The 144179-nt window shown below is 39.3% G+C and overlaps 1 protein-coding gene and 1 long non-coding RNA gene across 11 annotated transcripts; one reads left to right on the forward strand and one right to left on the reverse strand.

Moving 5' to 3' along the window:
* Nucleotides 1–2221: 2221 nt before the first annotated feature.
* On the reverse strand, nucleotides 2222–61271 carry TUT7 (terminal uridylyl transferase 7). Of its 10 annotated transcripts, none has more exons than XM_055427409.2 (29): nucleotides 61008–61271; nucleotides 59013–59563; nucleotides 54680–54861; nucleotides 54220–54336; nucleotides 53545–53722; nucleotides 51742–51830; nucleotides 49741–49792; nucleotides 48720–48789; nucleotides 47799–47925; nucleotides 46309–46428; nucleotides 38697–38849; nucleotides 35778–35958; nucleotides 33276–34366; nucleotides 32801–32951; nucleotides 31648–31734; nucleotides 30799–30899; nucleotides 28557–28614; nucleotides 24409–24512; nucleotides 23691–23780; nucleotides 22795–22908; nucleotides 22543–22620; nucleotides 21745–21922; nucleotides 19595–19642; nucleotides 19418–19509; nucleotides 18082–18197; nucleotides 16513–16838; nucleotides 13729–13805; nucleotides 13323–13386; nucleotides 2222–3221 (listed from the first exon to the last, which is right to left on the reverse strand). In XM_055427409.2, exons 2-29 carry the CDS (start codon nucleotides 59530–59532, stop codon nucleotides 3154–3156), a joined length of 4632 nt encoding a protein of 1543 aa, XP_055283384.2. In that variant the 5' UTR covers nucleotides 59533–59563; nucleotides 61008–61271; the 3' UTR covers nucleotides 2222–3153. The 10 variants fall into 10 exon arrangements, with proteins under 10 accessions (XP_055283384.2, XP_055283382.2, XP_055283381.2 ...); XM_055427407.2 differs by lacking the exon at nucleotides 61008–61271 and adding an exon at nucleotides 60704–60847; XM_055427406.2 differs by lacking the exon at nucleotides 61008–61271 and adding an exon at nucleotides 60594–60743.
* A 33633-nt stretch (nucleotides 61272–94904) lies between these two features.
* Nucleotides 94905–97605, forward strand: LOC129557380 (uncharacterized). Its single transcript, XR_008686202.2, has 4 exons — nucleotides 94905–95029; nucleotides 95754–95816; nucleotides 95907–95934; nucleotides 97256–97605. It is a non-coding gene; the product is annotated as an uncharacterized LOC129557380 (long non-coding RNA).
* Nucleotides 97606–144179: the final 46574 nt, after the last annotated feature.

Consider the following 144179-nt stretch of genomic DNA (forward strand, 5'->3'; position numbering starts at 1 on the left):
ACTGGTGCAGATCCCTGAAGGAAACTGACACGTTAGGAGTGTCTTCATGACTACGTAAAAACCGTGTGCTTATCTCAGAGCAGAAGCTGTTCTGTGGGGTCGAAATGAGGCATGTGTGGGAACTGTTGGAAGTGGTTGCAAGGTATAACCACGTCTAGATTTCCACTAATAGGTTAAAAACTTACAATGGGGAAATGTTCAACACTGCACTTCAGGATTTAACTTAAGAGTTCTATACATTAAAGTGTCCTCTGGGTAAGACCGCGCTGGATCCTCACTACTGTGCAAGAACAGGTATGATTTCCATTCTGCAGGCAAGGAAAATGAAGTGCTTAGAGGTCAGGGGGATTTGCTACACTCTTCAGCTGGAAAAATGGCAGAGCCAGAACCTAATTAAGCCGAGAATTCCAGTCAGTGCGAAGCATGCTAAATTCTTGACTGCTGCTATCCAAATAAGCTGGCTTTAGAAGAAAAAATAAGTACTGAGCACATCTTTGCAGTTTCAGAGAGGTTTGTTAAATTGTTAGCTTTTTCAACAATTTTCTGCCTGTAACATGAACCCTATTGACTTACCTACACAGGATTTTTTCCACTAGGATAATATATATAATTTATTTTAAATAAATTGAAGTATTTCAGAACACCTTAATGGTACCCCTGACTGTGCATACTGCTGCTACTGTAAACACCCAGCAAGAGATTAAAAAGTGTAGACTGGGGGTATGAAAATGCATTTCAATATTTTTGTTTTTGATAGGAAGAAGAAGGGAGAACCCTGGTAGTGGGGCATTTTTGGAGCTTGTAAGAGACAGGCCAGCTGCATTTGCAAGATAGCCACGCCCTGGACACTGGACTCAGCATGGTACAGATGTACCTGTCCCCTAGCTGGGGTGCTGAGAAGGGGCTGGGACCAGCACCCGAGTAAAGAGAGTGAAGAACCAAGGGCGACACAGTATCCGGGTCTGCTGGCAAGCGCTCGTCACTGTCCCACGGATTCAGTGTGAGGAACTGAAAAAGCTATCATACTCACTGGACAGACTCTACTCTAGGAATCAGAATAAAATGTAGGCAACTTTTTTTTAACATTCTTAAAAGGATATATGAAAATACGGCATCGGATAATAATAAAAAACTAAAAGACAGGAACAGGAAGGTGATGGGTGGTAGGTTAGGTAAGTACAAGAAAATTAAAAGTACGGTAACAAAAAATTGATGTGAGAAATGGCAGAATGACACTAAAAATCAAGCCAGTCATGTGGAGATCAAGCTTGACAAGTTTTCCCAACAGAAAGGAAAGAGATGATTTGGAGAGGCATTTGAGAAAAAAAATTTTTGAGAAATAAAATTATGGAAAAGATATATACTAAAACAAACAAAACTTAGGTGGGGAGAGACACTGGATTCACTTTTGTTTCAGACAAAAGTTAATGTCAAACCTTTGTTTGATACAAAAGGTGTAAGGAGAAATAAACAGAGAAGCATCCAAACAGAAAAATAACACCTATAAGGGAACAAAAATAAGGTTGGCTGTAGTCTTCTGTGACTATGCCAGAAGACAGAATGGTATAAAATCTTTTCAAAGAAAGTGATGAGAATTTAATGTCCAGTCGACTTTGCAGAGCCTCCCAGCCAAAAAATTAACGTGTGTGCGTGTGCAGGCTCAGTGGCTTCAATTGTGTCAGACTCTGCGACCCTATGGATTGTAGCCCACCAGGCTCCTCTGTCCATGGGATTCTCCAGGCAAGATTACTGGAGTGGGTTGCCATGCCCTCCTCCAGGGGATATTCCTGACCTAGGGATCGAACCCATGTCTCCTGCACTGCAGGCCGATTCTTTACCCGATGAGTCCTCTGGGAAGCCCCCCCCAAATAAATAAAGTTAATTTTGATATGATTCTTCTTTAGCTGGAAAATGTCTTCAAGGAATTTGCTTAAAAGAAAAGCACACAGGTGAGCTACTTTCGAGCCCTCTTCTATCCGGGAACGCTTGCCCAGCAAGCACCCCCAGCAGCCCTCCCTATGCATTCCTGCCCTTAAGTCTGTGTGACTCGTCTGCACACCCTGGGACTTGGCAGGCACTGGCTGTCAGTGAACACCAGACAGCATGAGCACATGGAGATGGAGCGTGGAATAAAGGGGAGCAGAGCTGTGCCACCCTTAATCCTTCCCCTAGTTTCCTCATGAAAGTTAGGGCTCTCACTGGAAAGTAAGGTGGATAAAACTACAGGCTGAAATCTTGATTTTATTTCAAATGATAATCCGAGGCACGGTTCTGACCACTTCTGAAGGGCTCGTGAATTAGAGAAACAGTTCCATGAAGGCTCCAGTCAGATCAAAATGATACCAATCAAACTTGTGATTGGCAGAGATAGCCTCTTTAATCATCAGGGATTTTAAAAGTCATCCACCCTGATTTTGGAGTATCATAAAAAGTAAAAATCACTTTTGTCATTTTTCCTTTGCAAATGTTTTTAGCAGCAAACAGGACTCTTGTTTTCCTTACTTCATTTTTATGACTACAGTAGTTATATGTCAACTTAAAATTAGAGAGGGAAAAAAACCAAAAGCCCTTCAGTGGCACTGCTCATCTGTAGGAGACTCACATAATAGGTACTCATGTTCACGTTATCAATTCTACAAATATCAATAAAATAAGGTTTGTAAATCGTAAATACAGCAGTAGCAGTTCACACGTTTGACAAGCTTTCACACAAGGATTCAGTTGACAACAATAAATATAATTTCCCCTCTTCAAAACAAACAAAAAGGACTTATAAAGGAAAAAAGGATTAATTTACTTGGAGTTTATCAGCCCACTATTTTTAGTGTGCTTTGAAATAATTAAAAAGCTTGAAATTGTATTCAATGAATACTGGCCCATAGTTACATTTTTTTTTTTTTAAAACCTGTCTTAAATACATACATCATGGCTTTCTATTGAAATCCTTAAATCTACAGGGATCTGTAGTAGGTAAGACTATATTAAACATTTTTTCCTCATTAACAATTTCATTAAGTTAAAAAAAATCTGACATTTCCCTTAAATGTTAAGTTGAAGCCTGATCTATGCTGCTGTGTCCTGTGAAATGAACCTAATTTTCAAAGTGAATAGGAACGCCTGAGTGGCCATTTAGAATGCGGCATTTTCCTTCCCTCATGATTCCTGCTGGGTCCTCTTCGCTGAGGCTTTTCCCTGAGTCATATATTTACTGGAAAGGCTACCTAGAGGAGGGGAAAAAACAAAACCCAACATAAATGAAACAGGCCTCACTTTATCGTAAATGCTATACAATTACTTTTTATGGTTAATTATTTACAGAAACTTCATACTCGTCACTTGTTTTGAATCAAGTCATCTGGCTAGATATAAAAAGGTATAACAAAAGCCTCGTCATATTCTTTCTAAATGCAGATGAGCTGCTAGAGTGACGTCATGTTATGACACGCATGCTCACTACATACTGGTACAGAAGCCAGGAGAACTTTTTAAAGCTCTGCTTTGCATCTGCAACCAAACAGAATAAACTCCAAAGAATTCTTTGGTCAGAAATAAATATCTCGTGTCATTACTCTGCAGACATGAAGCTGTGAATGGTGACATGGTAGCCATAACTTATTGATTTAAAAGAAAAAAAGGAAATTTATTGTATTTACAGCTGAAGGACAGAAATGAGGACTGCTAATTGCATGCACACCACAGAACAGCTAATAAATTTTGTTCTGGAGTCAAAACAAATAGTTCAATGAAACAAGAAAATTGACAAATTCTTTAAGTGATTACTTACAAGAAAGTAGTATCTAACAAAGGATATACACACATTGATTATACACATTTCAAACCAATGATGGAAAGTATGGATTGTTCAATAACTGGTATTGTGTCAAACAAGTAATTGTGGAAGGAAAGGGATAGATAAGTTTCCTTCCTCACATCATACCTTTCCTCCTCACCTAATTTCAAATGATTATAGAATTAAATATGAGAGAGTCAAAGTATAAGAAGTAGTGAATATTTTGGAGTGGGGAAAGTTTCCTAAGTATATCACTTTATGCTTTACTTATTAAAAGGGCTTTCTATTCTTAGCACTAAAGAAATTACAAATCCATAGAAAAAAGACAAACACTAATAGCTGGTGAAAGAAAAAGCAACATATGAAAGAGAAAAAAAAAGCATGTAAGTAGATAAAAATTAATCAATATCAGTGGGTAATCAAAGAAATGCAAAGTAAAACAAGGTATCAATTCTTAACCACTAACTGCTGAAAGAAGTGCAGGACAGGTAGGTGTGCAGAAATTTTGCTAAAGGAATATTCATATAAACCATAGAAACCTTGTAAAGTGGGCAAATAACTCAAATGTCCAGAACTTGTGATATGCCTAATTATATTATAAACATAATAACATATTAGGTATGCAGAGAAGGATAACAACACGAAAAATGAAGGTTATAAATTCCATGAATAGTTTTTCATTAAAACTAATAAACAATTTGAAAAACACCACTAATCAGATATGTATTGCCTCATTTTGCTTATCTGTAAAATGAAGACAATAATACCTATCCCCTTGGAGTTACTGTGAAGAGTAAATAAATTAATATAGGTAAAACAACTGAACAGCACCTGGCAAATAGAAAATGCTCAATCAATGCTAACTATTATCATTACATTGATGTAAAAAGATGGGAAGATTTTATCCCCAAAACTGACATAATAGTAAATGCTCTAAAATGGGACAAGTATAAATGGCTTTTACTTTCAATTTGCCTCAATTATACTTTCTAAAATGTCCAAAGTCAACTTATTAAGTACACAAACAAACTTATGCCCCCTCAAAAGCAAACTTTCCAAAGCAAGATATCCTGAGAGTCAACTCACAGTGAAAAATCAGTGATATGGCAGGAAGAATCAAAGCACTCTATGAGTATAAATACCATATTCATACACAGAGTGTCTATTGGTCAAAAATACCCATCTTTGACATTCTAAACTGCATGAAGTACTGAGGAAAGGCTTTTCACTTAAGGGACAAAAATTTATATCAGCACCTCATACTCTACATACAACCAGAATTGTAGAATAAAGATCTAAATAAGAAAAGTAAGGTTTTAAAGCTATTAGAAAAAAATATAGATGGATATCTTTACAACTTCAGGTAAGGGAACAATTTCTGAAAGACAACACTAAAATCATGAATCACATGTTCATGAAAACTAATCAGGGAAAAACCAATCATCTAATTATCTCAAAATTAAAAAGTGAAGTGGTGTAAGACAAGATATACTGGAAGACAATATTTAGAATGTATGTAATAATAAATACATAGTATTCACAGTCAGTCAGCATATAAAAAGGTGTTTAGCATCACCAGAGTAAAAAAAAAAAAAATCCATTAGAACACCACAGTATTTTTTTCACTCATCATATTTGTATGAATAAACACTGTTGATGTAAGTGGCAACTGTTTCAGCCAATTAGGGGGTATCTGACAGTATCTAACTAAGTTGAAAAGGCACATACGCACATATGAAAATGCTCTACGACACAACAAATTGATTTCTAGGTACTCAAATCCTATAGAATCTCTCAAATAGGCTCAAGAAGACTCACACAAGAGTGTTCACTACGACTCTGCTTATAATAGCAAAACACCAGACAAAATCTAAACGCTCATGTACTAGGTGATGTTTACATAAAATAATCTGTATTCATATGAAGCAGTGCTGTAGAGAGACTAAATCCATATACAACATATATAAATTTCAAAATCATTTTGTTAGATATAAAAAGCAAGTTGTAAAACATTCATATTATACAGTGTGAGTCATTTAAATTTAAAAATTCACCAAGGCTATGTATATTAAAGGATATATATGTTAAAGGATACATATGTAAGAGTTTAAAAAAGAATGGGTACCTGAATTCTTATTAATAATAAATGACTGAAAAGAAAATATGAAAAAATAAAGCCAATTCTCTAGTAGATGAGTAGTTGTTCTATTATTTAGATCTTCAAAAATTTTTTTGCCCAAATGTTAAGAAACTGTTCTAATACTTATACTTATCACTTAAACATGTAATCCCCTGTATATATATGTGTGTGTGTGTGTGTGTGTATGTATATAAAAATCTCAACATACCTGAAGAAGCTTCATGTAAAAAAATTCACACATAAGAAGATAAAACTATGGGACTTCCCTGGTTCAGTGATTGGGACTCTGTGCTTCCACTGCACGGTTTGATCCCCTGGTTGGGAACTAAGAACTTGCATGCCACATGGTTTGGTCAAGAAAAAAAAGATAAAACTACTATAAATAAAATATGAATTTTTATGTAATCTGGGGGAAGAACATGAAATTCTTAAAGATGAGTAAGCATGACTTGAAACTACCATAAAGTTGGCTAGATCAAATGACTAAAACAAATGTATGCATGGCAAAATAAATCACAAATGAGGTTGAAAGAATAATAAACTGGTGATGATGAAGGATACTATAACATATTTGACAAAGCATGAATAAATTTCTAAGTAGAAAGAACTACAGACAAAAATGAATGCTCAAAAATACCCAGATGTAACATGAAGAAATACAAATGAAAATGTGGAAAATTGTTAGCATTCAATGGTAATAACAGAACTTCAAGCAGACTGGCAAAAAAGACTATCCTAAATGAAGCAAGGGTATGAAAAATTGTGACTGACTCTCTGAACTGTCCACAATCACAATGTGGCATTATTGGTATCACTGTCAAAATACGGTTACTTTTAAACCTATTATTCTCCTAAGTGGGAATTTATCCTGAGGAAATAACTAGACAAATATGCAAACTGACAGAGCAGTGTTTTATGTAGACAGTGGTCTTCAACCTTGGGTACATGGTATTAAGCTATTCCTGAATAGCTTAAGAGGACAAGTGGGCAGAGTTTTAAGAGAGCTGACCAAAGTGCTTCAATTTTTACTTGAGTTCTTTCTGAGAATGTCTTTGTGGCCCAGGCTTTGGGTGGTTCTCAGGAATCATACCACTTTCTCTTTACCCTTTCACAAGACAGAGAGAGAGAGACACGTGTATTCTAACCATTCACCTCTTAATGTGGCACATTACCTTAGGGTGAAAAAAAAAAGCCTTGGGAGGCAGAGAAGCACACAAAATGCTGGGATCTGTAGCAAAATGTGAATACATCAAATAAAAGCCCAAATTTTTAGTTTTCATAAAATTACACTGATAGCTGATGACCATCAGAATAATTTCTGATGATATGATTTATGTGATTTTTTGATTTGATTAAAAAGGAATGATTGGGGAGAATGGAATTGTAGCATGTATATTATCATAAGTGACCAGTCCAGGTTCGACGCATAAATTTTCCTCTGTTCATTTCTTTGCATTTGTGCTTTTTTAATAAAATTCTTTTGTAGAAATAAAAAAAAAAAATAAAATAAAATAAAAAAAAATAAAATCTTAAAAAAAAAAAAATAAAAAGGAATGAAAACAACTGAGTGGCACTGTTGTATATCTTCCCTTCCTAAACTCCAAAACTTATTTTTATTTCTGTTCCTTTTAATTTGCTATTATAAAGACTAATGAGGTTTAGCAATGTTTATGAAGTATAAAACAAAGAGATTAGGAATAGAAATGATTCACTGTTTCATTCATGCAGTAAGTAGTACTACTCTGAAGATAAATGAATGCATCGGATAAAAATCTCATCTAATTAAATGACAGTCATTTTCAATAAGTAAACATAGGAAGCAATTTTTAATCAAAATTTGTAACATTGGTTTTGGTCAATTATATTCTTCTAATAACTATAAAAACAATTTAGAAGACATTTTTACACTTTGAGATTTAACAAAAAGCTGAAAAATTCAATTTATATGAACACTTTTGTGGCCAGTCAATAAAATGCTTGAAATATATATGATAAAAATATATCATCTTAAGATAAAATTCCATGGAAGTGAAACAAAAGAATTCAAGGAGAAAAAAAAAGATGTAAAATTTCTGCAATAATATTTATATTTCATTTGATACATTTAAAAAGACTGATTTAAAAGTTTTGCTTTTAAAATGCCAATATTTTCAAAAAAACTTCAGAAATTACATGTTTTGCAACTATGATGAAAAACTGAGATGTCAACTTAAAGACATACAAGGAGATATATGGGTGGTTCAACATTTTGGGAGCAAGTATGCAAGCAAAAATGTTTTGAAGACACTGATATAACAAATATTTGAAAAGAACTAGTTCCATTAATAAAGAATGGTTAAATACATAATGTATGTTCATATACTGGAATAGCAAGAAGGGTATGAAAAACAATGATCTATATATTCACTGATAATAAGATCTTCCCATATGGTTTTCAAAAAGTGCTTCTATTATTTTAAACTTATTATCATAAAGACCACTGTGCTTTTGTTTTTAATAAGTAAACTTTAACATTCTGGTCAAGGAAAAAGGTATGCATTATCATAAAGGAGAAAAGATATTCACCAATCTCTTATAGCATCTCCAATATTTAAGATTTCAAACCCTTGGATTAAAATGGAATAAACAAAGACGCAGAGGTAGTTTCTTTTGAAAAGTAATTTTCTTTCCAAAAAACAGTAGCGGATTAAGAAACAGAAAAACGTTAGTTTCTTAAGATTCTCATACTGAACAGTTTATGACTATGGTTCTTCAATCTCTACATACTCTTCTTTTGTTAAAAATTTCCATTATATATTTGTCCTAGAAGTTAGGCAGTTAGAGCATAGTTGGAGACTTTCTGTTAACTACAGCAGTAAGAGTAGTAACAATTTATCGAGTGATGTGTGCCAGATATGGTGTTAAGGGCTTTACATATATGAAACTAATCCTTACAGTTGCCCTGTGAGATATTAGCCCCAATTTATGGACAAGGAAACTGAGGCAGAGAGGTTCACTAACTTGACAGAGGTAGTGGAGCTAGTAAATGATTGGGCTGGATGTCAAACTAGAGTAAGTCTGACTTTAAAGCTCATGTTCTTGATCACTCTCCCACTCTTCACTCTGTCAAAATGAGTCCACCTCTAATCAATAAAACTGAAATCTAAGGCACTGTTAGCTGTGTGTATGCGAGGGAGGGAGGAAACGAGAGCAAGGAAACTCAGGGATTTCCATCTACTGCTGTCTCATTTGAGAGTCAGGAACTATATGTAGCTTAGTGGAATGGAGGAAGTATCAGGAAAGGAAAGAGAACTTGGTTGATTATCAGATGTGGGTGGCTGCTTTAACCTCAGCAGCATGAGAAAGATGGTGCTACTGCCAATTTTATAAATGGGACACCTGGAGCTCAGAGGAGCTCACCTCTTTCTTCTAAGGTCAATTCAGCTATTGCAGAAGCGCAGGGGCTGTACACACTAGCAGGTTCTCCTTAGGAAACTACCCACGCATCACAGATAAAGTAAGTCTGTGAAAAGGAAGAGCTCTCTGGAAACTTAATCCTACTTAATGTTGAGACATTTCGCATAACAACATACATAACTTGTATACATTTCTCATGGATAAATCTGACAGTATTAACAGTTGTCATTAACTTGAAGAGTTTATTAGAAAAGATAAGTTTTAACCACCTATAATTTTTTTTTTCTGGTAGAAAGCAAACCTTATTTATTGCACTAACTTTTTTTTTCTGTAGTAAGCTTAAGTTTTATGGTTACTCAAAAGATTTATAAATATGTAAATCTTTCACTCAGAAAATAATTTATCGAAATCCTAACCTACTGTCAATTGGTATTGCATTTCTAATATCTGTAACCCTCACTTAGGAAATTATATTAAAATTTTACTTTCAAGATGCGTCAAATCTTTAGCAGAAGCAATGCTGACAGAAGTCCTGCAGAACACCAAATGCCATCAGTACCCAACAACCTCTGCTCTCACAGCATGCAGGTACTGTTCTAAGTGCTTTTACATAGATTTCGCAACAGTCCTACAAGATAAGTATTATTATTATCTCCTTTAACAGATAAGGAAACTGAAGCAATGGAGGATAAGATCACAAAGCTAGAAATCACACGGTGCAATCTGACGGCAAAGCTGATATTCATAAACATCTTTGACAAAACAAATCTCAACTAAGCAAGGACCAGTATTTTCTTAAGTAAAGTGTTCTGGAAATGCCTATTCAAGGCTGAAGCTTGTAAAAACAACAGTCTTTTGGCTTCTTTACATTTGGTAACTGTGTGACCTTCAAACTCTCAGAGGATCTATGGGAAACAACCCCACAAACTGCAGTGGAGTCTGTCTCCAATACACTTTCATTTGCTGAAGTAACTTCCAGAGCAGCTTGTCAATCTCCTCATCCATGTTTCATGGATACTTCCACTGTCAATCAAATCCTCTCAGAACAGACCCCATTTTCATTTTACTCCATTTTATTTTGAGGGTTTTCCCAGTAGAACTTTTCTTATTTGTGAGTCCATGAATTCCACTGAGAACAATTACAAAACCTTCCCAGGAAAGAGCTGCTCTTGCCTGTTCTTACAGAATCTCCTATGTCTTCACCTTTCATGGATACCATGTTCCCCTTCTGGGTAAGGGTGACAATTCTTTGAAGATTTCTGTTTCTCTTTGGGACGTTCTACCTCAGTCTGATTGTAGAGAAACTTGATGCCATTTCGAATGTTTTTCCAATCATTAGAAAAACACAACTGTAAAATAGTCACATATTATAAAAATAAATGCCTATTTCTAAGTAGATCATTTTATATACTTCAGATAATTCATCTTGGTATAATAGAAACAGAAGTACTTAAATAATTTAATAATTCAATTTATTTTCTTTGTTAACATTCGAAGTAGAGACAACCAAATGCCCTTTGCCTGGAGCTTCCTTAGCTTTCTCAGGGTGATACCACTGCGCCCTGGCTTATTGCAGCCTGGGCTGGCAACAGCAGGGAAGAGCTCTATCTGCTGCAGGGCTGGGGAGGCTGCCAAGGCTCTGGGAGTGCTCTCTCAGAAACTGACACCTGATTGGAGAGATGGCTTAGCCTCTTCATTCTTTATAACCAACACAGGCATCTCTCCAATCTACAAGCAAACATTGCACCTTAGCAATAACATACAACACGTAAAAGCTGACCACAAAATAGGCGGCTTGTTTTACATTATATATAAAATTGTCAGGTTTTATCAATGAAGCTTTAAAATTTCAAAAATTTGACTTTTCTCATCAACTATACAATCAAGTTAAAAAGAGTACACACGCTCTATTTTTTTAAACAGTTTCCCTTCTTTAATCCTACTTTATTGAAAATTAGAAAGGGGAAGAGAAAGAGATATTAAACAAAACTAGTTAAGTGTCTAAAGGCCAGGTGCTTGCATCATGCTTTATAGTTTCATCCACTTAAAAAAAAAGCTTAAAAAGTGATTCATTATATGTTAAAGTTACTTTGATTTTTATTTTACCCCTCAAATTTCTCCCTTCTATTTCAGGATTAAAACTACTCTTGAAACACCAAGAAAGGCCTTCACAGCATCCTATTTTCCCCTCCCTTTTAACATCTTTCCTTGGGCCTGGGGGGACTGGGTAGGGATGGGGGCCCTGGCACTATGCAGAAATAGCTGAGGTCAGGCACCCTACAATTCTTCCAGCACAACTCCCTACAAACAGGTTTTTCTGCCCCCTATTTCTCTTTGAAATGGCTCTTTTCAAAGTCACAGTGAGGGACTTCTGTGTTGCCAAATGCCTCATTCTCAGTCCTCGTTGAACAGACCTATCAGAAGCAATCTGCACAAAGCCAACTGCCCCCTCTTTGAGGAACTTTCTCCATTAAAACTTCATTAAAAGATCAAACTCGCTGCTTTCTCCATCCCCACTGTTAAACATTTTTTTTCTGGGGGTGTGTTTCTGTCTCCTTGGTTTATTTTGCCTAAGCCTCTACATGCTTTTCTCTTTTCTATCTGCATTTCCTACATGATTGCAGTCAGATCCAGGGCTTAACTACCATCAGTTACATACTGATCATCCTCAAATTTGTATCAGCAGACCGGACTTCTGCTGCTCCTTCCTATATCTACTTGGCTATTCAACACCTCTACCACAATATCTAGCAGGTCTCTTAAAACGTACACATTTCAAGCTGAACTCTATTTCTCCCCATAATCTGTTCTTCCTGATGGTTTCCCAGCACAGGAAATTCAAACTTCACTATTCTAGCTGCTCAGAACAAAAAATCACAGTGTCACCTCTGAGTCTCAAAATCTCATGATTTTCTGTCATGTCTTATAATCCAACTCATCGACAATCATGTCAGCGCTACCTTTAAAGCCAGAACAAGAGCAGGCCTCACTTCCTCCAACCCTTCCACCTATGTCCAGGCTGTTCTCATCTCTCCCCTGGACTACAGAAGGAGCCTCCTTGTTGGTTGTTCACCCTTGCCTCCTCAGCAGCCATAGTGAACCTTTTAAGACAATTCAGATACCACTCTTTTGCCTCCAACAGCTGCCCACCTCATGTAGAGAAAAAAACCCATCCCTACCACTGCTGAAGGAGCTGTGTGACCCACAGTCAGGTACCCTGACCTCACCTCCAGTTACCCTCCTCTCCCTCATCCGGCTTAGTGTCACCACTTGGGACAAAACTGTTTTCAACTCTGTTGTAAGAGTCTAAATCCAAGTTCTTCTTGACTTGCTTCTTCCTTTCACTTTGATTCTTTGCTGAAATATTACTTTATCAGAGGGTGCCTCCTTCCCAACATTCTCTTTTCCTTCTTTATATTTCTTAACATCTGTCGCCGCATGAAATACGTCTATCTCTTTTCTGACAAGAAGGCAGAGTAAATGAGAGAAGGGGCTTTTATCTTCAGTATTTAGGCCCACACCCTACACTTGGAGGGGGCGGGTGGGTGGGAGGTGTGGCTTAGTATTTGTTGAAGGAACCAGTAAATGACATAGTTGAGACAGAGTATTCAGGCCCACGAATACTTTCTTTGGTGGCAAATAATCTCCATGAGGAGAATACACTGCTGACAAGACAGTGGCAATTTAAAAGCAGAAACAAAAAGTGTAGAAGAGGAACAAATAATTATAGACTATGGTTCCTATTCAAGGATGGTGTAAGAATCACCTAGAACATTAAAAAAAAACAAAACAGGCTTAAGCCTAACCCTCAAGAATCTCATTTAGGAAATGAAGGTGGGGGCAGGGCAAGTGTAGTTTTAAAAGCTCCCCAAGTTATTCTGATGTCCAATCGCTGTTAAAACCACTTTTATTCAAAGGAAGCGCCTCAAAAGGCATGTGGTATGCTATGCAGTAAATAAAATAACACACATTTGTTTTTTTAAAAAACCCACATACCTGACTGGGGACTCAAAAATATAGATGTTTTTTGTTTCTTTTGGTCTTCATGTAAAAGCACTGCCTAAAAAACGAAATAGACTGGTTTACAAAGTCGAAAGGAACAGCATCCGAAACAGTCTGAAAACTGTAACCAAATCCAAGGAGAGCTGAAATTAGGCATGTGGGTGGCAGAACTTTGCAAGTTAATCGACAAGCAAGACACATCTGCAGGACCCCGAAAGGCACGACTGGCAGCCGGTGCACAGCAAGCTCACCGCACAAGGCACCTCGGGCAGAGCAGAGGAGCCACCTGAACTGCCCAGCCCCTCCCGAGCACCTGGCCCAGAGCTGCTCGCACTCACTGAGTGTTTGCGGGAGAGGCAGGGACGGGAGGGTTTCCTGCTTGGGTCTGAGCTAGGTTTACCTGAACAAATGTGCCAGCTGGTCTCAAAGGGTTAGGTGAAGAAGGGGATCCAAATACACAATCTGATTTAGATAGACCTGAGAAAGAAATGAGCACTTTTTGTTCCTACTTTAAATTGAAAGCAGTGGTCCTGTTTCAAACTTTCAGAGAAGGATTTTCTGTCGAGATGACAAAAGCTCTACTCAAAATATTATATGGACAAAATTCTAATGTATTAAAAGAAATGAGATGGAAGAACATAATCTTTAGACAGAAGCTGATTATTTTTAATTGCTATTGGAGGAAATTCACCATACTTTAGCCCCATTCCTCTTTTAATTCTTTTTACTGTGTGTGTGTGTGTGTTAGTTGCTCAGTCGTGTCTGACTCTTTGTGTCCCTATGGACTGTAGCCTGCCAGGCTGTTCTGGAATTCTCCTGGCAAGAATACTGGAGTGGGTAGCCATTCCCTTCTCCAGGGGATCTTCTTGACCCAGGAATTGAACCCAGGTTTCCTGAATTGCAGGCAGATTCTTTACTGTCTGAGATACCAGGGAAGTCCCTCTTTTTGTTTTACATTATGACTACTTGATTTACTATGAAAACATGGCAGTCTGAAGGAACCAAGATTCTAGTGTTTTCTGTATGTTTGATAATACCTCATCCCTGTCCCAGGACATCCCCTGTCCCTCTTGATTGGCTGCTACCCTCTAGATGTCCAGGATCATTGCTCTACGTTTTAAAAATTTTGGTAGAATCTTAGTTCCCTGACCAGGGATTGAACCCGGGCCCACGGCAGTAAAAGTGCCAAGTTCAAACCACTTGACTGACAGGGAATTGCCTACTTTTACTATTTTGAGAGCTTCACTTATTTTATTTACTCCACTTACTATTGGTAACTTAAAACTTGCTACTAGTTAGAAACAAGAGATCCGTCCAAGCTGGGGGAGTGCAGGGGCATCCCTGCACTACTTTGTTGTACCAAAGAGGACGGCAATGCCCATGTACTTCCTGCTCTGAGTAAAAGCAGACAGTGAGCTGTTCTGAAGGGTAGCCTACAAAAGGAATTTTGATGAGACTGTATTACATCTTATCTATATATACTGTTTACCGTTTCCTCATCTGTAACTGAGGATATCAAAATAATACCACAGTTAATGGGGCTCTGGTGAAAATTAGATGAGTTTACCCATATAAAGTACTTAAACAGTGCCTGACCCACTGAAAGTGCTCAATAAATGTTAGCTATTGCTTTAATTTTAATTTCTTTTAAACATTTTACCGTTATAATTATAAAACATCATTTTATTCTGCTATATGTCCCTTGTGAGGGCAATAAAAGTTCCTTAGAATAAAATTCCTTAGAAGTAGGACAAGCTGAAGCTGTAAAAACATTTCATAAACATTTACATTCTATTTTAAAATTAATAATAAAACAATTTAAGAACTTACTTTTCATATAAAGCTCATTTAAAAAAATAAGGATGGCTTATCTAAAACTTTCCTATCTTAAAAAAAGAGATACTATATTGCTGATATGGTATCATAAACTGGAAGAGAGGTATCAGTGTTCCAGGAATGACAAGGACTAGAGTGAGTATTTTAAGCAAACTTTCAGTGCTGACGTTTTTTATGTTGTCCATAAACACTTAACAGTTGAGGACATGAACAGGGTCACTACTTTAATCAAAAACATTATTTCTCAGGGTTTCATTTTTATGCTAAATAAATTTCATCCACTTTCACAGGTTTGTTCTGAGAAAAAAAGTGAGAGTGTATAAACTGCCTTGTAAACTGTAACTTACCCTCCCCCTCCAAGGTACCCTTACTTTTAATAGTCTGTTAAAAATATGCCCCAAACGGATGCTTCACCTATTTCATAGAAAAAGCAAATTAGACAACTCACAGGGGCAAGATCTATGGATGATATTCAACTATAGACAGAAAATACATTTTTCCTCATTGTAAGAGTAACCATGCTCACTGAAGAAAATGATGAAATGCAAAGGTAATTCTCTGCAGGCAGAGGCACTGTTAACTGTGTCACCCTTCTTCTACTTCCCTTTTTAGGCCTGTGAATACATGTGTTTAAACAACAATATAAGTGGCTCCTGCACACAAAGTATGGTGTCCTGAGATCACTTCAGCTATGCCTACCCATGGCTTTTCCATTTCAAAAGTGTACCTACTGAGTTGGGAAAGCTCAAGTAAGTGGTAGCTTGTTTTCTGGTCAATTAGGTCAGCAGTCCCTAAACTTTCTGGTACCAGGGACCAGTTTCATGGAAGACAATTTTTCCATGGACTGGGTGCCGGGGGGTGGTGGAGGGGAGGCAGGGCAGTGGTAGTTCAGGAGGTAATGAAAGCCATGGGGAGTGATGGAGAGAAGCACACGAAGCTTCACTTGCTCACCCACTGCTCACTTCCCACTGTGCAGCCCGGTTCCTAACAGGTCACAGACCAGTACTGGTCCATGGCCTGGGGGGTGTTGGGGACCTCTGTCTTAGGTTACATTTTTTAAGTACTGGGGATTACTAGGTCTTCAATTCACTGATAATCTTATCTGAAAAGTCAACGAAACTTATCAGAGTCAACCAGACTGACAAGCCTCTTAAAAAACCAGGAATAAGTGTTTTAAAACACATAGAGAATTAGAAGTAAAGGTGGGAGAGGTGGGTTTACCTTCTGAAAAACAAAATCTTATCCAGTAAATAGATCTGTACATACAACTAAGATAGTTAAGAACTCTAAAAGAGAGCTCTTCCTTGAGGTGTGAGTGCGAACATCAAGGCGCGATGGGCATCCGTACCTGCAGAGCCTCTAAGCTGAGGGCACTCCTTTCTCACGTGCCCCTCGCGTCCACAAGTAAAGCAACGCCGGTCTCTTAAGTCTCTGTCCTCCTGTCTCTTCCACTTCTCCACCGGCGGCCTCAGGACGCTCTCTCTCCCTGGCTCAGCGGCTGCCCTCACCGGCTTGGCTTTCTGAGGTGTGCACTGCACGGGCTTATCTCCTTTTGTGGATGCCTCTCTCTCTGTGTACTTGTTCTGAATTTCTCTATCTTCTTTGCTTCTTTTGTCTTTGTTCTCGGGGTATCTTTGGTTCAGGGTATCTTCCTGATCTCGCCGTCGCCTCACTCTGTAGAAGATATAATACTAGTAGGAAAAATCTGAACAGAAAGCTAACAAAGTATTAAGACTCCTCCAGGTTTAGAAGACAACTAGATACAGAAGTCATCAGAGGGAAAAATAAGAATTTAAGTTCATCTTCTCTATTAACATATTTTTGACTGGGGGATTTCTGCAGAAACTATCACCTGTGGCATTAATATGTCTCTGGTCAATAATATGTTAAGAAGTACCCTCAGAGCTTAAGGGTGTAGTTGTTCATTTTCACAATTACTCTAATGCTGTGAAACCAGTTTTTGCAATTAGCGGAACTCCTTAATTTAATACCTACTCTGGTACTGATGTAATGAAACTCAAGTTATCTTTGGAATGATTTCTTAAAACTTTCTGGCCCACTAGCATTCTTTACTAGGACTGGAAACTTGAGACATAAAACTTTAGGTTCACAATGGAACAATGGTTACAAGGAGCTTTGTGCTCTTAAACTGTCAAAATTGTTTCTTCTTTGCCCTACAGGATCAGTGGCTATTATCTGAACAAAAAATAAAGTAATAAATAAGAGTCTCAAATTCCAGATGGTGATTTAAGTACCATGTTTTAAATGTGAATATTATCGTCCACTTAAAAATATCACCAGCATAAAACAAGAATATGTCCCAAGCAAGCAATCAAAAACATCTCCCTCTGCCCTCCTAAAAACATTACCAGAAGAAAGCATGATGACCAAATCGAGTAGGTCACCACAACAATTATTAAGAATTAAAATGCATACAAGTGAAGGGTCCTATAGTGCAGTACAGTATTACTGAGTCTAAATGCCCCCACACAGTATACCCCAGTTATTGTACATCAGAAATATAATTGAGATCCTAAGAAAACCCATTTTACTTTTCAATGACTGAAATAATTCTGGATTTCTCAATGCTGTAAAATGGAAGAATTTCAGTTTCCTCTTCTGCTCTTCCATCCTTGTTGGAGAGCGTAATAACCATCAAGGGGTGATTAGGGATGTGCCCAAAATTAGGAAAAGGGATGAGGCCTGGAAGACTGTCTCCTGTATACTCAAGTTAATCTGAGCCATCTGACTTAAAGCCAGGTTTTAAATCACTTCATGTTCCTTGTAAAAAATCTCAAAGTCATCTGAGAACTTCTGGGTTTAATACAAGTTTATTTCCTGGTACAAGAGAACCTCATTTGAAAACTGGTGCAGTAAGAAAATAAAAACAAAACCACCCTTTTGAATGTTCACTTACTTTCTCCTCATAGGACAGTCCTTCATGAAGTGTCCGATTTTCCCACAAATGCGGCAACATCTATCATTTGGGGCCAGTTCTCCTTCAGTAAGCACATCTGGATCAAAAAAGTACTCCTAGCAGAATATAAATACATAAAAACCTAAACTACTAATATCAGATCCAAACACAAAAACTAACCAGTATCAATCAGGGATCTTATATCTCAACATTGACAAATCATTATTTTTAATAATTATTATTATACTGTTTAAATCCAAAAATCTAAAATCACTAACAGGTGTAATTCAGGATAGATTTACCTGAATTCATTTTGGTTCATTCCTTTTCACCGTGCAGAACACTTTAACCCTACCTTTTTCCCCAGTACAACTCTAAACAAGAGTGTTACATATGCCTGTGAGTCAGCTTCCTAGGACTTGGGGAAAACTGAGGCCAGGCACAAAAACTTCATTTTCTCATAAAAAGAAAAGACTAAAACCTAAAAAGAAAGAAGCTATGTGTTGCTGCTTTGCTTGGCTTCTGAAGGAAAGTATCAGAGGAAAGGAAAGACAATAGCCTGGATTCCAGCCTCCTTACCACTGAAATGAAGCAGGGTACCAGCAGAGGTGGCATCACCTGGGGGTTTGCACAACATGCAATCTTGGGCCCCACCCCAGACCTCCTGAATTAGAATCTGCATTTTAACAAAATCTCCAGGCGATTTGTTAGAACAAGTTTCAGAAGCAGCGTGAAGAGGACTGCCACAGCAATGTCTAGCAAAAACTAGATGCAGGGATGTAATCAAATGCTGAACATGCTTATACACCTTGATAACTTAAGGTTCATTTAAAAAGGAAAATTAATGCAGGAGAATTGGGAAAATTAGAATTAGGAAAATTAATGCAGGAGAAAAACCCCTTTATTTTTAACACAAAACACTCTAGTTCCTAGCCCCTTCCCCTTTTTTCTCACTAAAATGAATTTTTATAATGTAATTTTGTTTTGCTTTTATTGAATGTGGTTCCATAAAAACCTTAGTATCAGGTTATACGAGGACAGATTTTTAGCACAGGGAGCACTGTGTCTCTCCTAGCTTCATTAAGGTATTTATTACTCTTTGCAAGCAGACTGGAAAATTTAGATTTTCCTAAAATCAACCCAAACTTCACTTCTGGATATCTCTCCCCGTGCTGTGACAAATGGCTTCAATAGTTATGTTTATGAAAAGGCTTTAATCGTGGCTAGACTCACCAAACTTTCAAGTATTTAGGTTATTACTGAAGTAATGTATACAAATTAGGTGCTTAAAAGTCTTTTGGAACTGTTTTTTTTGGTATTTCCAACAGACACTTACCATTTTTGAGGGGTAGTCCTTTGGAAATCCTTTGACTGGAATCCCAAATACTCTTCTCCCATTAATAAATGCTTTCATTATAAAATTTGTCACTTAGAAAAAAAGAGTAAAGTCTCAATTAAATGGGTTAACAGGAAAAGAGAAGGCATTACTATTTATAAACAAAGCAAAACTTACTTTTCCTTGATAATCCGGCTCCAAGATTATGATTCAAATCAAATGGATCTAAGTAAAGAAAATTAATGAAAACAAAAAAAAGATAAATAGGAAATACCACTATTTATACATTAAGTAAAGTCTATACAACAAAAAGAAAGTGTTACATACTTAAAAATATTAAAATGAGTGCCTTTTTAATGAGCTTCAAGTCTATAATACAGCTAAGTACTATATATTTCTAAATATATGGAAAGTTTTTCCCTAAAAGTATCCATCAAAAATAAAGATATTGCTTTATATATGAATTCTTAAAGAGTCCTTCATATTATGAGAAGGTGCTTCATTTTGGACAACAAAATACTATTTGGAAAAGACATATTAGTCTGATATCACCAAATCATACTAGTTTTAGAGGAATATAGAGGCCACAAATACATTTAAAACATTTTACCACTGAATGTTCCTGCTAATTAACAGCATTACAAAAAATCATTTTGGAAAATAAATTTATTGGGAGTTCCCTGTTGGTCCAGTGGTTAAGAATCTGCTTTCTAATGCATGGGACTAAGATTAGATCCCTGGTTGGGGAAGTAAGATTCCACATGTTGCAGGGCAACTAAGCCTGTGTACCACAACTACTGAGCCCACACACTGCAACCACTGAAGCCCTAGAGCCCATGCTCCACAACAAGAGAAGCCACCACGAGAAGCCCTTGCACTCTCTGCAACTGAAAAGTGCCCTGCAGTCTCCGGAACTAGACAAAACCTGTGCATGGCAACAAGACCCATGCAGCCAAAAATAAATAAATTCTAGAATAACTAGTCAGAAGTCTTCCTTCTAAGACAGCCTATTACTAATGGCTCATTTATAAATAATGTAAAGTTAAAAGCAAAAGTTAATGAGGCTTCAAAAATTTTTCTTAAAAATTAATAATTGCAGACCATAAGAATCCATTGTGATAATGGAAGGGTTTAAGACAAAGTTCTGTTTTTAGCTATGGGATACTAAAAAGTTATAATCATATCCATAATCCATTTTCATCTGAATTTAATTTTGTAAGTGGCCATCATATTTTAAAAATGTCAATAAGCAGAAGTAATGACAATAGCACAATCTAAAGTAACATTATTTAGGTGATTATAGTTAAAAAAATTATAGAAGACTAAAATCAACAAAATATTTCTTAAGCATTTTCAATTCCATTTTTAAGCATTTAAACTTCATTTTGTCTTTAAAATTAAAATCCCACAAATTGATCACTTAAGGTGGAATCTAAAGAATAAAACAAACAAATGAAAGTAACAAAACAGAAACAGACTCACAGATATAGAGAATAAACTAGTGGTTGCCAGTAGGGAAAGTGAAGTGTGGAGGGGCAAGATGAGCTATGGGATCAAGAGACACAAACTACTATGTATAAAATAAATAAGCAACAAGAATATATTGTACAGCACAAGGGATACAGCCAATATTTTATAATAACTTTAAATGGAGTATAATCTATAAAAACACTGAAACAGTATTTTGTACACAGGAAACTAATATAACATTGCAAATCAATTACACAAATCAATACTGAGCAATCACTGAAAATAATTTGGTGTATAGACAGAATAGAGGATCAAAGTAAAACCATTCAGTGTAAAAAGCAAGTCTCAGAATAATAACCCACAAACATCTAAAAGAAAAAAGTGTATGTATATATATATTTATCTGGGTACATATAAATTATAAAGTTAATACAAAAAATCTACAAAGATAAAAACAAAAATCCCCCAAATTGGAAATAAACAATCAAACACAAACACAAATGGCCCATGAATCCTAGCATTCAGCATGGGTGAACTAAATGACAAATTTTTGAAGCTGGCTTATCTCTATAGCAACCTTATTCTCCAGAACTTGTTAAACAAAGATAAAGGACTTAGTATGGTGAACAAAGATTTTTGGATTTGTAAGAAACCCCACACGAGGGCATCAGTCATTAAAAAAAAAAAAAAAAGGAAACAGATAAGTCTGCCTGACATGGACAGTAATGGGGCAACTGCTAGGCACATCCTGAGCAGTGGCTCATGGCCGCTTGGGAAGAGCTCTGCAAGGACCAAGAATACCCTCAACAGTTCAATCTCTATATTCTATTCAGTTTTAAGTTCAATTTTATTAGTACCTTCAATAACAATATATTTTGATGTCCACTGTTTCTTAAAAGTTGTAAGCAGACTTTTTCTCCTGATGCTAATTACATGTTCTTTAAAATCAAATTCCTCTGTGTAGAAACGAAGAAGTCCCAACCATAGCTGCCCAACAGATTCTGTATTTTTTCCATATTCTGGCCAATAGTTGGGCTAGAAATAGAAGGAACAAGAGATATCATGCTCTATAGTAAAGTGTTAATATCAATAGTCATTTGTATCTTAGGGAATAAATTTGGATTTATTTTAATTAACTAGAGTTTATATATATAAAAACAATTATAAAACTTTTCTATTTTAAAGTACCATTGACATGAGTTTATTAATCTCTACCCTATGACACAGAGACAGAAAGTACTCTGGGTTTTAAATGTCAAATCTCAGAATGCATGTTTGTGGAAGAATCTAGAAATAAATTTTAGAGCCTTGGTGACACCTAGTTAGTATACCTCTGTAACTCAAGAGTTTTTCTAAATTCTGTAGGAAATAATAGAGCAAATTATTTGATCATTTGGAGTAAAGCTACTTAACCATTTTGAATTATTAGTCAGAAAAGAAATCCTGGATACAGTCCCTAGAAACTCACCTGGCTTAAAAAATATTTTCAACTTCAAAGGAATCATCTGTATATGCTAGTTTTTTTCTTTTTTTTACTATCACAATATAAATAAATATAACAAGTGATAATATAATTGTTGACCATCTACACTACAGCACAGTATAGCTAACTTTCAGTCAAGGATGTAAAAAATCTTTACTATTAAAATACGTACCAGTTCATCTATTTGATCAAAAAAATAAATATTCCAGCCATCAACAAATATTTCAGGTTTCTTTTCACCTTTGTATATCTGAAATTAATTTTTAAACTATTAGTATGGATTACAAACTTAGCGCATTGATACAAAAACTTGTAGGAAAATAGTAAAAATTTTAACTACAGAACCACAGAATTTTAGAGAAGGAAGAGGGCTCAAAAATCATCCAGCTCTACAGATGACAAATACAATTTCCTTTACTAATACCTCTTGAAGGACAGGAATAACTGGTGGATTCCTCTGCTGGAGAAAATATAGCACCATGAGCGTATATGCATATGACGATAAGCTGCCTCTAGAAGCATCGCCAATATCACACATCTGAGGGTAAGGAAAAGGAGGAACAAAGGAAAGATCACCAATGTCTTCTGCTACACTTGCAGCTGTTCTATTGTCACTAAAAGTAAGGTGCTTCTAGAGGGCACTAATATAAAAACCACACTTTTCAAATGCTAAAATATGTCAACAAAACCAAATGAGACCAACCAAAAAAAAAAAAAATCAAAAAGTAAAACAAACCCCAACAAAGCTGTGGAACTATCAGCCACAAGCAATATTAGGCTTTCATGTAAAATTAAGGTAACATTTTAGTTTGTTCAGTAGGGCTTCTCAAATAGTTGGCTATGGTTCTTTAAAAATATAGGCCTATGTTTTCTTTTTTTTTAAATTGAAGTGTAGTTGGTTTACAATATTATATTAGTTTCAGGTGTATAACACAGTAATGTAATATTTTTATAGATTATACTCCATTTAAAGTTATTACAAAACAGGGAACTGTCTGGTGGTCCAGTGTTTAGGACTTTGTGCTCTCACTGTGGAGGGCCCAGGTTCTATTCTTGGTCAGTAAACTAAAATCCCAGAAGCTCTGCAGTGTGGCCAAAAAAAAAAAAAGTTATTACAAAACAATGGCTACATTCCCTGTGCTGTACAACATATCCTTGTTGCTAATTTACTTTATCTCTTAATCCTATAATATCCCTGTTTCCCCCACTAATAACCATTAGTTTGTTTTCTACATGACTGAGTTTGTTTCTTATGTTTTCAAAAAGGTTTAAAGATGTAAAGAAATTTCCTGAGGAAATCTCAGGAGGAAGCATACTTACCTTTGTAAATACTTTCATAGTATAGCACAAATATTTCACTCTGGGATCAATGGCTGAATAAGCAGATAAGAGTCTTGTGTTATGAAGGGCCTGTTAAAAGGGAAATTATACTACCTTAAAAAAAGCTTTAAGGTGAAATATTCTGAATAGGTTTACAGTGTAATTCATTTTTAAGATGAGGACATTTAGACTGAAACTAATATTCTTCCCCTACAGAGAAGCTTTACTAACTTACTAGATAATAATTACAAGTGACATCTGATCTCAGGCCACCTTAGTCTAAACATTCCTAGAAAATATGAGCTATAAAAATAATCAGTTCCCTTTAACTCAACATAAGATCTGCATCCCTGCCTATTATTTATATTATATGTCCTTAGGGGCCAGAGAGGTTCCAGAGAGTGCTGAAAACAAACCAGGTCTGAGACCAAAGACACACACACACTCCCCAAAATCAAACAAAGTTCAAGCAAAAAAAAAAAAGAAAAAAGAAAACACTTGCCACTCTGACCTCATTTTTAATGAATACTAATATTAACTCAATTCTGTGTTATATCCCCCATCTCAGAACACTGCCAGACACTTAGTAAGCACTAATAACTACTAAAAGAATGAATAGGATGAAATGAATGGCTTAATTTTACTTAAAGACTGAGTAAATTAAGAGATACTTCTTCCCCTTAATCTCCATAAAGAAAAAGTCTAGGGAAAATCTTACCAATGTGTTATACAAACTGATGTCCACTTCCAGACCACTTCTCAAATGAAAGAACTTTACAATTGGTACCTTTGCTGTTGTAATAGGCAAGATGTTTCTCAGTCCTAGGTTGGGAAACAAGATAGTGTCATTAAATCCAGCAGCAGAGGGTATAAGTTGCTGTTATGTTAATGTTCCAACACAGAATGAAGTAAACCTGGCTTTGGCTTGTCTCAGCGAGTCACTAAGACTAGTCAAAGAATTCTGTTAAAAACAAACACGATTCTTCTGGCAAAGTTTACATTTGTTAAACACATGAATATCTGAAGTACAAGAATCAATAAGGCAGCCACTGCCCTTCAGGAACACACTGGATCTTGTGTATGTGTATAGAGCTGTCAGTCTGATAAACTTCAAAACAGAGGAAACTACTACAGAATCTGGACTATGTGTGCCCTACCTATTCTCTGTATGATGACACACATTACATGAAGAAAAGTCCTACATCATATGAGTAATCATCTGAATGTCCAAAACAAAAGTTACTCATCATGGAGCTAGAAGCTATGTCAGTATAAGAAAAGAATCAGTGTCAACAGGAGAGAAGGATATTGCCTCAGCTAGGTTTTGAAAAACTACAGGCAAAAAAAGAGAAGGCTGAGGGAATTTACCAGGCAAGGAAAACTGCACAGGGAAAGGGTAGCTACCTGATACAGAATGACAAGCTCAGGGAACTTCCATGGAATTGTGCAAGCTACAGAGTGGACTTGAGGGAAATAATGAGTAACAGGAGAAGTAGTAAAAACTGAGAAGAACCCAAATATAGAACAAATATATCCTTGGAGGCAAAAAAAATGCCAATGAACTGGCAAAATCTGGGAAGAATCACTGACCATTGGAGGCACTTGGAAGAGAGACAGGATGACCATTATAAAAACTGACCTGGGCCTGAACTATAATGGTGGCATGGGAATGCAGAGAAGCAGCAAGACAGGTTTGAGAGCACCTCTAACTGGATGGGTTGGGGAAGAAGTAGGGGAAAGGAAGGCTATGACAGAAAGAACATTCCTGAACACCCAGATTCCTTTACAAACATATCTTCTAAGACCATTCACCCTTACCCAAAAGATGACACAGACCCAGAGAAATGAACATGCTTAGGAATATGCAGTTGGTGAATTGTGGAGTGGGAAGTCAAATCTAAGTATGTCTGACTCTATTGAACCTAGTCTAGGACAGGCTAATTATCACTTCATTCACTTCGCTGATTCCAAGGATGTCAATGTCGACAACCAAGAAAGAGGATGTAGAAGGAAGAACAGCTAGTGGCGGTTGTAGCAGAAGGGAAGTGGAAGAGAGAAAGATGTGTTATTCTGGGTGCTGAGGTCCGAGCTCCTTTTGGGAATTAAATGGTGACACCTAGAAGGATAGATGCCTAGTGATCTGGAATTCAGAAAAAAAAGTATGCGGGTGAAAGGAATTTCAGCAGAAAAGGTCTGCATGGGAGACAGAAGAAGTCTAACTTATACTGATGGGGAGAAGAGGCAAGGAAGCTCCTATTTACTGAACACTTAGCAAGTCAGGCCTTGTACTGTATTATTTTTCTTAATCTTAAATCCTATTGTTGTTCCTGCTTTACAGATGAGAAACTGAGTGCTTACAATGAAGGTGAGTGACTTTTTGGAATCACACAGCCAGCAAGCAGGGACCCAAGATTTAAAACTAAGGAGTCTGATTTTAGAAGCCACCATTAATTACTTTGCTATGGTGGCTTTAAATTAAGCATCCTTTTTTCCCCCATCTCCTTCCTAGATGGAGAACTTCTAGAATTTGACACTGTTAATTCACTATTATGTCATTTATAAATCTGTCCTCCAGGATTTATTCACAGTACATCATCCTGGTTCCTATTTTACCATTCCAGTAGTTCCTTTTTCAGTGTCCTTCCTTAATTTCTACACTTATAAATTAAAGCTTGGTCCTCAACCTCTCTCATAATCCCACGGAATTGTTTTATTCTTGGCTTCTTCCTTCAGGGTTTTCAATACAAAACTGTTTCATTTTGTTCTTCAATCTTAACTGGCAACTCTACGTTTCTAACTGCTTGCTGGAGTGTTAACTCTTAGAGATTATAGCTCCACGGCAAACTATCACTCCACACTGGTTTTCTCTGCAAACATTCCCATTTCTTAGTTCAGATATCAGCCTGAATTCATATTTCCTACTTGCAGGTTCTGAATCTAAGAAAACTCCCTTTGGAATCTTTCATATTCTTTTCCTTTTAGGATCACTGGCATCTGGTTAAGATCCTTCTGTCCTGTCCCTTAGACTGTATCTTCCCTAAGAGCATACCAGCTGCCTAAAAAGTTCTGCTTTTATTGGGTTTCTTCTCTCGAACACAGTTCACATTTTCCTACTAGTTCCCACTTGAAACTCCTCTCAAAATGTATCAATCTTCTCATTGTCCTACAAAATCGACTATAGTGATTATCATAGTCACATCCATGAATCTTTGGAATGACTTCTCATCTTATCCTTTTCAAATCATGTTCATCAATATCATGAGATCAGAACAAGCCTGTCTCTTCCATGAACCTCCCCTATCCAACTCTTTCCCCAAATCTCTCTCTCCTCAGAAGTTATTTAATACTTACTATAGGCTCTACAAGTCATTTTAATAAATGAATACCACCATACATTGTTCCATACCCTGTGAGAGTATCTTGTGATCTGAAAGTTGTCAAAGGAAAGACCTGTAGACTTATTTTTCTATCCTACTTACAAGCCCAACACAGTGCCGAGCACATAATAAGCACCCAATAAAATATGTGGGAAAACTGCATTCTTAATCATTGCTTTCTAGCTATTATTCAATTTTTGCTCCATGCAATCTGTATTACATTATAATCTGTATATAAAAGTCATTTTTAGGCTAAAAATGACCTATTTTTAACATGGTTCATTCTTAGAAAGTATAGGTTTTTTAGGAGAAAGGGAAGTGACGTCTGCAGCTTAATCTCAAATGGTCCAGAAAAAAATTACGAGGAAGCAATAGATAGGATGATAAACCAAATGTGGTAAAATGTTAACAACTGGTGGATCTGAATGAAGGGCAGACAGAATTCTTTGTACAATTTTTGCTGATTTCCTTTACATATGAAATTATTTCAAAATCAAAAGTCAAAACCTACCTCACTATGAAATACCTAACAGTCATGGCAACGTAGCAATCTAGATTCTTTGCATAATCTTCAAAAACAAAAATAAAAAAGCATATAGTTTTGAGAGGTAAAATTCCCAAAATGCTTATTTCAATGACCATAAAAATTATATCAAAGCACATTAAAAAAAATACTGATGCCCTAGGTTACTTTTCATTAGGAATAAAACAAAATTAAGATTTTTCCCCGTTATTTAAAATCACACGGTATCCTCTTTAAACTCCTGGAAATAAAAAATGCAAATAAAAGGGGTACTCCAGGTGCATATTTATGTGTGCATGCCCATACGTGTGGATTTAAATCTACTCTTGACTAAGATATAAGAAAGCGTTTTATGGATGGTCCACAGATTTTAAGTTTCACAAAGGCAAGGACCACATCTTGCTCACTTTCATTTTTAACTCTTAGCACAGACGTTTGATGTACCACATTTTAAAAGACTCTCATTGTTAACAGCATCCACAGCTACCTCTGACAAAGAGAGGCAGAAGAATATGTTAATGGCATTTCAGCTCTGTGCATAATTACAGAACCTGTACATTTTGGAGCTATAAATACTTGTCCAGGGTCATGCATAACTTGCTGAACAGCTGCAAGAATAATCCATCACCCCAGTCCATAGCGCTTTCCACTATACTTCACATCATGGCCAGCACCCTCTACCTACACTTTGATTTACACTATCTTGATAGGGCAAAATGAGTCCCAAATTTCTTGTGTGTATAGTATACATTTTGTCATGAAATACAACCAAGGCAACAACATGCATACAAATTATAACCAATTCCTCAGTTTTTCATACTTAAACACACAGATTTTTTTCAAAGACACCAATGCTATAAATGTTATATGAGCCACTACACTGTTTCAGTCATTTGTAAATTTTAAGTATCCAAAACACTAATAAAAAAGATGAGAATATTTTTTAGATAAAGCTTATAGAGGTACCTGAATGCTTTTTGAGGACTCTTGCCAATTCTTCAATAGTTCTTACACAGTCCAACCCCTGCAACAAAAATGGCACAGACTGAATCAAAAACAGAAGACACGTTCCTAACCCTGTTTTGGTTTCATTTCCTCCAGAAATAAAATTAAATTCAAACTGCTGTACATTCATTTTTCTTCTTTCAGTTCAGTTCAGTCGCTCAGTCGTGTCCGACTCTTTGCGACCCCATGAATCACAGCACGCCAGGCCTCCCTGTCCATCACCATCTCCCGGAGTTCATTCAAACCCACCTCCATTGAGTCGGTGATGCCATCCAGCCATCTCATTCTCTGTCGTCCCTCATGCACCCTACTTACTAACTGCTCTTAGAGGAACAAGAAAGGCCAAAATCAGTGTCCCCAGAAAAGTCTCTGAACCACCAAGAATCTCCAGTTTTTTTCCTCTATGTGACAGAATTAATGAGACAGCTTCTGTGGACTGTCTTATTCATTCTGGGTAGATCTTCATTATAGCTGGAGAAGACTCTTGAGAGTCCCTTGGACTGCAAGGAGATCCAACCAGTCCATTCTAAAGGAGATCAATCCTGGGTGTTCATTGGAAGGACTGATGCTAAAGCTGAAACTGCAATACTTTGGCCACCTCATGCGAAGAGTTGACTCACTGGAAAAGACTCTGATGCTGGGAGGGATTGGGGGCAGGAGGAGAAGGGGGTGACAGAGCATGAGATGGCTGGATGGCATCACCGACTCAATGGACATGAGTTTGGGTGAACTCTGGGAGTTGGTGATGGGCAGGGAGGCCTGGCGTGCTGTGACTCATGAGGTTGCAAAGAGTCGCTCACAACTGAGCAACTGAACTGAACTGGAGAGCTGATGAACTGCTTTGGGACTTGATTAAGCTCAGATTATTTCTCCATAGGACTAGTCGAACATATAATGCACAAAAAGAAAGTTATACAGCAAAGATGAGTAACATTTCAAATATTTAAAAACATTTGGGCTGATCTTTTTAACATGAAGTCCTTTTGTTGGTTAGTTGGATATATACTTCCCAGAATTTGGAATTTAATTGAGAAATGCCCTCACAACTAGTTTATTAATCATGTAAAAATTCAATCTCAATGATGTATAGTCAGGTCATTCATATACTGGACCCAACTGTCCTTATCCACCTATGACCAAAGTCACACCAGATAATTTGTGGGTATTTTCTCAAATCAACCCTGAAACTCAGAAAACGCATAAGAAGATCCAGAGCAACAGCAGCACCACTCATTTGGATGTGCAGCATTTGGACTACTGTTCTAAATAAAAAAGGGGATGGATTTAGTACTTCTTAAACTTTACACCTTTTCACAGTATTTTATAGTTGACAAATGCCATCAAGGTTGGCAAATCTTTTCTGCCCTGTGGGCCATATGGCCTGTTGCAAGGACTCAACCCTGGAGTTAGTGAAAGCAGATGTAGACCATACATAAATGAAAGGGTATAGCTGAATGCCAATAAAACTGACATTAAAAAAAAATTAACAGGCAGTAGGCTGTAGTTCACTGACTGCTGACATACACGATCCAAGCTGAGGTGCACAACAATCTTCTGAGGCACAGGAAATCTCATTTCTGTATTAGAGATAAGCAACCAAAGATGGACAAGTCTGCCTTGAATCCAGTTTAGCACTCTTTTATCCCTGTACCATGGGCTTCCCTGGTGGCTCAGCTGGTAAAGAATCTGCCTGCAATGCGGGAGACCTGGGTTCGATCCCTGGGTTGGGAAGATCCCCTGGAGAAGGTAGAGGCTACCCACTCCGGTATTCTGGCCTGGAGAATTCCCTGGAGTATATAGTCCATGGGGTTGCAAAGAGTCAGACACGACTGAGTGACTTCACTTTCATCACTGTATCACACTGGCTGCCTGCTAAAACTTCACAGAAAACCTTATGTGGGTGTATTTCGAGTCAGCCTAGTGGCTATGCCAAAGGGACAGTGGAAAGGCTAGTTTGGCTTTCTAGAATTCCCAGACGTCGCTTTCATATCCAGTTTGATTTATAGGTTGGAAGCACAAGGCTTTCTACTCCTCACATTCACCTCTAAACTTCTAACGTATTTATTTGGCCAGACAGATTGTACCAAATGGCATACTCCATATGACATACCCTGATAAATTTGGAAAATACCATGCTGAATTATGAATCAAGACTGTAAAAACACACGTCACAGCAAATGTAAATTTTATGTGGTCACTGTACCTCAGCAGTTTCAAGTCCGTTAATTGTCATGCAGACATCAAGGTCACTCTGTTTGAATCCAAATCCATTTTTGGAGGAGCCAAACAAGCTCAGTTTAGTTCCTGTTAGAGATACATGAAAAATAACAACTAACCTGAGTACATTTAATTTTCTGACCAAAGCAACTCTCTTAAGAATCAAAAATACTCAGTTATTAAGTGTTCTATAATAATCTCATAATAATTATTTTCTTTTATTAACTAGTCTTTTATTATAAATTACTTCCTCTCAAAATTTACTATAAATAAATACAAGCTATAGAAGACATGAAAGATTATCAAATGTCACTTTATTCTTAGATGCAAGGACATTTCAAGGAAAATGTGGATCACCTCAGCACATTTAATAATGTAAGCTTCAGTTCAGTTCAGTCGCTCAGTCATGTCCGACTCTTTGTGACCCCATAAATTGCAGCATGCCAGGCCTCCCTGTCCATCACCAACTCCCGGAGTTCACTATGCAAGCTTCAGTTCAGTTCAGTTCAGTTTAGTCGCTCAGTCGTGTCCTGCTTACTACTTTCTAAATAAATTCACTTTTTAGAGGTCTGACCCTTGACTCTCAACTAATAAATGAAGTTCACGCGTATCTGCTAAGTGAAATACTACTACACTGCAACTGTCTTTGTTGGCAAACTAGGACTGGACAGACCTAAAACCATTCTAGGAATATCACAAAACAAAGAAGCCCTGTCCCCACCATCACTGCAAGACTGTTTTCTTATGCTTAAAATTAATGTTCTTGTAACACATGCACTCATTCTGAAGCAAAGCAACATTATCTTTCTTTTCTTAAAGCCAAACAATTATTTACCTGGAAACTCCTGCCTTATGAAATTTTCTAGGTTTTGCCGAATATGTTCACGGGCCTGATCTTCTAGGACAGTTGGAGAAAAATCCTCTGTTTAAAATAAACAGATACATTCAGAAACAAAGATTGTTCACATTCTCTGAAAAATGTTTTTCAATAAGCCTAATTAGCTAAAAAAAAAAAAAAACAACCAAACCCTAAATTTTGTGTCTTCTCAGTAGACAGTATTAAGCAATGTACAATAAAGATGCCTTTTTCAAAGAGTCTATCACCAAGAACTGTTCCTGAGATGGAAACCAGTCTGCACAAGGGTTCTGTTCCTGGGTTTCACAGAGGCCCAGAGCCTGATAAAGGCAGAGGGTGAACACAACAGTTTGTATGTATTTATACATATATATAAAACACATTTTATATGTTTGTGTATGTATATATATATATATTCACATTTTCCCCCCTAAGGAGAACTAAGTTTTCTTTCATCACTTACACTCTCCAAAGAGATTTAAAGAACAAATCTCTGATTAAGAACAAGTGACTTATGGCACAGACATCTTAACATACAGCAATGTGATATATCACAATCTTCTGCTCTTAGCAGCTGCATGCCTCTCCATCAAATGGTTTTCCATGTAGAACTTAAACCTCTGCACACCAACACTTCCCCAAACTGATGTTCCTTAAAGGTTATTAACTAGTATTAATTAAAGTATTCTAAGCTCAAATTTTAGAAATGTTAGATAAAAGAATTAAATAAGCTTTTTACCTAAACATTTCCAGGAGCCTTTATTATGCTAATATGCCCCAAAAATCTCTAAGGGAGGGGGTAGGATATACAGTTATTCCCCCTTGACCTTTGGGATACTTCCTGTTGCTAAATACTATTAATGGCAGGTACCTAGAAAAGCATTTCAAGGAAAACCAGCCGGGAAATGATAGTACTCCAATCATAAGACTTAAAAGATTCTCCTTCCCTGTTTTTCTTTAACAAGTATTTATTGCATGTCCCAAATGGAACACGATACACAGAGTACTATGGATACAATATACAATGCAAAAGACTTAGCCTGGATAATAAAGCTAATGGGTTAGTGAATCAGATTAACTCTTGAAAAAACATCAATATTTTGACAAATAAAAAGAAATGTTAATAACTTACTGTAACACTGAATGCAAACTTGATCTAAGATATTTGAAAATTTGGGCGTTAATGGTGGCAAAGGTTCCAGTTGAATTCTTTTGAAGTCTTCAGGACAGTCCTTCTTTAGATGACCCTCTCGTTTGCATAAACTGCAAACTACTGTAGGAGACTGCAGGAAGATGGCAAAACAAAACAAGACTTAAATAAAGGAGCCTTGAATCTTTTTTCCAAAGTACACATTCTCCACCTCACATTCCAAAGGAATGAAAATATAGTGGCGTGGCCACTCCAAACACACTCAGGAGAAAAAGGCAGTTATTTTGAGTACCAACAGCATTTCTTTTCTCCTTTGCAAATTCCCAAGAGATTAATGAGCGCAGTGGACCACTACTGAGACAGCGAGAGCCCTGGTTTAGTATATGAAAATCCAAAGTACATACATTAAAACTCTTTCAAATCTCCTAGTTCCATGTATAGGAGTGGCACTGATTACCTTGCCTTTGGTGAAGGTGAGTTTACTAAATTCATAGAAGAAATCAGACTGGTCCACAGCTGAATTTTCCTCACACACACTTTCTTCTTTAAGGCTGATTTTATTAAGTTCCATTAGTAAATTTCCATCTACATGGTGTTTCCCACATTCTTTCAAGTCTTCATACTTAGCAGTTCCATCTAATTCCACATCCTCTTCAGACAGGGCATCCTCATCCCCTGATCCAGTGAAGGTGTTGTCTAATTCATCTCCATTAGCAATGTCATCCTCATCTTCTCTTTGGGAAATGGAGAGCCTGGGTTCTTCCTCCTCCTCCTCCTCCTCTTCCTCATCAGAGTGAAGGATTCCTGATATCTGGCTCTGTCTTGAAGGGGAAAAGTGGCTTACAGCATCTCCGAGTTCACTGGTGCCTTCTATGCTTTCTTCATCAACATCAGCCTTGGCATATGAAGTAGGAAATTCATCATCCTCTTTAGCTATAGGATTTCTGATGCCTTCTAGATCCAAAGTGGCATCTGTCTTGTTTTCTGGGCTGCCACAGGTGACAAGCGCTCCACACTTGCTACTACTTAAAGCTTGATCATCATCAGTCAAAGGATGCTTGCTTTCCTTTCCACTTTTTTCCGTCTTATTTTTACTTCCTGTTTCTTGATGATGTACTTCAATGTCCTCAGAGTCACCAGAACTGACTTTTGCCTTAAGATAGTCGGAGTTTTCCAGGTGGACACTGATGTGTGAGTTTCTGATTTTCTCTGCTGATGGGCTTTCAAAGTTTTCAGCAGTCTCTTTAAGAGTAAGTGGCTGTGCCTTGCAGGTGTTTGCAGTTGAACTGGCAGCACCAGAACCCTGAGCCAAAACTGAGTTTTTGAGTTTATCACCTTTTGCTTGTAGCTCTGAATCGTGCTTTGCGATTTCTTTAGAACGTTCAGAAGTACAGCTGACAGTACTCAGAGGCTTTGGAAGGCTGGATTTCATAACTTTGTGTGGAAGAGCAAAATATTTATACGTTGTCCTTAAACAATGAAGTATATATTCAAACACAGGTTGATTATTTAGGGTCCTTGCCACATTTCTTTTTACGGAGTAGGGATCTGTAATGGAAAAAAAAAAAATCCACTGCTTCACACATTTCTATTTTACGTTTTAAAAATCAGCCTGCTACATAGATAAAGACAACAAATAAGTAACAGTACAACTTATCATTTATCTTATATGCTTTTTTTAAAAACTGGGGATGGGGAATAAGAAGATACAGTTTTAAAAACAAAAAGAAATTTTTTCTTAAACATCTGCTCTATGAAGAGAACCCATTCTATTCAGAACCATTACCCCTTCCCTACTCTGTCCTGTGACTGTGGAGGTAAAAAAAAAGTCATCAGTGTGGCTCTCATGCCCTCGGGAAGCGGGGTCTTCCCTCCGGGCTCTGCTGAGTGCTCTGCCTCCCCACTCAGCCAGGCCCTGCGGTTTGTAGAGCTTACCTCCACTCTTCTGCCCTGGGAAGCCCCATCACTGAACTGGCTGGACTGAATTCAGGGGCGAGAGGGAGGCACCAGGAGGAGACACCACTTCTCTCAATCTTTTCTCCTCCCCTAGAACTCCAGCAGGTTAGGCAATTGGCCAGAAGAGCTGAGCCAGAGAAACTGCAGGGGAGGGTTTAAAAATGTGAGATCCCCATGACTGCACACAGAATTTATGCAAAATGCAAAAAACCCTCTTATGCAATATAAGGCTTGAAAAAAATCAAGCAAAAATAAGAGAATTCCATTTAGGAGGTTCTTTAAATTATTTGAAGGAGGAGAATTAAGATTTCTAGAGGGGTTTCCATCTCCTGACTGTAAAGCTGAGAGGAGCTTGTCCATTTAGAGGAGTCTACAGGGCACACCAGTATGTCTTTCATATAATGGTTTCAGTTAAATAAGACTTGACTCATTTAAGAGTTAAGTGTTTTTAAAGAGAAAAGGTGTTTTTATGAATAAGTTCTAAATATTACTGCAGGTTTTCCAAAAGTAAACTCTCTCCTTGGAGAGAAATTTAATGAAGAATGCTGTTTTTCATGAGAAAAGGTATTTTCCTCAACCTCTGTAAAACTAAACAACATCAATAACAATTCACGAAAGGACTGAATCTAAAGATTCAGAAATGAGAACAGCGAAGAGCAAAGAGGGATTTACATGTCACTTGGAAAAGACTTCTTAATCATTTAAAGATATTAAGCAACTTACAAAGAAAATAAGGACACAGACAGCTATTTCTTTTAGTTGCATAAGTAATTAACATTTTTTATCACAGCACTTAAAACACTCAGGATGAACAACTTGGTCCCTTGGAAAGATCTATTGTAACGCATGCAAGATTCTCGCTATCTACTTCACCACTGGGGTCAGGCCTACCTTACATGTAGAAGCTGAAAAAAGACTGAAATAAAAAGCATGCTGTTTAGACTGATACCTTAAAAAAAGGGGGGGATGGGGATGGGAATTAAAGATAAATATTTTGAGATACCTTCAATGGCAATGCGTTTTTTGGGCCAATCCTTTGATTCACGAGATATCGATTCTTTGACACGGATACTTATCACTAAATCAGCCAAATTAAATTCTAAAGCATAGAATCGAAGCAATTCCACCCAGAGTTGCCCAACTGGTACTGAAGGCTGCTGTTTTGAATCAAATATTAATGATACCTATTAACAGCAAAGAGAAAATATACAGGTTATTTCAGATGTCAGTACAATCTGAAAAATCAGAGATCTTCAAGCAAAAATTAAATACATCTGAAAAACCTTAGCAAAGACATGAATCGGTAGTCTATCTTGATAAATCACATTCTAGGTTCTATTTTGATTGTGAGAAAACAGCATTCCTTCACTGAATTCTGGGATTAAAGTTATGTTAAAACCTAGTCAGTATCATAGGAATAGACAGGCAACACATAACCAGGCAGCACTTCTAATTTTGAAGTCTTAAGGGCAGGTGGAGAGAACTGTGCTTCACTGCTACTACTCTCAGCACGGAGTTCCCCCTGTTCCTGCCGCCGGAGGGCGCCTTTACACTGTTAGACTCAGAAATGGACTGTAGTTGTCTGCATAGAGTAAAAGGAAAAATGCTCCTCTCACTTGCTCTGAGAAGTTACATTAAATTCATTGGTTCTTCCAGCAGCAACTGATTTTAAAGTCGAATAAATAACCCTTGATATCATAAATTAATACAAATTTTCCACTCACAGACTCATGATAAGATGTGACATACTGTGATGCAACACAGTGGAAAGTTCAAAGGATTTAGAAAAGAAAAAGAGCGTCCAAATACTGACTTTGTCACTTCACAGGTTTTGACTGCTTCGTGACTTAGCTTCTTCATTCTTGGACTGGCAGTATAGCTCAGAAGTGAAGAGAACTGGCTTTCAAATGGGACATGCTAAGCTTTCAAATCCAGCTCTTCCATTTACTAGTTGTGTCTGATCCTGGTGAAGGTATATAAGCTGTCTAAGCCTTGGTTTCCTCATCTGAACAATGGGGATCATAGTACCCACCTCATAGGGCTGTTGGGAGGACTGAGTGAGAGAGAGTCTGTTAAGAGCTTAGCACAGTGCCTGGCACACATGTTCAAAAAATGGTCGCTATCATTATCTGCAGAGTAGGGATGATACCACCTATAACACAGGATAGTGATGAGGATTAAATCAGAAACAAGGGAAAGCATCTGGCAGACTGGTTGCTGGCTGCATTTTTTCATTTAGGTATAGTCTTTTTAAATACAAAAAATCCATATATCATTGAAACCATGTCACAACTGTAAGATGCTCTTAAGAGGTAATTTAGTTCAACTCCCATATGCTTCAAGAGAAGGAACTGAAACCCACAGAGTTTATGTGGCTTGCGTGGCAGAAGAACAATGTCTCCTGATCCGAGGCCAGTGCTCTTTCACCATACTATGCAATGTCAACACTGTCCAGACCTCACTTAATTTTAGAAGTGGCAGCATGATTTATCTCTCCAATTAGCATTCAAATGCAAAGATAAAAGTATTTAAGTGGTCTTTCAGCAGTAGCCTTTCCTTCTAGGGTACACAAATTTGCTTCCAATTGCACTTTATTATATCAAGTTTCAAAATAAGTGGTGTGGTCACACATTTATTTAGTAAATCTCAACACAAAGGTTCTGTGAAATAAAGTCATCAGGTGGATTTACAAACCAAACCTGATTAAAAATGTAGTTGTTTTGGTCCCACAAACAACAGTTGAGGACACAGAGAAAACCCCAGAAATGGAAAGTTCCATTAGATCTCACCTCTTTATCCATATATTCAACATGTCACTGAAATGACTTTACAATATCATAACATGGAACTTAAGAGGCCTCTGACATACCTAGATTAGTGGTACTTACATTGTTATTTTTTTTTAAACATAGAGAACACTGTGTTTTTCAAATAAAGTAAGACTAGTAGCTAGCATTTACTGAGTGCTTACCATATGCTCGGCACTGAGTTAAGCATTCTATAAATCGATGACCCTATGAGAAGGTACCAATTTCATCTCCATTTACAGGTGAGGAAACTGGGGCACAGAAAGATTAAGTCACCTGCCCAAAGACTCATAGCTAGAAGTGGGTGAGCTGGGACACAAATTCAAATATTCTGGCTCCATAGTCTGAGCTCTTAGTCAACACTGGAACCCCAAAAAGACAAATGACACAAGTGGTGTGTTCTGGAGGCAGCTCAGGTAGGGTGCCACCACCATTCTCTTCCCCTCAACAAAACCAAGAATATGTGATTCACCAATATCTCCCCATTTTAGGCCAGAGTAAACAAGGACTACAAGAGTGACATGACCTGTTTGTGAAGAGCTGGGATTAGAATCCCAGGCTCAGAGGTATTTTGTGGATATTCTTGTCATTTTACCCCAAAGGGATATGGGAAAGCTCATGAAGTCAAGGACTGTTTACCAATTTGGATCAGAATCCTACTGTTACATAGTTTAGATTTTTGTTTGAAATTCTAATGGCAGCTCGTTCCTTGTGCATAAATTCTCATTCTCACTACTAATGGTATGAATAAGGACAAGTATACTACCATAGGTTTATTCACTGTTATTTTAGGAATTTGAGGTAAGTTAACTTTTCTTATATTTAAACCTCATAATACAACCTAAGGCTGAAGCTCTTGGAGGATAGATAGGAACTTATTTTTGAATTCTCAGCCTCTTTCACAGAAAAGAAACCACGTTAACTGTGGATTCAATGATTTGAATTTTACCTTTTATTCCTTGTCTATTCAAAGAAGTGAACAGACTAGAAATTAAACAGTTATGAAATAGTTAAAGATAGTTGAGGAAAGAAGAGAGGAAGACTAACTCATAAACTCCACAATTAACAACTGAATTGAAAAGAAATCGTAAGACCAGACAGGAGAGAGAACAGACCTGTCCCCTTTTAATGGCCGTTTCCTTTGGTGCCTCCTCTTTTGTTGAGTCCACATCCCCTGCAACATTATCAGTGTATTCCCAGACCACAGAGTCTTTCTCAATTTCTTTAAGGTTGAAGTTTCCTAATTTGTTTAGTGAGAATCCTTCAATCTAGGAAAAATTAGACACACATCATAAGGCAGAAACGATTTTTAAAAACAATCAGAGCATATTAATCCTGGAAGAAATGAAAAGTAACACAGTTCACTGAAAATATGAAAGGCATCTTTTATCAAAAGATTATCTTTGAGACATCTGTAAATTTAAAGAGAAATAATCAAGGTTTTTATTTGCATAAGAAATGGTGATTTTTGGAAATAATGAAGTGAAAGTTGCTCAGTCATGTCCAGCTCTTTGCGACCCCATGGACTATACAGTCCATGGAATTCTCCAGGCCAGAACACTGGAGTTTGTAGCATTTCCCTTCTCCAGGGGATCTTCCCAACTCAGGTCTCAGGCATTGAAGGCGGATTCTTTACCAGCTGAGCCACAAGGGAAGCCCTTTTGGAAATAATTTTTTTAGTAAATAGTCTTAACAGACGATGGCCTAGGCCTAAGGCCATGGTTCTGGTGTAAAACCACCTAGGCCCAAACCTCACTCTTTTAGGCACTAGCTGTGAGACCTTCAGTAAGGTCCTTGTTTTCTTTATCTCTCAGGTTCTTGTAAAAAGGGGTAATACTAACATCTCCTTAATGGGATAGTTATGGAGAAATAAATGGCACCCCACTCCAGTACTCTTGCCTGGAAAATCCCATGGATGGAGGAGCCTGGAAGGCTGCAGTCCATGGGGTCGCTGCGGGTCAGTCACAACTGAGCGACTTCACTTTCACTTTTCACTTTCATGCATTGGAGAAGGAAATGACAACCCACTCCAGTGTTCTTGCCTGGAGAATCCCAGGGATGGGGGAGCCTGGTGGGCTGCTGTCTATGGGGTCACACAGAGTTGGACACGACTGAAGTGACTTAGCAAGCAAGCAATGGAAAAAATAATGGACATAAAGCATTCAGATACAGGGCATGACACATAGGAAGTGCTCAATAAAGTGTTTCTTGGGACATGGTTAAGATGCTAAAGAAAAGCATAGGCTCAAAAGATCTAAGAAATGTGGAACAAATGTGAACAGATTTCTTTACTGTAGGTATAGTAGGATTTTTCACAGCCTTTAAACATGCTAAGGTACATAATGAATTGTGGGCCAGGGTATGACTGTGGTAGGCTGATTCTCCAATGTATTTTCACATTAAATGGACAACTTCTGTGGTTTACCTGACAGAACAATCCTAAACCGTAAGACATCATGTCGCTCCCTGCTCATAAAAATTTCCTTCTAACTCAGGATGAAATGTGGTCTTTTCTCGGGCCCAGGTGGGGCTTCCCAGGTGGCTCAGTAGTAAAAAAAGAGTTCATTTGAAATGCAGATGTGGGTTCAATCCCTGGGCTGGGAAGATCCCTGGGGGGAGGAAATAGCAACCCACTCCATTCTTGCCTAGGAAATCCCAGACAGTGGAGCCTATAACCCTTAGCAACTGTTCTGTAATTCTTAGATACTCTGTTCCATTTCTTACTCATTCTTTTCTTCCTCCTTGCTTTTCAATTTAAGAAGTTTCTACTGAGTAAAGCTTACTGATTTTTTTCCTTTAGAGCCCTAAGCACATTAAGTCATATTGTTAAAATTCCTGGTGAGATAATTCCAATGATTGCTCTGTTTCTTCAAACTATGACATTGCCTTTTAGTAGGCCTTATAATTTTTTTGTTGAAAGCTGGGTAAAACCCTATGGTGTGAGGTTTTTTCCCTTCATCTTGCTGGAGTCAGGCAATGTACTGTATGTTGCAGCTGTAGATGTCAAGGGGCTGTAACTTCTGTTGGTATCCTTGTTTTTGTCTCCTCTGCTGTTTTGGGGTTTCCCAAGAGACTTCTTAAATGAAATCTTTCTACTGTAACCTCATATTACACAGGAGACCGAATGATGCTGTAGTAAGTTGTGGAGAGAGGGGAGACATCCTACAGTCCTATGAGGTCTCAGTCTTTTAGTGAGACTGTGATCCTGGGCTGTAACCTTCACTTCGTATTTCTTGGTCCTGCCAATCGGAGGTGAGACAGGGAACAGAACGTTGGAGTCGTCTATTTTTCCCTGCCTCAGGTCAGTCAGGCCCTGATAAAACTCAAGGTGGTTCAGTTCAGTTTAGTTGCTTAGTCATGTCAGACTCTTTGCAACCCCATGGACTGCAGCACACCAGGCTTCCCTATCCATCACCAACTCCCAGAGTTTGCTCAAACTCAAGTCCATTGAGTCAGTAATGCCATCCAACAATCTCATCCTCTGTCATCCCTGTCTCTTCCTGCCTTCAACTTTCCCAGAATCAGGGTCTTTTCCAATGAGTCAGTTCTTCACATCAGGTCGCCAAAGTACTGGAGTTTCAGCTTCAGCATGTGTCCTTCCAATGAAAATTCAGGACTGATTTCCTTTAGGATCTCCTTGCAGTCCAAGGAACTCTCAAGAGTCTTCTTCAACACCACGGTTCAAAAGCATTAATTCGGCGGTGCTCAGTTTTCTTTATAGTCCAACTCTCACATCCATACATGACTACTGGAAAAATCATAGCTTTGACTAGATGGATCTTTGTCGGCAAAGTGACGTCTCTGCTTTTTAATATTCTGTCTAGGTTGGTCATAGCTTTTCTTCCAAGGAGTAAGCGTCTTTTAATTTCGTGGCTGCGGTCACCATCTGCAGTGATTTTGGAACCCCAAAAAATAAAGTCTCTTATTGCTTCCATTGTTTCCCCATCTATTTCCCATGAAGTGATGGGACTGATGCCATAATCTTAGTTTTCTGAATGTTGAGCTTTAAGCCAACTTTTCCACTCTCCTCTTTCACTTTCATCAACAGGCTCTTTAGTTCTTCTTTGCTTTTTGCTATAAGGGTGCTGTCATCTGCATATCTGATGTTATTGATATTTCTCCCGGCAATCTTGATTCCAGTTTGGGCTTCATCCAGCCCAGCACTTCGCATGATATACTCTGCATATAAGTTAAATAAGCAGGATGACAATATACATCCTTGACATACTCCTTTCCCAATTTGGAACCAGTCCGTTGTTCCATATCTGGTTCTAACTGTTGTTTCTTGACCTGCACCAGATTTCTCAGGAGGCAGGTAAGGTGGTCTGGTTTTCCCAATCTCTTTAAGAATCTTCCAGTTTGTTGTGAGCCACACAAAGGCTCTGGCATAGTCAATAAAGCAGAAGTAGATGTTCTGGAACTCTCTTGCTGTTTCGATGATCCAATAGATGTTGGCAATTTGATCTCTGATTCCTCTGCCTTTTCTAAATCCAGCTTGAACATCAGGAAGTTCACAGTTCACATACTGTTTAAGCCTGGCTTAGAGAATTTTGAGCATTACTTTGTTAGCGTGAGATGAGTGCGATTTTGGGGTTGTTTGAACATTCTTTGGCATTGACTTTCTTTGGGACTGGTATGAAAACTGACCTTTTCCAGTCCTGTGGCCACTGCTGAGTTTTCCAAATTTGCTGGCATATTGAGTTCAGTACTTTAACAAGGAGGTCCAGTTCAGTTGAGTTCAGTCGTGTTCGACTCTCTGTGACCCCATGGACCACAGCATGCCAGGTCTCCCTGTCTATCACCAACTCCTGGAGTTTACCCAAACTAATGTCCATTGCGTCGGTGATGCCATCCAATCATCTCATCCTCTGTCATCCCCTTCTCCTCCTGCCCTCAATCTTTCCCAGCACCAGGGTCTTTTCAAATGAGTCAGTTCTTTGCATCAGGTGGCCAAAGTATTGGAGTTTCAGCTTCAACATCAGTCCTTCCAATGAACACTCAGGACTGATCTCCTTTAGGATGGACTGGTTGGATCTCCTTACAGTCCAAGGGACTCTCAAGAATCTTCTCCAACACCACAGTTCAAAAGCATCAATTCTTCAGAGCTCAGCTTTCTTTATAGTCCAACTTGGCTCTGGTAAAATTGTTTCCCTTGAGGGCAGGCTTTTACTTAAGACCGCAGAATGTTCTAGGCTATGTCAAATTGACAACCTTTTTCCTGGATGGAGGATTTTTTCCTGGATCTTTACCCTGCGAACCTGGTGGGCATTTCTGGAGGTAAAACTCATGAAATGAGCACCCTATGCATGGGCCTTTTGCTGTTTTTCACTTTCATGCTTATCCAAACTGAACTTTCAGAATCACAGTTTTCTTAGCCTGGTAGTGGTTCCAGTGGCAGGATTCTGTTCCTGGGTTTCTGCTCTGACAAGTTATATATCTGCCTGTCTCTCCAATTTGGGGGGCCAGTGGTTTTCCCCATGACCCCACTTCTCTGAAGGATCTAATAAAAGTTGTTGATTTTCAGCATGCTCCGCTTTTTTCTTTTTGTGAGGATGGAGTGATGACTTCCAAGATCCTTATATGGTGCACTGGATTGGTCAACAATCAGTCAGAGATGTGCTGAATTGCCATAAAGAATTAAGGGTTCCACTTCTCTGTATTTTCCCTCTTTGTTTTTTCCCCCTTATTATTTGGTGGCCCTAGTTCCTCTGCCCAGAAAGAGGAATGGCTTTTCTACTAGTAAGGCCTTTAGGGTAAAGCCACTGAAAAACAGTAAGTTACTCTGTGTGTTGGTCACTTGCTTTATTTTTGGCTTCTCTCTAAAGTCTGTCTGAGTTTCTCAGTCTCTGGAGCCTTCAGGTTGTTATTTTATGTGTTTTGTTGAGAATTTACAGATGTTATTTCCAGAAGGATCACTAGTTTAGGAGTTCAAGCCTCCATAAACATAAGTGGAACTTGACTTTCTATTGAAGAGGAAAAGGACTACATCTGTTCTCCTACCTTGTTCTAGGAGTTCCACATTCATGATCTCATTTCAAAATTTCTCAGATGAGTCTTTCCCCAAGGCTCAGAGATTAAACAACTTGCTCAAGGTTATAAGGATTTTAGTAGCAAATCCTGGGTGACTCTCAGGGCTGCCAAACTTTTAACACTTGACACTACTCTTCTTTCTACTGTATTATCTGGAATTCTTAAAGTGAAAATAATTGTTTCCTAGGAGATCAATCCTGGGTGTTCATTGGAAGGACTGAAGCTAAAGCTGAAACTCCAATACTTTGGCCACCTCATGTGATGAGTTGACCCACTGGAAAAGACTCTGATGCTAGGAGGGATTGGGGGCGTGAGGAGAAGTGGACGACAGAGAATGAGATGGCTGGATGGCATCACCGACTTGATGGACATGAGTTTGAGTGAACTCCGGGAGTTGGTGATGGACAGGGAGGCCTGGTGTGCTGTCATTCATGGGGTCGCAAAGAGTTGGACATGACTAAGTGACTGAACTGAACTGAACAGTTAAGTTTACATAATCTAAAATAAGAATGATTCGAAAAAATATTTACTAGGAGACTAGTAAAATATTGTTGTAGGGGATAAAAGAGGCTAAGAAGACAGGGTTACATCTAGTCATCATTCACAACTCACATATCAGTATCAAATGATAATAAAACAGAAATTTTAATTGGGAGTAAAAGGTCAGAGAGACAGTCTCCAACATGAAAGAGATCTGAGTAGGTTGGGAGAGAATGGCCAAAAGATTTTTGAAAACACAGATCAGAGCACAGAAATATGATACTCTAAACTTCTTGACAAAGAATCTAATCTTATTCACCCATGTATTACTTTCAGGGCTTAGTACAATAACTAACATACAGAGTGATTTAAAGATTTTGAAGAAGTTAACAGTTTGGATACTTTCATACACGTAATTGTGAGGTTTTCAATAGATTTTCTACCGAAACAGTGACATAAAATATGTGGCACGAACAAGGCACTGAATTTCTTTTCTGTCATCTGCTGTATATTTTTGATTAATACTCCAGCAGAAACCAGCACATCGATACCTGACTAGTTTAAAAAGGTGAAAACTAAGATCACTTTGGGTCAGGCAGTAGTCTGCCTTATTTGAGATATAAAGTTCAATCCAGTGTTTGACCACTATATACTTGTTTTTGTCATTAAATTTTCAATAAATAAATGGCATAATCAAAACCAAATTCTGTCATCTAAGAGAACTTCCAGTATCACTGCCAAGGAAATAATACGCTTGGTTATAGACAAAGGTATTCAGGCTTCTCTTAAGCAAATTCTGAGATTTCCATCACAAGAAGAGCACTTTTTTCCCTGCATCTTCATATCAGTGACAGATGCCCACTTCAGAGATGATGAAGACATAAGAAAAGGCAGATTTCACTAAGACAACAGTGATATGGCAACACAGCCAACCTCTTCTCAGGCATTTTTTTGGCCCAGGAGTCCAACTGGATTGGTTGTATCTTAAATTCCTATCTCTCTTGGATCAAAGTGAAAAGAAAACTTCAAAGACTTTTTCAAAGACTTTCACATCAGACTTAAGTCTGAATAAAAAGGGTTATTTGTCAACTAAGGGTTGACTTTGTTCTCTCACCCTTTTTTTCACTAGAAGAACAGACTAGCAAGGATACCCTGAAGTTTTTCATTTCAGTACCACAAGCACAGAGAACTGGTAACTGGGTCGCAGCACAGCAGACTGCAATTCCTAAAGCCGGGACAGTGTTTCTGCTTCAGCGTTTATTCTCAGGGCCTGCCTGATAAAGGTCCTTGCTTAATTCTCAACACATTTAGTACAAAGACAAAAATTCCCTAAAATCTTATTTAATATATATATATATATATCCATAATTAAGAACTACAGCTCTGGAACATCTCCTCCTTAAATGATGAGAATCCTGCATACGGTAAGAAGACAAGCAGTTAAAATACTGGATGTATCACAGTAAGCTTTTACCAAGTGAGGCTTTTTATAAAATAAAGATACACATAAGACTTTTATGAAGGAATTTTACCTAGGGATTAAAAGTGAGGATTTCAAGAGAATGAAAATAACCTCATTTTGACTTTGAGATGGCTCCTTAAATCTTACTATTTGAATAAATCAGCTCAACTTTAATTTATCCAGAAAGAAAGAGTGGTCACCTTTCTGAAGTCTTATTCATCTTAAAGATTACAGCAAAATATTATTTAAGAGGTGACTTCTAAGTTCTGCATCTTGTGGTATGAGTAGCAATCTCAGCATTTACATTTTCTTTTCTTTCAGAGGCAACAAGGTAGAAAGAGAACAAAAAGACCAGTAAAAGAAAGTGATAGCAAACTGAATGCTTCCTACAGCCTGTCTGGAGGTGATACATAAATTCAAGTATCAAATTATAAAACTGTACCCAAAGAAAGTGTGTAGCAAATGATAATGTAGGTTCACATTCTCTTGTCTGTAAACCTCAAGATCAAGTGCTCCATAAATTATAAGTTTCTTCAGTTTAGAAAAGTAACAGTCTCCCTAGCAGAGTATATGGCAGCATCTTGTAGCCAAATACATTAATATTTCAGCAGTGAGAGGTATGAATTTTCACAATAATAGGATAAACAAATTCATGTCAGTTCTGGTTAGGTTTTTAGACTTTGAAATTATACACAAGGGATTGTGGCCCCATAATAAAATCAACATTGGATATACAAGCAAAAAATGTTTTATACCCATGATCCTAGATAAACAGGCAGAAGGGGTTCTTTCCTCTGTTGAAGAAAGAAAATGGCCATCAGAGCAAACACATAAGGTGGCAAACCTCCTTCTTCAGGGCGATCTATACTGCAAAGCTACAAATGAGAGAAAAGACGATAAGCATTCTTTTGTATCCAACTTGTCATTTATGCAATTTGGTCTAAAATCTGTTAATTCATTTCCATTTATCACGTGATTTACTCTAGAAATGAGACTCCACAATGACAAAATACCCAACTTCCTTATACTTGTGTTGTAAACACATATTGTGGTTTTTCAGTGACAGTTTCCACTTCAAATTTTTCATTTTGTTAACTAAACTCACTTGTGAAAGGCCATAAAAATCTATTTATTTTTTGATCTCCATGGTAAATCCATTCACTTGGTTCAAAAACTTGTTAATGAAGTCAAAATAATGATTTAATCCCAAACGTAAGCCAATCGGCTTTGCTCAGTTTAATGGTCTCCTCGCGCTTAGCTGCTACCTCGAAAATGCATGCTTTGGTCAGAAACATAATTAGAGGAAAGAAAGCAGACAGACCAATTAGCACTAGCAGAAAATAACAACTTAGTGACGAAGTAGGAGGCTGCTTTCAAAGCAGAGCATATTGTGATTACCAATTCACTCAATTAAAAGTGGGGCATCCTCTGTCCCTGTTGCATCTTCGATTCAAGCAACAGGAATTATGTATTGTCACTGCCATGTCCTAATCCATAAAGCTTTTGGCTTTTTTTCTATACAGAAGCTCAAGTTTATAATTGTGATGGGACCTTACATTTTGGAGAAATGTTAGATGCTCTCGTGTTCATCTGAGCATTTCATTAGGATACCATGTTTAAAATACTGTAGAAATGTAAAGCAAGATAAGATAGTGGATTTCATTTTTTGGGAGTCTCTAGGTATATTATTGGGGCTTCCCAGGTGGCTCAGTGGTAAAGAATCTACCTGCCAATACAGGAGATGCAGGTTCGATCCCTAGGTTGGGAAGACACTTTGGAGGGGGAAATGGCAACCCACTCCAGTATTCTAGTCAAAATTCCATGGACTGGGGAGCCTGGAGGGTTGCAGTCCATGGGGTCACAAAGAGTCAACATGACTGACTAAGCATGGGTTGATTATTGGATGGTATGAGAGGCTTTATCTCAACTCTCCTGTATCTGAGACTCACTTCAGGAAACTAGTTAAAATGTAAACTCGTAGGCTATAACTCAGATTTGACCTACAAATCTAATTTTTAATAAGTATCATAAATCACTGATCTTTTGAACAATATGCTATAGTCAAACAAAAACAATAGATTTTTCTTTTAATATACATTAAAATTTCTAATACTCAGATGCCAACACTCTTGATGTCTATAAATATGCATCCAACATTTAAGATTAAATGAACCATGTAAAAATCAAAGTGTACTGCTTAGGCATACGTAGAATGTATTCATTCACTTAAAGAACTCAAACCTACCTTTGCCCAGTACCTAAATGCAATCACCAGAGGAACCAGCTTTGATTCTAGTTTTCCAAGGGCAGTTAAATGATTTGATGTCAGACAAGCATTTTCATTTCCTGCACTCACTTTACAAAGAAGACCACTGGTGGAGGGTAGAGGGTGACAATGGGAAGGAAAAAGAGAAAGAGAACGTGTTATATAGGTATCAGGTTTCTTTTACACTACCACCAACTAATTTACACTGATGATAAATACCTTAAAAATGAAAATAAAAACCTCATTAAACCTGTATGGGTCATTTAAATAACTGGCTTAAAAAAGATAGGGCAGCTATTTTCTGGGTAAACTTTACTTTTTAAGAGCTAAAACTATCACGTTTTCTTATATTAAAACAGTTTTTAGGGGGAAATGCAAAGAAGTGTAAAATGTTTCAAATGGGAGTATGAATTCATCTTAGTAGGAGCAAAACTGTTTTCCCGAGCTGGAGGAATCTGATTGATGGTGACTCAATACAGCCTACAAATCACCCATCTACAGTGGGAATGGGAGTGTTTCCAGATGGAGAGAGAGAACTGGGTGAAGTCATACCAACTGTTTTCAGTACTGTTTAAAATGCTGCTAAAAAGAATGGCAAATAAAGGTGATCAGATATTTGATAGTTTTTTTTTAATGAAATGGATCAAAATGCTTCCTTTCTATATTTTTTCCTTTTAAGTACTTTTCTTCTTTTTAAAATAAAATACCTTCTCCTCTTGGGTTAAACACCAAGGGAGGTGTAGAAAGGGAGAGGTGTAGTAGAGGGAGAAAGCTAAGAGTAACCTTATGAAATTAACCACATAGGAGCTTGTAATGCTAGAAACTGGACATTAAGATGTAGTAAAGTACAAGCGCTTTTGGCAAGCTGACACTTAATAAACAGCTTAAAAAAACAGAGACCTTTGCTTTTCTCTGCACACCACCACTGGCACCCGAGCATGGAAATCTGCATCAACATCAATAAAAGAGTCTGGAAAAAGAAAAGAATATTACACAGATTAGTTAATTAAGCCTTTGTTTAAAAGCACAATTAGATAAAGTACAAGTACCAGCTGCGCATCATCTGTTGGGTCTTTTGAAAGACCATTATGAAATGATGATTATGAAATAAAAATGACTTGAAAAGGAAAAAGTATTATATTCAAGAATCAAGTAACCACATTAACTTAAAACCCTTATTTCACAAAATTAATGTCTGATTAGAAATGGCTACATTATTGAACTAGAACATTTAAATGTTAGGTCAGTAATTATAAATACAGATAGGACAATAAAAAACAAAATTGCTGCAAAAGCTACTAAAACATGTGGGGTCAAAATACATACTGACTGAAGTAAGAAGAAAAGTCTAAACATTTCATTCAGTCAAAACAAAAAGGATGGGACAGACTAATTCAGGGATGAGGCAATTTAACCAGGCCTATGGAAAGCACACAAGCTGTCAAGTCCCAGTTGGACATTACTTTGGACATATGATAATATACCTGGGAATAATTATTTGTTGATTCATTAATCTGAGTTGAGTCACACTATTTATTATATTATTCATAAAGTATTAATTTGAGCCATGGAATACAGATGAACATACTTTAGTTTTAACCTCAAGAGTAAATTTTACATATTTTGACTCTTATCATTCTTAGGCTAGGGCCTGTATAATCTTTACAAATTGTGACATTATTACCAAGCAAAAAGCTTTACTTACAAAATAGTTATTCTGCACAGTAGAACAACTAACAAGACTCCAATTAACCTGCTAATAATTCATGGGCATTTGCTTTAGTTTTCTGCTTGGCTATTACTCATATAAGTAAATCAAAAAACATGACTTCCTATTTTCAAAGCTTGAGAAATAAGATATATTTAAATTATAGACAAAAGAAAAATTTAACAACAAAATGTGGAAAGAATTTGGCCTTACCATTGTTCTTTAAACATTCTTGGACAAGTAAGAGAACATCTGGCTGAGACATCTAGGAAATAAATCAATGAATACATCAAATAATTCATAAGTACTTTGGCTTCACTGAGATAATACACAGTCATCTGAAGTTACCCAACTGCCTCTCCAAACTAGAAAGCACCTTACTACCTAAGTAAAGGAACTAATCATTGTGCTATGTGCACACAGTCAGACATAGACAGATGAGCACTGAAAGATGATGACTGTGGGCAAAAAGAGACTGACTGCTCAGTTAACTCCTGATTTACTAATTCATGAGTTAACTAGCCTCTCAGCAAATTTCCAAGTTGTGGCTGCTGCTGCTAAGTCGCTTCACTTGTGACCGACCCTGTGCGACCCCATAGGCGGCAGCCCACTAGGCTCCGCCGTCCCTGGGATTCTCCATGGAAGAACACTGGGGTGGGCTGCCATTGCCTTCTCCGAAGTTGTGGCTAGAAGCTGTCAAACTGTTAATACTATACTATTATTCTGTGAGACTACTTCAACAGATTGCTTACTGGTATTCACTTCTGTCTTGCCTTTCTCTAATCCTTGCTACACAGGGAACCAAAACCACTTAAAACCATGCATTAGATCCAGTCCTGACCCTCCTTAAAACTCTCAGTCTGGCTACTTAATGGCCTTAGATCAAAATGAAATTCCAGATTCCTGTATTTTGGGATCCAGGTTACATCTCTATCCTAAGCTTATGCTCCTCGATCTCTAGGTCCCTTCACAGCCCTAACAATTTTCCCTTTAGCTCCTTGAACAGGTCATGCTCAATGCCTGCAAATGATGTGCCCTCAAGCCAAAACACTCTTTCACTCTCTCCATCCCTTTTCATCTTTTAGAGTTCAGCTTAAATGTTATCCATTCAAAAGGGCTTCAGGACTGCTTTTTTCTGTCACAGAACCTTGTTTTTCTGAATTGCTCTTATTATAATTAATTATCTATTCATAATTACTTATCTCCTTCACTAGGTATGAATTTCATGAAGCAGCAATCATATTTTTTTTGTCCTCTAGAACCTAGTACAGTGCGTGGCATCACACAGACTCGAAGAATGAATGACATGAAATCAAAATAACTGCCATGCTGGTAAAATATTAATCAGAATTTAGGGTTAAAAGAAAAGTAAAATCTTGGTCAACTGACCAGGTAGCTATAGCAATTGGGGATGGCAAGGAATGAGAGAGTGTGAAATACAACATCTGGGGGAGGAGGTCACAAATCTTTATTTCTATTTTTAAGCAGTAACCCAAGTAAATGGGCATAAACCATTTGCAAACTGGTCTGCAGGAACCACCAGTAAGTAAATGAATAACCTATTAAAGTGCCTTCCAGTTTTAAAGTTCTGACTCATCAACATCTTTCTAAACCATGTTTAAACCAGAAATCTAGGCTAGGTGCAGTTCTTCAAAAGTGTAATTATTTTTACAAGGTGGGTGTATGTAAGAGGAAACTCAGGAACAAATTGAGCTTGCAGGTCTTAAATGTTTATATGTATGTATGTGTATATATACACACACACACACACTGTATATGTGTACACACACACACAATGTGTACACACACACGTACACACACACACCACCACCCCCCGTTTGAAATCTGAAATCCTTTGCTGCCACTGCAAAGCTGAATTGTCAAGATAATGTAATCTTTTCAAGTTAACAGAGCTAAGTAACGCCATCAGATTCACATGGTTAAAAAAAAAAATCAGTGTTTGAAGAAAGCATGAAAGATATGTAGAATAAGAAGAAATACTCTTTAAAATTGAAGGCATGCAGAAGAACATTAAAAAATTTTTTTCGGGAAAAAATTATACTTTTAAAAACAAAGTAGTTTTAGAAAAAAAAAAATTACACTTAAACTGTCCTCAAACATCTAAAATATATCCACATATAGCTCACATTTAGAGAAAAAATATAGAACTTCCATACCACTCTGTGAAAATTCTAACATTTATTTTGTACTTACAATGGCTGGAAATTGAATGTCAATGTTTATATCCGAATTTTTGAAACCCAATCTGCTACAGGATGACCCATATAATCTCAGAGAACAATCTAAAAAAAATTTTTTTAAATAAATAGAAGTCATTTATAAAGTAAAATTTCTCAAAGTTAATGCAAGACACTGCTATTTCAGAAATGGAACCATCAATTAAAACTATACAGAAAAGAAAAACAGTATTCAAGTCTGGCACAATGAAAGAACACGAATGGGTGACTCTTTGCTCTGGCTTTCACTGTTATTTTATTTAAAAGGAAAGACTGCATTGAATGCAGTTTACTTTAATAGCCACTCTTCACACCAGCTGTAAAATACATTAATACTTCCTTTATTACTTCACATTTTACTGAGAAAATACTAGCTGAAATGATTTTTAAAATATGGAAGTCGAAAAGAGATGTCTAACTTTGTTATGTGTTTATAAACCTCGGAGTATGCTGAAGAGTTAATGCAACACTTCATTCACCTTTTTGAAAGCATACATAGGTGTAATTTACTATAAAGATCATGGTTCAGTAAAATAATAATCATAGAAATCAGCATTACGTTACTTTCAATATGAATACTCATTATATTATGAACAAAAAGTTTAATTTAACATAATACGGTCTTTTCAGGAAAACTTTAGAAAGTGATTATAATATCACTGATATAACTTAAAATGTTAGGCAGCAAGTGAGTCACTCTTTAGAGGAAGACGTATGTATGGGTACCACCTATATTTATTTTATGGCATTTCCCCCCGCAATGTTTTACTACTGTTGGGCCAAAAAAGGGAACTTTGTATCTTTTTTCTTTCCCAGGTTAAGCCAAGTAATTTCTTTGGGTTTTAACAATTTTTCCAAGACAAAGTACACTCAATTTTACAATGGAAATCTATGACAAAATCAAAATTACAAATAACATCTCAGGAACTTGTCTACAACATCAAAGATGAGATACCTAATATAAGGAAATGAACAGATTCTTGTTCTTTATTTTTCTGAACACAAATATATGAATATGAATCATATACTATATGACTATTTCAGTAAAATGAATAGTTTGATGGGTAGTACAATGATAAATTCAAATAGTGATTTCAACCCTGGCTGTGGATTAGAATCACTTGTGGAGCTTTCTATAAAAAAATAGTTTGTCATGGCTCCATTGACATAACTTGGAACATCAATTCAACAGTGCACAAAATTTATTACAAATTAGTTTTCAAAGCTCATTTTAGATGGTGCAATTCTTTTAAGCATGGTTAAACAGAACCTTTTCTGGAAAGAGAACTTGAAAATGACTCCAGGACACTTTATTTTAACTCAAAATATTCTGTCAATGTACACAGGTAGAAAGGTGTGGTGATCATTTTGTAATGTATAAAAAATTCTGTTATCACTATGCTGTATACCTGAAAGTGATATACTGTAAGTCAATTATACTTCAACTAAAAAAGGAACTGAACTTAGAGATGGAAAATAAATAGAAAGGTAAACAAAACATATACACAAGAGTCCCACGGTGCTCTAATAATATGGGACATGTAAACGAACACAATGAAACTCACAATGAAGACAGGTTAATAACAACATATGTAAGTCTTTGCTATCCTAGGGTAAGCCAGGAAAAACAAAAACATAAAGAGCTTCAGAACAAAAACATAAAAAATTGAGAGCTTTAGAACATGGCAAATTGATTTCTATTAGGCAAAAATTACTAATGGTAAGAAAAATGAATGGGGTATTTTAGGTAGCTAAAAAGAAAAACAAATCTAGAAAATACCTGGTAACTTGTGTTGGAACACATTTTCCATGATACGTTTAATTTCTAGTCTCTGTTCCAAGTTCTCATTGTGTAAGCCAAACTCCTGTACCACTTTGTCAATGGCAATACCAATTGCATTTATCTGGGAGGGTGTAGGCGGGGGTAACGTGGTGAGCAACTCTTCCTCTTGCTTCTCCTTTTAAGATCAATGTTGAGATTAAAAATGACTCACACCATTTTTACCTTCTACCAGTCACTGAGACAACACCCTGCACAGTAATCTCGAATAGTTTTCTCAGCCCTCCTTCTCCCTTTAGCTGTGTTAGTCTTCATCTTATCAAACACGCACACACTTCTTTATGCACATAAAATGATAATAGAGGGAAGGGAGGAATAAGGAAAAAGTGTTCGGAAAGAACATTAGAAAGAGCAATGGCAAATTATTTACTTTGTTATTACTGGCATAAGGACACATATCTAAGTCCTAGCATTGGCTTCATTTGTCCTAATACTGTCCTAAGGAAATTCACAAGACTACCTAGCAAAACATATCTGACCAGTATAAAGTATTCTGGTTAACATAAATTCAGTAATACAAATAACCAAATTATTAGTATCACAGTCTTAAGGAAAGTTATAAAGATGACAACTAATAATTGACAAACATATGTGTTTAGGTTACATTACACTTACCTTAATGTTTTTCTTGTGCCTCTTCTCTTTGATATGCTTATGAGCAAATGCAATGGATTCAATTAAAACATCACAAAGTTTGCAGGTGTACTTTGCTGTAGGGTAGTTTCTTGGTCGCTACAATTTGAAGAGATTTACAGACATGTATATATTTGTATTTACAGAGACATGTAGAGAGAAAGATGTACAGAGACAAAATACAGGTAAACAAAGAAGATGATTTCCTGTATACTTATTAAATTGTTAATAAACTACTGTCACTATCATTACGCTAATAATTGTTTTTTAAAAGAAATTCTAAAAATAAAAAAGAAACTTTATTAAATCAAACTGAATATCACTTTTGATCTGTAGTGCTTATACACCAAAGTAGGATATATAATTCATTAAAGCACATGTTCCAATTACTAACATAGTTTAAACCAAAACAAGGATTTTAACTAATAAATAAAGCTGTTACCCTTTTCAGCCTGTCGATGCAGTCTCTTTTCAGCCGCTCCTCAGCCTGCTGTAAGCCCAGCAGCTCCTTCGTTGAAAGCACAGACTCATCAATCACAGGGCCTTCCAAGTCTCCATCCTGTTCATTTTCATCATTTCTAGTTCTCCGTGGCTTCCGAGGTCTGGACCTCGGTTTCTTGTTTTCTTAAGTTAGGGGGAAAATATTGGCGATACTGAATAACACCACTCCCAAGTCAAAAGCAGAACTTACATATTTATCATGAAATCACGTGATAGCTATTCATGAAATCACGTGATAGCTGAATGACACCTGAACACAAAGCAAAAGGGAAGGTACACCTCTCCCGTGGATAAAATGCCTAAATGCTCATTAAGGACCTCAACATGTGGATACACTAATCCATGGAAGCCATCCTTTTGGAAAACTAAAAGACTTCTACTTCAACCATAAAATCTGATTCTATCATTTCTTCTTGGTATACTGCTGAGCTTACTCAAAAAATAGTAAAAATTATCACTTGAAAGCAAGTACATCAGTAATTCTAATGTAATTAATATATCATAATACAATGTATAATGTACACATATTTAACAATTTCTAATATTCCTATAAAGGATACTTGGTATTCAAAAGAAAACTGTCCACATTTGCTTTCATTTTTTGTAAGTAAACAACCCCAATGGAGTAAAGATGGACAGTATATCTCCAAAGAACTCAGAAATCAACTTCATTCTTATCTGGAGTGAAAATCCATCACTAAGTTGTAAATCGGGCAATCATAGAATTGGGCCCTCCCCCATGTTAACCTCAAGAAATTGAAGCCAAAATTTTATTTACTGAAGACAACTATTAACCATTTTATCTTTACTTTCATTTTAGCTTCTTTGATGAGCCTGTACAGAGCACATTTCAAACGAAAAAACAAAAACAAATTAGCAATTGAAATAAAAGCTTTCTGCAAGTACAGACTAATTCATCTGCTTATAAACTCTGCTGTTAGTTCTATAGTCCTTATAACTAATAAATGAATCTGTTCCTTTTTTAAGACTTAGGCCTTTTCAACTTCAGTAAAACTGAAGATGTTTGTGCAATTCATCTACAAAAAGAAAACTGTTCTAAATAGTTTCAGTAATTTCCATCAAGTTCTGAAAATGAAGTTGCTAGTACCATATAAAAGTAAAATGAAATTCATTTCCTCAATTAAAATTATGATTAAGTGGACTGAAGTTTTTAAATGGCTTACCAGAAATTATTCTCTGAAAACATAAACCAACTGAAATGCTCTGCATGAAGCAGCTGCCATGACAGGTTTTCAGTGGAACTCATTACTTGTAGAGCAGGTACAATGAATCAGTTGATTGAAAAGAAATTATGTAAGGAAAGGGAGGCAAAGGACCCTTAATTTTTAAAAAAAGCTATCACCAACAGCTCTGAAGGAAAAGCAGCACGCAATGTACTCAAACTACCCTGAGATGAATATAACGAAATTCTGCCAACAGCTTCAATACTATGATAAAGCAGCAATTAAAAAAATAAAGAAGTATTAGGACAAATAGTTTTTATTTATAGGAATCAAAATGGACCAAACAAAATAGTAAAAGACAAATAGTTAAAATCAGTCTATTGCTTTTTAACACTCCCTCTATTCCCAACTAAATTAGCACAATCTTTTAAGGGTAGTACTCCAGGTCTGCATAAAGCTTTGAGATAAGCAATCCTTTTCACTCAGAGGTGTGTCTATTCTAATTTCTTTATCATTACAAACTCTGAATAACTGCATCTAACTTCAGTATTTCGTGCAGGAGTTTCTTAGGCAAAACTCTCTTTAAAGATTTACACTGACACATGTAACACAATCAGAAAAATCCACTCTTGGTTCACCAAAACAAAAATTGATATGAAACCAAATTCCTTTTTTCACTTCTCTCTCTTGATTACAAAGGCTTCTCGCTATATTTGCTATATAATTTTTCTACAAAGAGTGACTTTAATTTCTCTCCAAAAGTACAGTTAACTTATTTTACAAAGAGAAGTGGAGGGCTGCAGAAATTCTGCCTGATAACAACCGCAGCTACCAATATTGAGTATCTTTTCATGCAACAGATGCAAGGTAAGCACTTTAGGTGGCTTCAGATTAGTCCCTAAAGTGATCCTATCATGGATGCTAATATTATCCCCAGGATACAGACAGAAAATGCTGGTCCAAGAAAGTAAGTACCTTGTCCAGGCACACGTGACTAAAGCAAATAAAGGGATTTGAAACAGAGATTAGAGCATGGATGGAATTCTGAAATTCATCTATCTAACAATACAAGAAAAATCCTTTCTTGTAGGAAAGCTGTTCACATCTAAAATAGACTAGAACTCCCCTTTACTGTGCAAAATAAACAAATAAATTAATTAAATTAACCAGAACTGACAAGGCTATACAAAATCCTAAACTGAATTTCATAGGCCTGCATGGTAAAAACAGTCAAATAAAATCTCATTGGAGGGGATCAAGGAGGGCTAAAAAAATTTGCATAATTACTTAGAGCAAGATTACCTGGCTCCTCCCAGGCTCTAGGTAGTAATTCTCTACATACAGTATTCCAAGTTTCTTATATTTTATTTGAATATGGTCCATTATTCCATTTACAAAAGACACATGTATTTGAATGGATGTTTCCAGCTAAGATCATTAATGGCACTGTCCCAACTATATTAAGTTGGCAATCTAGGATATTTGAGGAATGAAGTAGGTAGGGGCAGTAAAGTGAACTGAAAAACAGAAACTTAGCATCAAAAAACAAAGCAATGCTACGATAAAATTACATCTTTTCATATCATTTAATAAGAACCTTTGTTATTAAGGTATAAGTTTAAGAAAATTTCAGTTCCTTTAATGAGAGCCTTTTAAGGATACTCTGAGTACAGTGCAAAGTTTACACTTTAAACTGCACTTCTTGCTACAGTAAGTAATATTATATCAAAGCTTAATATTTTCTTTGTGAAGATTTTTAAAGGAATAAAAACTGAACAGTCCTTAATTTCCAAACTGAACTCAAACGCCTGTAATTTCATATAGAGAAAACATCGGCGTTTTGGATTGACTTCAACAAAAAGATAGTAAAAATGCAGGTCACATTCAATATCACTTAAGGTTTCCTTTTAAGACTAGACAGGAATACAGAAAAACAGATTTTCAGTCTCTTGTAATACCTATCTGGTGGCAAACTTTTGACCTGTAAACCTTTCTTTTTATAATGCTGCTCAAAATCAACCTTTTTTGAAAGACTAAAAAATTGGTAACTGAATTAAAATGTCCATGTCCCTCTTGGACATAGTAATAAAAACTACTTAAATATACACAAACTTCGAAAGCCCAGCAATTATGAATACGTGTTCATTTCTGTCAGATTCCAGGTCAGTGAGGCTGAGTTCATGGCCAGAGCAGCACAGTACAGGATTTCAGTTCCACTTCCTCATCTACCACTCTGCGTAAACAAGTGGGGACAAATTTAACCTCTCCGGAGACACAGCTACCTGCTCTGTAAAACTGTGATTCTACCTTTGATACATCATGGCAGCACTGCAATTCCTTCAAGTTCTTTTCAGCTTAAAGATTTACAAGGCTGTTTGATTCTTCTGTTTCTCTGCTACATGGACAAAACCTATTTGTTTTTTCGAAGAAGAGATAAATAACTTTGGGGCAATTATCAAGCACATAGGGTGCTTAGAATTGGGTTTTGGTTTTACTGAAATTAAAAGGCAAAGCTTTTAACTAAATTTCCGACTTTTTAACCAATGCTTTTCAACCTGTTTGCCATGTTCACTTTTGAGGAAAAAAAAAAAATCTTGCACTCTCCTCTAGACATTGATACTTCACACAAAAGATGTGTATCCCTCTGTACCAGGAGATACATGCAGTCTATACTATGTTTTTATATCAAATTTTGTTTTAAGCTTTACATTCTGTCATTTATATTATGGATACATACATAATTCATTACAAAATTACAACATATAATTTAGAAAACACATATATACCACTCAGAAATTATGATATATCCCTAGGGTGATATGATCAACCTCTTCTGTAAAAAGCACCAATGGGAAACATACTTTTACTACGGTAAAACAAGCCTTGTGGCAAAGTAAACTTTTAAAGGGATCAATATACCAGTGTGTTGAAGCTTCCCAAATAACATGATTATCTTTAAAATAATTACATTAAATAAGCCACAACTATGAAAAATTAGAACTGCATTGCTGAAAATAATAAAGCTCCTCTGAATGAAAAATAAGACATTGCTGACTTCAGGGCTGTAACTTGACAAGTTGGAAACATTACCAGGGCTTCCCGCTTCCATTTCTGACATGGTGTCCAGGTTTGTTAGCTCTTTATGAAATAGTCGTCTTACAGTTCTGCAGCCTCTTCCATCTTGCCACCTATATCCATCTTCACTTTCCTGAAAAGAGTCTCTTCTTGGTCGGTTTATAACAGGGATTCTAGGTCCAGGTTTGTATTCTCTCCAACTGTCTGAATTACTGGCAAGTTCATCAGATAGCCATCTCTTACTCTGATCTTTGTGGTTGTCATTGATCCAAGTGGGTTGACTGTAAATTGGGTTCTTAAATGCATATGGATTGCTAGAAACAGCATACAGTCCTTTTCTGGGGGTATTCCCATAGTTCCCTGGTGTTACTTTTTTTTTGGGAAGGCCTTTTTCCATTTTACTGCTATGGCCTTTAGCATAATCATCCATTATTAAATAATCTTGTTGGGGGTGACCCCTTCTGAAATCCTCATCATCTGTAGTCCCTCGTTCTTTAGGACGCCTCACAAAATAAGGTTTTGTGGCATCTCCCATGGTCTGTGACTTCAGTGTTCTTCCTCTTCACCTGAAAGAAAGTGTTTTGGAGAAACATCAAACTATCAATATAACAAGGCATATCAAATTCACAAAATATCACACACTTATTGTACAGATGTATAAAAGCCTGCAAGAAACCCTTTTCCTAATTTCCATCACATTCCAATAATCAGTGCATTATGTTAGAAGTGGGAGGCTTAGTTTTATAACATATTCATAGAAATTAGTACTATTTAATATGAAGATGAAAACTAAATTTGTCTTAATGTCACGCATACCAAGCTGGTTGGCGTTTACCTATATAACGAAAGCTCTTTTCTTCAGAACCTCCCCCCCCCCCCAAAAACCCACCAAATACCTCATCCCGAGCCTATACTTCAGAGAACCCCCCAGTCTTTCAAAAAACAAGCTGGCAATTACTTTTAAGTGTTAATAGAGAGTAACCGAAACTTTGGGGAGGCAGTACATCTCTCGACTCCACTTTTCAGCCCCTTCTCGGTATCCTGGGGCCTCGGCTCCGCTCGCCACTATTCAGAACGACAGGCTCCAATCGCTTGGGCTACGGAGAAGCTGGGCTTCCCACCAAGGGTCCGCTCCGGTCAGAGGGGATGGCTTTACGACCAAGGGACAACTCCTGGCTAACCACCCGAGTCCTCATTTCCCCACCGCAAACAACTTTGGTTTTGTCATGAAACAGCAATTCTCCCTCCTCGATCCCCAAGTGACCGCCCCACCCCCGATCTGCCTCAGTTTCCATCCTGTGAGTCGGAGACCGAGAACCAGGAGGAGTCTCCGCACTCCTGGCCACGAAGCCACCGCGGGGACCAGGAAGCAGGAAGTGACCTGCCTCCTCGATGGGGTTCCGGGGTCCCCCCCGGCCGGACAGGGGGCTGGGGGCGAGTGCCTCCACCCCGATCCCTTTTTCTCCAGTCCCCGCAGGGTTTGACACAAAGTGAAGGTGCAGACTCGAGCCCGAGAGCTCAGTCCTCGCCGGCCTGGGGGATCCCTGGTCCTCGCAACTGAGGCGAGGAGGCCGGCAGAGGATGGAGTCAACGTACCTCCTGGGCCAGGCCCGCCCTCAACTCTGGAGACCGGAGAGCCCACCGGACAGCCACCCCGGACGCGAGTCTGAAGGGACACAGGGGAAAAGGCGCCCGGGAGCACTCACCACCTCCGCCGCGGCCCCCCGCCTCTTCCTGTCCCGGCCCGGCTCCCTCTCCGTGTTTTCCTTCAGCCCCACTTCCGGCGCTCAGCGCTGTCTCATTGTGCGCGATCGGGAGCCGGCGGCGCCCCCGCCCGGGCGCTCGGTCGCGCACGCCGGAAACTCCCGCCGCGCCCGGGGGCCCGCCCGCCGCCCCGCCCCCCCGCTTCCGCCGCCGCCGTCGCGGCTGAGCCCGCGCGCGTGACGGGAGTCGGGCGTTCGGGGTCGGGGCCTCGGCTGCCAGCTCTGGTTCGCTTGGAGGTGTACTTACCTCGCTTCCTCTTTCTCCTGGATCTCGAAAGCACCCGGAAAGCGTGCGGAGGAAGCCTCTGGTTCTCCATGGGGAGACGCGGAGCTCGCGTTCTGGGCGCAGCAATACGCCCGAGATCGGCTCGGAGGCTCGGCTTTACCCCTGGATGCTTGGGGTTGCCTGTGGGCAAGTTCAGCCTGGGTCTGAGGCCTCGGAGCGCTTGCTGTTTTTCTGATAAATCGAATGATTGACCGTCTCTGTGAGGTCAATCTTAGTTACCGACTCTTTAGAAACGCTAACGTTTAAGCGTCCACTGTTGACCCCGGTCTCCGTGTGGCTCAGGGAAATGCTGTCACCGCCCCCCCCCCCCGCCCCGCCTTAGATTGTGTGCGGACTAGTTTCTCTTAAAAACAAAGTCTTGTTTTGAAAAAAATGTATAATCGCACAGAATGACCAAGGAGGGCATTCATACGCGAATTTTTGAGTGGAGAATTTTCTATTGGAATTAGCAAACAACCTGTGTTCCTTCTTTCCCTCTGTCTCCTTTCTGTTGAGTTTACCTTGCTTGCTATCTGCCGTGTTATAAATACTTTGAAAGCCTCGAACAACTAATTAGGGAGTGTCTAGAAAATGCGACAGTTTTAATTTATCTGCTTTTTAAGAGCATTTAAATTGAAATCCATGAGATTCTGTGGGGCTTATGGTCTTAATCCCCACACGTTCGTACTGGCTGTTGCCAGGCACCGTTCTGAGTGCTTTACAAATAATTACTCATTTAATCCTAACGACAGCTCCACTGGGAAAATATCATGACCCCCCATTTTAAAGGTGGGGAAATAGTGTTTATGGTGAAGTAAATAGAACCACGGGAATCCAAACACTAATAAGGCAGTTTGTTCTTAACCACTGTCTATACTAAAGGTGATTTAAAACAGGTAGGTACATCTTTTGTATAATGCTTTTTCTAGATGCTTTGGTTCTGAAAATACCTGACAAGCCAAGGATCTGACAGGCAGACAGTGACCTTTTATAAAGAGTTCAAAGGGAGTGTGATGATACATGACTGCATTTATTACATGGGCCATCACACCTAGTTGAGTAATTCTGTATGGAAGAACTGGTTTAGGAAAAGTTGGTCTTGACTATTTAGAGTTCTGGAGGAGCAGTAGAGGATACATCTTTTTAAGGGTGTAAAGTATTTTTTATTTGCATTTATAAGTTTGGTTTGATTACTTTTGGGATGTCATTGGAGGGAATACTGAGTTTCTTTTAATCATTGAGGGCTTCCCTTGTGGCTCAGCTGGTAAAGAATCCGCCTGCAATGCTGGAGACCTGGGTTGGGAAGATCCCCTGGAGAAGGTAAAGGCTACCTACTCTGGTATTCTGGCCTGGAGAATTCCATGGACTATATGGGGTCGTAAAGAGTTGGACAGGACTGAGCGACTTTCACTTTGAATCTTTGAGGTGATTGCTTCATGGTCCAGATGTGTTTCCAACAATTTGAATTTACATTGTGGGGGCTATCTGGTTTAGAGGTCATTAACAAATTACAGAGGCCTAACGAGTCCATTCTAAAGGAGATCAATCCTGGGTGTTCATTGGAAGGACTGATGCTAAAGCTGAAACTGCAATACTTTGGCCACCTCATGTGACGAGTTGACTCACTGGAAAAGACTCTGATGCTGGGAAAGGTTGGGGGCGGGAGGAGAAGGGGACGACAGAGAATGAGATGGCTGGATGGCATCACTGACTCTGTGGACATGAGTTTGAGTGAACTCCGGGAGTTGTTGATGGACAGGGAGGCCTGGCGTGCTGTGATTCATGGGGTCAGGGAGGGTCAGACACGACTGAGCGACTGAACTGACCTGAACTGAACAAAATCTCCGGAGAAGGCAATGGCAAGCCACTCCAGTACTCTTGCCTAGAAAATCCCATGGATGGAGGAGCCTGGTAGGCTGCAGTCCATGGGGTCACTCAGTCGGACACGACTGAGCGACCTCACTTTCACTTTAACACATTGGAGACGGAAATGGCAACCCACTCCAGTGTTCTTTCCTGGAGAATCCCAGGGACGGGGGAGCCTGGTGGGCTGCCATCTATGGGGTCGCACAGAGTCGGACACGACTGAAGTGACTTAGCAGCAGCAGCAACAAAATCTCCTGCTTCTGCCTGCTCTAAAATCTCTTAGGTAAATTATTCCAGGATCTTATATTTAAAATATGATCTAAGAAGTTGTGTAAAGTGAAAGAATTTTATTTCCAGTATGTGTTTTTAAACCTTGGGAAAATTGGTGAGTTGGTATATGCAAATAATTAAAACCTAGACTCTACTGTTCCAGAATCAGCCATTTATTTAGGGGCATTCATCCTTTTCATTTTTTCAGCAAATATTGAATGCCTCACTGGAAAAGACTCTGATGCTGGGAAGGGTTGGGGGCGGGAGGAGAAGGGGACGACCGAGAATTAGATGGCTGGATGGCATCACCGACTCTGTGGACATGAGTTTGAGTGAACTCCGGGAGTTGGTGATGGACAGGGAGGCCTGGCGTGCTGTGATTCATGGGGTCGCAGAGAGTCGGACACGACTGAGCGACTGAACTGAACTGAATACGTGCCTTATATATGAAAAATAGTCTCTGTTCTCAAAGTGTTGAAAAATACAGTAAAGGTACAGAATGTCCTGAAATTGAAAATTTAGGACTTTGCTTAGATGAATGTACTCCTCTCAGCCTACCCCCCAAGACCCCCCAAAACTGAGCTAATCTTACCCTGGGCTCTACTTCCTTCTTGGAACTATGGGGAAAATTTTTTAACTTGTCAGTTAACATGGTTCAGTTCAGTTCAGTTCAGTCGCTCAGTCGTCTTCGCTAATTTAAGTCACATCTTTGATGATTTGTTTTCTTGGATATATGCCCCATAGTTCACATGTCTTTCACCACTCCCTTTGCATGCCATGTAGGGTTGTGATGATCTGGAATTATCATGATTGAAAAGAAGTGTCCCTGGATGCATATCCACAAGCTCTTTCAGGGTTCCTTGCTTCTCTGGTCTTTCCAGTCTCTGTTCTTTGCCTTGTTGCTGGGTGTCTGATACTGAGGTGTGATACTCAGGGACTTGTGGTTAGTTCACCCTGCTTAGTCCATCTGCAGTGGTTTGCCAGCTTGGACCCATCCTGCACTTGATGGCATCATGCATCTCTCCTGAGATCAAGCTGCAACTTCCAGGAGATTTTCAGTGTGCGTGGTCAACTACTTCTTCCTAATTGGCAGTCTCCTGGCTGCTTTACCATCTGTCTTCCTTGGTATCAAGAAGAATCCAGAAACATCTTGACTCTTCAGGGACACATAGAATCTCAAGATAGGCCCGAAAGTGCCAATTTCAGCTTCCTCTGCTTGACTTTAGATTCCCCACAGCCCTGCTCTGCCAAGGTTTTTTTGGGTTTAACTTCCCAAGAGGCCTCAGCATTCACTGAATCAGGAACCTGAGACTATCCTTGGCCTCATATACTTCCCCCTAGAGCCTGCAGCTCTCCCATCGCAACTGAAAATTGGGGGTTACCTGAGGCTGCAGAATTTGTCTCTAGGCCATCTTCATCTTTACAGACTCAACCCACAAAAGACACCAGGAAGCTGCTGCATCTCCTTGCCAACCAGCCCAGCACAGATGAGGTCCTTTCTCCCAGCACTGGACACAAGGCAGCGATGGAGGGAAATTACCTATATCTTCAAAAGGAGATAGAGCTGGTTGGTGCGTAGGTTTGTCGCAATGTTGGTGATACAAAAATGGGAGAGGAAGAAAGGAAACTGCTACTGACTGACTGTGTAACCCCTGGGCTGAGCAGTCAGTACCATGTGTCTGATTTTTTTTTTTTTTTTACTCTACCATGCACCAAGCTTCTCTCCCCTGACTGAACCCTGATACCCCCAGGAGCCAGTGTTTCTGAATTCTCCTTCCTTGAGACCACTTTCTGAAACTACAGTTCAGTCGTCTTCGGCCATGGCTCCAGCTCTGCATCTACTTTGATTTTCGGCAGATTATCTTCCCTCTTGGTCTTCAGGTTCCTTGACTGTAAGCATGAGAAGAAACGTGATGCCAACCATCCAGTCAGTAGTCTTGACTGATTGTGAACAGCTCAGTTCTCATTAGTAACTTATTTTGGGGTGTGCATTTTAGTATATATATATTAATAATGGCTAGTCTTTATTGATGGAGAAGGCAATGGCAAGCCACTCCAGTACTGTTGCCTGGAAAATCCCATGGATGGAGGAGCCTGGTAGGCTGCAGTCCGTGGGGTCACTCAATTGGACACGACTGAGCGACTTCACTTTCACTTTTCACTTTAACACATTGGAGAAGGAAATGGCAACCCACTCCAGTGTTCTTGCCTGGAGAATCCCAGGGATGGGGGAGCCTGATGGGCTTCCGTCTATGGGGTCACACAGAGTCGGATACGACTGAAGTGACTTAGCAGCAGCAGCAGTCTTTATTGAAGAAGCCGATCGCCGAAGAATCGATGCTTTTGAACTGTGGTGTTGGAGAAGACTCTTGAGAGTCCCTTATACTGCAAGGAGATCCAACCAGTCCATTCTAAAGGAGATCAATCCTGGATGTTCATTGGAGGGACTGATGCTAAAGCTGAAACTGCAATACTTTGGCCACCTCATGCGACGAGTTGAGTCACAGGAAAAGACTCTGATGCTGGGAAAGGTTGGGGGCAGGAGGAGAAGGGGGCGACGGAGAATGAGATGGCTCTGTGGACATGAGTTTGAGTGTACTCCGGGAGTTGGTGATGGACAGGGAGGCCTGGCGTGCTGTGATTCATGGGGTCGCGGAGAGTCGGACACGACTGAACTGAACTGAAGTCTTTATTGATTATTTTAAATCTAAGAAGATTGCATTTATGTATTTTGAGGTTTATTTTTAGATTATCTTCTATTTATGATATTAAAATTTTCTCTATAGTTGTGATATAAAATCTTTTTTTCAAATATATGAGTTTAAAAAAATCTTATCCATTTAAAGAAAACTAGTAATAATTATTGAGGGATGTCCAAAGTCATGAAGATGTTATACATATGATTGAACTTTGGGAAGCACTGAACCCACTGATGCAGAGAAAAAAATGCCCAGAATTAAACACCGAGGCTGTCTAACATTTAGACATTAAGAGAAATAAGATAAGCTGAGAAGACCAAAGAAGGAAGAGAATCAGTGATAAGAGGGCTTTTAAGAGAGTGTAATGAGCTGCTCTGGCCTGATGGATGCCAAATGTACCAAAACTGCTACGTCCCCTTAGGAGGGGAGGGTCCCTAACCAGCCTAGATCAAGACATTTAATAACATTGGGTGCTGTGCTGTGTTGTGGTTAGTTGCTCAGTCATCTCTGACTCTTTGTGACCCAATGGACTGTCCAGGCTCCTCTGTCTTTGAGGATTCTCCAGGCAATAATACTGGAGTGGGTTACCATGCTCTTCTCCAGGGAATCTTCTCAACCCAGGGATTGAACCCAGTTCTCCTGCATTGCAAGCGGATTCGTTACCATCTGAGCCACCAGGGAAGCCCAAAATTGGGTGGGGTTAACAAAAATTTCCTGAAGCAGTCCCTGCCAAGTAATATCTATTGCTTTGCAACTATCCTATCCTGGGCCAAACAGTTGGAAACTGAGAAGGGAGAAAAATGAAGGGGATGCGAAAAGTAGTATTTAGAAGTCAAAGTTGGTGAAAGTGTGGGAAAGTTTTGCAATGCAGTGAGAAAAATGAAGCCAAAATTAGGATTGTACCAACAATGTGTAAGGATAAAGTATAACTTGAAGAGAAGTCTTCATTAAAGAAAATGGAGTAGAATTTGATAAAAATAGTAAACAAAAAATATTAATGGCTCTAATCTTGAACTGTCCTAGTATTCTTTAACTGTTGTACTTTATCCCCTAGGCATGGAACAGTCTGAAGTGCTTCTCAGGGTGGGGCTGCCAGATAAAATACTTGGGACATACTTATATTAAAACAATTGCTTGTTTAGCTGAACTTCAGACTTTACTGGGTGTCCTGTATTAATTAGTTAATTTTTTTGTTGCTAATTTTGGCTGTCTCCAATATTTTCGGGAGGCTTTCTGCTAGAGCTTAAAGTTTAAGCAAAGATCTGGCAAACTGGAGTTACTTGTTGGTGTCACATTTTCTTCCTTTTCTGCTGTTCCTCTTTTCTTCCCTTTGTCCATATGTATATTCTTTAGCTGAACCATTTGAGAGTTAGTTGCAGATATCTGGATGCCTTGGCCCCCAGACTCAGCATGTATCTTTTAAAAGTGAGGATATTTTCCTATGTAACCACAATGCAGTTATCACTCTCAGTATTATTGATGTAATACTACTTTTTAAATATGCAGTCCATATTTCAATTTCTGCAATTGTCCCAGTAATGTCCTTTAGTGTTGTTTTATTTTTTTTTGTATTTAAGATTTGAGAAAGGATCATACATTGTATTGGATTTATTTTCATGTCTTGTTAGTATTCTTTATTGTAGTACAGGTTGACAGTATTTTCTTCTTCTTTTTTTAGTATTTCATTCGTAATATTGATATTTTTGAAGAGTCCAGTCCCGTTATTTTGCAGATGTCTTAAGTGTTTCCCCATGGTTAGACTTAACGTTAAACATTTTTGGCAGGAGTGCTGCACAGATGATGTATCACACATCTTGAGTGTCACAACATCTGAGTGATGTATGACACATCTGAGCGTGTCACAGCAGAGGACATAAGACGTGAATGTGTCCTTTAAATGAAGATAAGTTGGGTTATTTCATTAAGATGTTATCCACTATTTTTCTCCATTATAAATGTTCCTTTTCCCTTTCTCATTAATAAGTGACTTGTGATGGAATACTTTGAACTATGTGAAGATCCTGTTTCACTGTTTTCACCCAGTGGTTTTAGTATCCATCATATATTACTGTGGTGGTTATGAAATAGTGCTTTTCTATTTCTATCATCTCCTTTATGTTTATTGGCATTCTTCTCTAAAGGGGGGCTTTCTCTTCTAATCGCTTAAAAAAAACAATCTGTGGACTCATGGATTCTGTTTTATTTAATGTGTTATAATCCATTCCTGTCATTATTCACCTTGATGCTCATATTGTCCCAAATTTGGCAAGTGGCAGCCCCTTAAATTGGTTCTTATATCACTGACATATCTTGCTCAGTTTTGGGTACTTCCTTAATTTCTGGCACAAGAAAATACTCCATGCTCACCTTGAAATTAGGAATTTTCCAAAGGGCTTGGAGAATGGTGTGTAGCTTGAAATTAGGAATTTTCCAAAGGGCTTAGAGAATGGTGTTTAGAAAACACGCCCTGGGTTTCTTGTGTGCTCAAATTGCTCTGGAGTGAAATTGCTTTTAGGTCCTCTCAATGGACAGGTCTAGAAACACTTAAAAATCATGAGTTCATAATGATGCTGTTATTGAGACCCAATCTGATAGACTAGAACTCCATTTCATGTTTGTATCTTTGTTCTCCCACAGTGAGCTCCCTGCTTCCTCAGAGCATCACTATGTTTACTCATTTGCTCATCTCTACAATATACACAAAACAGTTTCAGAACTGCTTCATCAACATTATCCAAAACAAGCTTACCAAGTAAAGATCGAGATTTTTTTGTCCTTAGAATATATCCCACTGAAAGTGTATAGTCAGAATAATTTGTTATTATGTTCAGATGTTTTTTGGATTCTTTTATCTTTGTAATTGTCTTACTAACTTGGTTATAATCAAGCTTATTCATTTGTTTCACTTTCAGGTCCTCCTACCCACCCATTCTTATTTATTTAATTTATTTTTTAAATATATAAAATGTTAACATGGTTCAAAATTTGAAACTACATAAAAATTATATTCAGACAGGTCTTGTTCCCTTTCCATCTCTTCTATTTCATTTTGCAATCCCCATAGATAATCAAACTTGTTTCCTGTTAATCTTTACTGTGTTTATTTTTTGTGAGAAGTAGTGATACATGTTCCCTAACATTCATTATAGCACTATTTACAATAGCCAAACATTGAATCAACCTCAATGTCCATTGACAGATGAATGGATAAAAAATATGTAGCATACACACACACACAGGAATATTCAGTTCAGTTCAGTCGCTCAGTCGTGTCCGACTCTTTGCGACCCCATGAATCACAGCATGCCAGGCCTCCCTGTCCATCACCAACTCCCAGAGTTCACTCAAACTCATGTCCATCGAGTCGGTGACAGGAATATTACTCGGCCATAAAAAGAAGAGATAATGCCATTTATTGTTACGTGGGTAAGCCTAGAGATTACCATACAAATTAATCAGAAATAGACTTACAGACATAGAAAACAAACTTATGGCTACCAAAGAGGAGAGGGGGAAGTGATAAATCAGGATTTTGGAATTAACGTATACAATTGTTTCTTTTGTTCTAGTTGCTAAATCATGTCTATCCTGCCAGGTTCCTCTGTCCATGGGATTTTCCAGCTAAGAATACTGGAATGGGTTGCCATTTCCTTAGGATATCTTCCCAACCCAGGGATGGAGCCTGCGTCCTGCATTGGCAGATGAGTTCTTTACCACTGAGCCACCTTGGAAGGCCTATTACATAAAAAATAACCAACAGGGTCATAATGTATATTTGAACAGAACTATGCTACAATCAAATGAGACAAAATTTTCAGTCTCTGTAGTTTTATGCGGAGAAGGCAATGGCACCCCACTCCAGTACTCTTGCCTGGAAAATGCCATGGATGGAGGAGCCAGGAGGGCTGCAGTCTATGGAGTCGCTATGAGTCGGACATGACTGAGCGACTTCACTCTCACTTTTCACTTTCATGCATTGGAGGAGGAAATAGCAACCCAGTCCAGTATTCTTGCTTGGAGAATCCCAGGGACGGGGGAGCCTGGTGGGCTGCCGTCTATGGGGTCGCACAGAGTCGGACACGACTGAAGTGACTTAGCAGCAGCAGCAGTAGTTTTATGTACAAAATAATAAGTTTTATAAGGAGCTTGAGGGCAATGACCTTCAAGATGAAGCTTCATTTTGTAACAGAATTGCAAAACAGTTTGATATGTGAGGTTAAAAATAAAACGTTTTCTGATTTGAGTAAGTTGTGTATTTGCTTTGCAGTTTGGTGAAAGGTTAATAATAATCTACTTGGTGTTACAAAAGGCTCTCACTAATTCTGTGAGGTACATTGGGCAAGAGTTATTACCCTATTATATAGATGAGGAAATTGAAACTGAGTGAGTTTTGGGGACTAATCCAAAGCCATGTGACTAATAAGTGCCAGGGTCAGAACTAAAATCTCAGGTTGTTTGATTTCTAATTCAGTATTCTTTCAGTAACTGACGACTAAATACTGAATTATGAATTTACACACTTGAAGCTTATGTTTTGATGGTGATTCAAAATTGATAGTTTTTCCTTGTATGTTGATGGAAAGTTCGTTTTAAAATACCAATGATTTAAATGAAATTACTGGGTTAACATTTAAATGTTTGCTTTTCTGATTTGGGGTGTGCTGTTACACATTGATTGGTAGTCAGTAGGAATGACAAGAAAACTGGAAATAAAGTATAAACGTGTTTCATTTGCCATTTTCAGACTTTTCTGGGGATTCCTGTCGATTTCCCTTTGACTGCCCTTAAGATAAAGACCATCACATGATCCACAGGCCCCAAGGAACCTGGCTGGTCCTTCCCTGCCTTCCAGTGCCATGCTGCCCATTTTCCTGGTCTGTCTTTGCCCTAGCCACACTTGGCCTTCTTTGAGTCTTCAGACTTGCCACCCCAGGGCCTGTATATGTACTCGTCTTCCCAGGGTGCTTTTCTCTCCCTTCTTCACCCAATTAATGTCTCATCACTCTGCTCATATCAGGAAGATCACCTGTTCAGGGGAGCTTCTTTGACTTCTCTGGCTGGGCCAGTCTCTCTGTTCTCTCAGTGTCATGTGCTCCTTGTTTATAGGTCCCCTCAGAGTCACAATGTAACCAAATTGTTCGTAATTGTGCAATTACTCGATCAATGTCCGTCTCCCAGTTGTGCACAAACACCAGGAGAGCAAGAACTCTGGTTTTGTCTCCATGGTGTTCCACAGCCTGGTGCGGTGCCCAGCACATAATGAAGAGTTCAACCAGTACTAATGTTATCAGTGGTGGTGTGCATGATTGCACGCATGCGTGAACCTGGGCACTTCCCTTGGTTGATGTGCCACTTTCATACCTTCCCATCTTCCCTGGTGGCTCAGATGGTAGAGCGTCTGCTTGCAATGCCAGAGACCAGAGTTTGATCCCTGCATTGGGAAGATCCCCTGAAGAAGGAAATAGCAACCCACTCCGGTATTCTTGCCTGGAAAATCCCATGGACAGAGGAGCCTGGTAGGCTACATTCCATGGGGTTGCAGAGAGTCGGACAACTGAGTGACTTCACTTTCACTTTCATCTTCTCTAGGTCTTTTTGACTTTTGCATGTCTGCTCATGACATTTTGAGTCTTTAGTAGATACGTGTTTATGTAATCATGTTGCCTCTCCTGCTCCTGATTCTGCAGGTGTATTCTCTTTTGTAACTTCTCAACTCAGACATAAACCCCACACATACCAAAACCCACTCATAAGCTTTCATGGATTTAGCAGTTTTGGTGAGAGTTTGAGGAGCTGTCTCTTCCATTGCTACCCACCCTCGCATCATTTCACTCTTTATTCTCTCTCTGTCCCACTTTCCTCTTCCCTCCTGACTCTTCCTCTTCCACTGCAGTAGTGTAACAGGCATCTCACCCCATGCAGGATCATTTACCAGAAGCCATGATACCAACCAACATCTGTGACCCCCCAGACCCTTTCCCAACAAAGGTAGACCTTGTGCAAAATGAAATGTAGTACCAGCTATTAAAAGTAAGTAATAACAAAGAAATACAATGTTGCTATGCTATATTAGAATATCATTTTCTGTTCAAGGTTTGAAGACTGTCTAGTGCTGTAGCCCATGGCATCTGGGGAGAGATTGGTGGAAGTGAGGATGAGAGGAAGTAAGGGTAGTGAATAACTCACATTTCCTATGTTCTTTCTTGTTGTTCAGTCACTAAGTCATGTCTGACTCTTTACAACCCCATGTACTGGAACATGCCAGGCTCCTCTGTATTCCACTAACTCCCAGAGTTTGCTGAAATTCATGTCCATTGAGCCAGTGATGGTATCTAACAATCTTATACTCTGCCATTTCCTTCTCCTTTTGCCTTCAGTCTTTCCCAGCATCAGGGTTTTTTTCCAGTGAGTTGGCTGTTCGCATCAGGTGGTCAAAGTATTGAGCTTCAGCAATAGTCCTTCCAATGAATATTCAGGTTGGTTTATTTTAGGATTGATTGGTTTGATCTCCTTGCAGTCCAAGCGACTCTCAAGAGTCTTCTCTAGCATCACAACTCGAAGCATCGATTCTTTGGAACTCAGCCTTCTTTATGGTCCAACTCACATCTGTACATGACTACTGGAAAAACCATAGCTTTGACTCTATGGACCTTTGTTGGCAAAGTGATGTCTCTGCTTCTTAATATGATGTCTAGGTTTGTCATAGCTTTCCTTCCAGGGAGCAAGCATCTTTTAATTTCATGGCAGCAGTCATTGTCTGCAGTGGTTTTGGAGTCCAAGAAAGTAAAATCTACCACTGTTTCCACTTTTTCTGCTTCTCTTTGCCATGAAGTAAGTTTTTTTAATGTTAAGTTTCTTTTCCACTCTTATCTGTCACTCTCATCAAGAGGCTCTTTAGTTCCTCTTCGCTTTCTGTCATTAGAGTGGTATCATCTACATGTCAGAGGTTATTGATATTTCTCCCAGCAATCTGGATTCAGCTTGTGACTCATCCAGCCTGGCGTTTCTTATGATGTACTCTACATACAAGTTAAATAAGCAGGGTGACAATATACAGCCTTGCCATACTCCTTTCTCAGTTTTGAACCAATCCGTTGTTCCGTGTCTAGTTCTAATTGTTCCTTCTTGACCAGCATACAGGTTTCTCAGAAGACAGGTAACATGGTCTGGTATTCCCAACTGTTTAAGAATTTTCCACAGTTTGTTGGGATCCACACAGTCAAAGGCTTTAGGGTAGTCAATGAAGCAGAAGTAGTTGTTTTTCTGGAATTGCTTTGCGTTTGGCATGATCCAATGAATGTTAGCAATATGGTCTCTGGTTCTTCTGCCTCTTCAAAACCCAGCTTGTACATGTGGAAATTCTTGGTTCAGGTACTGCTGAGGCAGTAATGTGCCATCTTCCTCTTGCAATCATCGGAGCCAGCTGGAATTTTCAAAGTAGGTGTTTCTGTCATCCTCAGTTCTTCTTTCAAGTTTTGTTGCATTTCTTCATCCAAAGCTATCTTGATAAGCATGTCTTGTGTTACTGTCACTTTCGGTTTGAGGTTTTGGTGACTACCCTGGAGAGCTTTAGTTTTATTCTGTTCCAGGTGCTCGTAAGAGTGAGCCTTTATCTAGATAAATCAACAACAAATTGCCATCTCACTCCACTTTCAACCATTATGGAGCCCTTTTTGTGTGCCAGGAGCTGAACTGTGGTGGTTACCAGCCTTATCGCCTTGTATCCTTACAACTGCCCTTCAAGACAGACCTAGCCATTATCCCCATCATATAGGGGTGGAAACTGGGACTCAGAGGGGATAGTAATCGTGTCCTGAGACACACAACTGTGAATAGCAGAGCCAGGTTATGAACCTCCCACTCACCCCAAAGCCTAGTGAGTCTAAATGTGAAGCTATTTACCATGGCTAGGGGAGGAGGGGATGAGGAATGAAAACCAGTGTTTTGTTTGGTCAACAGATATGTTTACATTCTCCATATAAACTGAAATTTCTCCTTCCCATAGGAGTCACATCAGAAGATGCAGTAAGTCCTAAAAGCACACTGTTGAACTTGACTGTCTTAACTGCTGTTAGCTCTTTTTTTGTGCATCAGTGTCTTTTCTTTTGCCATCATCTTTTTTTGTTCATTAATCAAAGTATCTCAACCAAGCTGTCATTTGGAAAAACTGTCTATAGTTTTCTAGAGAAAAATCTGCTTCCCTTTTCACTTTTTTCTAAGATCTCTTCCCACAAAAGGCAATATCCTTGAATTTGTATCATTCCTGGCATTAGTGAACCAGGGTCAGAAATCTATGTAGGTTTTTAAGGTAATTGACTTCTTTCTCCCCACCCCCACCATACGTGTGTGTGTGTGCACGCACACACACAGACACACCCACACACACTGACTTTGCATAGTCATTATTAAAAATATAGACTTAAAAACTCTTGGGTTTAGGTAGTCTATTAAAATGACTTCAAAGTATGTTGAGTTTGTGTAAGAGTGAAGCGGGGATCAGTTGCAGTGTCAAGATTGAGCATACTGTGAACCAACTCTGGAGCCCACTTACAGACCACAAACATTTATGCAACAGGATGGCTAATGACAGGCTCCCTTCTGAAAAATGGAGTGACTCAGAATACAGATGTTTCGCCTACCCTTGCATTTGAAGTTAGGAGCTGGTTGTGGCAATTCCCAGGGAGTCTTTGAATCATCTGTTCTTGTATTTTCTTATGCCATTGCTCTTTTTAGAACAATCTACTACATGTCAGCTGAAAAAAAAAATTACTTGCAAAGAGTACTTTGCACATACTTTTTATGTGGGGATGGGGACACAGACAGAGAAGGCAATGGCAGGCCACTCCAGTACTCTTGCCTGGAAAATCCCATGGACGGAGGAGCCTGGAAGGCTGCAGTCCATGGGGTCGCTGAGGGTCGGACAAGACTGAGCGACTTCACTTTCACTTTTTACTTTCATGCATTGGAGAAGGAAATGGCAACCCATTCCAGTGTTCTTGCTTGGAGAATCCCAGGGATGGGGGAGCCTGGTGGGCTGCCATCTATGGGATCGCACAGAGTTGGACACGACTGAAGTGACTTAGCAGCAGTAGCAGCAGCAGGGGACACAGAATTCTTTCTTCTTCTCCATGTGGGAACATGGTAAAGAGAATGAGTTAATAATTCTCAGAGAAATAGATGAGTTCTTATGAACCCAGATACCTGGAGAACTTCATGAAATGAAGTCATTTCATTTTAACTTTAGTCCTGGGGTGTATAAAGTGATGAAGACTTGGTCATTTCACTTTAATAGATAAATACTAACACAAAGGAGATGAACCAGAGAGACCCGAATTTGCGCATAGCCTTGTGAAGCAAAAATAAACTGGGTACCTATTGTGAAATCATTTGGTGCAGTATGCCCCGGGGATGTCACTCCTGGTATTTTTCTCCATCTACATAAGAGTGTCCCAGTCCAAGCAGATCCTGGATTTAGATACATCAGATGAGGTCCTGGATTGTACTAGCACATGAGAAAAGTTTATTCTTCTATTTGTCAAGTATTTATCTTTACTAAAGCATTCTGTAAGGCACTATATCCTGGTTTCCACTCCCATCTTTTATTGCCCACTCATTTTCTGGGATTCTGAGAGGAGTGTTGGAAAGGTGGTTGTGGTTTAGTCGCTAAGTCGTGTCCAACTCTTGTGACCCCATGGACTGTAGCCTGCCAGGTTTCTCTGTTCATAGGATTCTCCAGGCAAGAATACTGGAGTGGGTTGCCATTTCCTTCTCCAGGGGATCTTCCCAACCCAGGAATTGAACCTGGGTCTCCTGTATTGCAAGCAGATTCTTTACCATCTGTGCTACAAGGGAAGCCCCAGTGGAAGAAGAGTCAACAATATTAGTATCACAGAATTTTAGATCAAAATGTGCTTCAGAGGAAATATTCCTCTAATGTCCCTCAAATGTATGTTCATGAACTGATGATAATTAGGAGATTTTCAGCATTTGAACAAAATGAAAAGCAAATGAAGTATATTTTGTGTAACGCAACATGTATTCAATTTAAAAGGAGATTAAAGAAAAGAATATCTGTCCTACTTTTCTAATTTGGGAGGAATGAAACCTTCATCTTCTACCTTTTCTTTGCTGTCCCCTTTTCTGTGAACGAAACCAGAATATGTCACCCCAAAATATGTCTCTTTGACAGGAAAAATTATTTTAAGCTGAAAGCAATTAAGAAGCACAAATGTAGGAAAAGCTCTGCCTTTTGTGCCTAAAGTCAGGGTATAAATTCTCCTTTTACTGGAGATGGGCTCTAACCAGCTCAGAGACACCAGAGAAATGGAGGAACAAACCTTACTCCACTAGTGTCCTCCGGTATAGTTGCTTCCCCACAGCTTGCCACTTTGGAAGCCTAAAACGACTTTCTTTTGTCCCATTTCTCTAAAGACTTGTTCTGGGTTGAAGTTGCTATATAATCTGGAGTTCTAAGCCATTGCTTTGAGTTACTCTTCTTTTAGGTTTCTCCTGACTGATGCGAGCTGCATGCTTTGTTTTTCTCTTGTTAATTTGTTGTTGTTGTTAAGAGCCCCAGCTGAAAACCTAAGATGGGTAGAGGTAAAGTTTTACTTCTCTTGCACCTGTCAGAGGAGAAGAGGCTCAAGAAACTGAGACCCAGGTGGGTCAGACCCCAAGTATCACTTTGGCCCTGGGCTGGGCAAGGGCTCAGTAACACTGTAAATCCAGTCCAGAAGGCAGCCTCCTCCCTCCTTTGCAACCAGATTCAACCAGATCTTCTCCACAAGGCTAATCTGACTCATACCCAGTCACAAGCAGAGGAGGTGGAGCAGAGACAGAATTATGGCTTGCTAGAGTGGGCTAGACTTCCCAGGGGTCTCCGTGGTAAAGAATCTGCCTGCAATGTGGGAGATGTGGGTTTAATCCCTGGGTTGGGAAGATCCCCTGGAGAAGGAAATGGCAACCCACTCCAGTGTTCTTGCCTGGAAAATCCCATGGACAGAAGAGTCTGATGGGCTATAGTCCATGGGGTCACAAAAGAGTTGGACTTGACTTGGCAGCTAAACAACAACAATATAGTGGGCTGGGCTTAGCCTCCTTAACCACAGAAAGAGACATAGGTGCGATGAACTCTTTCCCAGACCTTGCCCACCAGTGAGCCGCCAGTAAATGTGAGCTCATCTGTCTTATTAGGTCCTTTTCTTCCTTTTGGATGGCATGAGTGTGGAGTGGAAAATCTCTTTCCAGCATTGGCCTAGATGTGGAAATGTTAGAGGAAGATCCTCCATGAGCCAAAATGGAGAGTTCAAGAGGGCGGTGCTGGCTATAGAATTTACTGAAAGAGCCTCAGTGCTTTGACAATTTCATTGTGTCTGGCATTACTGCATAGCTGAGAGTTGGAGAGAATCATAGAATGGAGTTTGTAGTTCCACAATCAGATTAAGAGATTTTTCATAATTAAAAATTTAAAAATTGTAAAATATATATGAAATTTACAGACTTGACCATTTTTAAGTGCACAGTTCAATGATATAAGGTATATTCACATTGCTGGGTAACTGTAACCATCATCTATCTATAGAAATTTTTCATCTGCTCAAATAGAAACTCTGTACCAATGAAACAATAACTCCTCCTCCTTCTAGCTCCTGACAACCACTGTTCTACTTTCTGCCTCTATTAATTTGCTTATTCTAAGTACTACATGTAAGAGGAATCACATATATTCCTTCTCAGTTCAGTTCAGTTCAGTTCAGTTGCTCAGTCGTGTCCAACTCTTTGTTACTCCATGAACCACAACACGCCAGGCCTCCCTGTCTATCACCAACTGCCAGAGTCTACCCAAACCCATGTCCATTGAGTTGGTGATGCCATCCCACCATCTCATCCTCTGTTGTCCCCTTCCCCTCCTGCCTTCAATCTTTCCCAGCATCAGGGTCTTTTCAAATGAGTCAGCTCTTTGCATCAGGTGGCCAAATGCCTTATCAGTTCAGTTCAGTCGCTCAGTCGTGTCTGACTCTCCGCAACCCCATGAATCACAGACGCCAGGCCTCCCTGTCCATCACCAACTCCCGGAGTACACTCAAACTCATGTCCACAGAGTCGGTGATGCCATCCAGCCATCTCATTCTCCGTCGTCCCCTTCTCCTCCCGCCCCCAACCTTTCCCAGCATCAGAGTCTTTTCCAGTGAGTCAACTCGTCGCATGAGGTGGCCAAAGTATTGGAGTTTCAGCTTTAGCATCAGTCCCTCCAATGAACACCCAGGATTGATCTCCTCTAGAATGGACTGGTTGGATCTCCTTGCAGTATAAGGGACTCTCAAGAGTCTTCTCCAACACCACAATTCAAAAGCATCAATTCTTCGGCGATCAGCTATACCTTGTATATCCTCTTGTGAGTAGCTTCTTTCACTTAGCATAATGTCTTTAAGGCTAATAATGTCTTTAACCAGTCTTTAAGGCTGGTTTCTACTGTAGCAGGTGTTGGAATTTCCTTCCTTTTTAAGCCTAGCTAACTGTACAAAAAAGATCTTCACAACCAAGATAGTCACGATAACATGATCACTGACCTAGAGCCAGACATCTTGGAATGTGAAGTCAAGTGGGCCTTAGAAAGCATCACTATGAACAAAGCTAGTGGAAGTGATGGAATTCCAGTTGAGCTATTTCAAATCTTGAAAGATGATGCTGTGAAAGTGCTGCATTCAATATGCCAGCAAATTTGGAAAACTGAGCAGTGGCCACAGGACTGGAAAAGGTCAGTCTTCATTCCAATCTCAAAGAAAGGCAATGCCAAAGAATGCTCAAACTACCGCACAATTGCACTCATCTCACACGCTAGTAAAGTCATGCTCAAAATTCTCCAAGCTAGGCTTCAGCAATATGTGAACCGTGAACTTCCAGATGTTCAAGCAGGTTTTAGAAAAGGCAGAGGCACCAGAGATCAAATTGCCAACATCCGCTGGATCATGGAGAAAGCAAGAGAGTTCCAGAAAAACCTCTATTTCTGCTTCATTGACTATGCCAAAGTCTTTGACTGTGTGGATCGCAATAAACTGTGGAACATTCTGAAAGAGATGGGAATACCAGACCACCTGACCTGCCTCTTGAGAAACCTGTATGCAGGTCAGGAAGCAACAGTCAGAACTGTACATGGAACAACAGACTGTTTCCAAATAGGAAAAGGAGTACGTCAAGGCTGTATATTGTCACCTTGCTTATTTAACTTATATGCAGAGTACATCATGAGGAACGCTGGGCTGGAAGAAGCACAAGCTGGAAACAAGATTGCTGGGAGAAATATCAATAATCTCAGATATGCAGATGACACCACCCTTATGGCAGAAAGTGAAGAGGAACTCAAAAGCCTCTTGATGAAAGTGAAAGAGGAGAGTGAAAAGGTTGGCTTGAAGCTCAACATTCAGAAAACAAAGATCATGGCATCTGGTCCCATCACTTCATGGGAAATAGATGGAGAAACAGTGGAAACAGTGTCAGACTTTATTTTTTGGGGCTCCAAAATCACTGCAGATGCTGATTGCAGCCATGAAATTAAAAGACGCTTACTCCTTGGAAGGAAAGTTATGACCAACCTAGATAGCATATTAAAAAGCGAGACATTACTTTGCCAACAAAGGTCCATCTAGTCAAGGCTATGGTTTTTCCCATGGTCATGTATGGATGTGAGAGTTAGACTGTGAAGAAAGCTGATCGCCGAAGAATTGATGCTTTTGAACTGTGGTGCTGGAGAAGACTCTTGAGAGTCCCTTGGACTGCAAGGAGATCCAACCAGTCCTTTCTAAAGGAGATCAATCCTGGGTGTTCATTGGAAGGACTGATGCTAAAGCTGAAACTGCAATACTTTCGCCACCTCATGCGATGAGTTGACTCACTGGAAGACTCTGATGCTGGGAAAGGTTGGGGGCGGGAGGAGAAGGGGACGACAGAGAATGAGATGGCTGGATGGCATCACTGACTCGATGGACATGAGTTTGAGTGAACTCCGGGAGTTGGTGATGGACAGGGAGGCCTGGCGTGCTGTGATTCATGGGGTCGCAGAGAGTCGGACACGACTGAGCGACTGAACTGAACTGAACTGAATAATTGCATTGTATGTATTTAACTGACTGGTCTCTGTGGAAACTTGAGCCAGACCTTCAACCTGGCAGCTGGTACCTGTTGAACCAATAGTTCTAGGAATGGCTTAAAAATGCCAGAATCCTAGCATCTTCCTGAGCATAGAGCTGGGGACTGGGAGTTGTAGGATACATTTTTTTTGTTTTGTTTTTTGAGAGTTACTATATGGTTTCATTTCTGTGAAAATTAAGAACAGAGAAAATAATATACAGTGGTAGAATTTAGAATAGTGGCTACTCTGGGAGAATATATTGAATGGGAGTAGGCAGAAAGGTTTCGAGATTGGGGAAAATGTTCTATGTCTTGATCTGAATTGTGGTTACACAGATACATTCAGGTATAAAAGCATAAATGACAATACTTGTTGAACTAAATATGGAAGCACCCATGGGGTCTGCGGCTCCTTCCCTCCAGTCCTGGTCATCCAGGTGCAGATCTCAGTCCTGTGATCTGGCTCCTGTTTGGTTGGATGGTGTTGCATGGACCTGTGGCTCAGAGAGCAGCGGAAGAAGACCCTGCATACTGACATGGTCTCTGAATCACAGCACGCACATTTCCATTGTCCACCATCAACACCTGCTGTCCTGAAACACTCTTCAGGGCCAGGGACACCACCCATGACAGTTCATACCCAACAGACTCGTATATTACGATATCACTCATATATCACACATCACATATTGCGATGCTTAGGTCATGAGCAAAGGTGCCTCGTGACCTGAAAAACCCAACATAAGATACATTCTTTACCTCGACTGAGAAGCACAGAGCGATCAAGGAGATACAGGGGTGCCACCATTTCTATGGTTCCTCTCTCAGGATCCATCCCTTGGGAAGCTAGCATGTGGATGGTACCTCTAACCTCGGACTTGATCCTAAAAGTGCCTTTTATGCCATTGGGATCCAGGACCTTCTGTCTGTAACACTCATGAAAGAGACAGTTCTGTCAGGATTATGTTCTTGAGAAGAAGATTCCTACCATAGAGCAATTCACCCTCTCTGGTTATGTAATCATTAATGTAGGCTTATGTTAATATTTGGGTGTTTTTGTGTCACAGGCTCTGGGTTATTTAGAGTATTTTAGACTTTTGTTTGATGTTCACTGCAGGACGTCTGGTGAGTGCTGTTGAGCATTACATGGAATACCATGTGGAGTGGAAAACAGAAAAGGCAGTGAATTTTGGCTTACAGTGTGTGTGGCCTTGAAGCTATCTTAACATTCTGTTCTGACCTGTTTTTGGGTCTTCTGGGGCAGTAGCTGAGCTGCTCACTTCACAGCCCCCAGGGCAGGTGTGGAGAGCAAGGCCCAGCTTGTCTGGGCAAAGGAGGCACTTATCTGATAAGCTGCGCTGCGTCTGAGTTGGCATCAGGTGTGGTTGCTAAGTCCAGCTCCTCCAGAGATGCCAGCTGGTGTCCCCTTACTCAGCTTTGTGAGGCTCCCTGTTACTCACTGCGGCACTGGCACTTAACCAGCCCCCTGATAGAATTACTTTTGGGTCCTCTTTTGGATCTGCGTCAGTTCTTCACTGGTTGTAGTGAGGTTGAGAGGAAGGGTGATAGATGATTGTAGTTGTCAACATCTTTAATCTATTTTGAACATAAAGGATTGGCAAGCCCATGTGAATCCTTCAAGTTAAAAAAATTTTTTTTCTAACTGACCAATGGACTCATTGTCTGGAATCCACTATCTTAAAAACCACACAGAACTACATGATTGCTTTACAAATGAGGAATCAGAAGCCTAAAGAGTTTACTTAACTTGCCCATGGTCATAAACGGTGGCCAAACTGTGCTGGCAGTTTTCATCCAAACTGTTTACAAGTCCCATTTGAGGTATAGAACCCCACTATTTTCACCCACTAGGATTGGTAACACCATGATAGTTGCTCCAGGACCCACAGTGGTCTGGTGGAAGGTGGGAGAGACCCCTGGCCCTGGCCTGTCATGACTATCATGTCAATGACATGGGAGGCCAAGATGGAAAGGGAGAAATAGGGTAAATCCAGTTTTCCCACCTTTAAAGCCACAAAACAGTGCAGTTGAAAATTACCATGTATGATCTGAAAGTAGTGTTAGCATCTGGCTGGGAAGACTGTCTTGTGTGAGCACTTGTCGAGTCAGCATCGTTTTATAAGCCTGCTTCAAGGGCCACATTTCCAGGTCAGCCTTTGTATATCTATCTAGTGAATAACCATCCATGAGATACTTGAAAACATTGTTTCATTGATTTTTGACTTGTGAATTCAGCTGCTCCTAATGTTTCCAACTGGGCTCCCAGTGGCTAGATGGTAAAGAATTCACCTGTTATGAAGAAGAGGTAGGTTTGATCCCTGGGTCAGGAAGATCCCCTGGAGGAGGAAATGGCAACCCGCCGCAGTATTTTTGCCTGGAAATCTCATGGACAAGAGGAGATTGTAGCCCTGGTGGGCTACAGTTCATGGGGTTGCAAAAGAGTTGGACACAACTTAGCGACTAAAAACAATGTTCCAAAGATAATTTCTAGGAGGTGCTTATCTCCTCAGAAGGGAAATGTCCTAGTCCATTTGGACTGCTATAGTGAAATACTGTGTGGCTTACGAAAAATAGTTTATTTCTCACAGTTCTGGAGTTGAAAGTCCAAGATCAAAGTGCCAGCACAGTTGGGCAGACTTTTCCCTGTGTCCTCACATGGTGGAATGGCCGAGGAAACTCTGTGGGGTCTCTCATATGGGCACTAATCCCATTCTTGAGGACTCCACCCTCATGAGCTAAGCACCTACCATAGGCCCCACCTCCTAATACCATCCATCACGTTGGGCGTTAAGTTTCATTATATATATGGGGGTGTGTGTGTGAAAATATTCAGTCTGTAGCAGGATGTGTTAAAAACTAGGTGGTAACCTGTAATGGATAATGTGGTCTACCCAGGAGAACAGGTATCACTGTCATAAAGCAAAACAAATGTTATAAATACATCTTGTCCATTTCTAGGGTGCTCCCCATGTCTGCATTTATTCAATAAATGTTTATTAAATAATGTCATAACGTAGCGTCCATTGCTCTACACACTTGGGATACCTCAAAGAACACAACAGGAAGAAAAAAAGGCCAAGATCTCTGCCCTGCTGGAACTTACATTTTAGTGCAGGAGGACAGCACGTGTAACAAATAACACCGCTGTCCTGTGGGAAGGGAGGTGGGGAGGGAGAGGATGCAGCAGGGTGGGGGCATGAGCCAGTGTGCGCTGGGGTGGGATGTGGGCTCCGCGAGGCCCGAGCTCTCTCCACTGCCCGGTGTGTGCGGGCCTGGCCCTGGGGGCCTTCCCAAGGCTCATCAGTGAGTGGTCACCTGACCTTGGGCCCCCTCGCCCTCTCCATTTCCTTCCTTTCCTCTTTATTCCTTGGCTCTTTATCATTTTCCCGTGTGCTTTCCCTCTCCCATTTTCTTTCCTGTGTCTGTACCCCATCTTTAGTGTTATTATTATTTTTTCCTGTCACCTATGTCCCTATCTCATTTTTCTCTTTCCTTTGAATTTCTCCTTTCCCTCTTTTCTCCACCCTCCTTCCAACTTGTCACATTGGAAAGAAGGAAAATACCATTTGAAAGACACAAGTACATGGTTGGCGTGAAAGGGCCAAACAGGCCACATGACGTTGGAAAAACAAAGCCTTATCACCTAACTTGTTTCACCATAATGTGCTGCTGCTGCTGCTAAGTTGCTTCAGTCGTGCCCAACTCTGTGCGACCCCATAGACGGCAGCCCACCAGGCTCCTCCGTCCCTGGGATTCTCCAGGCAAGAACACTGGAGAGGGTTGCCATTTCCTTCTCCAATGCATGAAAGTGAAAAGTGAGAGTGAAGTCGCTCAGTCGTGTCTGACTCTTCGCGACCCCACGGACTGTAGCCTACCAGGCTCCTCCGCCCATAGGATTTTCCTGGCAAGGGTACTGGAGTGGGTTGCCATTTCCTCCTCCGCATCATAATGTGAAATATAGTCTAATTTTTGAAGTATGACTTTTTCCCTAGAAATGTTACATGATCCAAAGCAAGAAGACCATGGTGGATTTAGTTCCCAGGAGTTTATTCTGCAATAAAACAGGCTTTGAATCCAGACAAGCAAATAGTACACATTCAATTTCTCTTTTTACAGAGCCCAGAATTCTTTTTTTCTCCACGCTAGGTGGCAGTAGAGTCAAAGAGAAACATTCAAAGCAGTTTAGGTGAATTTTTCCGCAAGGCTGGGATGAAGATGGGGACCAAGACAAATAGTAAAAAGAGAAAGTTAAAATACTTCAGAGGTGTGATATGACACTCTGACATGTCACATGCTCATTTTGGAAAAATACGTTTGGGCCATGTCTCTGTACAGAGTGAGTAAAGCATTAGAGACCTGTTAAATCTAACTCCTAATTCATGCTGTAACTTTTGGTTGGCAAGGTGAAGATTTTGAGTTTGCCTTTAAAAATAGTTCCTGGGTTTGCTAATATATATGGGTATTTTTGAGTCTTCATCCAGAGAGATCAGTTAGGTCTCAGAGGACATTTAATGTGAACATTGGAAACCCTGAGGAAATCAGCTCTTCAGTGGTTTTCAAATATTTTAGTAAGAGTTATGTACTGAAGATTTAAGAGTTATGTACTTGAAGATAAGTATGAAGATTCTCAAAATAGCAATAAAAATAATTATACAGAGTGGTTGCTGCTGCTGCTAAGTCACTTCAGTCGTGTCCGACTCTGTGTGACCCCATAGACGGCAGCCTACCAGGCTCCCTCCTCTCTGGGATTCTCCAGGCAAGAACACTGGAGTGGGTTGCCATTTCGTTCTACAATGTGTGAAAATGAAAAGTGAAAGTGAAGTTGCTCAGTCGTGTCAGACTCTTTGCAACCCCATGGACTGCAGCCTACCAGGCTTCTCCGTCTATGGGATTTTCTAGGCAAGAGTACTGGAGTGGCTTGCCATTGCCTTCTCCAATACAGAGTGGAGATAATGCAAATTTGTTAAACAGTTAGTAGTTGGGGAACCCAGGTGGAAGGTATATGATGTTTGTTGTTATATTGCTCTTGTAACTTTTCCAGAGCTTTAAAATTTTTCAAAGAATAGAAAATACAAAAAAAAAAAAAAAACAAAAACCCAACAAACCAAACAAGTGTAGCTGGAATGTTCAATAATTGGGAGATAGTTAAAACATCTTAAAACATTTGTTCAATAGAATATACATCTGTTATATGATAACGTGAAAATGCTTATGACTAAATGGTGAATGAAAATGGCAGGCTATAAAACCTTATATGGAGTAGGATCTCATTATAGTTGAAAGAAACACACATTCCAAGAACTAAAAAGCTACTTTACCATGATGTTAATCTCTAGGTGTTTATACTGTGGAAGAGATTTATTTTCATTGTGTTTTTATGTATTTGCATTTTCCCAACTTTTTATTATGGAACTATTCAAACAGAAAATTTGAAAGACTAATACAATGAACACCCATGTATTCTCTAGTTAGTTTCAACAATTGTTAGCTCTCTCATATTTGCCCTAACTATATCTAGCTGTATGTATCTGTGTGTCACAGTTTCCAAACTAAAGTGAAGGCCAGTTCTGGCTCATCACCTGTTTTTGTACAACCCTGAATTAATGAAGGTTTTTTACATTTTTAAGCAGCAACATTTTAACTAGTTACACAGTTGCCTCCAAAACATCCTTGATTTTGTCTTTTGATCTATAAAGCCTAAAACTGTTACTATCTGGTCCTTTACAGAAAAATTTTGTCAGCCCTGGATCTACAAATGCATGTATACACACACACACACACACACACCCTAGCAGAATTTTGCTGAATCATTTGAATAGCAAGTTGCAGACATTGTAACATTTCTCCCTCAGTTACTTTATTAATGCGTTTCCTAAGAACAAAATAGTACTTACTTAAACGTAATATTGTTATTGTACCAAGAAATGAACAATTATTTTATAATACCGTAGAATACCCATCCATATGCAAATTTGTGTAATTGCATTTGCAAACTTCACAAAATGAAAATGCATAACTTTGTAACACTAAAAAATTTCTTTAAAAAAATCAGATGTTGTTAGAGTCAACATGAATTTTTAGCATTAATTTTATACAAGGGATTTAGGCAATTTTTTAAATAAAGGATTTAGGAAAATTGCTCTCTGCAGCTATTCCCCTGGGCATTTCAGGTCAAAATTTAAAGTGTTTGCAGGTCAAACAGCTCATATTCTGCAAAGCATTCAGTGTTAGTGGTCATGTTAATGTTTCTACAGTTGTAGGCAGGAAAAGGTATGATGCTGTGAGATTTCTTTCTTTGCATTTAAAAATATAATCTCTAATATCTCTAATAATTTTTGAAGCTGGGTGATTGGTGTATGGAAATTTGCTGTCCTATTCCCTCTTCCATTTTGGTGTATGTGTAAAGCTTTTGAACTGTGGTGTTGAAAAGACTCTTGAGAGTCCCTTGGACTGCAAGAAGATCCAACCAGTCGATCCTTAAGATCATTCCTGGGTGTTCATTGGAAGGACTGATGCTGAAGCTGAAACTCCAATATTTTGGGCACCTCATGTGAAGAGTAGACTCACTGGAAAAGACCCTGATGCTGGGAGGGATTGGGGGCAGGAGGAGAAGGGGGCGACAGAGAATGAGATGGCTGGATGGCATCACCGACTTGATGGACATGAGTTTGGGTAAAGTCTGGAAGTTGGTGATGGACAGGGAGGCCTGGCGTGCTGCAATTCATGGGGTTGCAAAGAGTCAGACATGACTGAGCAACTGAACTGAACTGAAAAGTTCCATGATAAAAAATGTGTGTGTATACACATCACTATAGTAATAGGCTTGACTTGCGAACTTCATCTGCAAATTTGCTTTTAAAATATGTCAGAATGCTAAAACTTAGATGTGAAAATTGTGTGTGTGTGTGTGTTTGAATGAACCTTTTATTTTAGAATAGGAAACATGGTAGTTATGGCAAACAAAATAGAGAAAGATTGGCTTAGAAATTTAAATGGATTTTGAGAAAAGGCTACTTTGGGAGTCTTTTTTGGCAAACATTTCACTCTTTGTGGGATGTGAATCATGTGTTGGAATCACCTGATTTAGCTGTGGTATAACTAAGTCTGGGGGTTTTGGGGGACACTGTTTTTAAACTACCCTGCCACCAATCATGATTATGGTTACATGAGATTCGTGTCTTAAAAAAAGAGATCTGTGTCCCAAAGCTCTGGAATCATTTAAACCATGTACTTTGGAAGCTCATCTTTGTTCTGTTTGAGCCATAATGTTATGTCTGCTTTTACCACAATCATATGGATAAGGAGCTGTCAGGTCAGGCCCTCTCCCATCGTGCAACAATGTAGAATCTGCTTTACAAAGTCAATAGAACACTCTCTTGCTTATGAAGGGGTCAGAGATAAATATTCCAGTGCATTTTTAAAACAATGGAGATAATCATGTTGTGCTTTTTCATAAGAAAAAATTATTCATGAAAATTTGGGAGAGAGTTATAGTGGGCCCTTGAAAATACTTGTGGTTAAAAGTGGGTGATATTGTATTTTTGCAAATGTGAAACGTTCAGATTTCTAATGTGCTCAGTGAGATACAAAGAGAAAAGTTGTTAATTATGGAGTGTTAAATTCAGGGCAGCCGGATATACTTCAATTTACATAATAAATATTCACTCTTTGGGAAAGAAATTGTTACAGAATATTTTCTTCCCATTGAGTAGGAAATGTACTCCTTCCCCTTTGTATGTTTTCTCTATTATATGATAATCCACTTTCTGGCACTTCTTTATCATATCAATATTAAAATCTAGATGTTGGGCTTTGTGTGGGTTCATGAAGCAGCTTTCCATCTGTTAATGTCATTTCTCCAACAAATGACTTCTTCATGTTTTCATCTTTTATTTTTATTACAGTATTGTTATTTTCTACAGTCACCAGGAACACTGAATTAGCAATACCAATCCATTACTCTTAGGAAATATACAGGGTCCTTCCCTGGTGGCTCAGAGGGTAAAGAATCTGCCTGCAACACGGGAGACCCACCCGGGTTTGATCCCTGGGTCGGGAAGATCCCCTGGAGAAGGAAATGGCAGCCCACTCCACTACTCTTGCCTGGAAAATTCCATGGATGGAGGAGCCTGGTAGGCTACAGTCCATGGGGTCACAAAAAGTCGGACACAACTGAGCGACTTCACTTTCTTTCTTTCTTACTCTTAGGAAAAATACAGGGTCCTAAGAGTTTGAGTGTACTCCGGGAGTTGGTGATGGACAGGGAGGCCTGGAGTGCTGTGATTCATGGGGTCGCGGAGAGTCGGACACGACTGAGTGACTGAACTGAACTGAACAATCTCTGGTCATAATATTTACACAACTAGGTAAATTGGTCAATACGTAAACTTGTTTTATGTATATTTTTGTTTATTTACTTAATGTATATTGTTGATTTATTAAAATTGAATTCACATTGATAGCACTAAAACTCATGCCTGAAGGAAGCTTATCTGACACATATTCTTTTTCCGTAAGGTGCATCACAGCCTTCTTGCACTTTGGAATAATGGACAGCACTTCTGCACTATGCTTGGGGGTCATTGTTAACAGTGAAAGCATCAACAAAAAGCAAAAAGTTGTGAAAAACATGGCACTACATAGACAAAGGAAAGGACACAGTTTGTATTACGAAAGCTGAAGCCCTCTTAAACTGTCACGAGGAAAGCGTATACGGGGATAAAGCCTCTTGATGAAAGTGAAAGAAGAGAGTGAAAAGTTTGGCTTGAAGCTCAATATTCAGAAGACAAAGATCATGGCATCTGGTCCCATCACTTCATGGGAAATAGATGGAAAAACAGTGGAAACAGTGTCAGACTTTATTTTTTTGGGCTCCAAAATCACTGCAGATGCTGATTGCAGCCATGCAATTAAAAGACGCTTACTCCTTGGAAGGAAAGTTATGACCAGCCTAGATAGCATATTAACAAGCAGAGACATTACTTTGCCAACCAAGGTCTGTCTAGTCAAGGCTATGGTTTTTCCAGTGGTCATGTATGGATGTGAGAGTTGGACTATGAAGAAAGCTGATCGCCGAAGAATTGATGCTTTTGAACTGTGGTGCTGGAGAAGACTCTTGAGAGTCCCTTATACTGCAGGGAGATCCAACCAGTCCATTCTAGAGGAGATCAATCCTGGGTGTTCATTGGAAGGACTGATGCTAAAGCTGAAACTGCAATACTTTCGCCACCTCATGTGACGAGTTGACTCACTGAAAAAGAGTCTGAAGCTGGGAGGGATTGGGGGCAGGAGGAGAAGGGGACGACAGAGAATGAGTTGGCTGGATGGCATCACCGACTCGATGGACATGAGTTTGAGTGAGCTCCGGGAGTTGGTGATGGACAGGGAGGCCTGGCGTGCTGTGATTCATCGGGTCGCAAAGAGTCAGGCACGACTGAGTGACTGAACTGAACTGACGCTTGGCAAGCAGTAGGTTCTCAGCTAAGTACATAGGATTGGTGCAGGGGTGGGTAGCTTCGTGGAGAAAGTGACCTTTGAGCTGAGCTTTGACGTGTGAGAAAGGTGTCCATGGTGCACTGCTGGTGGGAGGAGGGGCACAACATGCTGGGCTGCTAAGCCCTTCGTGGTTTTGTACCTTAGATGCCCCCTTGTAGTCAAGCATGGTGCTGGGAATATAATAGTTACGCAGTTGATAAATGTTGACAGGTTGGAAGGGCCCCTTTTGATCTCTCTGTCATCTGTTGCTTTGCTAAGCCACCTGTTTTCATAACAACACATATCTTTGGCATGTTATACACCAATCTTTGGAGATTTAGTCTGCAGTAATTGAATAACAGAAGGTACATACTTCAGCTAAGAGTTGTATACTTCCAAACTGATTTTGAGTAAGAATGTGGCTGGAAAATGAAAGACAGGGAGAAAGAAGTTAAGAAAATAGGTGTGTGTGGGAGAGAAAGAAAAAAGTGACAAGGATCATTGTGGGTGAATCTTAGCAGTATAATATTAAGTGCAATAGTAATATCCCAAAGAATATATGCTAACATATCATCTGGAGAAACAGGGCAGCTAATGTCACCAGTGAGGGGCCTCTGAATGTGATTTACTGAGAAAAACATAGCACATAGTATCACTTCTGTGATATTCCTGCCAAAATATAAATCCTGAATGCAATAGAAAGGAAACATCAGGAGAACCCAAACTGAGTGATGTTAATAAAATACCAGACAAATATTAAATGTCATGAAAAGCAAAGAATGGTGAAGGAAATGTTTGAGATTAAAGAAGACTAGAGGTACACAACTGAATGCTGTTTGAATCTGGATCAGATTTTTGTACTTAAAAAAATTGCTGTAAACACTATTATTGGGACAGTTGAAAAAACTTCAAAATGGGCTGTTGCTAAAATGTAAATATAGAATCAGTGTTACATGTTTTCATTTATGGTTATGTAGGAGATTTTCCTTGTTCTTAGGACATACACACTGGTGTGTTAGAGGGTGAAGAGGCAAGATATATGCAGCTTATTTTCAAATGAGTTGGAGAATAATAACGCTCCATAAACAAATATATAAATCAAATATAAATAAAGTATATCAGGGCTGTATGGGAGTTCTTTGTGCTATCCTTGAAATGTTTTTATAATTTTGAACTTATTTCAAAAAGTAAAAATCTATAAAATTAAGCTAAAACCAAAAAGTAGATATAGCACTATACCTTTCATATACCTTTCATATAAGGTATATCCATCATATACCTTAAGATACTAGAGTAAGATGTACTAAAAAAGAACTACATGTAGAAACCATAAAACCGTATTAAAGGAGGGGATAATGGCCAGGATTTGGTATGGTGGCCATTCTGGGTTGGGGAACCAGGGGGTAGGATAGAAGGCTACCAAATGTTGTCCTGTAGAATATTGTGAGATTCCCCCCTTTTTGTTTTACCAGTTGTTAGATTTGCTGGTGCTTATTACATTATTAAAAACAAGAAATTAGAAAAAGCATGAACCAAATAAAAGAGGGCCATACATAGAGTGTGCTGAAAGTGTCATACAACATAAAACATGATTAATCTATTTGTTTTCATCTGCGGTCAATTTAGAAAAAAAAAAAAAACAACCAAAAATGGTAAGTGAGAGAGAGGGCAGAGGGAAAGAGAAATGGAAAAATCAAGGAGTCAGAAAAGAATGGGACATCAGGTCTTTTGAGGGAAAAGAAAAAATAGAAGTCTGTAGAAATAAACTGAAGAAATGAGGGAGAAAAGACTGAGCTTATTTCTGAGAGAAGAGTGGGTTGGAAGAAATCGAAAGAATGAGAACTGGGAATGCTGAGGCAGAAGAAAAACCTAAATGGCATTTCTGAACCGCAAGAGGGACACTGTGTCTCCACAGAGGAGTGTCAGCCAAAGGGCCAGATTCCAGGAAAGGGTGATGTGGTTAAACAACACACTAAGGTTTGGTCTAACAGTAGGCTGACACTCAGCCAGCTGGGCTTTTCCAAAAACTTGGAGAGTTGTGGTCAGTTCTGGCTTCTTCAATACTCCAAGCTATTAATTAGGAGAAACCGCTAGGTTAACCTGTGGCCATAATCACCTATGATGAGGGCTTATGCCTGGATATTTGCTGTAGGTAATTGAAGGCACTCCTCTGGGACTGCCATCTTGTGTCAACCTCTGGTGTCCTGTGGAAGTAGTGCATGCTGGAAGCACACAAAGGAAACTGGGAACTGTGCAAAGTGCAGATGCATTTATCAAGGAAATTTGTCACTCATAATCATTGTCCTGCGGCCTTTGAATGCTCAGTGATGACAGGCCAACAAATGACTCTCCTTATCAGCATTGACATGACCAGAACACTCTGGAAATACACAAGCTGTCTCCAGGTTTAGTCCTTCCTCTGTTTTGCTCTATGGTCTTTGGAAAGAAAACTAACCAAAGAAAATGCCTCTGTTGGAGTGGGAAAGGGGTGATTCATTCTCATGAGGGGGAAAACAAGGACTTTAGCTCCTGCTTACCTAGCCTTTGGGGCTTTCCTGGTGGCTCAGACAATAGAGAATCTGCCTGCAATGCAGATGTCCCGGATTCGATCCCTTAGATCCTCTGGAGAAGGAAATGGCAACCCACTCCAGTATTTTTACCTGAAGAATCCCGTGGACAGAGGAACCTGGCAGGCTATAATCCATGGGGTCACAGAGTGACTGCTCTTCACCTTGGATCTGTTTTTGTGCTGAGCTAATCACAGCCCCCTGAACAAATGGTGATTTCCTCTTATCACTCCCTCCATTCACTTGAAATGTCCTATTTCCCCATTTCTCTCAACCTGGGGAATAAATAATTTTCTTTGAAGTTAAATAAATGCTCTGTTCGAGTGGTACTTCTGTAAAACTCCTATATCCTGTGCCCCTGACCATCCCACTTACACACAGGGTCTCTCACCCCTTGGGAACCCCTCCTGTGTTCTTTGGATGTCTTTCGGAGTTAGAGTGCTTCACTGCATTGATTTATTTACATATCTTCTACTTCTGTCCTTTGAGGACAGAGCATTAAATTCAGTACTCAATGAGTGTTGAGCAGCTCTATGATGAATAAGGCCGTGTTAGTTCTTTACACACCTTGCCTCATTTAAACCTCACACAGCCATAGAAGGTGGTTACTATTATCATTAATCCTGTCCTTAGAGAAAACAAGCCTCACAGAGGATAAGCTATTCATCTAAGATCATAGCACTATTAAGCCATAGAAGTTGGATTTCAACATAGATAGTCTAACTTCAGAGTCCTCCCTTGATAGTTAAATTCAGTCATTCAGTCGTGTCCAACTCTTTGCAACCCATGGACTGCAGCACACCAGGCCTCCCTGTCCATCACCAACTCCCGGAGTTTACTCAAACTCATGTCCATTGAGTCAGTGCTGCCATCCAACCATCTCATCCTCTGTTATCCCCTTCTCCTCCCACCTTCAATCTTTCCCAGCATCAGGGTCTTTTCCAATGAGTCAGCTCTTCGCATCAGGTGGCCAAAGTATTGGAGTTTCAGCTTCAACATCAATCCTTCCAATGAATATTCAGGACTGATTTCCTTTAGGAAGGACTGGTTGGATCTTGCAGTCCAAGGGACTCTCAAGACTCTTCACCACCACAGTTCAAAAGCATCAATTCTTTCTTTATAGTCCAACTCTCACATCCATACATGAACAAAATGGTTGAATACATCAGTTAGGGGTGTAACTGCAGCCTTGGAAGAGAGACGATACATTCTGAAACATCACCTTTGGACTATTCGCTAGGTAATTGATAAGAGAGAAATAGCCTATTCGTTTTCAATTTTTAGGGACACTGCAAAATTTTCACTTTTACTTAAAATCTGTACTCTAAACTCTTTTCTGGGAGTTCAGAGAAACTGAAGGTAGACACTTTTGAGTCTGTACATTTCAGTGATAGAAGAATGGGGTGACAAAAGTTCAGCAAATATTGAGAAGAGAGATGACAAAAAATGTGTGGGACTATTGCTTTGAAACATCTGAAATGGCTCTATTATTACTTTCCTATCTCTAATTCACTTTCTAGTCCTTGACTCTCCAGGGTCATCAGCATCAGAAAACTTCCAATAATTCCAGCAAATATCAGCAAAAATACATGAATAGAGTTTATTTTTAAGGGTTGGAACATTTTTATGTTAACTCTTTAATGAGATAATCTTGTACATTTATAGATTTTATGTTGTATAGATCTTTGGTTAAGGTTAACTTAAAGTTAACCTTAAAGAAACTTGCTTCATCCTTCTATTTCTTGGCCACTGGAGAAAGGAATCTAGTTAAAGGCTGAGAGTTGAGGTTAAATTTCTCTTGCTGACTTTGCTGACAAAGGTCTGTCTAGTCAAAGCTATGGTTTTTCCAGTATGGATGTGAGAGTTGGACTATAAAGAAAGATGAGCACCAAAGAATTGATGTTTTTGAACTGCGGTGCTAGAGAAGACTCTTGAGAGTCCCTTGGACTGCAAGAAGATCCAACCAGTCCATCCTAAAGAAAGTCAATCCTGAATATTCTTTAGAAGGACTGATGTTGAAGCTGAAACTCCAATACTTTGGCCACCTGATGCAAAGAACTGACTCATTAGAAAAGACCCTGATGCTGGGAAAGATTGAAGGTGGGCAGAGATTGGGATGACAGAGGATGAGATGGTTGGATGGCATCACCGACTCGATGCACATGAGTTTGAGTAAGATTTGGGAGTTGGTGATGGACAGGGAAGCCTGGTGTGCTGCAGTCCATGGGGTCGCAAAGAGTGGGAGCGACTGCGTTACTGAACTGAACTGAACTGCAGCTGCAAAGCCAGTAGAGGGTGCAGTGTATCTATCCTTTGATTTCTGGGATTGCAAATAAGTGTATAAGTTGGGTACTCCTCAAATAGCCTAGATAAACAAGACTTCATTTCAGCTAGAGTGAAAGGAGTCTGGGACTATGATTTGGTCTTTGGCGATCTCGATTTTATGTTCAGGAATTAGCAGATACATAGAATTGTTTTATTACCATTGGAGAATGCTGAGGCGGGTGCTTTATGAAGACTGTTTTTGTTTTGCTTCCCTGGTGAAAAGTCATTTGAGCATTTTGTACCAAGTCCACAAAAAACTGGCCTGATTAAACTCATCAACCAGATTAGATTCTGGGTATCCAAGATTGCTTGCATAATGGGTTGGGCATTTTTGCTAATCCTTGAAATCTTTGATGTGGCTGCTGACTGGGAGCTAGGATGCATTCTTCCCCTCTGGCTCATCAGCTCCCATTCCATGAGTCTCCAGTGTCTGTGCTACTTTATCTCCACAGCTGACTTAGCAGAGATAGGACGCCTCCTGTTCTCTCCTTTCTTGCCTGACTCACTCCCACAGTGTTATTCTCCCCTAGCAACAGGGCAGTGGGCTGAGCAAATGAGGCAGCACCCCCCGCTTGCCAGCTCACCCACTTCTGAAGCTGTCTGTTTATGCAACATTTTGCGCATTCTTTCTCCATCAGATTCTCCCAGTTTCCAGGTACTTATTCAGAGGGGTTCACGTGAGGTCTTTCCTTTCCCTTTGCTTATGTTTCAGCATGGAAGTGAATGCAGTAATAGTATTATCAGTCCATCTTTTTAAGCATTTCTTGGGGATATTATGCTTTTGACATTCACTTTTTGTCTTGTGATATCTCTTGTATTTCTTGCTGCTGCTGCTGCTGCTGCTAAGTCACTTCAGTCGTGTCTGACTCTGTGTGACCCCAGAGACGGCAGCCCACCAGTCTCCCCCGTCCCTGGGATTCTCCAGGCAAGAACACTGGAGCGGGTTGCCATTTCCTTCTCCAATGTGTGAAAGTGAAAAGTAAAAGTGAAGTCGCTCAGTCGCGCCCGACTCTTCGCGACCCCATGGACTGCAGCCTACCAGGCTCCTCCGTCCATGGGATTTTCTAGGCAAGGGTACTGGAGCAGGTGTTTAAATCTCTCCTTTTAATTTAGCTTTTTTTTTTTCTTTTTTTTTTTCTGGTTTATGCTGTCTCTCTGCATCCAGCTAGAAGGTGAAGTAATACTTGTGACTGAAAAGAAGCTCTTTTGACCTAGGATCCTGGTCTCCTACAGAGAGTTAAGGCCTTTCTCATTTGGTTAAAAGTATTTCAGAGAAAAAAATATAGAAATTCAATACTAATCAGTAATTCTGTCCTCCACCCTTTAGAAAAAAGGGATTTGTACTTTGGGGATCAACTTATCTTCTTCCCTTTTGACAGGTTTTGGTAAATGTTCAACTCCAATAATATGTTAACATTTTCAGAGTTGATCCAGGTTAAAAAGTAAGTAGACTGTTTTGTTCTTGTTCTCCTTGGCTCTTTCTCACCATCACCTTTAGCAACTGCCCCTCTCCTATTTCTTTTTCCTACCAGATCAGAATCTGCCCTCTGCTTGTTTCAGGTCAGTATGCTTGCAAGAATTCCAGTTTACTGCTTCGTTAATCACTAATCACTCTCATGTGACATGCTTTGTGAGACAGACTAACTGTTGGCTATTCTCAAAGTATAGCTGTAGTGACAAAATCATTACAAATGTCTTTGGCTACTGTATTCAGAAAATATCTTAAATATATAAGAATTTGGAAAGCAGCTTTATCCTTTAAAGCAGTTTTACTCAATATTGCAGTTGGCTCAGAGACCAAGAAGGGATCTGGGTTTGTCTAATCTGTCTAATCCCCAGCACCAGGATTGTGATGGAAAAATTATGTTGTTTGTTTGCTTGCTTTTTCTTTTTTTGGCCATGCTGCATGACCTGTGGGATCTTAGTTCTCTGATCAGGGATTGAACTGAGGACCTGGCAGTGAAAGCATCGATTCTTAACCACTGGACCACCAAAAAAAGTTGGTTCCACCGCCACTGGAAAAGTTCAGTTTTGAGGGTTGCTGAAGTGGAATAGGTTTGGAGAAGGGCAGAAAACCAGAGGGTAAGGTTATTATAATAGAGGTGGAAGAACTGGGACAGAGAACTCAGAATGAGGGACCATATTTTGTGAGGACTCCAGGTATGTCTTGTGTCAAGGGAAATAAAGGCAGAGGGTTGTAGAGAGTGAGGATTAAAAACAAAGTTACCGGATCATATGGCAGTTCTATTTCCAGTTTTTTGAGGAATCTCCACACTGTTCTCCATAGTGGCTGTACTAGTTTGCATTCCCACCAACAGTGTAAGAGGGTTCGTTTCTCTCCACATCCTCTCCAGCATTTATTGCATGTGGACTTTTGGATAGCAGCCATTCTGACTGGTGTGAAATGGTATCTCATTGTGGTTTTGATTTGCATCTCTCTGATTATGAGGGCGGAGAAGGCAATGGCAAGCCACTCCAGTACTCTTGCCTAGAAAATCCCATGGATGGAGGAGCCTGGTAGTCGGACACGACTGAAGTGACTTAGCAGCAGCAGCAGCAGCAGATTATGAGGGATGTTGAACATTTTTTCATGTGTTTGTTAGCCATGTTTATGTCTTCTTTGAAGAAATGTCTGTTTAGTTCTTTGGCCCATTTTTTGATTGGTTCATTTATTTTTCTGGAATTGAGCTGCAGGAGCTGCTTGTATATTTTGGAGATTAATCCTTTATCAGTTGCTTCATTTGCTATTATTTTCTCCCATTCTGAAGGCTGTCTTTTCACCTTACTTATAGTTTCCTTTGCTCTGTAGAAGCTTTTGATTTTAATTAGGTCCCATTTGTTTATTTTTGCTTTTATTTCCAATATTCTGCATATGATACAGCAATCGCACTCCTGGGCATACACACCGAGGAAACCAGAATTGAAAGAGACACATGTACTCCAATGTTCATTGCAGCACTGTCTATAATAGCCAGGACATAGAAGCAACCTAGATGTCCATCTGCAGACGAATGGATAAGAAAGCTTTGGTACATATACACAATGGAGTATTATTCAGCCATTAAAAAGAATACATTTGAATCAGTTCTAATGAGGTGGATGAAACTGGAGCCTATTATATAGAGTGAAGTAAGCCAGAAGGAAAAACACCAATACAGTATACTAACGCATATATATGGAATTTAGAAAGATGCAAATGATAACCCTGTATACGAGACAGCAAAAGAGACACAGATGTATAGAACAGTCTTTTTGACTCTGTGGGAGAGGGTGAGGGTGGGATGATTTGGGAGAATGACATTGAAACACGTATGTTGTCATATGTGAAACGAATCACTAGTTCAGGGTCGATGCATGTTATAGGATGCTCGGGGCTGGCGTGCGGGGGTGACCCAGAGGGAGGATAAAGGGAGGAGGGAGGTGGGAGGGGGGTTCAGGAGGGGGAACTTATGTAAACCTGGGGTGAATTCATGTCAATGTATGGCAAAACCAACCAATATAATATTGTAAAATAATTTGCCTCCAATAAAAAATAAATTAATTAAAAAAAAAAAACAAAGTTACCATGTCTAAAGAGTCATTACTGTCGACTTGGGAGTTTCAGTTTGGTGAAGGAAATTCATCATTCTACTCTGAGACATAGAACTCTTACTTAGTTATTATTTTGTCTGATGTTTATATAGCTACTTTAGCTTTTGCTTGTTGTAGGTATACTTAGTATATATATTTTCCAGGCTTTTCAACCTTTCATTTTAGGTGTATCACATGCAAACTATATAACATGGCTTCTGATTAAAAAAAAACAACAACTCAGTTTTGTTTTCATTTAGTCCATTTAGCTTTACTATTTTGTCTCTTTTTTTCCCCCGAATTCTCCCTCTTTTCCTTTTTTTTAAAATTACTTCTTATATCCTTTCAATGTAGTTGTTTTATTTTTATTTTTTAAATTGAAGTTTAGTTGATTTACAAGTTGTGTTAGTTTCAGGTGTATAGCCAAGTGGTTCAGTTATACATGTACATATATATACATATGTAGTTTCTTTTTCAGACTCTTTTCTCTTATAGGTAACTATAAAACTTTGAGTATAGTTCTCTGTTCTATACAGTAAGTCCTTGTTGGTTATCTATTTTACATAGAGTAGTGTGTATATGTTAATCCCAAACTCCAGATTTATTCCTCCCCCTTTCCCCTTTGGTATTCCACATATAAGCAATATCATATGATATTCATCTTTCTCTGTTTGGCTTACTTAACTTCGTTTGATAATCTCTAGGTCTGAAAAACAAAAAATCCAATCAGAAAATGGGCAGAAGATCTAAATAGATATTTCTCCAAAGAAGACATACAGATGGCCAAAGGACACATGAAAAGATGTTCACAATCACTAATTAATAGAGAAATGCAAATCAAAACTACAATCAGTTATCACCTCACACTGGTCAGAATGGCCATCACCAAAAGTCTACTAATAATAAATCCTAGAGAGGTTGTGGCGGAGAAGGCAATGGCAATCGACTCCAGTGTTCTTGCCTGGAGAATCCCAGGGACAGCAGAGCCTGGTGGGCTGCCGTCTATGGGGCCGCACACAGTCGGACACGACTGAAGCAACTTAGCAGCAGCAGCAGCAACAGAGAGGGTGTGGAGAAAAAGAAATGCTCCTACGCTCTGGGTGAAAAAGTAAGTTGGTATACCGACTATGGAGATCAGTAGGCAGGTTCCTTGAAAAAGTAAAAATAGAGCCACTATGTGATCCTGCAACCCTACTCTTGGGCATATATCTGGAGAAAAACATAATTTGTAAAGATACAGATATGTGCAGCCTAATATCAATAACCTCAGATATGCAGATGACACTACTCTTATGGCAGAAAGTGAAGAGGAACTCAAAAGCCTCTTGATGAAAGTGAAAGAGGAGAGTGAAAAGGTTGGTTTGAAGCTCAACATTCAGAAAACAAAGATCATGGCATCTGGTCCCATCACTTCATGGGAAATAGATGGAAAAACAGTGGAAACAGTGTCAGACTTTGTTTTTTTGGGCTCCAAAATCACTGCAGATGCTGATTGCAGCCATGAAATTAAAAGACGCTTGCTCCTTGGAAGGAAAGTTATGACCAACCTTGATAGTATATTAAAAAGCAGAGACATTACTTTGCCAACCAAGGTCTGTCTAGTCAAGGCTATGGTTTTTCCCGTGGTCATGTATGGATGTGAGAGTTGGCCTGTGAAGAAGGCTGATCGCCGAAGAATCGATGCTTTTGAACTGTGGTGTTGGAGAAGACTCTTGAGAGTCCCTTGGACTGCAAGGAGATCCAACCAGTTCATTCTAAAGGAGATCAATCCTGGGTGTTCATTGGAGGGACTGATGCTAAAGCTGAAACTCCAATACTTTGGCCACCTCATGCGACGAGTTGACTCACTGGAAAAGACTGATGCTGGGAAAGGTTGGGGGCGGGAGGAGAAGGGGACGACGGAGAATGAGATGGCTGGATGGCATCACCGACTCTGTGGACATGAGTTTGAGTGAACTCCGGGAGTTGGTGATGGACAGGGAGGCCTGGCATGCTGTGATTCATGGGGTTGCGGAGAGTTGGACACGACTGAGCGACTGAACTGAACTGACTGAATGTTCTTTGCAGCACTGTTTACAATAGCCAAGACATGAATGCAACCTAAATGTCCATCATCTGGTTATTTGAATGAATGGATAAAGAAGATACAGTGTATGTATATTGGAATGGAATACAATGGATTATTACTCAATCATAAGAAAGAATGAAATAATTCCATCTGCAATGACATGGATGTTTTTGAATTTTTTTCTAATTCTGTTTTTGCTTGCAAGTTATGCCTTCTCTATTTTTATGTCACTATCAAAGCTACTTTAATGTATATGCTTATCTAAGTTTAAGTTAATCAGTATCCTTATTGTTCTCTGATAAAAGAGACCTCAGAATGCTTAAACTCCATTCTCCTTCCCCTTTACATACTACTGCAGTTGTATTTTATCTCTAGAATGTTTTCTGCCACAAACCAGAGTATTATCATTGGTTTAGACAGAGAATTTTTAAAAATATACTTGCCTATTTACTACTACAATATCTCTGCTCACCATTTGTTTTTACATTAAATCCTTTTGATATTAGACAGTTCTCTTGTCTGACGTACAGTCCTTATAATTCAGTTATCTGAAAAAGTCTTTATTGTACCTCATTCTTGAAAAGTATTTTTTTAGCATTTTATTATGAAGATTTTCAAACATATAGCAAAGTTGAAAGAGTGTTGTAGTGAATACCCATATACTTACCTAGATTCTACCATTATTATTTGAAAAGGATATTTACTGGAAATAGAGTTCCAGGTTGCTGGTTATTTTCTTTCTTTCAGTGGTTTTTATTCTGACTTCCAGTGGCTGGATATCAAGAAGTCAGTCATCAGCCCTAATGCCAATTCTCTGTCGATCTATCTACTTTCTGTGGCTGTTTTTAAAAATTCTTTTCATCTCTGACATTGTTCAGTGATGTGTCTAGTGTGTGTTTGCTTGGGTTTCACTGAGCACCATGATCTGAAGACTGCTGCTGCTGCTGCTTCTAAGTCGCTTCAGTAGTGTCCGACTCTGTGCGGCCCCATAGACGGCAGCCCACCAGGCTCCCCCGTCCCTGGGATTCTCCAGGCAAGAACACTGGAGTGGGTTTCCATACCCTTCTCCAATGCATGAAAGTGAAAAGTGAGAGTGAAGTTGCTCAGTTGTGTCCGACCCTCAGTGACCCCATGGGCCGCAGCTTTCCGGGCTCCTCCGTCCATGGGATTTTCCAGGCAAGAGTACTGGAGTGGGGTGCCATTGCCTTCTCTGCTGAAGACTGATTCAGCAATTTTGAAAAATCTTATCTCTTTAAATATAATTTCTTCTTTATTCTCACTAGTAATTCCTTCTGCAGCTACTTTAAGCTAACTCCTTCACTTAAGATTCTTTGGACTTTCTAAAGCACAAAGAATTAGTGCTGCAAGCCCCACTGAGGACCACCTAGTGAGTCCAACTCCCAGGAGAGTTTTCCCTGCTCTCCCTTTCCTTAGCTTCAAAGATGGGGTGGGCAGGTTTACATACTGTCCTCTTCCTGTGCGGTGGAGTTTAGCTCTTTTTCAGTCTCACTAGGTAGGTGATACCCTGTGGGGCCTCAACTTTATGCAGGGATCTTCTGTCACATTCTTCACCTTGGCAGAACTTGGGCTTCACCACCTCTCTCTCTGCACCACTTTTCCTCCTAGAAGACACAGAAAGGGAAACTCAGTGGCTCTAGGAAGGTACAGGAAACTTCAGGTAATGGCAGATCTGGCATTTCCCTCTTCCTCAGAATTGCTACAAGTTAAGTAACTCACACATAGAGATTCTGGGTGGACCTGGCTGGATAAAATAGGCAAAAGCATCATGACTCATTTCAACGCATGATGATCAGAAAATTAAATCCAAGGAAAGCTTCTTCCAATCAAATGCGGGACCATCTGTGGACATAGATTCTCAGACTTAACTCTCAATTACTTGACCTCATCAATGGTGATGAGGAAAACATAACTTTTAGAAATGATCACTAATGCAGAGATTACAAATAATCATTCACACAGCAAAATAGGGGCTTCCCAGGTGGTAAAGAATCAGCTTGCTATTGCAAGAGCTGAAAGAGATGCGGGTTTGATTCCTGGGTCGGGAAGATCCCCTGGAGGAAGGCACGGCAACCCGCTACAATATTCTTGCCTGGAAAATCCCATGGACAGAGGAGCCTAGCAGGCTACAGTCCATAGGATAGCAAAGAGTCGAACACAACTGAAGTGACTTAGTATGCATGTACAGAGAAATGCGGCTCCATAAATACCAGGTTAATTAGAAATGTTAATTTCTATTCTAGGTAAGCTTTCTAAGCATATGGAAACTTCTTTTTTTCATATCAAGTTGTTTTTGGGGGAACCAGATGTAATCTCAGGACTTTTTTTCATTCTAATTGTTCCAACTGTGTCTGTACTAGCTAAAACTATGCATGTTATTTATAGCAGAGGTTATTTGTGTCATCTTATGAATCATCATCAATACTTGATAGCTTCTGTAAATATTTCAGGATGTAAATTAAATATCCCTTGCCACTTGACTACAATTCTTTTCGTAGCTTATGCCAACTATGTTTTGACCATATCTAAAAAACTTATGCTGTAATTTGTTCTTTTGAAATATATTAGGTATACTTTGGCAGTTAATGAAAAGAGATATGCTTCATGAAGATTTAAGTATTTACATTCTTATATCATCTTAATATATGATTCAATGGAAACGCACACATATGTACAAAGAAGAACTGTAAATGGATCTATGCTTTTTACATTAGGAGAGTTAAGCAAATGATGAAAGTGTCCTACAGCACTGTGTTGCTATTTATACTTCCTAAATCACGTAACTGTAGTGGATTTTAGCTACATTTCTCATGTAACAAGTTGGTAATTAGGAAAACAATGGAAACAGTGACAGACTTTAATTTTTTGGGCTCCAACATCACTGCAGATGGTGACTGCAGCCATAAAATTAAAAGACACTTGCTCCTTGGTAGAAAACCTATGACAAACCTAGTCAGTATATTAAAAAGCAGATATTTTTTTACCGACAAAGGTCCATATAGTCAAAGCTATGATTTTTCCAGTAGTCGTATATGGATGTGAAAGGTGGACCATAAAGAAGGCTGAGAGCCAAAGAATTCATGCTTTCAAACTGTGGTGTTGGAGAAGACTCTTGAGAGTCCCTTGAACTGCAAGGAGATCAAACCAGTCCATCCTAAAGGAAATCAACCCTGAACATTCATTGGAAGGACTGATGTTGAAGCTCCAATACTTTGGCCACCTGATGCAAAGAGCTAACTCATTGGAAAAGACCCTGATTCTGGGAAAAGTTGAAGGCAGGAGGAGAAGGGGACAACAGAGGATGAGATGGTTGGATGGCATCACTGACTCCATGGACATGAATTTGAGCAAGCTCTGGGAGAGGTGAAGGACAGGGAAGCCTGGCATGTTGCAGTCCATGGGGTTGCAAAGAGTTGGACATGACTGAGCAACTGAACAACAACAATTATTTTTATAACCATTATTGTTTGCCTACAAACCCAGTTAGGCAGTAATATCTTATTTTTAAAAATGGTTTGTATATTTAACATTAGATAATTCTTACTGTCTTTTACTGTTTCATCTTGTGGGGTATCATCCTTGTAAACATGTTCAATAAAAGTGAAAGCAAATATGCGAACAAACATGTGAAACTCATTGAACAAAGTGAAACTCTTAAAACATTAACAAATCTCTTAATGATATCCAACTTATTATCAGAGAACCATTTAGACATTGGGCAATATGACTGAATGGGTAATTTGAGCACTATGTATTATTTTAGATATACTTTCTCACATGTGAGTCATGTGTTTTCAAATTTTACTTTTAAATAAATGTTTCTGCTCACTGGAATTTAAGCTCCGTGAGGACAGGGACTTCGTTTTGTTCACCATTAATTTCTAGTTGAGGACATAACTGTCACCAATGTGTTTTTCAATGAACAAGCTAATATATAATTAAAACTAATTCATAGTGGAAAATATTTTCGTAAACAGAAGAAATCAAATGTGGTCTTAATTTCAGTCAGTATTTCTTCAAGACTATTAATATTTATTTAACATGTTTTGTGACTACTGGGTTAGGTGCATACAAATTTAAAGCAAGTGTATTTTCTTGGTGTATTGTTCTTTTCATCATTACATAAAGGCTTTCTTTGGAGAAAGAAATGGCAACCCACTCCCATATTCTTGCTTGGAGAGTTCCACGGATAGAGGAGCCTGATGAGCTACAGTCCATGGGGTCGCGACCGAGAGACTAACACTTTCACTTTCAAAGACGCTTACTGTGAAGTAATATCTTTTTTGATGTTCGTCTCTGTCTGATATTGCTATGCTGGTTTCTTCCTGCCCTCGTCCCCTCTCCTGTCCACCTTCTCTCCCTCTCTCCTCCCCTTTCTTTCCCTTTACCTGTTCTTCCTTCTCTTTCCTTCTCTCCTCCTCTTCTTCCTCATCCTCATCTTCCTCTTCTTTCTAAGTATTTGCCTGGTGTCTTCTTTCATCCTTTTATTAATTTATTCTTGACATTTTTGAGCCATTGTAGATATGTTTATAAAAAGCACATAGCTGGGCTTTGCTGGTCTGTTCTTTAAAATCTTGTCTGGGAATCTTCTCCTTTATAGGGTTATTTGTTTCATTACACAGTTACTTTGATTACTAGAACACTGGGCTTATGTGTCTATATCTCATGGCTTTTATTTTTGCTTTCACTTTCTGCTTCCCTAATCTGGGGCTTCCCTGGTGGTTCAGAGGGTAAAGAGTCTGCCTGCAATGTGGAGGACCAGGTTCGAACCCTGGGTTGGGAAGATTCTCTGGAGAAGGAAATGGCAACCCACTCCAGTATTCTTGCCTGGAGAATCCCCATGGATAGAGAAGCCTGGTGGGCTATCATCCATAGCGTCGCAAAGAGTTGGACACGACTGAGCGACTTCACTCTCTTTTCCTAACTTATCTTGGAAAGACTGAGTTTTCTTTATTCCTATACCCCATTCCAACTACCAATTTGGAAGGTCTATATTTTATTTTATTTTATTTATTTATTTTTTTGTAGTTAATTTAATTTTTATTGGAGGCAAATTATTTTACAATATTATATTGGTTGGTTTTGCCATACATTGATATGAATTTGCCCCGGGTTTACATAAGTTCCCCCTCCTGAACCCCCCTCCCACCTCCCTCCTCCCTTTATCCTCCCTCTGGGTCATCCCCGTATGTCAGCCCCGAGCATCCTATAACATGCATTGACCCTGAACTAGTGATTCGTTTCACATATGACAACATACGTGTTTCAATGCCATTCTCCCAAATCATCCCACCCTCACCCTCTTCCATAGAGTCCCAAAGACTGTTCTATACATCTGTGTCTCTTTTGCTGTCTCGTATACAGGGTTATCATTTGCATCTTTCTAAATTCCATATATATGTATTAGTATACTGTATTGGTGTTTTTCTTTCTGGCTTACTTCACTCTGTATAATAGGCTCCAGTTTCATCCACCTCATTAGAACTGATTCAAATGTATTCTTTTTAATGGCTGAATAGTACTCCATTGTGTATATGTACCAAAGCTTTCTTATCCATTCGTCTGCAGATGGACATCTAGGTTGCTTCCATGTCCTGGCTATTATAAACAGTGCTGCAATGAACATTGGAGTACACGTGTCTCTTTCAATTCTGGTTTCCTCGGTGTGTATGCCCAGGAGTGCGATTGCTGGATCATATGGCAATTCTATTTCCAATTTTTTGAGGAATCTCCACACTGTTCTCCATAGTGGCTGTACTAGTTTGCATTCCCACCAACAGTGTAAGAGGGTTCCTTTCTCTCCACATCCTCTCCAGCATTTATTGCATGTAGACTTTTGGATAGCAGCCATTCTGACTGGTGTGAAATGGTATCTCATTGTGGTTTTGATTTGCATCTCTCTGATTATGAGGGATGTTGAGCATTTTTTCATGTGTTTGTTAGCCATCTTTATGTCTTCTTTGGAGAAATGTCTGTTTAGTTCTTTGGCCCATTTTTTGATTGGGTCATTTATTTTTCTGGAATTGAGCTGCAGGAGCTGCTTATATAATTTGGAGATTAATCCTTTATCAGTTGCTTCATTTGCTATTATTTTCTCCCATTCTGAAGGCTGTCTTTTCACCTTACTTATAGTTTCCTTTGCTGTGCAGAAGCTTTTGATTTTAATTAGGTCCCATTTGTTTATTTTTGCTTTTATTTCCAATATTCTGGGAGGTGGGTCATGGAGGATCCTGCTGTGATTTATGTCGGACAGTGTTTTGCCTACGGTCTCCTCTAGGAGTTTTATAGTTTCTGGTCTTACATTTAGCTCTCTAATCCATTTTGAGTTTATTTTTGTGTATGGTGTTAGGAAGTGTTCTAGTTTCATTCTTTTACAAGTGGCTGACCAGTTTTCCCAGCACCACTTGTTAAAGAGACTGTCTTTTCTCCATTTTATATTCTTGCCTCCTTTGTCAAAGATGAGGTGTCCATAGATGCGTGGATTTATCTCTGGGCTTTCTATTTTGTTCCATTGATCTATATTTCTGTCTTTATGCCAGTACCATACTGTCTTGATGACTGTGGCTTTGTAGTAGAGCCTGAAGTCCGGCAGGTTAATTCCCCCAGTTCCATTTTTCTTCCTCAAGATTGCTTTGGCTATTCGAGGTTTTTTGTATTTCCATACAAATTGTGAGATTATTTGTTCTAGTTCTGTGAAAAATATCTTTGGTAGCTTGATAGGGATTGCATTGAATGTATAAATTATTTTGGGTAGTATACTCATTTTTACAATATTTATTCTTCCAATCCATGAACATGGTATATTTCTCCAACTATTAGTGTCCTCTTTGATTGCTTTCAGTAGTGTTTTATAGTTTTCTATGTACAAGTCTTTTGTTTCCTTAGGTAGATATATTCCTAAGTATTTAATTCTTTTCGTTGCAACAGTGAATGGAATAGTTTCCTTAATTTCTCTTTCTATTTTCTCATTATTAGTGTATAGGAACGCAAGGGATTTCTGTGTGTTGATTTTATATCCTGCAACGTTACTGTAATCATTGATTAGCTCTAGTAGTTTTCTGGTAGAGTCTCTAGGGTTTTCTGTGTAGAGGACCATGTCATCAGCGAACAGTGAAAGTTTTACTTCTTCTTTTCCAATTTGTATTCCTTTTATGTCTTTTTCTGCTCTGATTGCTGTAGCCAAAACTTCCAGAACTATGTTGAATAGTAGTGGTGAGAGTGGGCACCCTTGTCTTGTTCCTGACTTTAGGGGAAATGCTTTCAGTTTTTCACCATTGAGGATAATGTTTGCTGGGGGTTGGCATATATAGCTTTTATTATGTTGAGGTATGTCCCTTCTATTCCCACTTTCTGGAGGGTTTTTATCATAAATGGATGTTGAATTTTGTCGAAGGCTTTCTCTGCATCTATTGAGATAATCATATGATTTTTATTTTTCAGTTTGTTAATGTGGTGTGTTACGTTGACTGATTTGTGGATATTGAAGAATCCTTGCATTCCTGGGATAAAGCCCACTTGGTCATGATGTATAATCTTCTTAATATGCTGTTGGATTCTGATTGCTAGAATTTTGTTAAGGATTTTTGCATCTATGTTCATCAGTGATATTGGCCTGTAGTTTTCTTTTTTTGTGGGGTCTTTACCAGGTTTTGGGATTAGGGTGATGGTGGCCTCATAGAATGAGTTTGGAAGTTTCCCTTCCTCAGCAATTTTCTGGAAGAGTTTGAGTAGAATAGGTGTTAGCTCTTCTCTAAATTTTTGGTAGAATTCAGCTGTGAAGCCGTCTGGACCTGGGCTTTTGTTTGCTGGGAGATTTTTGATTACAGTTTCAATTTCCGTGCTTGTGATGGGTCTGTTCAGATTTTCTATTTCTTCCTGGTTCAGTTTTGGAAAGTTGTATTTTTCTAGGAATTTGTCCATTTCTTCCAGATTATTCACTTTATTGCCATATAATTGCTGATAATATTCTCTAATAATCCTTTGTATTTCTGTGTTGTCAGTTGTGATCTCTCCATTTTCATTTCTAATTTTATTGATTTGGTTCTTCTCCCTTTGTTTCTTGATAAGTCTGGCTAGTGGTTTGTCAATTTTATTTACCTTCTCAAAGAACCAGCTTTTGGCTTTGTTGATTTTTGCTATAGTCTCTTTTGTTTCTTTTGCATTTATCTCTGCCCTAATTTTTACGATTTCTTTCCTTCTACTGACCCTGGGGTTCTTCATTTCTTCCTTTTCTAGTTGCTTTAGATGTAGAGTTAGGTTATTTAGTTGACTTTTTTCTTGTTTCTTGAGGTGTGCCTGTATTGCTATGAACTTCCCCCTTAGCACTGCTTTTACAGTGTCCCAGAGGTTTTGGGTTGTTGTGTTTTCATTTTCATTCATTTCTATGCATATTTTGATTTCTCTTTTGATTTCTTCTATGATTTGTTCGTTGTTCAGCAGCGTGTTGTTCAGCCTCCATATGTTGGCATGTTTAATAGTTTTTCTCCCATAATTGAGATCTAATTTTACTGCATTGTGGTCAGAAAAGATGCATGGAATGATTTCAACTTTTTTGAATTTACCAAGGCTAGATTTATGGCCCAGGATGTGATCTATCCTGGAAAAGGTTCCATGTGCACTTGAGAAAAAGGTGAAATTCATTGTTTTGGGGTGAAATGTCCTATAGATATCAATTAGGTCTAACTGGTCTATTGTATCATTTAAAGATTGTGTTTCCTTGTTAATTTTCTGTTTAGTTGATCTATCCATAGATGTAAGTGGGGTATTAAAATCTCCCACTATTATTGCATTATTGTAAATTTCCCCTTTCATACTTGTTAGTAATTGTCTTACATATTGCGGTGCTCCTATGTTGGGTGCATAAATATTTATAATTGTTATATCTTCATCTTGGATTGATCCTTTGATCATTATGTAGTTTCCTTCTTTGTCTCTTTTCACAGCCTTTGTTTTAAAGTCTATTTTATCTGATATGAGTATTGCTACTCCTGCTTTCTTTTGGTCTCTATTTGCATGGAATATCTTTTTCCAGCCCTTCACTTTCAGTCTGTATGTGTCCCTCGTTTTGAGGTGGGTCTCTTGCAGACAACATATATGGGGGTCTTGTTTTTGTATCCATTCAGCCAGCCTTTGTCTTTTGATTGGGGCATTCAACCCATTTACGTTTAAGGTAATTATTGATAAGTACGATCCCGTAGCCATTTTCTTTATTGCTTTGGGTTCGAGTTTATACACCCTTTCTGTGTTTCCTGTCTAGAAAAGATCCTTTAGTATTTGTTGGAGAGCTGGTTTGGTAACGCTGAATTCTCTCAGCTTTTGCTTGTCTGTAAAGCTTTTGATTTCTCCTTCATATTTGAATGAGATCCTTGCTGGGTACAGTAGTCTGGGCTGTAGGTTATTTTCTTTCATCACTTTAAGTATGTCTTGCCATTCCCTCCTGGCCTGAAGAGTTTCTGTTGAAAGATCAGCTGTTATCCTTATGGGAATCCCCTTGTGTGTTATTTGCTGTTTTTCCCTTGCTGCTTTTAATATTTGTTCTTTGTGTTTGATCTTTGTTAATTTGATTAATATGTGTCTAGGAGTATTTCACCTTGGGTTTATCCTGTTGGGGACTCTCTGGGTTTCTTGGACTTGGGTGATTATTTCTTTCCCTATTTTAGGGAAGTTTTCAACTATTATCTCCTCGAGTATTCTCTCATGGTCTTTCTTTTTGTCTTCTTCTTCTGGGATTCCTATGATTCGAATGTTGGAGCGTTTAACATTGTCCCAGAGGTCTCTAATATTGTTCTCATTTCTTTTAATTTGTTTTTCTTTTTTCCTCTCTGTTTCATTTATTTCTACAATTCTATCTTCTAGCTCGCTTATCCTGTCTTCTGCCTCTGTTATTCTACTGTTTGTTCCCTCCAGAGTGTTTCTGATCTCATCTATTGTATTATTCATTGTATATTGACTCTTTTTTATTTCCTCTAAGTCCTTATTAAACCTTTCTTCCATCTTCTCAATCCTTTTCTCCAGGTTATTTATCTGTAACTCCATTTTGCTTTCAAGATTTTGAATCATTTTCACCACCAAAATTCGAAATTCTTTTTCATGTAGATTCCCTATATCTTCCTCTTTTGTTTGTGTTGGTGGGCGTTTATCTTGTTCCTTTACTTGCTGGGTATTTCTCTGCTTCTTCATCTTGCTTATAATGCTTTGCTTGGGGTGGCCTTTCCCTCTTTTGGCCGTTTGTGGAGTTCTCTTTATTATGTAGTTTCCTTGCTGTGTGTGGGGTTGGACAGGTGACTTGTCAAGGTTCCCTGGTTATGGAAGCCTGTGTCGGTGTTCTGGTGGGTGGAGCTGGATTTCTTCTCTCTGGAGTGCAATGAAGTGTCCAGTAATGAGTTATGAGATGTCAGTGGGTTTGGAGTGACTTTGGGCAGCCTGTATATTGAAGCTCAGGGCTAGTTTCCTGTGTTACTGGAGAATTTGCGTGGTATGTCTTGCTCTGGAACTTGTTGACCCTTGGGTTTAGCGTAGGTATGGAGACGTTTGATAAGCTCCTATCGATTAATGTTCCCTGGAGTCAGGACTTCTCTGGTGTTCTCAGGATTCGGGCTTAAGCCTCTTGCCTCTGGTTTTTGGTCTTATTCTTGGAGTAGTCTCTAGATGTCTCTATCTGTCATTTCCAAGGTGGTTCCCTCTGTTTTAGCTTCTGTCTGCTGGTCTCTTCAGTGTCTAATTTCCGCCCTGGTACTAGGGCGTGGGTGGACACTTTTTAAGGCTCAGTTGTTCAGTCCTGTTCTGGGAAGGGAGGAACGCTGCAGTCGATTATCTCTGGCGTCTGTGGGGAGTGCTCACAGCGTCTTGGCCACACTGGGTTTGCCCCCGCTCACAGCACGTATGCTGTCCCAGTCTACACTGCACAGGCTCTAGGTTGCTCTGCCAGGAACTGTCCGAGGCCAGCACCGGGTTGTATGCACTTCCCAGGTCTGAGCGGCTCAAGTTCAGGTTCTCAGGTACTCCACAAAGGCGCAGACTTGGTTGGGCCTGCGTTTTGTGCCTTCCCCAGTCCGAGCAGCTCAGGGGACCAGGTGTTTGGCGAGCGCGGTCTCTGAGACTTATCACCTCCCCAGTCCCCGCCACTCAGTTTTCTGGGTGTACAACCGGCGCACCTTCTCAGGGGGATATCGACCGGCCCGAGCCCAAGAAGTCCTGAATAGCAACAAGCCTGCCTGCAGTTTGTATCGGATGCCTTTCTGGGGCCGTGGTTGCCCGCTCCGGCTCTGGCTGCGCTCCCTGCCTGTCTCGGCGGGGAATGGGGGATGGGCCGACCGCAGCCGGCTCGTTCTGCTCAGTCCTTTATTCTGTGAGCGGGGCTGGCCGAATCGTAGGTTAGAGCTTTCCGCCTTTTCGTGGGGAAGCTATCCCACAGTCTGCTTTGCTCTCCCCAGTTCTCTCAAATTGTTCTCGCGGCATTCAAGCCCAGTCCTCTCTCTAAGCAGTTCAGCCGGCTCCTCCCTGCCCAGCCCCCGCTTGCTAATGGCATATGCAGGCGTCTGCGCTGCTTCTCCGCTGGGAGTTACTGTTTGGCGGGTAATCTGTGGGTTTTAAAAAAATCTTAAAAAAAAAAGAGGGTTATGTGGCCCTCTGAGCTTCCAAGGCTCACCACAGATTCGCCAGTGAGAATGTTTCCTGGTGTTTGGAAACTTCTCTCTTTTTAAAGCCTCCCTTCCCGGGACGGAGCTCCGTCCTTACTTCTTTTGTTTCGCTTTTTATCTTTTATGTTTTTTCCTACCTCCTTTCGAAGACAATGGGCTGCTTTTCTGGGTGCCTGACGTCCTCTGCCAGCATTCAGAAGTTGTTTTGTGGACTTTACTCGCGTTCAAAAGTTCTTTTGATGAATTTGTGGAGGAGAGAGTGGTCTCGCCGTCCTATTCCTCCGCCATCTTGTTCCTCCTCTCTGGAAGGTCTATATTTTATTTCTGACCTTTAAAGAGTTGATCTTAAAACATCTTAACATCAACACATGACTTAATATGATTTAATATTAATTAGTAGCTTTATAAGAGAAGGAGATGGCACCCCACTCCAGTACTCTTGCCTGGAAAATCCCATGGACGGAGGAGCCTGGTGGGCTGCAGTCCATGGGGTCGTGAAGAGTCGGATGACTGGAGCGACTTAGCAGCAGCAGCAGCAGCAGTAGCTTTATGCTCATAGCCTTAGATACATATTAGCTTTCTTCTCTCATTCCAACTTCCATGGTTATTTTATTACTTTTTAAATAATATTTTTATTTATTGTTATTTAGTAACTAAGTCCCGTGCAACTCTTTTGCGACCCCATGGACTGTAGCCCACCAGGTTCCTCTGTCCTTGGGATTTCCCAAGCAAGAATAGTGGAGTGGGTTGCCATTTCCTTCTCCAGGGGATCTTCCTGACCCAGGGATGGAACTTGAGTCTCCTTCACTGCAGATATATTCTTTGCACTGAGCCATCCTTATTAGTCAATGTTTGTTTAGATTTACAAATAACTGCTCATCAATGCTTCACTTTTCTTCTCCTTGAAGCACATGTCTTTTAGTTTGAACCATAAGAAATTGTCATTTTTGTGCATAAAAAATGGCTGAATATCAGACATTTCATGTGGTTCAATCTAATAGTCATTTCTCGGAAAAATTGTGGGCAGTAAACTTTTTCAATTTAAAAATCTAAAAATGTTTTCATTTCACCATCACTTATGTATAGCAATGTGTATCCTCTGCCGCTGCTGCTGCTTAGTCACTTCAGTTGTGTTCGATTCCGTGTGACCCTATGGGCTATAGACCGCCAGGCTCCTCTGTCCATGGGGATTCTCCAGGCAAGAAAACTGAGGTGGGTAGCCATGCCCTCCTCCAGGGGATTTTCCCACCCAGGGATTGAATCTGCACCTCCTGCACTGCAGGCAGATTCTTTACCTCTGAGCCACCAGGGAAACCATGTGTATCCTCTGCTTGGGTTATTTTCCTTCATTGCTTCAAGATGTCTCTTTGCCTTCTGGTATCATCACTGTTAATAAGAAGTCTACTGTCATTCTAATCACCATTTATTCACAGATAACTTATCTTTACTTTCTTATTCCTTTATAACTGTAATTTGGAAAGTTTTCTATAACGTTTCTGGGTGTGGATATTTTTATTTGTTTTTAACTTCAAAGAATTTGCCCTTCTTTTCTAGATGTTTTCAGTCAGATTTTTTTTAAAATTTTTTTTGTTAATTTATTTTTTATTGGAGGCAAATTATGTTACAATATTATATTGGTTGGTTTTGCCATACATTGACATGAATTCGCCCCAGGTTTACATAAGTTCCCCCTCCTGAACCCCCCTCCCACCTCCCTCCTCCCTTTATCCTCCCTCTGGGTCATCCCCGCATGCCAGCCCCGAGCATTCTATAACATGCATTGACCCTGAACTAGTGATTCGTTTCACATATGGATGGCAACATACGTGTTTCAATGCCATTCTCCCAAATCATCCCACCCTCACCCTCTCCCACAGAGTCCCAAAGACTGTTCTATACATCTGTGTCTCCTTTGCTGTCTCGTATACAGGGTTATTATTTGCATCTTTCTAAATTCCATATATATGCGTTAGTATACTGTATTGGTGTTTTTCTTTCTGGCTTACTTCACTCTGTATAATAGGCTCCAGTTTCATCCACCTCATTAGAACTGATTCAAATGTATTCTTTTTAATGTTTTGGCCTGTTCATTTTCTGTTTCTAATCTTTTCCTTATGGTTTTCGTTCCTTCATTATCTCCTTTAAGTATCTTATTATACTTCCTTGTAGTCCCTTTCATACTGTGTATAATCTATATTTTGGGAGTGCTTAATTTTCCTTTTGACTACATTTTCATAATCTCTTCCATTGTGTCTTGATTTCTCACTGAACTTATAAATGATTTTCAGCTATGGTAACTTCCCCACCTCCATTCCTCCTCCACTTTCCTGGACTTTTCTTAAATCCTTATTTTTAAGGTATTCCCAAAGAATGGTTTCACATTTTTTAGGATGCAAAAAGTGCTTTTTATATCATCAATTTTTATGTCAGTATCAATTGCATGGTTTGTGGTGTCTTAATCATGCGGGTGTTACACACTTAAACCCAACATCTGTGTTAATGGGTACCTTGCATTTTGATTTCTCACAGTTGATTTCCTTTTCGCTCAAGGCCCTGGAGAGGTGGCAATCTTTTTAACTGCTTTTACAGTTAGGTGGAAGGAGTTACTTTAGTCTCTTCATGGAGGAGGTAGTTCTTCAAGGCTCCATGATTTACCTGGGAAGTCCCACTACAGGTCGACATTCTATCTCTGGTCCCCATAGAAGCATTAATCCTGAGCCTCTGTTGTCTGCGATTGAAATTGAAGCTGCTGTTGGGTCCTCTCTCCTCTGGCTTTGATTTCTGTTTACCTGGCACAATGGGGATTTTCTATTTTTTTCTAGAGTGGTTATGTTTTATCTATTTTGTTTTTGCTACATTTTATTCATTTAGTTATGGTCCATTTCTTGGTTTATGCTTATGTTTCTTTGTTGCCTTTTAATTTTGACCTTTTTTTTGTCACTTCTAACTGAAACTCTAACATTCTTTGTGTGATATATTTTAAAATAAGCTGTATTATCTTACAAATTTGGTATAAATTTAATTCACAATACTTGTAGAACAACTTCTCTTTTATACAGATACCTTTTGTCTTGTATTTACGTTAAGTGCATGTATTCTTACAGTTGTGAAAATCCAGTTTGTTGAAAATTGCCCACCATGAGATGGAGAACTTTCTCTAAGAAAGTAGACACAGATTATTAAATGATAAACTTTCTTCTCTCATTCTTATTAGTTTAGAATGCTGAAATTAAGAATTTTGAGGATATCAGTGTCCAAAGGTTAATGTAGGATTTTTAAATTAAGACATTCTAGAATAATCAACCATTTTCATTCCTTTTTACCTCTTATTCTCCTCTTATATATTTCAAACAACAAAAAGTAAATCAACCTCTCATCTTGCAAGATTATTAGGTCTTAAAGGTGTTATTTACTTGGATAAATATTTGTTATTTAATTATATATTATTTTTCAGTGGAGATAGCTCATTTTTATAAGAAATGATAAATTGGGATTAATTAATCCTACTGTTTGTACTAAGTATATTTTATTTATTGGGTCTTTTGAGAATTGACAATTTGTTCTATTTTTATGAAAATAGAACATCTTTATATAAATTAGAAGAAATAGGTAAGTAAAGTAACTTTTATAGCATAGCAGAACATTTACTGTAGATGCACACAGACAGACACACACACACAGCCATGCCATGCCATCGACATCATTTTCATTTACTTTTTGTTTTTTCTGGCAACAGTGGAACATGCCCTGACAATCCACCTTCCATTATAAATATTTTAAAAACTAGGCAGGAGAGAGTCATCTCTTAACCACAGTCATATAATGTAATGAAGGATACACACAGCTGCAGCAACACTCTGTAATTACTTAATTTGTTTTTGACAGCCCCCATTTGCAGAGGTGAGGAAAGTATGACCCACACACGAGTAAGGGTTTTACGTATACCCGAATTTGTTTGTCAGTTGTGAATATTCACACATTTTCTTGGAAAATGACACAAATTATGGGGCAGGAAATCAAAACAAATGTCACACTTTTCCCAGCAGAGAAAGAGCTCAAGATGATGTTTGCTGTCAATGAAAAGCTGAAGCAAAAACTCAAGCCAGCGTCTCCTCACCAAGAAGAAGTAAATTAGGCAGCTTGTGGCATTAAAGTGGGAGTGTGAGTTAAGAATGTAGGTCTTGCTCGTCAGATGGAAGAGCTTATTTTAATGACTAAATGGAGCCTAGAACAGGCCACCATATTTATCCCAAGTAACTTTCATAATAGTTATGTGTTGAGTGGTGTAATGGCTCTTTCTGTGGTTTTTGTAACTCAACCATGGGCATTCAGAGTGATCCCCATTATGCACTTCTTAGGTAACTAGTGTTGACCTACATAGGAGGGAGGTGGATGGGGCTGTGGGATGTTTCCTGGATCCCCTGAGACATGTCCTGAGTTGTCTGGAACTGAACACTTTACAGGGACTGGTCTTGAAGTGGAATTAGGGCAAGATGAAACCCAACGATCAGAGATAAGTGACTGAGATCTGATCTCTTTTGAGGAGTATGAGAAGTCTCCTCCTACCCCAGCTGGAAGTTGCAGTGGTGATCCAAAACAACAAAATCAAACAGTTCTGTAAAGGAATGATGGAAACCTTACAAAGTGGGGAACACAGAACAATGAAATAATTTGACTTATCTCAGAGTTATCAGTAGTCAAAACTATGCTTTTCAACGCAGTAATTGGGCCTGATTAAGAGGATGTCTGTCACCTTATGAAGATGGGATAATTAACACCTTACATAAATCAGAGTAAGGAACTATAATAAAGGGTATATTATTAACATCATATTGAGAAACTAGGCAGAGCTCTGGACTTATTTACCTGATAGAAATATGACAAAGTGGAGTTAAAAATCTGTCTGTACTTTCCTTGTCTCCAATTTTCTTGGTTCTTTTTGGTAATAGGATTCCAATACATAAAACTATATGCAAATATCATAAGTAGTAATTGAAGGCAGAGTTACATGTGATCTGAGCTTCCCAGGTGGCGAGTGGTAAAGAATCTGCCGGCCAGTGCAAGAGATGCAAGAGATGCAAGAGACGAGGGTTCACTCTCTGAGTTGGGAAGATCCCCTGGAGGAGGAAATGGCAACTCCCTCTAGTATTCTTGTCAGAAAAATAGCATGGATGGGGAGCCTGGTGGGCTATAGTCCATGGGTTACAAAAAGTCGGACATGACTGAGTGACAGCATGCACACATGTGATCTAGTTAGCTCACTGTGAAGAAAGCTCTTGGGATGAGTTTGGGAAGATTTGTTCCCTGCAGAAGGAGGTCATGAGGGGAGGAATTTGAGTTATAAAAAGAGTCAACTTGATGTTGTAGAGAGCTCCTAGAGATGCTTATCTGTAATTGCTCCTGTGTCTTTGATCAAAATCATGAAGTTACATATTCACATTATCTTGTATATTCTACTCAACAGGCAAGAATTAAGCCAGGGAAGAAGCAGATATTTCCCCTCAGGTGTCCTGAGTACTTTGGTCCAAGGTCATTGTCATCAGACAGCCTGAGACTAAGGTTGCTTTTTCTGCCCTTCCCAGCACCCCATAGCCTAAGGCTTCCAGAGCAGACCATGGAGTCAGAATTATGCTTGATCCTGCTTAAACACAAAGGAGGTGTTTAACAGTAGGGTACTGAAGTTTGTGGGCATCTTTGTCCTTTCTTATATCATTTTATTTCAGTTCTCAAGGTCAGTCTCCCAAAGAGCACCCTTTTAAGCTACGGTACTTAAGGCAGTACTCATCTTTCTCTACTGTCCTCTCCAAATGTTATTTGATGTTTTCACTAGTGGACACATTTATACACACTTACTTGAACTTTGGAGAGTGATTTTACTTGATAAATCTCAGCACCTCGTCTGTTCTTGGACTTCTACAGGCAAGAATACTGGAGTGGGTTGCCATTTCCCGCTCCAAGGGGTCTTCCCAATCCAGGGATCAAACATGCCTCTCTTGCATCTCCTGCATTGGCAGGCAGATTCTTTACCACCAGTGCCACCTGGGAAGCCCTGATAAATCTCAGCACCTTAATATATACCTATAAGGATTGATCTGAAGGCACTGGCAAATTATAGATGAATGTATTGAAATCAAAGTCCTATGGCCCCTGATTCATTTTGTTTTTTTCTCTCTCTCACATTAGAAACATGTAAACTGATTGCTTACAACTTCAGTTCAGTTCAGTTGCTCAGTTGTGTCCGACTCTGTGACCCCATGAACCGCAGCATGACAGGCCTCCCTGTCCATCCCCAGCTCCCGGAGTTCACCCAAACTCATATTCATTGAGTCGGTGATGCCATCCAACCATCTCATCATCTGTCATCCCTTCTCCTCCTGCCCTCCATCTTTCCTAGAATCAGAGTCTTTTCAAATAAGTCAGCTCTTCGCATCAGGTGGGCAAAGTATTGGAGTTTCAGCTTTAGCATCACTCCTTCCAATGGACACCCAGGACTGATCTCCTTTAGGATGGACTGGTTCAATCTCCTTGCAGTCCAAGGGACTCTCAAGGTTCTTCTCCAACACCACAGTTCACAAGCATCAATTCTTCGGCAATCAGCATTCTTTATAGTACAATTCACGCATCCATACATGACTACTGGCAAAACCATAGCCTTGACTAGATGGACTTTGTTGACAAAGTAATGTCTCTGCTTTTTAATATGCTGTCTAGGTTGGTCATAACTTTCCTTCCAAGGAGCAAGTGTCTTTTAATTTCATGGCTGCAGTCAGCATCTGCAGTGATTTCGGAGCCCAGAAAAATAAAGTCTGACACTATTTCCACTGTTTCCCCATCTATTTCTCATGAAGTGATGGGACCAGATGCCATGATCTTAGTTTTCTGAATGTTGAGTTTTAAGCCAACTTTTTCACTCTCCTCTTTCACTTTCATCAAGAGGCTCTTTAGTTCCTGTTCACTTTCTGCCATAAGGGTGGTGTCATCTGCATATCTGAGGTTATTGATATTTCTCCCAGCAATCTTGATTCCAGCTTGTGCTTCTTCCAGCCCAGCGTTCCTCATGATGTACTCTGCATATAAGTTAAATAAGCAGGGTGACAATATACAGCCTTGACATACTCGTTTTCCTATTTGGAACCAGTCTGTTGTTCCATGTCCAGTTCTAACTGTTGCTTCCTGACCTGCATACAGGTTTCTCAAGAGGCAGGTCAGGTGGTCTGGTATTCCCATCTCTTTCAGAACTTTCCACAGTTTATTATGATCCACATAGTCAAACGCTTTGGCATAGTCAATAAAGCAGAAGTAGATGTTTTTCTGGAACTCTCTTGCTTTTATGATGATCCAGCAGATGTTGGCAATTAGATCTCTGGTGTTCTTTCTTTTTACACAGCATTATTTAATGCTAGATTATTCCTGAATGTGTATAAATCCTTTTTATGAAACTGAGAACTGCTAGTTAAATTAGGTAAATCTAATTTATAAAAAGTAATCCTGGATGAATTCAAGGTGGAAAGAATTAACTGAAGGAAGAAAATACTAAAATAAAGACAAATATAGGCTACTGGAAATAAATTATTTGCATTTGAAACTTTGAAAATATCTTTTGGCACCATTTATGCTCCCTTCATTTTCCTTTTTTACTTTTATTTCTTCTGTTGTTATTTGAAAGGGTAATTTATGATCATGATAACTAAATAATATAAAGATATATAAAGAAAACTTTCATGATATCCCTCTCTCAGCTGGTAAAGAATCTGCCTGCAATGCAGGAGACCTGAGATCCCTGGGTTGGAAAGATCTCCTGGAGAAGGGAAAGGCTACCCACTCCAGTATTCTGGCTTACAGAATTCCATGGACTGAATAGTCCATGGGGTCTCAAAGAGTTGGACACGACTGAGTGACTTTCACTTTCAATAGCCTAGAATAAGTGTTTTTTTCATTCCTTTTTGTGATCCATACTAAGATATATATGCATATATATATCTTTATATACATATACATATGTATATATATCTTTATATATATATATATCTTTATGTATGTATATGAAACACACATATTCATATATCTACATGGAGGTAAATTTTGGTTATTTTTTAAAATTAGGATTACAATATTACAGATTCTGTATATATTATGCTGGATTCTTTTTTGTCCTATGCTTTCATTTTTCTTTGCTGTGCCCAAAATTTTCTATCCTGAAGAAATTCAACAAATTTCTTTTTTCACATTACATAACATAGGATTTTCTGTGGGATGATGAATATAGATCCAAACTGACTTTAAAAAATAAAATTGTGTAATATTTCATGTTACTTAGATATCACAATTTATTCAGTCAGTGGATCGATATTACATAAGAAATGCGTCCTCACTTCTTAGGGGAGAAAAGTGCATTTAAGCTTTGTTCTCAAGGTCCTAACACATAAGAGGAGAAAGGCAAAAACTTTAAACTTTATTTTGTATACATGTATACACTCTTTCGGAGAAGGCAATGGCAAGCCACTCCAGTACTCTTGCCTAGAAAATCCCATGGATGGAGGGGCCTGGTAGGCTGCAGTCCGTGGGGTCGCTAAGGGTCAGACACGACTGAGCGACTTCACTTTCGCTTTTCACTTTCACACATTGGAGAAGGAAATGGCAACCCACTCCAGTGTTCTTGCCTGGAGAATCCCAGGGACGGGGGAGCCTGGTGGGCTTTCGTCTGTGGGGTCACACAGAGTCGGACACGACTGAAGTGACTTAGCAGCAGCAGCAGCAGCAGCAGCATACACTCTTTATAGAGGTTTCTTATTTTAAACATTTTAGGAATACGGTTAGATAATTACATAAGTCATGAAACAGTGGTTATTGTGAAAATTGATAATGATTTTAAAATGTAACAGCTAATGTAAATGATTCATCAGGAGGCTTATTCAATCTTTCATAAAGGCCCATTGTACTTAAAATCTAGTGAAGCTCATTTTGTCTTGGAGCTGTTAGATGATCAATACACTTGATATCTCTTACTGTAGTAGATTTAAAAAAGGCAATTTTTGTCCGTAAACCCAAACATAATGCACTGTGTTTTGGGTTAGCATTTTCTTTCACAATACTTAAATCACTACAAATAACCAACAATCAAAGGACTACTACATAAATCGTTATGTACTGCCACATTACTCAAAGTGGGGTTCCTAAGTTAGAGGTTGTGCTTTTTTTACTTTTTAATAGAGAGTGACAGATTACTTTCCCTAAGAGGTAAAGCAATTCATATTACCATGTTTGCTCAAGTTGTTAATATTACTTTAGAAAGGGACATTAGGGAATATGCTGACTTCAAGCTGCCACCTTTCTAGCTGGCTCCTTATTTTAAAATATGATATAAATAAATAACTTAAAGTATTCCCAACTGATCTTAATTTGTTCTTGAGATAAGAACTTAGAAATTGTATACAATCCAAACACAAATCCCCTTTAGCTCCTGCTCAGATAGATTTTTTACCCATTTTCTCCAAATTGCTCTAAGAGATGAATGGGACTTGTGGGTTTAGAAGACAAACAGATGAACACAATTGCAAGAGTAGATATTTCTCTATTTGGATCACAAGGAGGAAAACACACATTAACTTTCATCACAGCTCTTGATTAGGTAGCTTTTTCAGTTAGAGTCCCTTGGACTGCAAGGAGATCCAACCAGTCCATTCTAAAGGAGATCAATCCTGGGTGTTCATTGGAAGGACTGATGCTAAAGCTGAAACTGCAATACTTTGGTCACCTCATGTGACGAGTTGACTCGCTGGAAAAGACTCTGATGCTGGGAAGGATTGGGGGTGGGAGGAGACGGGGACGACAGAGAATGAGATGGCTGGATGGCATCACTGACTTGATGGACATGAGTTTGAGTGAACTCCGGGAATTGGTGATGGACAGGGAGGCCTGGTGTGCTGTGATTCATGGGGTTGCAAAGAGTCAGACACGACTGAGCGACTGAACTGAACTGAACTGAATGTGTTTATATTAATTCTAAACTCCTAATGTATTCCCCCACTTTGGTAACCGTAAGTTTGTTATGTCTGTGGGGCTATTTCTGTTTTGCATATTAGGCCATTTGTATCATTTTTTTTAGAGTCCACATAAAAATGATAAGTCTTTAGGTCCATACATGTTGTTGCAAATGGCATTATTTCATTTTTTAATGGCTGGAGTAATATTCCACATTATAAATAACATAATGTATAATTCTTTAAAAAGAAAGAAACAGGCTGGAAGAGGCCAATTTATAGGGATAGGAATCAAATCTCTGATGGCCAAAACCTGGGGAAAGGGGTGGATATGGACAATAAAAATAGGCCCAAGGGAAATTCTGGGGTGATAGAAATATGTATCTTGATTGTGGTGTTGGTTACACAACTGTGTTTATTAAAAGTTATCAAACTCAACACCTTAAAAGAGTGAATTTTACTGTACGTAGACTATATCTCAATAACTTGCCAAAAATCGAATCAGAAGAATTAGTTTGAAGATGGTATCCAATGTTTCACTGTAAAGGTGGTATGCATCAATGATAAAAGATGGCAAGCAAATGATCAGAAATTGTAAAACAGTCTATTTAATGACAGTTCAAAACTGGAGCATTGCTTAATATTGCATTAGGTCATTACTTAGAGCATTATTGTCTCCCTCTGTTTCTATATTTCATCTGTGGACTGAACATCATTTCAGGTCCCTATGGCCTCCTCTAGCCCCCTACTGCTATAGCACTCTGACCAGTTAAACATGTGTGCCACTCAACTGTGTCTTGCTTTGGACAATCAAACCACTTGATTCCTACTGATGTGTACCAACTCATTCGAAAAGACCCTGATGCTGGAAAAGATTGAGGGGAGGAGAAGAGGTTGACAGGATGAGTCGGTTAGATAGCATCACTGACTCAATGGACATGAGTTTGAGCAAACTCTAGGAGATAGTGAGGGACAGGGAGGCCTAGCATGATTGCAGCCATGGGGTTGCAAAGAGTCAGACAAGACTTCGTGACTGAACACAGCAACAATACATAATGTAGGGCTTCCCAAGGGGCACTAGTGGTGCAGAACCCGCCTGCCAATGCAGGAGACGTGGGTTCAATCCCTGGTCAGGAAGATCCCCTGGAGGAGGGCATGGCAACCCACTCCAGTATTCCCGCCTGGAAAATTCCATGGACAGAGGAGCCTGGCAGGATATAGTCCATAGGGTCGCAGAGAGTTGGACATGACTTAACAACTTAGCATGCATGCATACATAATATAAAATTTACCTTATTAATTGAGATATAATTGACATATAACTTCATATTTTATGTGGACAACATGATAATTTGATATTTGTATATATTGCAAAATGATCACAACAGTAAGTTAGTATCCATCAGCTCACACAATTAATTTTTTTTCTTATAATGAGAATTTTTAAGATCTGCTTTCTTCAGTTCAGTTCAGTTCAGTTTAGTCGCTCAGTCGTGTCCGACTCTTAGCAACCCCATGAACCACAGCATGCCAGGCCTCCCTGTCCATCACCAACTCCTGGAGTTCACTCAAACTCATGTCCATCGAGTTGGTGATGCCATCCAGCCATCTCATTCTCGTTCGTCCCCGTCTCCTCCTACCCCCAATCGCTCCCAGCATCAGAGTCTTTTCCAGTGAGTCAACTCGTCACATGAGGTGGCCAAAGTATTGGAGTTTCAGTTTTAGCATAAGTCCTTCCAATGAACACCCAGGATTGATCTCCTCTAGAATGGACTGGTTGGATCTCCTTGCAGTCCAAGGGACTCTCAAGAGTCTTCTCCAGCACCACAGTTCAAAAGCATCAATTCTTTGGCGATCAGCTTTCTTCACAGTCCAACTCTCACATCCACACATGACCACTGGAAAAACCATAGCCTTGACTAGACGGACCTTGGTTGGAAAAGTAATGTCTCTGCTTTTTAATATGCTATCTAGGTTGGTCATAACTTTCCTTCCAAGGAGTAAGCATCTTTTAATTTCATGGCTGCAGTCAGCATCTGCAGTGATTTTGGAGCCCAAAAAAATAAAGTCTGACACTGTTTCCACTGTTTCCCCATCTATTTCCCAAGAAGTGATGGGACCAGATGCCATGATCTTTGTTTTCTGAATGTTGAGCTTCAAGCCAACCTTTTCACTCTCCTCTTTCACTTTCATCAAGAGGCCTTTGAGTTCCTCTTCACTTTCTGCCATAAGGGTAGTGTCATCTGCATATCTGAGGTTATTGATATTTCTCCCAGCAACTTTCAAACATATAATACAGTATTATTAACTATAGTCACCACATTGTACATGTGGAAGTTTGTACCTTTTGATCACTTTCATGAATTTTGCTCACCTCCGACCTTGCAACCACCAATCTTTTCTCTGTATTTATGAGTTCAGTCTTTTTTATTTCACATTAACAAGATCATACAGTATTTGTCTTTCTATGTCTAACATTTTATTTAGCATAATGCCCTCAAGATCCATCCATAGTATTATAAATGGCAGGATTTTCTTCGTTGTTATGGCTGAATGATATTCCTATGTATGTGTGTGTATATCAAATCTTAAACCATTTAAAAGTATACAGTTCAGTTGTATTAAATGCATTTTATTGTCATGCAAATATCACCACCATCCATCTCCGGAACTTTTCATTTTATACAGCTGAAACCCCATTTCCATTAAATAATAACCCTTTATCTTAATCTCCATCCCACACCCCAGTGATGTTTTGTTCATTAACTTTGCCTTGATTACTGCTTTCTGGGTAACACCCAAACTCTGTTCCGTACCCAGTCTGCCTTTGTCCTTACTAAAATGGAGAATCTACGAAAAATAGCTTTACTAAATTAGGACATGAATTATAGTTTTTGTTCCTTTATTTCTTCTTTCTTCTTTAAAAAATTCATTTAGCACAAGGGTGGGGGTTCTCCTGTGCTTTTGCATATAGTGTGTCCTCTTGAGCACTCTGTTTTGCTCAATGGGAGAAACTGACCTTATATTAACTTTATATTGAAAAGCACAGGTTGCTGTATGGGGAAAATACACATTTTTTATTAAATTTTAAGCTATATGATATTTACAAATGCTGGCTAAGTGCTTCGGGGTCTCTAGGGGATATGAATCTACTCTCCTCTATCATTATGGTTTCTTTGAAAAAGTCTGAAAAGGCCAGTGTTAAAGCTACCTCTTGGCCTCTTTGCCTTTGGTCTCTTTTAGTAAGTGAACTTGGACATGTGGTCTTCTGTCCCTTTCCTATGACTTTGAGTGTTCCTGACCTTGCCTTGGCCACTTGGTTCTCACCTCTTGCATTCTTGACCTTTCTTCTTCTTTTCTGATTCTTTCTGATTCAGATTTTTTTTTTTCTTCCCTGCACCTCACCACTTATTGGGATTTTAGTTCCCTGACAAGGGATTGAACCCGAGGTCCTCAGTAGTGAGAGCTTGTAATCCTAACCACTGGATCACCAGGGAATCCCTTGGTTTAGATTTTTTATCTCTAAGTTTTCACTGATCTAAACTCTGTTTAAAATCTCAGCCTAAGGCACCTGGGTCCTCCTGACATTTGGGCAAAATGAAAGCAAAGGCTGAAAACCATATAAGACTTTCAGTTTCTAGGACATCATTTCCTCATTCTTGCTTTACTCCTGTGCTTCTTTCTCTCCATGTTTTGGATTATCTCCATGTAGTTATTTTAAATGACTGTTTCATAGGCAGCCTTTGCATTTCAAAATGTCTCCATACTTTCCCATTTTGCAGGCGAGCTTTTCTTACTAGGGTTGCTGCCATATGCTAATTTACTGTCCTTTTAACAATAAGATTTCTTGTTTTCCCCAGATTTTTCAAAACCTGAGAATTAAATTTCCAGAAAGGCCAAACCACTGCATTTCATCTTGCCTAATTTGTCATTTGGGCAGGCTTCCCGCTTCAAAATCAGCATGAGGGTTTTTTTTTTTTTTTTGGTATTTTTTTTTTTAAAGAAAAAGAAAGCAATATGATTCTTTGGCACACTCACCATGACTTTCCCACCAATCTGATAAAATTCCATCCCTCCACTCCCCAAAAGCAAATTCTGAGCTAAACTTTCAATTTTTTTTTTTTTGAAACGAGCTTAAACAAATGCACTCAATTTTGGGAAACATCTCTAAGCAAGGCAGGCTGAGCTACATTCCTGCATTTCTCATGCTGTAGTGGGAAAAGTTCATGAATGTAAGTGAATGCTTTTCTAAAGTTATCTGTGAAGGGAAAGGAATAATTATTTCTGTGTGGTTCAAACCTGGGCACCATCCAGGTTCCCCCAATTAGCTGTGAGAACAGTGCCTTCTATTGTGTGTCAGGTTTACCTTGAATTCTCTAAGGACTCGTGCTTTTCTGATCACTATGAATATTCGAAAGCAGGATCCTACAAGATTCTTCTTTCCTGTCTTGAAGCAAAAGGGGCCCATATGACTACAATAGAGCTTTTGAGACAAACAACTGCTGTAAGCATTTAATTGCCAGTGGTGGAAAGGGAACAGCTATGTCATTTTTAATAGAAAAAAACAGAAACTTCTGCATTATGAGGGTGTCTGGATATAGATACTTTTTCATGCATGGGGAAATGGTGGGAGTTTTAAAATTTATTTTTTCTTTACTTGGGTAGCCCTGTTTTTCAGTTTTACTTGCCCTTCCAAAGTCAACTAACTGGCTTAGGGGTAATATGAAGATGAAAATAAGTCACAAATAGGCTCTACCTCTACAAACTCTGAAAATTTCAGATTCTCAAATTCTTCTTAAACAGTGTTGGAAGAAGTCCACATGGACTCATGTGCTTCCTGGATCCTACATGACACCTGCCATTTCCCTCCTTTTCAGGTGTGGTTCACACTGGAAAGAAAGGGCTGTCACTTGTTTGTTTTTCCTTTTCTGATGACCCTGATACCTAGTATTAAGGCTCTGGTGTCTGTGGTAGGAGCATCATTGTTAATCCTTACCTGTCATGACACCACTGCCAATTGGGCTGCCTGCTGCAGTGGCGGTGCTTGGCAAATCTCCAGCTAGGGCTGCTGGTGGCTCTTGCTCACGGTGCTCACCTCTGCTCAGAGGTAGTTCTGGGAAAGCCATTGACTCCTCTGTGCTCTCAAAGCCCCGTGTAGTGTCTGTGGGTGTTTCTTTCCTTTCAATAAACCTATCGCAACTTAGGACATGAGGCATGTGTCCTTAAGACTGCAAGGGTAATCTGTGCAACAGGCACATATTTTATTCAGAAATCATCTTCCTCTCTTACTTGGCTCCTTGTTGTGAAATGGACCTAGCATCATTAACCTTGGTAATTTCCCCTGTGGCTCCTTTGACCCTGGTTCATATAACCTCTGTTCTCAGTTATGCCTGGGTATGTCTTAGTCTTAGGATGAGAACAATTGAACTGGCATAACTGCACGTACTTGACTCCATTCCATGTAGGTGCAATTAGATGAGCTAATAATGTAGCCCCCCCCAAAAAATAAAGTCTGACACTGTTTCCACTGTTTTTCCATCTATTTCCCATGAAGTGATGGGACCAGATGCCATGATCTTTGTTTTCTGAATGTTGAGCTTCAAGCCAACCTTTTCACTCTCTTCTTTCACTTTCATCAAGAGGCTTTTGAGTTCCTCTTCACTTTCTGCCATAAGGGTAGTGTCATCTGCATATCTGAGGTTATTGATATTTCTCCCAGCAATCTTGATTCCAGCTTGTGCTTCTCCCAGCCCAGCGTTCCTCATGATGTACTCTGCATATAAGTTAAATAAGCAAGGTGACAATATACAACCTTGACGTACACCTTTTCCTATTTGGAACCAGTCTGTTGTTCCATGTCCAGTTCTAACTGTTGCTTCCTGACCTGCATCCAAAATCACTGCAGATGCTGATTGCAGCCATGAAATTAAAAGACGCTTGCTCCTTGGAAGGAAAGTTCTGACCAACCTTGATAGTATATTAAAAAGCAGAGACATTACTTTGCCAACCAAGGTCCGTCTAGTCAAGGCAATGGTTTTTCCCGTGGTCATGTATGGATGTGAGAGTTGGACTGTGAAGAAAGCTGATCGCCGAAGAATCGATGCTTTTGAACTGTGGTGTTGGAGAAGACTCTTGAGAGTCCCTTATACTGCAAGGAGATCCAACCAGTCCATTCTAGAGGAGATCAATCCTGGATGTTCATTGGAGGGACTGATGCTAAAGCTGAAACTGCAATACTTTGGCCACCTCATGCGACGACTTGACTCACTGGAAAAGACTCTGATGCTGGGAAAGGTTGGGGGCGGGAGGAGAAGGGGACGACGGAGAATGAGATGGCTGGATGGCATCACCGACTCTGTGGACATGAGTTTGAGTGAACTCCGGGAGTTGGTGATGGACAGGGAGGCCTGGCGTGCTGTGATTCATGGGGTCGCGGAGAGTCGGACACGACTGAGCGACTGAACTGAACTGAACTGAACTGAATAATGTAGCATTCTGCAAGATCTGTCCCACACAGATCAGAATGAGGTCTTTTCCTCACCTACTTAGGCAAGGACAGCCCTAAGCTTTGTGTATATGTGGCTGTGGTGAGGTAGAAATTCTAGAGTCCATTTCAGCATATCTTTTGTACAATAACTGTCAAATATATGGTTCCAGTCTAGACCTTTCTCTGTATCTGATTCTCCTCTTATGAGCCCTTTTTCCATCAATGGACCAACGAGTTTCTGTGCTAGAATCACCCTAACATCCTCCAACCCCCACAACCAAAACAGTTACCAAATTAAACACTAAACCTCTGATAATTCTAATATTAGTGGAGAGGAATAAAAAGTAAAGACTATGAGTCCTCTCAGGAAAAAAGTTCAGTTCAGTTCAGTTCAGTCGCTCAGTCGTGTCCGACTCTCCGTGACCCCATGAATCACAGCATGCCAGGCCTCCCTGTCCATCACCAACTCCCGGAGTTCACTCAAACTCATGTCCACAGAGTCGGTGATGCCATCCAGCCATCTCATTCTCGTTCGTCCCCTTCTCCTCCTGCCCCCAATCTTTCCCAGCATCAGAGTCTTTTCCAGTGAGTCAGCTCATCGCATGAGGTGGCCAAAGTATTGGAGTTTCAGCTTTAGCATCAGTCCTTCCAATGAACACCCAGGATCAATCTCCCTTAGAATGGACTGGTTGGATCTCCTTGCGGTACAAGGGACTCTCAAGAGTCTTCTCCAACACCACAGTTCAAAAGCATCAATTCTTTGGCGATCAGCTTTCGTCACAGTCCAACTCTCACATCCATACATGACCACGGGAAAAACCATAGCCTTGACTAGACGGACTTTGGTTGGCAAAGTAATGTCTCTGCTTTTTAATATATTATCAAGGTTGGTCATAACTTTCCTTCCAAGGAGAAAGCATCTTTTAATTTCATGGATGCAATCACCATCTGCAGTGATTTTGGAGCCCAAAAAAATAAAGTCTGACACTGTTTCCACTGTTTTTCCATCTATTTCCCATGAAGTGATGGGACCAGATGCCATGATCTTTGTTTTCTGAATGTTGAGCTTCAAGCCAACCTTTTCACTCTCCTCTTTCACTTTCATCAAGAGGCTTTTGAGTTCCTCTTCACTTTCTGCCATAAGGGTGGAGTCATCAGCATATCTGAGATTATTGATATTTCTCCCAGCAATCTTGATTCCAGCTGGTGCTTCTTCCAGCCCAGCGTTCCTCATGATGTACTCTGCATATAAGTTAAATAAGCAGGGTGACAATATACAGCCTTGACGTACTCCTTTTCCTATTTGGAACCAGTCTGTTGTTCCATGTCCAGTTCTGACTGTTGCTTCCTGACCTGCATACAGGTTTCTCAAGAGGCAGGTCAGGTGGTCTGGTATTCCCATCTCTTTCAGAATTTTCCACAGTTTATTGTGATCCACATAGTCAAAGGCTTTGGCATGGTCAATGAAGCAAAAATAGATGCTCTTCTGGAACTCTCTTGCTTTCTCCATGATCCAGCGGATGTTGGCAATTTGATCTCTGGTTCCTCTGCCTTTTCTAAAACCTGCTTGAACATCTGGGAGTTCATGGTTCACATATTGCTGATGCCTGGTTGGAGAATTTTGAGCATGACTTTACTAGCGTGTGAGATGAGTGCAATTGTGCGGTAGTTTTAGCATTCTTTGGCATTCCCTTTCTTTGGGATTGGAATGAAGACTGACCTTTTCCAGTCCTGTGGCCACTGCTGAGTTTTCCAAATTTGCTGGCATATTGAGTGCAGCACTTTCACAGCTGATTTCACTTGAAATCATCTTTCAAGACTTGAAATGGCTCAACTGGAATTCCATCACCTCCACTAGCTTTGTTAGTAGTGATGCTTTCTAAGGCCCACTTGACTTCACATTCTAAGATGTCTGGCTCTAGGTGAATGATCACACCATCATGATTATCTTGGTCGTGAATATCTTTTTTGTACAGTTCTTCTGTGTATTCTTGCCACCTCTTCTTAATATCTTCTACTTCTGTTAGGTCCGTACCATTTCTGTCCTTTATCGAGCCCATCTTTGTATGAAATGTTCCCTTGGAATCTCTAATTTTCTTGAAGAGATCTCTTGTTTATCCTTTTCTGTTTTTTTCCTCTATTTCTTTGCATTGATCACTGAGGAAGTCTTTCTTATCTCTCCTTGCTATTCTTTGGAACTCTGCATTCAGATGCTTATATCTTTCCTTTCCTCCTTTGCTTTTCGCTTCTCTTCTTTTCACAGCTATTTGTAAGGCCTCCTCAGACAGCCATTTTGCTTTTTTGCATTTCTTTTCCATGGGGATGGTATTGGTCCCTGTCTCCTGTACAATGTTACGAACCTCCGTCCAGAGTTCATCAGGCACTCTATCAGATCTAGTTCCTTAAATGTATTTCTCACTTCCACTGTATAATCATAAGGGATTTTATTTAGGTCATATCTGAATGGTCTAGTGGTTTTCCCTACTTTTTTCAATTCAAGTCTGAATTTGGCAATAAGGAGTTCATGATCTGAGCCATAGTCAGCTCCTGGTCTTGTTTTTGCTAACTGTATAGAGCTTCTCCATCTTTGGCTGCAAAGAATATAATCAATCTGATTTCGGTGTTGACCATCTGGTGATGTCCATGTGTAGGGTCTTCTCTTGTGTTTTGGAAGAGGGTGTTTGCTATGACCAGGGTGTTCTCTTGACAAAACTCTATTAGCCTTTGCCCTGCTTCATTCTGTGCTCCAAGGCCAAATTTGCCTGTTACTCCAGGTGTTTCTTGACTTCCTACTTTTGCATTCCAGTCCCCTATAATGAAAAGGACATCTTTTTTGGGTGTTAGTTCTAAAAGGTCTTGTAGGTCTTCATAGAACCGTTCAACTTCAGCTTCTTCAGTGTACTGGTTGGGGCATAGGCCTGGATTACTGTAATATTGAATGGTTTGCCTTGGCAATGAACAGAAATCATTCTGTCGTTTTTAAGATTGCATCCAAGTACTGCATTTCGGACTCTTTTGTTGACCATGATGGCTACTCCATTTCTTCTAAGGGATTCCTGCCCACAGTAGTAGATATAATGGTCATCTGAGTTAAATTCACCCATTCCAGACCATTTTAATTCACTGATTCCTAGAATGTTGACGTTTACTCTTGCCATCTCCTGTTTGACCACTTCCAATTTGCCTTGATTCATGGACCTAACATTCCAGGTTCCTATGCAATATTGCTCTTTACAGCACCGGACCTTACTTTTATCACCGGTCACATCCACAACTGGGTATTCGTTTTGCTTTTGCTCCGTCCCTTTATTCCTTCTAGAGTTACTTCTCCACTGTACTGGACAATAATAATCTCATAATTGAAACGTTGGAGTAATACTCCTGTCTGAATAGGAGGAAAACATTCCCCTTGTGAATATCATGGGATGAAACCAGTCAGAATTCTTTTCCTGTCACTTATTAATATCTTCAGTATTTTGGCCACCTGATGCGAAGAGCTGACACATTTGGAAAGACCCTGATGTTGGGAAAGATTGAAGGCAGGAGGAGAAGGGGACGACAGGGGATGAAATGGTTAGATGGCATCACCGACTCAATGGACATGAGTTTGGGTAAACTTCGGAAACTGGTGATTGACGGGGAGGCCTGGTGTGCTGCAGTTCATGGGGTTGCAAAGAGTCAGGCACGACTGAGCGAGTGAACTGAACTGATTAATATCTTCAATAGCCAAAACAATATAGGCTTTAACTTGACTGTTTTTAGGGCATGTAAAAGAATATATTGTCCTAAAAATAAGCACGCTTGAGGAGTACACATTTAGTGAAATTGCTACAAGTGTGCATGTTTTCCCCTTTAGTGCAAGGTAAGGAAATTACTAGGTGTAATTGTTTAGGAAATAGTGACTGTATCCTGCGTTGTATACTTAAAAACATTTTATAGGATTTAAAAAGAATTGATGACCCATCTGTAAATACCCCTTAAGAAATTACTCAAGATAGAAGGCAGATCTTATTGCTGATAACTGTCTAGGTCTGTTGAAGCCAGGAAAGTCTCTGAGCCATCCAGGATTCCCTGGGGTCCTGGGCAGGGGAAAGGAAGCCTCCTATTCAGATGGACTCCTTGTTTTCTGCGACTAGGACCAAGGGTGATATGGGCTTCATCCTGTCTGTAAGTTGGGTTGAGTGTGGAATTGAGTGATGGATGAACCCACTGAAGAAAGCCTTGCCTCATCAGAACCTGTGAATTAACAGTTTAACCAACTGAACATTGAATTCAACTAGTTAGACATCTAAACAAACTACATCTAAACTTCTGCTGCAAACCCCGATTTTCCTCTGCAGGTTAGTTTTATATGAGGGCAAATAGCTGCAGAAGTTTTCAGGTATCTTGGGATATCTACTGTTATCTTGGGATATCTATTCTAGAACAAGGTAAAAAGACCCATTAAGATGTTTAGAAGTTCTTTGCTTCCATCTCTCACATTAAAATGGAGTCTTAGGTCCTAAAACTATGTAATATATTATAATTCATGCTCTGGTTGAAGAGAGAGTTATAATTTTCCAAAAGCAAACTATCTTGAGAGTTCAGTAAGGGGTTCCCTTACTGAAACAATATTTTGCAGTTTTCAGTCCTGCAACCAAAGGACCACTGAACATTGATTTATTTACAATGAGGCATTATTACAAAGCTTAGTTAAGTCAGCACAAATAAATGTTGAGCCAGAGGAGTTTTGGGTATTGGCTTTCCAGCCTAATAGTTACATGGCTTTAGACAACTTATTTAAATATGCTCTTTTTTTTCTTTTAGAGTATTTCTCCATTTAATTAGATTTTATTTGACTTTTTTCCACACTGTTTCAAAGTCTTCTGGACGTAGATATGTACATATTTTGTTAGCTTTGTAATTAGGTATTTCATATTTTGGTGCTATTGTAACTGGTATTTTAAAAAATTTCAGTTCTAAATACCTGGAACCAACATAATATTGTATATCAAATATATTTCAATAAAAATTCATTAGTCAAGAATGTCAACTCTGATTGTTCATTGTTAGTGTAGAGAAAATACACTGACTTTTGTGTATTGACACTGTACTTTGCTATTTGTTTTCTCTGTTGACTGTCATCACGACATGAGATATTGAATTCATTTCCACTTCCCTCCACCCGCCATGGTACTGCAGATTTCTTTTCATCCTTTTTCCTTAAAAAGATTTTATTGTTGTAAGAATGCTAAAATTTTAATGCACAATACAGTGTAGTTATCTATATGAACAATCTTGAATGGCAGATCTTTTGAACTTATTTGTCTTGCATAACTGAAACTGTACCCATTGAACATCAAAGACCTAAACACTGAACTTCAGTGTTTCTTTTTCTTAGTGTCAATAGGTTTTATTGGAACACAGCTACACACATTAACTTATACATCATGTATGGCTGCTTTTGCATTGGAATGCAAGCTTTTTCACCCATCTTTATTGAGATATAATTTACATATAACAGTGTAAGTTTAAGGCATACAACATGATGATTTGATATATGTATACAGTTGTGAAATGTTTACCACAATAAGGTTAGTCAGCACTTCCATCTTAGATCTCAGAAACATATTCATCTTAGAACTGAAAGTTCGCACTTTCTGTCAAGATCACCCCTTTGCCCCACCTCTAAACCTCTGACAACCATCATTCTGCTCTCTGCTCTGGTCAGTTTCACTTTTTAAAATTCCACATATAAGTGAGACCAAATAGTGTTTGTCTTTCTCTGAGACTTCCTCTACTTAGCATATTGCCCTCAAGGTCCATCCATGTTGTCACAAAAGGCAGGCTTTCCTTCTTTTTACTAACTGAATAATATTTCATTGTATTTATAAACCACATCACTTTATGCCTTCATCTGTTGGTGAACACTTGGGTTGTTTCTATGTTTTGGCTGTTGTGAATTATACTGCAGGGAACATGGAGTGCAGATATTGCTTCAAAAGAGTGATTTCATTTCCTTTGGATATCTACCCAGAAGTGGGATTGCTGGATCAGATGGTAGTGCTCTTTTAGTTTTTTGAAGAACCTCCATACGGGCTGCACCAATTTATATTCCTACCAACAGAGTACAAGATCAAGCTGTGTTTCTTATCTGTGAAAAGGCGCAAATAGTACCTACCTAAATTGCCAAGGCTAGGTTTAACACAATGCTTGTAAAGCATTTATGGTAGAGTGCTATGCTTCCTGTGAACAGCAAAGCTATTATTAACTACCTTAATTCTGGAGGTGATGAGAACAGTCCTGAATGGAGTTGTTGGTGGAGTGTTTGATTCCGGAGCTAGTACTGATATGTGTGTGTGCATGCATGCTCAGTTGTGTCCGACTCTTAGCAACCCCATGGACTGTAGCCTGCCAGGCTCCCTGTCCATTGAATTTTCCAGGCAAGAATACTACAGTGGGTTGCCATTTCCTATTCCAGAGGATCTTCCTGATCCAGAGATTGAACCCACGTCTCTTGAGTCTCTTGCATTGGCAGGTGGATTCTTTACCACTCTGCCACCTGGGTAGCCCATAGCCCTCACATGTTATAGTCTAAGTGTTTATATGCCATTTTCTCCCACTAGATCATGGATTCCTTAAAGGCAGGTAGGGCCTTATTAGTCTCTGACACCTACTAGGATTCAGATGCTTGTTTCTGAATAAGTAAATAATGAGCTCAGATCCTTAACTCAGAGCTGCTTAAAATTTTTAGTAAATAATTTGAAGAAGTCTAGATGTCAGGCTTTTTTTCCCCCTTTCTCCCTTCTTTGACTAAAAAGCAAGGAATCTGGACATTTGGCCTGAAGGAGATTTTGGTAAAGCAATTAACTAGAAATGTACTATTAAATATCAAACCCACTGCAAATTAGCATGAATCTAAGAATTGTGTTTTATGAGAGAATTCTTATGTTGTTTTTTCATGATTTTTCTTTGAAACTATTTTAACAATTTGCCATAAGTATATTTTGGGTTTAGTCAATTTGTTGTACTGGATTTTTCCCCTAGATGTGAATGGTTTTGTTGAATAAAACTCACTTGTTCCATATCAAATCTACAATATAAGATTATTGAATGGAATTTTTTTTTTTACTTTCTAGCCTGAATTGGAACCTTATGGACATTGAATCTAGAAACATATGCTGATGTGATTTATATGTAGAAAATCTATGTTCATATTATTAACAAAATCACTATTGTGCTCCAATCTTTGTTCTCTGGGGATGAATCTTAGTAAATCACTTCCTGCCATTTGGATACCTCAGATCTCAAACTGCCTGAGGCTTTAACAGATTCACCAGAATAGACAATTCAAAACTCCAATAAGGTTCTGATGACAGGAAAAGCATTCCCCATTTCTCCTGCAAGGTTGGGGAGGGGACAGGAAGGAAAGGAGAATTTTAGAATCTGGTTCTTCTATGTCTGAAAGACAGTTCAGATTAATTACTAGTGCCTTAAATAAGAAACAGGAAAACATCCTCCACAGAGACAGTCACTTTAGCCAGCCATAAACATGTGGTACTCATTCACAAGCTTCGAGAGCAGAGGAATTTAGACAGGTCTGAAAAAAGTCAGGCGAGCTTGTCTTTAAAAAAAATGAAAATTGGAAGTAAAATGCATCGTGCTCAGACTTATCCACTCTCTCTGTCTTGAGTCTATCACTTTAACAACTCTGGAAAGTTCGAGGTTTCCTGAGTATGTGTGTATGTGTACATATTATTCCACCCCCCACCCCAACTTCTGATAGAACATATTTTACCAGTTTAGTTTACAAAGAGTATTCAGTTCTTCCCTGTCGTGCTTAACTCACCTATGACGTGGGGATTGTACATATGTTTCCATCTTTGAAGGAACATTCTCTCACATTGCATTTCCAAGATGTGCTAACCTGATGTGAAAGGTTAAATCACTTTCAAAATTTCTTCAAAGCAGGAACGTCTTAGTGGAAGACAGTATGTTATTTATACAGTGACAGGTTGCAAAAGCATACCTTTTGTTTGAATAGACAAGATGCATTTGAACTTCCATTTCTTTTCCTGTGCAGTTCTGGATTTCTATTATGGGGCTATGATAGAAAAGGGGCTGAGAGTTTGGAGAAGGTTTGAGGAGGATGTCAGATTGCTTCAGATCTATTATTTTCCAATTCCTGAACACTCAGATTTTATGTACTTGTTGCTACTTGTGAGCCTGAATTCTTGGGAGATAGCTTAAAAATGCTGGTGGGTCTGACTTCCAAGTTATGGAGGCTGATTCTACTTAGTAACCATTGCTGTGGAGCAGTGACTTGTGTGAGTTAAGATCACTCAAAAGATGAATTTGATGATGCTGGCTTTTTTTTCTATGAAGAACGATCCTTACCTTACATCAGTTAGAAAAAAAATCCATTTTTGAAAAAGGGAATCACAAAAGAAAAGTGGATGGTCTGAGAGGCCATGTAGTTTTAATCATTGATTCCACCCATAAAGTGGGTGAGGAGCGGGTGGGGCAGGGATTGATAGTTGCAGCTGATCAAGAGTACAGTAGGATTCTGTATTCCTCCTGCTTCTCTTTGCATGTCCTTATAATTTGCTTTCCAAAACTTAAATTGAAGAAGGAATCATAGAACCTGACTTCATCTTAGGCCTGTTCATGCTGATCACGCTTGGCCACCTCTCCAATGAACTCTGAACTCTGTGCTTAGTGCCTATGGAAACTACAATAGAAGGATAAGACCCCCTCTGGACAGGGGAATCTCGAAGATCACATTCAGGTCACTCATCGCCTAAGAGAAAAGATACTCTAATTACCCCTGCCTCCAGACAGATCATAAATTCTTTCTGTATCTATTGGAGTGTCAGTTCAGTTCAGTTCAGTCGCTCAGTCGTGTCTGACTCCTTGCGACCCCATGAATCACAGCACGCCAGGCCTCCCTGTCCATCACCAACTCCCGGAGTTCACTCAAACTCATGTTCATCGAGTCGGTGATGCCATCCAGCCATCTCATTCTTTGTCGTCCCCTTCTCCTCCTATCGGAGTGTAACCGCAGGCTTATTGATTATTAACTGAACACCTAACACATGAATGATGGGGTTATTGTGATTGTATTTACCCTTCCTTTGTTTTATGTAAGTTTCAAGTAATTTGGGGTGGTGGGTTCGGACATGGACACATGGGGTATGAAAGATTTTCACAAATGCTGGTCGGGGTCCTTGGCTAAGAGGAGACTCTGCCTTGGGCCCGCTGGTGTAATAAACTGCACTCCACTATCTGCATTGTCCTTCTGAGTGAGTTTGTTTCCCGGAACGCGTGGCTACAACAAAATAAAGGTAATCTCAGTGGTTCTCGTGCTTGTTTAGACGCTGAATATTCTGCACAGACACTTTGAAAGCCCTGAGCTATGTATCACAACACATCATAATAGGAAAAATAAAATTAGAATTAGAAGACTTGGGATCTAAATATTGGGCATGGACTTTATTGGATTGCTTTGTGTCAATTTCTTAACTTTTCTAAATTGCCTAATAAGTAAAACAATAATAATATTATTTTTCTCACAAGGTGGTTGTAAGGATCCAGTGAGACCTGATTGAACCATTGAAAATTAACTTTTTTGGCCTTCACAAACTGCTATTTTAAATGAGCAAATTCATATAAGCAGTGTTTTGTAAATTGTAAAATACCATTTAAATTGTAGTTAAAATAATACAAAAAGTTGCTTTCTCTTCTCATTTGTGAGGGAGAAGTGAAACTTTCCTAATAGCTGGAGAATAATTGTTACAGGAGGGTATGTGCAGCTTTTAAAAAGAAAGACTGAGGAAGATAATAATAAGTATGAAAATAAATTTTTATTTTTTGGGCAACCTTTTGTTATTTTAATATGAAATGGTGATTACGTTAATCCTTTTAATGAGCTGTATACATGTGAAATATTCACACCATTCCATGTTAGCAGTTCAGAAACTTAGCCATTGATGTTAATAAACCATTATTTTCAAAGGGCAAAACATTCCCTATTCAAGCCTCTCAATCGAAGCCCTCTAATTTAATAGGATTAATGAGGTCATTTGGATGATATTCACACATTGTATGAAGGAAAAGTAACTTGATGTTAGAGGTCATCTGAAATAAATGATCTGTATAATGAAGAAAATAACAAAGAGAAATATAACACTGGCTTTTTTTAGGTGATTATATAGTTCAAGGTTCAATAAAGTTTAGGAAATAAACTGGGTAACGGTGGTGGGTATTACACTTGATAACATTTCTTTTCTTATGTAGCTGAGATATCTTGTACATAAAGCATATTTCTGCTTCCTTTCTTTCAGACTGATGTTCTGAAGCCAGAGTTAATAGCTTAGGCTTAAATCCTTAAAAAATGATTGTAACAGTCAAAAGTGGAAGATTTAAAAGTGCAAAATCTCTGCATTAACAGAAAAAGATCAATTAGGAAGAGCTAATATTTTCCAAAGATGCAGGAATCCTGTAATTATATGATTTCATGTAAAAATCAAATGAGGGTATTCACACTGAAATTCTCAGACGTGTTTTTTGTCTTTGGGTTTGCAGTGAATTATGCAGACTGTTAACTTGTTTGCAGTTGTACTTTTACTAATAAAGATGCTTCCTTAAGGACTTGACTTTTTAAAAAAATATTTATTGGTATATAGTTGATTTACAATGTTATGTTAGTTTCTACTGTACAGCAAACTGAATCAACTATACATACATACATATGTATTGGGATTTCCCTGGTGTCTCAGACAGTAAAGAATCTGCCTGCAGTGCAGGAGACCCAGGTTCGATCCCTGGGTTGGAAAGATCCCCTGGAGAAGGGAATGGCTACCCATTCCAGTATTCTTGCCTGGAGAATTCCATGATGCGAGGAGCCTGGTGCACTATGGTCCATGGAGATGTAGACATGAGTAACTAAACACACACACGTATATATATATATATGTATGTATGTATGTGTTTTAAAATATTTTTTATATCTTTTCCATTTTAGGTCATTACAGAATATTGAGTAGAGTTCCCTGTGCTGTACAGTAGGTCCTTATTATGTATCTATTTTATAAATAGTAGTATGCATATGTCAATTCCAATCTCCCAGTTTATCCCTCCCCTGCATTTCCGCCTGGTAACTGAGTTTGATTTTTACATCTATAACTATTTCTGTTTTGTAAATAAGCTCATTTGTATTTTTTTTTAGATTCCACATATAAGTGATATCATATAATATTTGTCTTTGATTTACTTCATTCAGTATGACAATTTCTAGGTCTATCTATGTTGCTACAAATGGCATTATTTCATTCATTTCATGGCTGAGTAATATTTCATTGTATATATGTACCACATCTTATTTACCCATTCCTCTGTCGATATACATTTAGGTTGCTTCCATGTCCTGGCTATTGTAAATGGAGAACAGTGTGGAGGTACCTTAAAAAATTGAAAATAGAGCTACCATATGATCCAGCAACTTCGATCCTGGACATATAGCCAAAGGAAACCATCATTTGAAAAGATACAAGCACCCAATGTTCATTGTGGCACTATTTACAAAGACTTGACCTTTTTTCCCTCTCTTTTTCACTGAGTAGAGAGTTTCCATATGTGCAGAATGTGCGTATGTGATGAAAATTCAGATATTTTTGAGACTTTATAAAATGAGTTATAAACACTGAGAAGTTTCACTATTTGGAATATACTGCTGTTGCTGCTGCTAAGTCACTTCAGTCATGTCCAACTGTGTACGACTCCATGGACAGCAGCCCACCAGGCTCCTCTGTCCACAGGATTCTCCAGGCAAGAATACTGGAGTGGGTTGCCATTTCCTTCTCCATTGGAATATACTATGTATATACCAAGGGCTTCCCTGGTGGCTCAGTTTGTAAAGAATCTGCCTGCAATGCAGGAGACACAGGTTTGATCCCTGGGTTGGGAAGATCTTCTGGAGAAGGAAATGGCAACCCACTCCAGCATTCTTGCCTAGAAAATCTCATGGACAGAGGAGCCTGGAGGGCTATGGTCCATGGGGTTTGAAGAGTCAGACATGGCTTAGTGACTGAACCACCACAATATATTCAGAAACCCAAGAAAGATCTTTCTGAAAGAAACCTGACCTGTGAAGTTGTTCTAAGTGATCCATCTCACTGTGGGGCAAAACCCTGGTGGAAATAAAATGGATTAGCCAAGACAAGTGTGAATCATACAGACTTGGTTGGAGGCAGGAGAAAAGAAGGAGGGGGTGTTTATGTCTCCTTTCCAGCATAAGGATTATTAGCATCTCTTTTTATGTTCAGAATTGTCTCAATATGGATGATAAATTATATGGCCACCAAAGGTTCAGAGAGTGTTACTTCTGGGATATAACATGGGGGCTAGAATATACCAGAACTTCCTTTGCCGCCTCAGGTGGGTACCAGGGCTGTAAGAATGTTCACTGTGCCCCAGTTGTGGTTGATCCTGATGTTATCATTCTGTATTCCCAAGGTGTTCAGTAGCCTGATCTTGTCTTTACCTTATGAACTTGTCTTCAGAGTCAGCAAAGAAAGGATGGGAAACATACCAAGGAACCTGTCGGTGTCAGGGAGAGGAGCAGTAAAGATGGAGTTGGTCGTGGTCTTGGCATGGACCTGGGGTTGAGTTATTGAAAAGCCTGTGGGCTCTTCCAATGGTGTCCTGTTGAATTACCTTGTCATGATCATAGCACTGGAGGTGGGAGTGATATAAGAAGTTAATCTAATTTCCCCTTTGGCCTCCAGTAGACCTCAGTTCAGTTCAGTCACTTAGTCATGTCTGATTCTTTGCGACCCCATGGACTGCAGCACACCAGGCTTCCCTGTCCATCATCAACTACCAAAGCTTACTCAAACTCATGTCCATCGAGTCGGTGATGCCATCCAACCATCTCATCCTCTGTCATCCCTATCTCCTCCCACCTTCAATCTTTCCCAGCATCAGGGTCTTTTCCAATGAGTCAGTTCTTCACATGAGGTGGCCAAGGTATTGGAGTTTCAGTTTCAGCATCAGTCTTTCCAATGAATATTCAGGAGCGATTTCCTTTAGGATGGACTTGTTGGCTCTCCTTTCTGTCCAAGGGACTCTCAAGAGTCTTCTCCAGCACCACAGTTCGAAAGCATAAATTCTTTGGTGCTCAGCTTTCTTTCTAGTCCAACTCTCACATCCATACGTGACTATTGGAAAAACCATAGTTTTGACTAGATGGACTTTTGTTGGCAAGATAATGTCTCTGTTTTTTAATATGCTGTCCAGTAGACCTATGCTGACATTTTAATGGCCTGTGGAATCTTATTGTAGGATGTTATGGCACCAAGTTACCCCCAGCATATTCAACAACTGATTTACGTGGAGAGCCAAACCAGACTAGGAAATGAATGTTTCAAGGAAATTAGTGGAGCATGGTTATTAAAATGGAAGTGCTGGCTAACATCCACTGCTCATAATAAATATACTGTCAGCACTCTGTATCTGCATGCCTTCCATCCATTTGTTGTGGTTCAGTCACTCAGTTGTGTCCAGCTCTTTGTGACTCTGTGGACTGCGGCACTCCAGGCTTCCCTGTCCTTCACCATCTCCAAGAGCCTGTTCAAACTCATGTCTGCTCGTGAGTCAGCAACGCCATCAAACCATCTCATGCTCTGTCGTCCCCTTCTCCTCCTGCTTTCAATCTTTCCCAGCATCAGGGTCTTCTCCAGTGAGTTGGCTCTTCTAATCAGGTGGCCCAAGTATTAAAGCTTCAGCTTCAACATCAGTCCTTCCAATGACTATTCAGGACTGATCTCCTTTAGGATGGACTGGTTTGATCTCCTTGCTGTCCAAGGGACTCTCAAGAGTCTTCTCCAACACCACAGTTCAAAAGCATCAATTCTTTGGCGTTCAACCTTTCTTATGGTCCAACTCTCACATCCATACATGACTACTTCCATCCATGGATGCAACCAATTGTAGATCAAAAATATTTGGAAAAAATTCCAGGAAGTTCCTCAAAGCAAAACCCAAATTTGCCACACTTGGCAACTAAGTACACGGTATTTATTTACAACTATAGGTATAGCTTTTACATTGTATTTAGGTATTAAAAGTAATCTACATTAAGAAAAAGTAACCACAAGATGATTTAAGGAAGTGTTTGATATGCAAATGTGACCCCATTTCACATTAGGGACTTGAGCATCAGTGGATTATGTTATCCAGGGGAGGTTCTGGAATCAATGTACCTCAAATGCCAAGGGAGGAGGGAGCACTGTGCATGTACACACAGATACACACTGTGTGTGCTTGTGCTGTATTGTGTGTGTACATATACATATATGTATTTCCATATATAATTCCAAAGCAGTCTCATTAATCCTGTATAATCTTGCCACATTAAGGTTATAACAGACAGATTTTGGAGTTTAGATGAGAGAATTTTTAATACTGTCTGTCTATGTGGTGCAAATCATCCCCAATATTGGGGGAGAGCTATGGTTGTCTCTTACCTAATGTCCAGGGAGCTTGACTTTAATGGGACAATTTGGATAGTTTAATACATGGCCTCTGAGGTTTGGTAGGTAGCGTGAACTGATGTTGGACTCAAATTTAGAAATCTACAGGATGAGTGACCGACTGCTCAGCTGCTGTGATGATGGACCACAGGCGAATTTTCTGCACCTCTGGGGATCATCCTGCACTCAGAGTTTGTAGGAGCACAGGATTCATGAGCATTTCTTATGGAACAGACTTTCTCAAGAGAGAAAAACTAGAGTAAGGTTGCCTCAGTTCCTCCCAGGATTCCATCTAGAGGAGCACAACTTACTCAACAAAAAGATGCGAGAGGCGTGCCACTCGAAAACTATCGCCTGTAGGAAAAGGCTCCAGCAACCAGTTGGAGTAGAGACTCATTTGCCCAGGTCGAAGAAACTGCAGGTTCAAAATTCCTGTTGAGAGAGGGAAATGGTGTCTGAAAAACCCTCAAACATACTCAAAAGGAAGAAAGTCAACCTTAAACAAATGTCAAGTCCAGAGGGCCCTGTGGTCCTGTTGTAGGATAGTAGCATCCAGGAAGAACTCCCCTAGCTCCTTTTCTCTTCTCTCCTTGCTCCAACCCTGGAGGGCTACCAGACGGGGTAGAGGAATGCAAGGTCTAGATGGGGAAAGAGAACATGTTCCCGCCGAATCTCCTCCTCTAACTGCAGCCTCACTCTCTGCTGTGGACCACATTTCGGGGTCATAAAACATTCTTCAAAATCTGAAGTAAGATGAAAGCTTTGCCTAGTACATATCATTACGCATTTTAAATTTGAAATTGACTTTGTGCTATGTGACTTGAAACACACACTGTTCATGTTACGTCAAAGAGGCTAGAAAAATAAACGAGCTGATCAAGTTTTCTTCTAGGGTTGTGGGAAGAAATAGATCCATAGGGCACATTTAAAAGGACAGTAAAGAATAAAAATGAAGTTCTTTTCTGATGATACCCTACGATTTCTTCTATTTTCATACACTGTTTACACTGTTTTCACAAGTTGCAACCTTTGATTTTAAATAAATATATTTAGATTGTCTTTTTGTTTTTCTAACAGGACTTAAAATATATCTGGTCAGCTCATGATTTATTAGTGTCACCTTTAACTTTGTTTACTTTGTTGTTGTTTTTCTTATGAAACAGTTCAAGGCTTGAAAACACATTTTCAAACTGACACTATTATTAATCAGTCATTTCTGTGTTGCTTTTTTTAGTTCTATAATTTTACATTAGTTCTAATGATCTACTATTGTTTTCTTAAGCTGAAATAGGCCTTCTTGTAGTTGTCAACAAATAAATCATATAATTGTCACACACTCCTGCACAAATTTTATTTGTAAGTCCTAACTTCTTTACATCAACTTTCTGCTGCTTGGATGGATGGCATTAAAAAGGCACAGACATTCAGATTGGAATAAATCTTGTCAGAGCAGCATTTTGTAAGGGTTATTGTTGACCTGATGACTGAATTTAATCAAATTTAACTGAAATTTGTGTTTTCCCAAGTCAGATA

Source organism: Moschus berezovskii, chromosome 7, assembly GCF_049115385.1.
Source record: "Moschus berezovskii isolate FMDL1 chromosome 7, NW_MosBer_1.0, whole genome shotgun sequence".
Classification (NCBI taxonomy): domain Eukaryota; kingdom Metazoa; phylum Chordata; class Mammalia; order Artiodactyla; family Moschidae; genus Moschus; species Moschus berezovskii.

Bases quoted from the DNA above. Each gene is read 5' to 3' on its own strand.
- TUT7 (XM_055427409.2), bottom strand. From the start codon at position 59,532: ATGGGAGATGCCACAAAACCTTATTTTGTGAGGCGTCCTAAAGAACGA. The intron at 30,900-31,647 runs GTAAATAATTGT...TATCTCTAACAG, and splicing joins CATAAGGCAGGAGTTTCCAG to GAACTAAACTGAGCTTGTTT. The intron at 22,909-23,690 runs GTAAGTATGCTT...CCTTACCCTCAG, and splicing joins CTATGAAAGTATTTACAAAG to ATGTGTGATATTGGCGATGC.